General features: G+C 44.0%; 3 protein-coding genes across 5 annotated transcripts; 2 read left to right on the top strand and 1 right to left on the bottom strand.

The window, feature by feature from the left end:
• The first annotated feature begins 11,321 nt into the window (after positions 1–11,321).
• LOC141160964 (hemoglobin subunit beta-2-like) lies at positions 11,322–12,634 on the top strand. The gene is made up of 3 exons (XM_073645758.1): positions 11,322–11,493; positions 11,718–11,940; positions 12,470–12,634. Exons 1-3 carry the CDS (start codon positions 11,402–11,404, stop codon positions 12,596–12,598), a joined length of 444 nt encoding a protein of 147 aa, XP_073501859.1. The 5' UTR covers positions 11,322–11,401; the 3' UTR covers positions 12,599–12,634.
• Positions 12,635–27,227: 14,593 nt separating this feature from the next.
• LUC7L (LUC7 like) lies at positions 27,228–61,030 on the bottom strand. Its single transcript, XM_073647917.1, has 9 exons — positions 60,823–61,030; positions 59,189–59,283; positions 55,738–55,836; positions 53,308–53,418; positions 32,175–32,318; positions 31,611–31,787; positions 29,579–29,667; positions 29,257–29,442; positions 27,228–27,385 (listed from the first exon to the last, which is right to left on the bottom strand). Exons 1-8 carry the CDS (start codon positions 60,881–60,883, stop codon positions 29,280–29,282), a joined length of 939 nt encoding a protein of 312 aa, XP_073504018.1. The 5' UTR covers positions 60,884–61,030; the 3' UTR covers positions 27,228–27,385; positions 29,257–29,279.
• On the top strand, positions 60,960–132,538 carry FAM234A (family with sequence similarity 234 member A). Of its 3 annotated transcripts, none has more exons than XM_073647914.1 (12): positions 60,960–61,117; positions 64,430–64,721; positions 66,180–66,293; positions 69,935–70,126; positions 79,124–79,254; positions 93,466–93,598; positions 94,660–94,798; positions 106,325–106,465; positions 110,400–110,478; positions 111,518–111,670; positions 114,257–114,350; positions 128,974–132,537. In XM_073647914.1, exons 2-12 carry the CDS (start codon positions 64,457–64,459, stop codon positions 129,177–129,179), a joined length of 1,647 nt encoding a protein of 548 aa, XP_073504015.1. In that variant the 5' UTR covers positions 60,960–61,117; positions 64,430–64,456; the 3' UTR covers positions 129,180–132,537. The 3 variants fall into 3 exon arrangements, with proteins under 3 accessions (XP_073504015.1, XP_073504017.1, XP_073504016.1); XM_073647916.1 differs by having other exon boundaries at positions 61,113–61,251; positions 128,974–132,538; XM_073647915.1 differs by having other exon boundaries at positions 61,115–61,218; positions 128,974–132,538.
• The last annotated feature ends 11,641 nt before the right edge of the window (positions 132,539–144,179 follow it).

Below are 144,179 nucleotides of genomic sequence, written 5' to 3'. Positions count from 1 at the left end.
GGGTTATGTTAGAACATTGACGGCAGCCTAAGCATGGGAAATTGCCTGAGGGTGGTGTCGATAATGTCGTCTGGTGTGTCCTTGGGTTAGAACTCCCAATGTCGGCCCGTACAAGTTTGTTCTTAAGGTTTAGAGGTCTTTTGTTACATACCATGATTGGCTCCTGAAAGTCCGGGATCTTGGGGTATGAATTGCTCAGTATTGGCCAATGAGTCCTAAGTATATCACGGATAAGGGTCTGGTAGGGATGATAGGTGTTAACAAAAGTCATGCGGTTTGTCTTGGGTGTCCGCTGTCGGGGGATAAGAGGTGGAAAAGCTGTGGGAGGTGGGTAACCTCTGTTAACAAATTTTTGTCCCATTTCCAAGTGTCGTAGGGTGCGTGAGGATGGATCCGAAACAATTCTACTGACTCTGGTGTGTTGTGAAATGGGTAGGGAATTTTTAATATGTCGGGGATGACAACTGTTGTAGTGAAGTAGACTATTACGGTCTGTGGGTTTAACAAACAGATCCGTTGTGAAGTGACCTCCCTCCTCCTTGATGATGGTAATATCAAGGAAGTTAATGCGATGTGGGTCATGATTCATCGTAAAGGAAATTTGAGGGGTACAGTTATTGAGATAGTTGACAAATTCTATAAGTTTAGTCTCAGTGTTGTCCCAGATGACAAAAACGTCGTCGATATAGCGTTTCCACATTTTCACGTCAGTGAAAGTGTCCAAAGGTACGTACTGGTGTTCGAAGTGTGCCATAAAAATGTTAGCATATGGTGGGGCCATATTAGATCCCATAGCTGTCCCACGTTTCTGGATGTAATATTTATCTCCAAAGAGGAAAAAGTTGTTATTAAGGATAATGTCTGCTAAATCCCTACAAAGTTCTATCCGTGATTGGGGATATCCGCTATACTTATCCAGGAACCATTGTAATGCCTGCAAGCCAAGAGTATGATCAATCGATGTATATAGGCTATTCACATCAAGTGTGACAAGAATACATCCTGGGGGGATGGTGTCAAGATGGTGAAGTTGTGACAAAAAATCAGAGGAGTCTTTGATATAGGACGGAATGGTCGATAGCAATGGTGTCAGGATTTTTTCTACAGTTTTAGCTAGAGGGGATAATAGTGAGTCTGTAGATGCCACAATGGGGCGTCCTGGAGGATGTAGTAAATTTTTATGAATTTTGGGAAGTGTATAAAATACTGGGGTGACCGGATGTGTGTTAATGAGATACTCCGCTAGTTTCTGGTCGATAATGCCACGGCTAGATAGTGATTCTATTTTGGTCCGTATAAGTCGACTAATGTGATGTGTGGGGTTAGTAGTGACCCGGGTGTATACTTGTTCGTCACTCAGCTGTCCCTCTATCTCACTCACATAGTAAGAGCGGTCCATGACCACTATAGCGCCCCCTTTGTCCGCTGGTTTAATCATGATCCGGTTATTCTTGGATAGGAAATTCAGGCTTTGTTTTTCCTCTCTAGTAAGGTTGGTATGTAAAGGGTATTCATTACGTTGTATTTTTGTCCTGAGTAATTCAATGTCCTTATTGACTAGTGAAATGTAAGTTTCCACAGGGTGGTATGTTTTTGGAGGGTTAAAGCGTGAGGGTAGCCTCAATCCCAGTTCCTTCAGTGACAACTGTTCAAGATTCTGTGGTGCAGTAGAGGAAGGTGTCAAGTGGTCGTCATTGATCGAGAAATGTACCCTAAGTCTCAGATTCCGAAAAAAGCGTCTAAGTTCGAGGTCTAAGGTGAATGGGTCAAAGGACGGGGTGGGGCAAAAGGATAGTCCTCTCTGTAATAGTCCAATCTCTGTGGGGGTAAGGATTTGTGAGGAAATGTTGTATACGAGGTTGTCGGGCCTACCTGTGAGCGGAGGGTCATTCTCTCGGGCTGCACCTGTGGGGGAACAGGAGGTGGTATAGTGGTTAGAAACCTGGTGGACTCTGCGGATTGAGCCCCTATTGCCCCGCCGCAATTTCCCATGCCTAGGCTGCCGTCAATGTTCTAACATAACCCGAGGTAGTTCATTTACACACCCTTTGACAGGCAAGAGATTCCCGGTCAAGGGCTACTTCACTTGTGACTCTTCATTCGTAGTGTATTTGATCAAGTGTCCATGCGGTCTAGGATATGTGGGGGAAACAACACAGCACATCAGAGACAGGATTAGCAAACATAAATCCACTATTCGATGCAAATATAATCTATTACCAATTCCTAACCATTTCCTTGCCCATCATCACTCTATTGCACAATTACGCTACCAGGTGATAGACCACGTCCCACCAGGCAGAAGAGGGGGCAATAGGATCCAGAGGCTCAAAGAAAGGGAGGCATTCTGGATCTTTACCCTTAAGACATTGGAACCTCATGGCCTCAACCGAGAGTATGAGGTTCACGTTTGAGATACCTTCTCTTTTATTATCTTACCAATGTGGTTCCTTTGCTCTTCCTGAGGTTTATACAGGTAGATTGGGTTAATTTGATTTATTGCCCATGATTTTCGCTTTGTCTGTATTTCTTATATTATATTTTTACTTCTTTCACAGACCCTACATATTTGAACCGGATATATCCTTTTTGTCACCGTATATAATAATTTCCATATTGCACCGGATTACTTATTATATTGCAGATGTTATATGACATGTACTTTGTATAACATACATTTCCCCTGTCTTCCTTTCATATTGCGATATGTATACATTTCTATAATTCTATATATCCATTCCCCCTCCCCCTTTCTCTTTCCCCTTCTCCCTACAGGTACCGTCATAGTCTCCCCTGCCTTCCCCTCTTATTATTTTTTATTTTTTATTATTACTTTTATTCATCTGTCTTGCCCCTTTTCTTTACATAGTTTTGGTCTTCTCTTCCCTTATTTTTCTCCTCCCCCTTATCCATTTTACCCCCATCCTTTTGGTGCCTCTGCTCCCCCTGTCTCTTATTTTCTCCTTGTGGTCCCCTAGCTCCTTTATACATATCCCGCGCACGCGCCGCTGTGCCTTTATTCCTTTCTGTATTTCTCTCCCTTTTGGCCGCGCGCATGCGCGTCTATGCGTTCCACGCTACCGGATGTTGCGTTCCACCAAACCGGAAGTTGCGTCCTCGCACTCCGGAAGCAGGAAGCCTCATAGCGCTTATAACACCGCCAACGCTCTAGACACTACACCACCAACGGCCGGACTTTTGTTCCTTTACCACACATAGGTCTACCTACCCTACCCTGTGGGCAGGTCTCCTTGGCTATTCCCTCAGACTTCTGCATTTTGACCTTCTTTCACTTAAGGCAAGTCATCTCTTCTGTTTGGATACAGGTTTTAGTCTGGTTACTGGTGTCTCATTTTCCCTTTGCCGTCTGTTTACAGCTTTTTTGCCGGCTGATCCCCTTTTTTCCCTTACCACTACCAAGACTGGTTCTCTTTATTTTTCCCCTGAGTTTCTCTACTACCACTGGGATTTTCTCCCAGATATCAATCAGCGCATAGCAGCTAGGTATCCTTTTTCCTTTTATTTTTACATCGATCCGTTCTTTTGCTCTGTATGTATATTGTTCCCTCTTCCTTTTGCTCCCATTGTTCTCCCCTATTTCCCCCCCCCCCTCCGCTTTTTTCTTCCCTCGCTTTTTTTCCCCCCCTACTCCCCTTCTCTCCCCTTTGCCTTGTTCCGTTCACATATGCCTATTTTGTTGTATATTACTCATTGTATTGTCTTTTATTTTATGTCACACTTATGTCTTTATTTTGTTTATTTTCTGGTTTTCAAGCTCCTTTGATGCCCCTGAGGAAAACCCCGTTGGGGTTGAAACGTTGGGCAGGCAACTGTACACTGATTATTATTTGAACCAGTTGATGTTGGAGAAATAAAGCATCTATTATTTCATCACTTATATGAGACTTTTTCCATATTATTTGGTGTGCCGGAATCTTTATTTACACGGATGCATTTGTTGTATTCCTGGCACCCGTCTTGTCCATAGTTGAGCTTGGTCTTTATTGTTTATTTATTGCCTTCCAACTCCTGTCAGTCTGTCTATGGACCAGCTTGCCTGCTCACCTGGGAGCACACATCTGCTACCTGCCTGCTAGCCTACCTGGAGGCTCCGCCGTCACGTACTGTGACCATCTGCCTGTCCAGTGACTCCTGCCCGCTCACCTGGGAGCGCTCATCTGCTGCCTGTCTGCTAGCCTACCTGGAGGCCCTGCCGTCACGTGCTGTGACCACCCGCCTGTCCAGAGACTTCTGCCCGCTCACCTGGGAGCGCTCATCTGCCGCCTGTCTGTTGGTCTTTCTGGAGGCTCCGCCGTCACATGCTGTGACCACCCGTTCATCCAGAGACTCTCGCCTGCTCACCTGGGAGCTCACGTCTATCATCAGCCGCCACAGGTCGTACCAACCCTTTACCCAAAGACTGCCCCGGTCACTTGCCGTGACCATCTGCCCGTTCATCCAGAGACTGCCCCGGTCACTTGCCGTGACCATCTGCCCGTTCATTCAGAGACTGCCCCGGTCACTTGCCGTGACCATCTGCCCGTTCATTCAGAGACTGCCCCGGTCACTTGCCGTGACCATCTGCCCGTTCATCCAGAGACTGCCCCGGTCACTTGCCGTGACCTCCAGCCCGTTCACTCAGAGACTGTCCCGGTCACCTGCTGTGACTTCCTGCCCGTCTTCCCTGGTCGCCACCCGCTCCCTTACAAGGACCGCCCCCTTGTATAGTAGCTCAGAGGTTCCGCCTCCCAGACCCGTTACAGCCTCCATGCCGGTCATTTGTTATCATTACATCTATAGTCACGTCACCTTAGTCCATATGGAAGCCTTGGAGGACACATGAAACCATTGGTGGATCACAGAGAAATGGGTAGCGCATTTTGTAATGTGTTTTTATATTATTATTTTTTAGAATAAATTCATGGATTTTTGCATCACAGAAAGCCACATTAATAAGGTTTAATAAAAAAAATGAGACACTGTTGATGTTAAAAAAAAAAAAACACTACTCAACAATTTTTTTCCCCCATTGATCTAGTGCTGACCCTCCAGCAGTGTTCCTGGTCTTCGTTCACAATCACATGCCATACTACAGGTACCACTGCCCAGTTGCAGGAGTCATGATACCGGTAATATGGCCACTGATTGACTGCTGCATAGAGATGATCAAATCTTTTGAAATTGGAATTTGCCAGGTTAAACTACTTTTTTTTAAAAAATATGAATCTCAATACTGTTCAGCCTCTAATTGGCCTAAGGTCTCTTCGGACTTTATCCAACCCCTTTCAAGCACTTTCACACAAACACAGTCTCAATAATGTCAAAGTTATCTCACCGTAGAAACAGATGGTAACCCGGTAGTAACCAACAGCACATTTAATAACACAGTGAACTGACACACTTTACATGGTTTTTTAAATTAAAAAGCAGTCCATAAATTATCCCTCATAACCATTTGTGATCAGACAAACCATTCTGTGCAGAACACTGATTCAAACTGATGGTGTCGCTGTCAAATGTAACATCATCCATGATTGAGACGAGTTACATGACACATGTTCCATAAAGCCTTCCACAATAATATGCATGATGGAGTGAGGCCCAAGTTTGGTAGAACTACTGCCCGGACGGCTTGTAACAGTCATGGTGGTGGTGGTGGAGCTTCTGCTGCTAGCTGCTCTCACATTTTTAGCCGTAGTATGTTTTTTTTTTTTTTTTTTTACACCACCTGTCTATTACCAAAAAAGAGATGTAACAAGAAATACTAGGTAGGTAGGTACACGTACACAAAGCAAAGTGTAGCAGCAGGCGGCAGTATAGGTATGGTGGGTATGATTGTCAAGGTGGACTAGTAAAACAAATAATAAATAAAACATGTATGCAGAAACAGGCATGCACTGTTAAATATCTACATTTTTATTTTTTTGAACAAAATTCAAACCCTTTCCCAAAAATGACAAAATAAGAACTGTTAGGTAGTTATATGACCAAAAAGCCAGAATCTGCAAAAGGGCAATGTATTGGAGTGGCATATACAGATGTGAAATTTGAGTAGTAAAACAAGCATGCCAAAAAAAACAAACTTTGTGAGGTAGATAATCGCACTTAAAGAAGTATTCCAATCTCCAAGATCCTATCCCAATATGTAGTATTTGTAATAATAATAAAATTAGCAAATACCTCCAATTAGAAATGTAGTATGGTTTTTTTGATTCGCTATGTCTCTTTCCTCATGTGCAGTCATTGCAGGACCTTTGGTATCCATGGTTACAACCACTGATATAGTGACAGTTAGCTAGTTGCTAGTGGTCGTAACGATGGACACCTAAGGTCCTGCAACATGGGGTAAGAGACATAGTGAATCAGAAAAACTATACTACATTTCTAATTGGTGGTATTTACTAATATTATTATTATTCCACATATTGGGATAGGATATTGGAGATGGGAATACCTCTTTTAAATGTCTGCATTTTGGGGATTTTTTGGGGATTGCGCAAGAAATGGAAAAAACTGAGCTGTTTTTGACAAGCAAGCGCACCGTCTCTGACTGACACCCATTTCAGATTTTTTAATTCTGTCATTTCCTGCTGTTTTCTAGTATATTAAGAATGGAGAAAAAAATGTGTAATTGTAATTCAAATGCAGCAGGGCAAATGCCAGCTCCACCATATCACCGATCAATCACACTGAGTGTGGCGCTACTGTTGGCACCTCTGCTCTCTCTTTCTCCCCCTATTAATTGAATCACTGTATTATTCACAGACTGCTACACTCATCTTCTTCAGTACTGCAGTGGGATTGGAGGGACGCAGTGCCTTCAGTGTGGCCATTGCTAACTGTGCTATAAGGTCATGCCCTATACCCATACTGTTATTATTATTGGCCACTATCCTGATATATTTATTACATTGGTTATGACTGATTAGCATCAGAACGGGTTTATCATGTAGTAGCTGACAGATATCCTTCGCTTTATACTAAGCTCAGTCTTTTGTATTTCATTATTAGGCTTGTCTGCGTCCCCAGTCAGATGGATCGGGGGGCAGAGGGTAATATGTCAACTGGGCCGCACCCCCAGCAACTGTGCATGGCAGCTTGTCTACCTGTTTCTTATTGTGCCATCACATCATTTTAGCAGACACGGATGCATGCGTAGAGTACTGTGTGTGCTATCTGTGACTCGGCCACGCTGGCACACAAAGTTAAAGATGCAGTGCTGGCCTAGCCACATCACAGCTAGCAGACATGGTCGCACAGTACTCTATGTGTGCAGCCGTGTCTGCTAAAGTGATGTCATGCAGCTCGCTCTGCACTGCCACCTTCATGCCGGAGAAGAGCTGGTCTGGAGACAAGCCGGGGGAAAGTGAGTCAAGTGCCAGGGCCGGCTCCAGGTTTTCGCGGGCCCCAGGAGAAAGAGTCTCAGTGGGCCCCTTTAACACATACTGTACCACAATTCATGATGCAGAGATAAGGTAGAGGAATATATGTATAGTACAAGGCCAAAGATTTCACTTCTTACATTACATGAGCGATATCTATTGTAAATTCTACAATAGCGCAGAAACTGGCGAATCCTCGCAGCGCACAGTGCGTAACCTGGGGGGAGTCAAAAGTCTGAAGTCACACAGAGTGACTGCAGACTTTTCATTTTAGACCGGACAGTATAGTCCTTCCAACAGTATTATGGGCACCACATAGTCCTCCATACTGTACAGTGGGCCCCATATATTGCTCCATAGAGTATAAAGGGTCCCATATATGGCTCCATACAGTATAATGGCCCCATATATTGCTCCATATAGTATAATGGGCCCCATTTCTTGCTCTATATAGTACAGTATAAAGGGCCCCATATAATGCTCCATACAGTATAATGAGCCCCATATATTGCTTAATGCGGAATAATGAACCCCATATAATGCTCCATATAGAATAATGGGCCCCCTATATTGCTCCATACAGTATAATGGGTCCCATATAGTGCTCCATACACAATAATGGCCCAATATATTGCCCTATACAGTATAATTGGCACCATATATTGCTCCATATAGTACAGTATAATAGGCCCCATATAATGCTCCATAAAGTATAATGGGCCCCATATTTTGCTCCTTACAGAACAATGGGCCCCATATAATGCTCCATACAGAATAATGAACCCCATATAATGTTCTGTACAGTATAATGGGACCCATATGATTGTGTATATCTATATATGTATGTGTATATGTCTGTTTATATGTATTTTTGTGTATATGTCTTCATATATGTATATGCCTATTTGTGTATATATCCATGTATGTGTCTTTATATATGTCTGTGTATTTGTTTGTGTATGTGGAAGTTTGTGTGTGCGCGCATGTCTGCATGTGTGTGCATGTCTGCATACTGTATGTGTGTGTGTCTGTATACTGTATGTGTGTGCATGTCTGTATACTGAATGTGTGTGCATATCTGTATACTGTATGTGTGTGCATGTCTGTATACTGTATGTGTGTGCATATCTGCATACTGTATGTGTGTGCATATGTGTATACTGTATGTATGTGTGTCTGTATACTGTATGTGTGTGTCTGTATACTGTATGTGTGTGCATATCTGCATATTGTATGTGTGTGCATGTCTGTATACTGTATGTGTGGGTATATCTGTATACTGTATGTGTGTGCATATCTGTATACTGTATGTGTGTGTGTCTGTATACTGTATGTGTGTGCATGTCTGCATACTGTATTTGTGTGCATGTCTGCATACTGAATGTGTGTGTATATCTGCATACTGTATGTGTGTGCATGTCTGTATACTGTATGTGTGTATGTCTGTATACTGTATGTGTGTGCATATCTGCATACTGTATGTGTGTGCATGTCTGTATACTGTATGTGTGTATGTCTGCATACTGTATGTGTGTGCATGTCTGCATACTGTATGTGTGTGCATGTCTGTATACTGTATGTGTGCATGTCTGTATACTGTATGTGTGTGCATGTCTGTATACTGTATGTGTGCATGTCTGCATATTGTATGTGTGTGCATATCTGCATACTGTATGTGCGCATGTCTGCATATTGTATGTGTGTGCATATCTGCATACTGTATGTGTGTGGATGTCTGTATACTGTATGTGTGTGCATGTCTAAGTATTCTATGTGTGCATGTCCCAATGCTGTGTGTGCATGTCTACTTACTGTATGTGTGTGCATGTCTGTATACTGAATGTATGTGAATGTCTGCATACTGTATGTGTGTGCATGTCTGTATACTGTATGTGTGTGCATGTCTAAGTATTCTATGTGTGCATGTCCCAATGCTGTGTGTGCATGTCTACTTACTGTATGTGTGTGCATGTCTGTATACTGTATGTGTGCGCATGTCTGTATACTGTATGTGTGCATGTCTGTATACTGAATGTATGTGCATGTCTGCATACTGTATGTGTGTGCATGTCTGTATACTGTATGTGTGTGCATGTCTAAGTATTCCATGTGTGCATGTCCCAATGCTGTGTGTGAATGTCTACTTACTGTATGTGTGTGCATGTCTGTATACTGTATGTGTGCATGTCTGCATATTGTATGTGTGTGCATATCTGCATACTGTATGTGTGTGCATGTCTGTATACTGTATGTGTGTGCATGTCTAAGTATTCTATGTGTGCATGTCCCAATGCTGTGTGTGCATGTCTACTTACTGTATGTGTGTGCATGTCTGTATGTATCTGTTTTTCATGTCTGTGTACAAGTCTGCATAAGTGTGCATTTCTGCAAACTATCTGCATGTCTGCGTATGTGTTTGCATGTCTGTGTATGTGTCTATGTATCTGGAATTGTATGTATTTTGTAAGATGCGTGTATGTAATAGTGAATTGTGTTATGTAGAAACATTCATATGTTTAGTCACATTTACTAAATCTATAAGGGTTTGTTCACATTTGTGTTAGGGATTTCCATTTGTCTTTATAGCTTAGGAACAGACAAGTTAAATTAACTCCTTCGCAAACCTTGATTTAATTGTGTTACCATAAGGATGTGCTAGTAAGGAGCAGGTTGAATAGATGAGCCCGCTCTATACCGAGCACATGTCGGATGTGATACATAGAAAGCACTGGCCTGTAAAAGCAGTGATCAGAGCTTGCCTTGATTGCTGGTGCTTTAAGTATTTAAATGCCCATGTCAGTCACTGTGGCTTCAAAACACAGAACATATGTGAATCTGTCAATTACACTTTTTTAATCTACTTCGGATTTTGGCTTCCAGACACTGATGAAACACTGACCCACAAAATGTCAAGTGAATACGGCGTTATTTGTGAAAACTGGGGTAGTGCAGGGTTATTCTGGAGCTCATGATGGAGACAAATGGCATGTAAAAGAAACAGGGTTCCTAGCAGCAGGATGTGTAGGATGTATATATACTGTATAAATTTCTCTATCCTAATGATATCCTAACAATTATATGATTCATATAAATTAACTACATGGTAAAATGTAATTCTTACTGATAATATATACAGTATTTATATATTCTACATATATATGTAATGTTATAGATTACATTATATGTACATAACAGACTTACACTTACAGGTCCATTGCAGCTAAAGGGCAACATGCTGAGACATATTTTCAGCAGTTTTCTGGCTTAAATAAACTGACAAATATGCATTTGGGGTAATTGCCATATTTCTGAAGCCCCTGGATCCGTTTTTCTGACAAATATGAGTGAGATTGGAAAAGTAAATGAGGCTTTAGAGTTGTGAGGGGCATCCCGATGATGACTCAGATACTACACATGAAGAGAGACAAGACCACCATTCATAAGCTGCACTGGTATTAATAAGTCTCCTTCATCGTCTACCCTTCTAGAACAAAAATTACAATATTAGCACACATACAGATATATGTAGATGTTGATCATCACAATAATATATTTCCAGTAAAGAATTAGTTATGACTAAGAATTTTTTTAACAAATGAATTAATATCTGAGTGTTGTGAAATTGAGCAAAAAAATATAAACTTCAATGCTTTCAAAGGCATAAATGTAGGTATCCAAATATCTAAACTTTGTTATAATTTCATATTTGTGTGTCAAGTTATCGATCATTAAACATTATCAGAAAGAAAACTACATGGCTTAGAAAATGCAGAAATATATTGTTGATTTTTAGAACTTGCAAATATCTAAAAAAACAATAAAAAAAATAATGGCTTATTTCCACCAGATTAGATATGCAGGAGTAGGTAGGGTGGAGAAGAAGAAATATGACACAGCAAAACAAAGACTGGGTGTGACACTGCAAAATTTACTATAAATCAGGGAAAGAATCTCTAAAAGGCAGAAGCTTCTTACTTCTCATTCAGAAAGCTCAACAGCTACTTACATTTGCAGCCAAAATGGTCCACTGGACAGCCGAGGAGAAGGCCATCATCAGCTCAACCTGGGCGAAGGTCAATGTGGAGGCCGATGGTCATGAAGCCCTGAGCAGGTAAGAACACTACAGCAGGTCACCCTATACTTTGAAGTTTAGAATAATTAATACAATAGTCATAATTATCATAGAAAATTGTTTAGGTATCTTATAATGAAATAATTATATATCATTTGTACGTTAGTCATATTGTTGTAGCTATTTCCCATACAAATAGTTATGTTCCATTGATCAATAGAGCTACAAAAACATTAATACTTTTTCTCTTTCTACTTGACTAGGCTCCTGATCGTTTACCCCTGGACCCAGAGATACTTCAGCACCTTCGGAAACCTTTCCAATGTCTCCGCCATCTCCGGCAATGCCAAGGTGAAGGCTCATGGCAAGAAGGTGCTCACAGCTGTTGGAAATGCCATCCAACATATTGATGATGTGAAACATTACCTGGCTGACCTCAGCAAGTCCCATGCCCAGGAACTCCATGTGGACCCCGAGAACTTCAAGGTATAATTTATTTATACTATTGACTTTACTTACTGTCCATAGAGATTAATTATTAATTAATGAATTACCTTTAATTAAAAAACTAATGATAGGAATAAATACTAGGTAGATACAAGTTCTTGAGTAATTCCAAATATCAATTTAGTTATTTCTTAGTTATAACTTTTGGGAAAACTGCATGATATTCAGTTTGGCTGCAAATGAAACTCCTACAGTTGTTGCCTGCCAATTATGTGGTGAAAAAGTGTGAGGCTCCTGCCACGTGGCAATATTTTGTATCAGTATTTCTAAACCAAGACCAGGAATGTAACCTGTAGAGGAAAAGACTATCATGATTTGTATCTCTCCTGTTCAGCCGATTCACTCTTAGGATCACGAATACTGATCCACAATATTTGCCAAAATTATACAGTGTAAAGGTGGCCTCATGTTTAATTAGCAGTTTTTGGTAACTGAGCTAGATAACACAGGAATTACTATAACTGGTTGTTTATGAACATTGCTAATAATGTCTATTTTATATTTACAGCGTCTGGCTGAGGTTCTGGTCATCGTCTTGGCAGGAAAACTGGGATCTGCTTTCACCCCTCAAGTCCAGGCTGCCTGGGAGAAATTCAACGCTGTTCTGGTGGCTGCTCTGAGCCATGGATACTTTTAAATCCATTATGTACAACATATAAAACATCTTTAAACATCTGGACAGACAATTATAGATGTCACAATGACTGACTGTCAATAAAGCATTGGTTGTACAAACCTAACTATCCTGTGTTCTCCTTACTTTACTTATTTTGGGGTGTGGGGTGCACATATAGAGACATGCATAACACATGATCACAATTTTATATATAGATACATATTATGTGTATATATCTATCTATATATATATATATATATATATATACATATATATACATAAATTAGATTCATCATATGCAACTCAAAATTTCCACAGGGCTTTGCAAAAAAACTAACATGACACATTTGGGATCTAACCCCTTCCAGTTTAAAATATGTAGGTACGCGTCCTGTCTGCCAATGCCCCGGCAGCCAGGGCATATATCAGGGGTGCACAACTTGTTGCCTGGGGAGCCATTGTGTACCCATTTTAGGCCCCCATATTAGGGATTTTACTCTGTTCAGTACTACAGAGAGGTAAATGTGTCTGTGGATGTGTTATTCTCCATTAAAGAAAGAGTCCCCCTACTTATCATATATTCACGATGTTTATAATGAATGTTTAATTGCAATAACCCTTTAAGGTTGAAGGTAGTCATAGGGAGTGATACACAGTAACAATGCGGCCATTGTGTCCAAAAAAGGTTGTGTACCCCTGGCATATATCTACAGCCCTCACTGATAGCAGATCACTGTACAGTGCTGTGCCATTCCAGCTGAAATGAGCAGCTCCCTCTTACATAAAATGCTAAACCCACTGCTCAGAGAGAGCTTGGTGCTTAGTGCTGAGACTGGTTGAGCAAAAAGATTTGCAGGACCCTGGTCCAGTGGCATCTCTTCTGATTAGTAGGCCTGGCATAACATAATTCATGTGTCACACTGCAACAATGATGTCACCCCGGGTTTACTAATCAGAAGGGGCAGGTAGGAGGAGGTTTGCAGGGCTCTGCTCTGGTGGCCATGAGAAACTGATGTGACTGCTGGACCAGGATCCTGAGTATCCTGTTGCTTAAAGAGATTGTCCACTAGTTTTTGATTGACGACCTATCCTTAGGATAGATCATCAATGTCTGATCGGCCGGCACCCCCGCCGATCTGTTATCAGTCCTGGTGGCAGCCACTAGCTAGAAGTAGTCACTTGCGAAGCTTAGTCTTCTGATAGTGGCCACCGCAGGGTACTGCACATCCGCCTATTGATTTGAACAGGAGGCAGATGTGTAGTACCAAGCTTTGGCCACTATCAGAAGACAGCCAGCTCCGCAAGTGAGTACCTCCGGCTGGCTGCCGCCATCGGCACTGATAACAGCTGATTGGCGGGTGGTGCTGGGTGTCAGATCCCGGCCGATCAGACATTGATGACCTATCCTAAAAATAGGTCATCAATCAAAAAAGTGGACAACCTCTAGCTCTAACTGGGACCCATTTGGCTGTCGCAATGGAGTTGAGTGGCATCACAATGACATCATAGGCATTGAAGAGAAACAAAAAAATAATTTTGTCGCTACGATACCTATTAATGGCTAACAAAAATAAAATAAGTGATGTTACAAAATGAGCTTTCGAGACAGCTTAGGTCTCTTCATCAAGGTCATTTTGTAACTTCATTTATTTTTGTTAACCATTAAAAGGTATTATATCGATAAGATTATTGTTTTGCTTCTCCTCCTGTGGATGATCAATGTTTTCAACTGGCTACCCAGGTAACAAAACCTTTTTTTCTTTTGACTATCACAGGCGTTAGCACGGAATAAGGCCTCATTCACATGTCCATGTTTAGCAGTGTGTCCATTTTTTACTAGCAGTGTTTCAACTGTGTTTTTACGGATGAATAAAGAAAGCAATAAATGACAAAGCTTCTCCTATACTTTGCAATGTTAACCAGGGACGGCACATGGACTGTACACTGATGGCATATGTGTGCTGTACATGGTTTTCACAGACCCATTGACTTGTATTGATCCTTGTCATCCGTGTTGCTTTAAAAAAAAAGACATGTAGATAAGTACGAGGCAGTGTGATTCTAGCAGGGTTGGTAAATATGGTTGCTATATATGCGGTACCAGTGTCCTTATCTATATATAAGGGGGTATAAATATGACACTGAAGGACTCAAGGTATGCACTAATAACCCCACTGAGGCACTTGAGGCAACATATATAAATGTCTGTATAATTATGAATGACAGCATATGGGTATAAAATAATATGATGGACTATTGTTAATGTAATTTATTATAGATCTGAACCCTAATTTTCTGGTCATCTGATTTAACTCTGTTAGAATTAAATTATACACTGAACAGTGTTCTGTACTAATCATTTAATTATTGTAAAACTGGATACTGTACTTAATATTTGTCTCTATGGGGTTTGATGGTAACTCTAGCTATGTGATGTAATTTCCCTGATGAATTTTATTATTTATCTATAACTGTGGAGTTTTCCAAATACTATCAACCAGAATCATACTGCCTCAACTTTTAAATTGGGCTTTTAGGGGCTATTTTATGTGGGGTCTTTTTTGTTGTGTAAAAATTGTGGATAATAAAATGTATTAAATGTTCAATACTATATGGATTTATATAGTTTCATTTTTTTTCAATGATGGTATTAGTGGTAAATAATGTTCAGTAATGGATACCTTCATAAAAAATAATATGGTCATAATATATAGGAGTCTAAATATCCTCTCTTGTGTGTTAATCTTTGGAGTCTCTCCCCATCCCACCTATTTTAGCAGAGCTGTGTGAAATGGCCAAAAGTAGCAAAATGTTTATGCTAAATCTCCTATTCACTGTTCTGATTATATCCAGTCAAGTCATGTCAGATCTTTGGATCCTCTGCCATGTTTTCCTGGCTTCCACGGCTTCTTTCAGTTGCTAGATGGAATCCAGCCAGCAGGCCTTTGGTACTCCCAATGAGAACAGTATTATTTTCAAAACTAACAAAAAACTCAAAATGCACTGCTCAAAATTATGTACAACAGAGTTTCCAAACATTTTATAGGTTGTAAAGAACTGAAAAAGGTAACTTGATGAATTTGCATCATTAAGAGATCACATGTAGAGGAATCAAAAGCTTTTTCAATCAAAAATATCTTAACAGACTAAGTTACATGTTAACCCCTTTAACACCCAAGGTGGTTTGCACGTTAATGACCAGGCCAATTTTTACAATTCTGACCACTGTCACTTTATGAGGTAATAACTCTGGAACGCTTCAACGGATCCCCCTGATTCTGAAAATGTTTATTTGTGACATTGTACTTCATGATAGTGGTAAAATCTCTTCAATATCATTTGCGTTTATTTGTGAAAAAAAACGGAAATTTGGCGAAAATTTCGCAATTTTCAAACTTTGAATTTCCATGCTCTTAAATCAGAGAGATATATGTCACATAAAATAGTTAATAAATAACATTTCCCACGTGTCTACTTTACATCAGCACAATTTTGGAACCAAAATTTTTTGGGGGTAGGAAGTTATAAGGGTTAAAAGTTGACCAGCGATTTCTCATTTTTCCAACAAAATTTACAAAACCATTTTTTTAGGGACCACGCCACATTTGAAGAGACTTTGAGGGGCCTTTATGACAGAATATACCCAAAATTGACACGATTCTAAAAACTGCACCCCTCAGTGTGCTCAAAACCACATTCCAGAAGTTTATTAACCATTCAGGTGCTTCACAAGAATTTTTGGAATGTGGAAGAAAAAAATGAATATTTAACTTTTTTCACAAAAAATTTACTTTAGACTCCAATTTTTTTATTTTCGCAAGGGTAACAGGAAAAAAATGAACCCCAAAATTTGTAGTGCAATTCCTCCTGAGCACACTGATACCCTATATGTGGGGGAAAACCACTGTTTGGGCGCACGGCAGGGTTTGGAAGAGAAGGAGCGCCATTTGACTTTTAGAATGTAAAATTTGCTTGAATAATTAGTAAACGCCATGTTGCGTTTGGAGAGCCCCTGTGTGCCTAAACAGTGGAAACCCCCCACAAGTGACACCATTTTGGAAACTAGACCCCTCGGGGAACTTATCTAGATGTGTGGTGAGCACCCTGAACCCCCAGGTGCTTCACAGAAGTTTATAACATTGAGCCATAAAAATAAAATTTTCACATTTTTCCCACAAAAATATTTTGCAGCCCCCAATTTTGCATTTTCATAAGGGTAACAGAAGAAATTGCGCCAAACCATTTGTTGTGCAATTTCTCCTGAGCAAGCAGATACCCCATATGTGGGAGAAAAACACTGTTTGGACTTTTTGAATGTAAAATTTGCTTGAATAATTAGCAGACGCCAGGTTGTGTTTGGAGAGCCCCTGATGTGCCTAAACAATGGAAACCCACCACAAGTGACCCCATTTTCGAAACTAGACCCCTCAAGGATTTTATCAAGGGGTATAGTGAACATTTTGAACCCAGAGGTACGACACAGGATTTGATAACATTAGGTCATCATATTGAATAAGTTGTCGTTAGTCTTGAGCGCAAGTGCTCACTACATGAGTTTGCATGGGGTACACACGATGATTCGCGGGTGCTCAAGTGACATGCTCGAGTCCCCACCCCGCATGTTTCACGGTTAAGACACCCAAAAAAAAACATGCGGGGATCACTTGGCAATGGCAGGCAATCCCAGCAAGGTTTTTTTTGGCCGCGAAGCATATGGGGTGGAGACTCAAGCATGTCACTCGAGCACCCGGGATACTCTGCATACCTGAGCACCCAATGCAAACTCAAGTAGTGAGCACTTGCGCTCAACACTGGTCACCATATCGTCATCATTTCTTTTTTCTTTACTTTCGAAAAAATCCCAATCCCATCACAACCCCAACCCTAGTACAAACCTAACCCTAACACAACCCTAGAGTTTATTTTTTACGCCGTTCCTCGTGCAGTATAAGTGATTAGACGACTTTGTTCTTCGGGTCGGTGCGATTACAGCGATACCAGATTTAGAACAGGTTTTTATTATTGACAGCTGTCACACACTAAAAGACGGGGTTTTTTTTGCAAACACTAGTTTTTGCATTGCCATATTTTGAGAGCTATAATTTTTCCATATTTCGGCCGACAGAGTCATGTGGCAGCTTATTTTTTGCAGGACAAGTTGACGTTTTTATTGGTAACATTTTCAGGCACGTGACATTTTTTGATCGCTTTCTATTCCGATTTTTGGGAGGCAAAATAAACAAAAAACAACAATTCAAGATTTTTAGTAAATTTTTTTATGCCATTCTGCGTATGGTAAAATTGATAAGGAAGCTTTATTCTTTGGGTCAGTACGTTTACACCGGTACCACATTTATATAGTTTTTCTATGTTTTGGCGCTTTTACACAATAAAAGCTATTTTATAGAAAACAGAATATTTTTTGCATCGCTTTACTCTGAGAGCTTTAACTTTATTTTCCGGCTGATGGAGCTGTAAGATTACGTTTTCAGCGGTACCATTTTTATTTACATTCATCCTTTTGCTCGCGTGTTATTCCATTTTTTGTTTGGCGGTATGATGAAAAGCATTGTTTTTTTATTTTATTTTTTTACCGTGTTCACTAAAGTGGTCAACTAGTGGGATACGTTTATAGGTCAGGTTGTTCCGGACACGGCGATACTAAATGTGTACTTTTATTGTTTTTTTTTTCATAATAATATTTATTGATGGGTACATTATATTTTTATTTTTTGGGGACAATTTTTTTTTATTTATTTTTTTTCAATTTTTCATTTTATAACCCTTTTTTTTTTATTTTTATACTTTGTCCCCACTATGGAACTTTCACTTTTTTTTACTCTGATCGCCTGTATAGTATAGGGATGGAGCACCATCCCTGTGCTATACAGGATGTCAGCACTGCAAAGACAGAAGATACTTTGATCATGCGCAGTGCACGATCAAAGTACCTTCCGGCTGTCTGGTGACCCGGATGTTGTCATGACGACATCCGGGTCACCATGACAACCACGGGAGCCGGCGTAAGACAGCGCGGGAAGAGGGGGAAGAGGTGAGTATCAGCGCTTAACTCCGGAATGCGGCGATCAATTCGATCGCAGCATTCCGGGGGTTAATGTGCCGGGAGCGATGCGGCACCGCTTCCAGCACATAGTACCGGATGTCAGCTGTGACAATCAGCTGGCAATCGCCAGGGCATATTAATACGTACCTGGCTCTTAAAGCCCAGGCACAGGTATGTATTTTTATGCCCTGGGCTTTAAAGGGATTCTGTCACCCCCTGGGCGATATCAGACCTCTACTATGGGCATACAGCAGGGTTCCCCAACTCCAGTCCTCAAGGCCCACCAACAGGTCATGTTTTCAGGATTTCCTTAGTATTACACAGGTGATAATTCCATCACCTGCACAGGCAATAATTCCATCACCTGTGCAATACTAAGGAAATCCTGAAAACATGACCTGTTGGTGGGCCTTGAGGACTGGAGTTGGGGAACCCTGGCATACAGGGTATAGAAAAGTAAATCTATACTTACCTGTATGGCCCACAGCGGAGGTCTGATTGCAGAGAAATCTGGTTTTATAAAGCCTGTTTTCCAGATGGGGCGTCCCCCGGACGCCAAGCCTGTGGAAAAATAGAATTAGACTTACCGGTAATTCGGTTTCTAAGACCCTCCACGACAGTACACCTAGAGGTAGCCTCCCCATCCTAATTAGGGACAGGAAAACAAGAGGTTAAATAGCCACTGCCAGCTACAATCCCCAGTGTTTTCAAAGGACTACACAGTATGAATGCTCTAAATATTTATTAACACTAAGGATTTTTCCAATCAAATAAGGAAAGGGCAGGAATTACCCGTGCTGTCGTGGAGAGTCTTAGAAACCGAATTACCGGTAAGTCTAATTCTATTTTCTCCAATCCCCTCCACGACAGCATACCTGGAGTAATACCAAAGAATGAATTTTAGGGAGGGACAACAGCCTGAAGGACTTTCCTTCCAAATGCTAAGTCTCTATTAGATATTACATCTAGTCTATAATGTTTAGCAAAGGTATGGACAGACGACCATGTAGCTGCCCTGCAAATCTGCTCGATGGATGCACTAGCTTTTTCCGCCCAGGAGACCGACATAGCTCTAGTAGAATGAGCTTTCAAGGATTCCGGAGGAGGCAAATCTTGAACTATGCATGCTTCACAAATTGCTTTCTTAATCCAATTTGCTAGCGTATTTTTTGCAATTTTCTTTCCTTTATTTGGGCCTCCATATTGGACAAATAGGTTCTGATCTTTCCTCCAGGTTTCAGTCTCCCTCAAATAGCGGATTATAGTCCTTCTTACATCCAACGTGTGGAATACTTCTTCCTTGCTATTTGATGGATTTTGACAGAATGACGGAAGAATTATGGGCTGAGACATATGCAAATTAGACGACACTTTGGGTAGAAAAGAAGGATCCAACTGGAGGATGATCCTGTCCTCCAAAATATGACAATAAGGCTCTCTGATAGACAGGGTTTGGATTTCACTCACTCTTCTGGCTGTAGTCAGAGTTATAAGCAATGCCGCTTTCCAAGACAATTTGTCTATGTGTGCCTCCGCTATTGCCACGAAAGGATGCATAGTTAGGCCTCTAAGAACTACGTTGAGATCCCAAGGTGGAACTATTTTAGCTCTTGTTGGATTAATCCGAGAAGCAGCTATCATGAACCTCTTAATCCATCTGTTTTGGGCCAAATCAGCATCAAAATAGGAACTTAAAGCCGAGACTTGGACCTTCAGTGTGCTTGGTCTTAATCCTTTAGACAGACCATCCTGTAGGAAATCCAATATTCTGGCCACGTCAGGCCGAAAAGGATCTAATGGACGAGGCTCATACTACAGCTTGAAAGCTTTCCAGATTTTTCCATAGATGGAATTCGTGACCGGTTTTCTGCTTTTCTGCAGTGTATGGATCACCTGTACTGAGAAGCCTCTGGCTTTTAAGAGGGCGGTCTCAGAAGCCAAGCTGCTAGAGACAAATTCTGAGGGGCCGGATGGAAAATCGGGCCCTGATGCAGTAGTGGATTCGAGGAAGCATCAATGGATCCTCCATTCTTAGACTGCTTAATGTTTCGAACCATGCTCTTTTTGGCCACATTGGAGCTATTAGGATAGTCTTGACCCCTTCCGACCTGATTTTTTGTAAAGTCCTTGGTATTAACGGAATCGGGGGAAAGCATAAGCGAGCCCGACATTCCAAGGGTGAGCGAATGCATCTATCCCTGTTGCTGAATCCTCGGGGTCCAAAGAGAAAAAGGCTCTTACTTTTGCGTTCTTCTGGTTCGCAAACAGGTCCACATCTGGGTATCCCCACTTTTGAACAATCATCTGAAATATCTTCAAGTTCAGACTCCACTCCCCTGGATGAATGTCTTTTCTGCTCAGAAGATCTGCATGATAGTTGTCGGAGCCCCTCAGTTGCAGAGGCGATAAGGACAGTAGATGCTGCTCCTCCCAGTGGTAGATTCTTTCTGAGATCATCTGTAACCTCCTATTTCTTGTACTTCCCTGATGTCTCAAGTGGGCTACAGTTGTCATATTGTCCGAGTAGACTCTGACATGTGACCCCTGAAGCAGAGAATTGGCTGCCCATAGGGTTTCTTCCACCGCTTTCAGTTTTCTTAAGTTCAAGGACCGCTCTGCTATTTCTTGCGACCAGACCCCTTGGAAGGCCACGTGGGAGACTACTGCTCCCCATCCCCTTTTGCTTGCGTCTGTTTTGAGGGATAACAAGGGAAGCTGAATCCAAGCTGAACCTTTCTCCAGATTTCCTGGATAGAGCTACCAATTTAAAGATGCTTTCACCTTCTCTGGCAGATGAATTCTGTTGGAGAGGGAACTTGGAGATCTGTCCCAACAGGAAAGGATGTAGTTTTGAAGGACTCTTGAATGTGCCTGAGCCCAAGGTACCGCCTGAATAGATGAGGTCATGGACCCGAGGACGGACATGGTGAATCTTAATGAAACTCCGCTGCGGTTCTTTAGTGCATAGACTTTCGACCTCAACTGAATCTGCTTCTCTTTTGGCAAAAAAGAGGCTTGTTGCTGAGAATCCAGGAGAATTCCCAAGAAGGTCGTCCTGGTGGAGGGAATCAGATCTGACTTTTTGTAGTTTATCAACCATCCCAAAGATTCCAGGATCTGGAGGGTCATCTAAAGGTCTCTTTCCAAACTTGAAACCGAGGGAGCCATCACCAAAAAATTGTCTAAATATGTGACGATGCAGAGATTCCGTTTCCTTAGATAAGCTACTACCTCTGCCATGATCTTTGTAAATAGGCGGGGTGCTGACGAAATGCCGAAGGGGAGTACATTGAATTGAAAGTGAAGTATCTCTCGGTTCTGAGTTACAGCAAATCTGAGAAATTTTCTGTAATCCGGATGAATTGGCACGTGGTAGTAAGCCTCTTGCAGGTCTACTGTTGCCATGACAAATCCTTTCCCAATCAACGGAATCGTGGACTTTATCGACTCCATCTTGAACCTTCTGTATTTCACATATTGGTTGAGATGTTTCAGATTGAGGATTATCCTGTAAGAACCTGAGACCTTCCTTAGCAGAAACACCCAAGAATAGTGTCCCTCTCCTTGTTCCATGTGAGGCACTGGTGAAATGACTCCAGAGTTTTGAAGCTTCTGAAGACCTAACATTAGGAGCCTGTGTAATCTTGTGATGGTAAAGATGTTACCTCTATCACTCTTGAAGGGTAGATGGTAAAGTCTATTTCTGCTCCTACCGTCACCATGTCCAGTATCTTCCTGTCTGAAGATATCAGCTGCCATTGAGGAAGGAAGCTTGTAATTCTGCCTCCTACCTTCTTGGTGTCATTGTCTGTCCTGCCTAGAACCTTGAAAGATATTCCTTCCTCTTCCCCCTTTTGGGTAACTCCAGCGACCAGTTTTACCCTTGCCTCGGTACTGAAATGTTTGCTGCTGTTGTTGAGGGGGGAGAAATGGTCTCTTTCTGAAACTTCTTGGGTTCTTTGGCTCTGGCAGAGACTTCTTCTTGTCGGATGCTTTCTCCAACAACTCGTCTAGGACCACCCCAAACATATACTCTCCTTTAAATGGAATGGAACAAAGCTTAGATTTTGATGCGTTGTCCCCACTCCACATCTTCAACCACAGGGCTCTTCTCGTAGAATTCGATAATGCTGCCGATCTTGCCGCAATCTTGACCGACTCCGCTGAGGCATCAGCTAGGAATCCAGTGGCCTTCTGCAGCAAAGGAAGAGATGCTAGGAGGTCTTCTCTAGGAGTACCTTTCCAGAGATGTTCCTCTAGTTGTTGGAGCCAGAGGAACATGGAACGAGCTACACAAGTTGAAGCAACATTAGTCTTCAGAGAAGCTGCCGATGTTTCCCATGCCTTCCTTAGCAGACTGTCCATCTTCCGATCCATAGGATCTTTGAGCTGTGACGAGTCTTCAAAGGGAAGGGTTGTTTTCTTCGCAACCCTTGCCACCTGTACATCGGGACTTCCATCCAAAGCTTAGCCGCATTTTCATCTAGAGGGAATCTATCCTTCATTTCTCCTGCCATACTAAGCCTTTTCTCAGGTGACTCCCATTCTTCCAAAATAAGACTACGAATGTTGCCATGCACAGGGAACACTAACTTCTTTTTGGATTTCAGACCCCCAAACATTTCATCCTGAACTGTACGGGTTTCCTTCTCCTCTTCCACCTGCATCGTGTCTCTCACATGCGACAATTCCTCCATATTCTCGGACGAAAAGTAATATTTCCTATCTTCCTCCTGATCTTCACTTAGGACCCCTTCTTCCGGTTCCTCCATAGACCCTAATTCTGAATCAGAGGTCTCCCTAACCGTATATTTTCTCCTTTTGGAGATGGACCTTCAGCTATGGCTTGTGAAAAGGTCTGTGAGGAGGCTAGGGAAGATTGTATTTCCTGCCGAACCATTCCCCTGACTTCTCCATAAGGGAAGGCTGTTCTTCCTTCACAATGTTGTCAGTGCATTTCCGGCATAGCGGTTTCTTATGCCCTGAAGCAAGCTTTTTTTCTACAGATGGAACATTTGCAAACTGTACTGCTTTCTCCCACTCTCAGTGCAGGATCCTTGTCTCCCTAAATTAAAAACAAAAAGAGGGAGATTTAAAATATATTTAGGATCCTGCTCAAAAGAGAGTGGGGAATAACCTAGGACCTAGTACTTACTGGGGCCAGGTTAGCGCTGGGCTCTGCAGACGCAGGCTTTGGAACAGCACCTTCCATAGTAGCAGAATATTCTGTCCTACCTTAATGGAGTCTTCTCATCAGGGTCTTTTGTAGGGGAGACCGAAATCCAGCGCCAAATTTTTACCTATCCGGTGAAGGATCCTCATTTTCGGGGAGAGCACCGGAAGTGACGTCCCGCAGGCCGAAAGCCTGACTTCCGGCACATCCTGCATGATCGTCGGAACGCTGCCATGGAGGACACAGGAGACTCCGGCCGGGGAGCTACAGGAGGCCCCCAGCCCCCTACTCGGCTTTACCCACAGGCGAGTGAGGGGGTCCCGCTCTCAAGGAGACACGGGAGCTGCCAAGGAAGGAAGGCCGGAGGCGATCGCTCCCTGCAGCCCGGCAGGTAAACTTAATAGGGCGGCCGTGCTTGCCGGCCGCAGGCACCCCCAGGTAACCTCTTCATCCCATAGGGACAGGAAAATACTGGGGATTGTAGCGGGGAGGGGCTATTTAACATCTTGCTTTCCTGTCCCTAATTAGGATGGGGAGGCTACCTCCAGGTGTGCTGTCGTGGAGGGGATTGGAGAAACAGACTTTATAAAACCAGATTTCTCTGCAATCAGACCTCCGCTATGGGCCATACAGGTAAGTATAATTTACTTTTCTATAACCTGTATGCCCATAGTAGAGGTCTGATATCGCCCAGGGGGTGACACATTCCCTTTAACATAGGACCTCCTCTTTGATATCACATTTTGCATCCATTGTACTTATGAGTTTTTGGATAGATTCTGCTTGAATTTCTTTGCAGGATGTGAGAATAGCCTCCCAGAGATGCAGGTTTGATGCAAACTGCCTCCCAGCCTCATAGATCTTTGTTTGAGGATACTCCAAAAGGTTCTCAATAGGGCTGTGGTCACGGGTGGATTGTGGCCACACCATGAGTTTTTCTCCTTTTATTCTCACAGCAGCCAATGACTCATGTATTCTTTGCAGCATAAGATGGTACATTGCCATTACAATTGAATTTATAGTCTAATGGATTGATGATTTGAACATTACACTGCCTCATTTGCATCGACCATTTTGGAAAATCAGAAAAAAATATCATTTGCATAATAATTTAGAACGCAGTGTATATAATGGATTAGATTTTTTTTGTTTGTTCCCACACATTGTTAAACAAACCCCACTTTACATTATCATCAACCAATAGTGTGAAATACCACAGATGAGATAAAGATGAAAATATTTTTAGAATTTTGGCAGAACATTGTGAATAAGCAAGCTTAAATGACAATATTATACCCTGGTTTACAGAGCTACGGTATCTAGCTCACGGCATAAAGCCATTTTAAAATCCCCTCACAATTCCAATTGCCCAGCCCAAAGTGACCCCAATAATGTATGGCTTTTTTTAAATTTGCCATTGATATCCTATTTTGCGTCAATAATTTCCCAAATGTATGTCACAAAGTACAAGTGACAACTGACAAATCTCCTGTCCACTTCAAAGGAAGGCTGAAATCTAAGTAACATCTACGAAACAAATGTGCTAGATACAGGATGTTGGATCTGCAGGATTTGACTCCATAAACAACCAACTTCTAATTAGTATGCTCCGCTCCACTGGCCTCAAAGGGTTGTTCTCAATTCTCATTAAAAACAAAACATTGCAATTTACTAGTTATTAAAAATCCTCTCCATTGAAAAGTATTTTGGGATATTTAATTCTAGTTTATTATTCGATGCCTATCGGTGACTGGTCTGCTAATCAAGGAAAGCAGTGCTTACAAGCCATGTTGAAAGAGAGCATGTAAGTGCTGCTTTGAAGCTGGCCATATAGCTGAACGCCACAGCGCTCCCGCAGAAGGCAAAACTGGCTCTACTTGCTGTATTGGAGAGCACATAGTTAGAGCCAGAGGTTCAAAGATTCTGCTGGTGTAAACTGTTACTCATTCAAGAAAACCCCACTTCCCCAGCAAGCAGGGATTTAGTGCTCCTGAAACTGAATGAAACAACCCCCTTTAAGTATTCTGCTTCATCGTTGTTCGTTCAGTGCCTCATTGTTTGGACCTACTACTTTTTCTTTTGTGTCAGAGTTCATTTATAGGTTCTCTCTAGTGATGACAGCAAGTGCTCGTTACTGGAGATTGCCTAGGTTGCTTGGGCATGCGCCGAGTATCACGGGTGCTTGAGTGAAATGTTCGAGTCCCCTTGCCCACGTTTCGTGGTTGTTAAACAGCCACAAAACATGCGGGGATTGCCCGTGTTTGTCAGGCAATCCCCGCAAGTTTTGTGGCAGTCTAACAGCCATGAAACATGTGGGCGCGGGGATTCAAACATGTCACTTGAGCACCCGCGATACTCTGTGCATACCCGAGCACTCTAGGCAAACTCCAGTAATGAGCACTTGCGCTCATCACTAGTTCTCTCCTCTTCTGAACAAGCTATCAACAGATTTGGCTTTTTAGCACTCTCTCTATGCGGATGACACCCAATATGTACCCTCTAATGAGAAGACAGTGCCCATACAAAACAGATGTGGGTTTGTTCCACTGCAAATATTCATTCAATTTTGGAGGAGTCCTTTAATCCACTAGAAGGTAACCCAGTCCCCCCAATCCAAAACCAGCAGATCAGGGGTGGGTCCTCTCTCTGTAAAACTATTCTTTTTTTCTTTTAGCAGCACACATTCAATGTCCTAAAAAACAGAGTTCTGCCTGATGAATACTGACAGATGGGCATCAATGATGTGTGCACGTAATACAATAGATGTAAATAAGAATGGCACTCAAAGATTTGTATTAAATAAAAAGCAGTTCTTTTTTTTATTTGCCAAGCCAACATTTGAGTCTACATAGCTTTAACCACAGAGTATACAAACAGTTTTGATCTGTATTATGTAGCTTCAGCGAACACAATCTATTTCATTACTACTTAGAAAGTGTAAACAAAAGGCGAGAAAAGTGAGTAAAAAGATGCGGCACATCCTACAAATCTCCATGAATCCATTCTTATATCTGCAAGGTAAAATTCTAACACTAACATCTAGTGGATAGGGTTTATTTTTTTAGCCAAATTTCTGAGCTTTCTAATAGATTATACTAACACACAAACCTGGTATCTTTACATCTATTATACAAGAAAAAAAGAAAAAAAATTGACAAGGATGAATTGATGATCATATATAACTTGGATGTGGCAAGATATTCGGTTTCTCTTCATATAGAGCTTTTTTGGTATCTTATACTCCCATCTACCTCTCCTAAAATAAAACACACAAGCACGATGAACGAACTCTGTACACTTAATATTTTAATTATCCTCCAACTATTTTTCAAAACTGAGGGCAAGCAGAATTGAATTGAGTAACATTTGCTATTTTGAAAAAAAAGATGAAAATTAAGTTTATCAAAGGTGAGTTTTCAGTAAGAAAAAAAAGCTTTATTATCATTTGTAGAACAATGCTCGATTACTTAAAAATACAACACAAAGAATGTTATTTGAAGTACTGCAAGTTCCCCATATGCAAAATCAGACTTCATGACTGAAACACGGTAGTTGTGTAATTCCAGCAGATCTAAAATACAAACCAAAAAATGTCATGTAGATTAAAGTAAAACAGGAAATAATGATCACGATAATAACTTTACTGCATAACTACATGAAGAAATTAAAGGGGCTGTCCACTACTAGGACAACACCTTCTTATATACAGGTGCATCTCACTAAATTAGAATATCATCAAAAAGTTTATTTCAGTTCTTCAATACAAAAAGTGAAACTCATATATTATATAGAGTCATTACAAACAGAGTGATCTATTTCAAGTGTTTATTTCTGTTAATGTTGATGATTATGGCTTACAGCCAATGAAAACACAAAAGTCATTATCTCAGTAAATTAAAATAATTAACAAAAAACACCTGCAAAGGCTTCCTAAGGCTATGTGCCCACATTGCAGAAATGAAGCAGAAAATTTCTGCTTTATTTCCACATGTCCTTTCCCAGAAAACCGCTTGCGGAATTTGGCAAGCATTTTTCGCGCGTTTTAGAAGAGTTTTAGAAGAGTTTGGGACATGCGGAATTGCCATACGTTTTTTATTGCATTGACAAGGCAATTCCGCATGCGTAAACGCAAAATTAATGGACATGCTGCGGATTTTTGAGAGCATCAAAAACGCTGCGGAAAAATCTGCAGCATGGGCATTGAAATTGCAGATTCTCATTGGGGACCATGGGGGGCAGATTACCAAGCGTTTCCCAAGCGTTTACGCTGCGGAAATTCCGCAACATATACGCTTGTAAAACGCTACGTGGGCACATACCCTAAGCGTTTAAAAAGGTCCCTTGGTCTGTTTCAGTACGATCCACAATCATGGGGAAGACTGCTGACTTGACAGATGTCCAGAAGGCAGTCATTGACACACTACACAGGGTCCCAGAGTTCCAATTTTCATTTGGAAATCAAGGTCCCAGAGTCTGGAAGAAGAGTGGAGAAGCCACAATCCAAGCTGCTGGAGGTCTAGTGTGAAGTTTCCACAATCAGTGATGGTTTGGGGGCCATGTCATCTGCTGGTGTAGGTCCACTGTGTTTTATCAACACCAAAGTCAGCGCAGCCGTCTACCAGGAAATTTTAGAGCACTTCATGCTTCCCTCTGCCGACAAGCTTTTTGGAGATGGAAATGTCATTCTCCAGCAGGACTTGGCATCTGTCCACACTGCCAAAAGTACCAATACCTGGTTTACAAACAGCAGTATCACTGTGCTTGATTGGCCAGCAAACTCGCCTGACCTTAACCCCATAATTGTATTTTTCGCTGAGGGCCCCATCATATACTGATTGCCCATCTTAAGCATACTTCAATTACAAACCCTAAAAAACCCATTTAAAAGAGGATATTTAATTTAAGGCACATCTTGCTTGAAGTTATTTTATGCCTATGATAATAAACAAGCTAAATTATTGTGCGTTGTCAACATATGGTATGGTAGTGTGGTAGAAAACTTCCCAATTTCCCCTTAAAGGGAAAACTTGATTTGTGCTGCTCAACACACACACACAGCATTAATCAGAGCCTGGCTGCACGATTGATTCATTAATTGAGTTTCAGAGAAAACAGAAGATCTCCGCACCTCTCTTGGTGATTGACAGGTCTCTCCTGTGTACATAGGGAGACCTGCCAATTAAGGAAAGCAGTTTGGGGAGAAGCCACACTATTCTCGTTTCTGCTGAATCTCCAAAATAAACTCTCTCTGAAACACTAGACCGTTTCAGAGAAAAATATACCTGGTTGCAGTTGTGCAGCCAGGCTCTGATTTATGCTGCCCATGATTTGGGCAGCATGAATCAAGTGCCGGGTTCCTTTTAACAATTTTTGATTCAGACTAAAACAAACAGACAAAAAAAAAAACCACAATCAATATACCACTATAAACAGGGGCAGTACCTATTTCAGCTGCTCCATAGTAGTTATTTTCTTGAACGTTCCCTATCACGTGAACTGCCATGGTGACTTTTGTTACGACTTCCTGAGCGGCTACGATGATGCCTGTGCCGGTCCCTTGACCTTGATCTTCTCTTGTCACGAGAAGATGATCGCGATCTTCGTCTCCTTCTCTCTCTGGACCGGGAACTGCAATTAAAAACAACCACATTTCAGAGAAAAAAAGAAGACATCCTTGAAACTGTATACTTTATATGCATGCATTCCTTTTGGGAATTAGATACATGGTAAATTCCAAAGGTAGAAACTTGCTTTTAACACCTACCGCTTCCCTGGCCTCTCATCTCGGTCTCGTTCCTCGCGTCTCCGCAGGCGTTCCTGGTTTCGTTTTTCCTGCTTGCTTGCAACTGTTTTCTAAGTTGAAAGTACAATACAAGACATGAAATTAGGCCATGTGCTATAAATGACTGATCAGTAGGGGGTCTGACCTCTGGGACTCCTAACGAACTTGGGTGCTTCTCTTGTGTATTCCCACACATCCCAGTCACTAAGATGAAGAATAGCCATTCTAGAGACACTGATATGCCATAAATGCATGTTGTGGCAAAAGTCTCAAACCTTTTAAGCAATAAAACTTAATTTAATATGTTATCATTTCAGTTTAGCGATGAGGCAATAATCACAGATTAGCCAAATCTACAGTGGTATGTAAAAGTTTGGGCACCCTTGGAGATTTGTGTGCTCAGATAACTTTGACCAAGCTTTCAGACCTTAATGCCAGTTAGGGTTATGGCTTGTTCCTGATCATCATTAGGAAAGGCAAGGCGATGCAAATTTCCCAGCTTTATAAAAACTCAGCCTCCTCTAACCTTGTGCCAAAAAAAAACAACCCAGCAGCCATGGGTTCTTTTAAGCAGTTGCCTAGCATCCTGAAAATGAAAATGCTGGAGGCCCACAAAGCAGGAGAAGGCTATAAGAAGATGGCAAAGCGTTTTCAAGTTGCCCTTTCCTCAGTTCGAAATGTAATTAAGAAATGGCAGTTAACAGGAACAGTGGAGGTCAAGATCAGGTTGGAAAGACCAAGCAAAATTTCAATGAGCTGCTCATAGGATTGCTAGAGAGGTAAATCAGGACCCCTGCTAGACTGCTAAAGACCTTCAGAAAGATTTAGCAGACAATGGATTTGTGGTACATTGTTCTACTGTTCAGAGACTCCTGCACAAATATGGCCTTCATGGAAGAGTCATCAGAAGAAAACCTCTTCTACATCCTCACCATAAAATTCAGCGTCAGAAGTATGCAAAAGAACATCTAAACAAGCTTGTTGCATTTTGGTAACAAGTCCTGTGGACCAATTAGGTTAAAATAGAACTCTTTGGCTATAATGATGAAAGGTATGTGGGAGCAAAAAGGGCACAGAATTTCAGGAAAAGAACATCTTGCCAACCATTAGGCATGGGGGTGGATCAATCATGCTTTGGGGTTGTGTTGCAGCTAATGGCACGGAGAACATTTTACGGGTAGAGGGAAGAATGGATTCCATAAAATTTCAACTAATTCTTTATGCAAACATAACACCATCACTAAAAAAAAGCTGAAGTTGAAAAGAGGACAGCTTCTACAAATGGATAATGATCTTAAATACACGTCAAAATCCACAATAGACTACCTCAAAAGGCGCAAGCTGAAGGTTTTACAATGGCCCTCACAGTCCCATGATCTGAACATCATTGAAAATCTGTGGCTAGACCTCAAAATAGCAGTGCATGCAAGACTACCCAGGAATCTCACAGAACTGGAAGAATCTTCCAAGGAAGAATGGATGAAAATCCCTCAAACAAGAATTGAAAGACTCTTGTCTGGCTACAAAAAGTGTTCACAACTTGTGATACTTTCAAAAAGGGGGCTACTAGGTACTAAACATGCAGGGTTCACAAACTTTCGTACCGACCCATTTTCCTTTTTCGAATTTTTAAAATGTAAAGGATGAAAATATATATATAATTTTTTTTCCATAAAATACAAAGGATGTGTGTCATCTTTAACTTTAGCCCTTTTAGAGATCATTTCATCTTCAACTTGCTTAACTGTTCACAATAACAGTAATTTTGACCAGGGGCGCCCAAACTTTTACATGCCACTGTAACTCTGTCAAGAAATCTAATCTTGTGAACACAGGGGTGTTGATTGTAATCATTGCAATATATATAACTCAAGGGGCTGTGTTTCTAAAGACAAAAACTTAGATTTAACATATCCTAAAATATGTCAAACCAAGTTATGGGGTTTCCTACTGTACATACATACCACAAGCGTAAGGAAATGAAATTCGATGCATTTCTTACATTAATACTTACTCTCATCTGCTCAAGTTTCTCTCGGATGAGAATAAAGCCTAGATGCAACTTCCCTCCAAAGTGATCAGCAAGTCGCCGATCGTTGTCATGTAATCCAAGGTATGCAGAACACACCTCACAAACCCGCAGCTTCTGCTGTTGAAAACTGGACGCAGGCATTGAATTACGGTATTCATCCTGAGAATAATGTGGGAGTAGAGAACAATTTAGAAGATAATGTACAGAAACTAGAATATAGGTCTCTCAATTATAAAACGACTGAACAGCACTGTCAGCAGCAGCAGAATAATCAATCAGAACGACATGGATGTGGCTGCAGAAAGCCCCAGCCTTCAGATGATGGAGAGCAAGAAGTTGGTGATGACACATAAAACCAACATCTAGCCATAGGGGCAAAGTGCTTCATATACAGCCACAATACTTACAGCGTTATTTTATCCTTCAATACAAAGCAACATATAACAATTATCAGTGACGACCCCCAAGAAAAAATTAAAAATGAAGAGTAATCGAAACAGCCAATATGCACAGAGTGGACAACATCATGTGTAATAAATTACCCACCTCAGCCTCTCGTTTCCGGGACTTCACTCTCTCCATCTCCATTAGGATTCTTTGCGATTCATCAACGTTCCCTTCGGCTCCTAGTTGTTCAGCTTTGGCCAACAATTTTCCAATCTCCTCATTCAACTCATGAACTTTTTCAGCCTTAAAAAAAATTACATGAAAGTCAACAACTAAAAATGAAAAAAATCTAAGCAAATGATTTCATAAGCAGACATTTGGGTAAACCTACAAACTCTAAAAGTTTAATTTAACAAATGCAATAAAAGAAATAAATAAAAAGTACCATATTTTTCGGATTATAAAATGCACTTAATCTGCCCCCCAAATTTGGGGGGTGGGGGGGGGGTGTGCATCTTATAATCCAAAAGTAGTTTACCAGCTGCGGAGGAGCGGGGTCAGTTTCGCTGCTGCAGAGAGCTGGCGGTGGCAGGCGTGGGGAGATGCTGCGGGTCCCAGGCTTGTAGGAGGGGGTGTTTGGCGGTGCAGGGGCTGCGTTCAAAATTTTGTGAAAGCCCGGAGCCCCTGCACTTCACGTAGTTTTTAATGCGCTGGACCTCAAGAAATGGCCATGTGAGGCGGCGCATGCGCAGAATGATATCTTGGCACCGGAATCTCGTCTCCCCACTCCCAGCTTCCTGGGACCCCACTCTACCCCACAGGTAAGCTACCGTAAAAGCGGACTATAAGACACATCACCATTTTATTAAAAGACAGAAGCATCAGATTCATGACACTGTAGCTGCCGCCAGCTAGAAGGGTGAGCATATAATGCTGCCTGTGTGCATCATTTTCTCTATTTAGGACAACTCCATTAAAGTTTTTTTTCTATACAATGTACACTGCTCAAAAAAATAAAGGTAACACTTAAATACCACATCCTAGATATCACTAAATGAAATATTCCAGTTGCAAATCTTTATTTATTACATAGTGGAATGCGTTGAGAATAAAATATAAAAATGATCAATGTTAATCAAAATTAATATCCCATGGAGGTCTGGATTTGGAATGATACTCAAAATCAAGGTGTAAAATCAAATTACAAGCTGATCCAACTTCAGTGGAAATGCCTCAAGACAAGGAAATTATGCTTAGTAGTGCGTGGCCTCCACGTGCCGGTATGACATTCCTACAACGCCTGGGCATGCTCCTGATGAGGCGGCGGATGTTCTCCTGAGGGATCTCCTGGACAGTCTGTGGTGCAACGTAGCGTTGGAATGAGACAGGATGTCTCAAATGTTCTCGACTTGATTCAAGTCTGGAGAACGGGCAGGCAAGTCCAAAGCATCAATGCCTACATCCTGCAGGAACTGCTGACACACTTCAGCCACATGAGGCCTAGCATAGTCTTGCATCAGAAGGAACCCAGGGACAACCACACCAGCATACGGTCTCACAAGGGGTCTGAGGATCTCATCCTAGTACCTAATGGCAGTCAGCGTGCCTATGGCTAGCACATGGAGGGCTGTGTGCCCTCCAAAGAGAAGCCTCCCCACACCATTACTTACCTACTGCTAAACCGGTCATGCTGGAGCAGAACATTCTCCAGACTCTGTCAAAAGTGCTCAGTGTGATCCTGCTCTCATCCGTGAAGAGCACAGGGCACCAATGTGGAATCTGCAAAATTTGGTGTACCCTGGCAAATGACAATCGCCCTGCACGGTGTTGGACTGTAAGCTCAACACCCACTTGTGGGCCCTCATACCACCCTCATAGAGTCTGTCTCTGACAGTTTGAGCAGACACATGGATGTTAGTGGCTGCTGGAGGTCATTTTGCACGGCTCTGGCACCGCTTCTCCTTGCACAATGGAGGAGGAAGCGGTCCTCCTGCTGGGTTGTTGCCCACCTATGGCCCCCGCCACGTCTCCTGGTGTACTGGCCTGTCTCCTGGTATCTACTCCATGCTCTGGACACTGTGCTGACAGACACAGCTACCCCTTCTTGCCATAGCTCGCATTGATGTGCCATCCTGGATGAGCTGCACTACCTGAGCAACTTCTGTGGGTTGTACTGTAGACACCACCTCTTGCTACTCTAGCTCTAGGGGTGAGAGCAATGACAAAATGCATAAGTGACCAAAACAAGAGCCAAAAAGGATGAGATCAGAGAAATGGTCTGTGGTCACCACCTGCAGAACCACTCCTTTATAGGGGGGTTGTCTTGCTAATTGCCTGTCATTTCTAACAGTTGTCTGTTCCATTTGCACAACCACAGGAGAAATTGATTCACAATCAGTTTTGCTTCATAATGGGACAGGCTGATTTCACAGAAGTGTGATTGACTTGGAGTTAAATACTACAATGTATGTGTTCCCTTTATTTTTTTGAGCAGTGTATTTTTAGGGCTATAAGACAATTTTCAGCAAGAAAAATATCTTGTTTAAAATCTGGGTCTTATGGTTTCTCATCAGGGGGATCCAGCATTGCCAACCCCCTAGTTCATTTCCTTAATGATTGGGCAGAGAGCTCATGTAGCGTTCTGCCTGACCATTTAGAATACTTTCCAAATGTTCATATTTGCACAATTCTCTTCTGCCTGGCACTGTTCTACATGAGGAGTATAGGGCAGCCGGATAAACCGAACTCCATATGTATAACGTATCTAGCTTTCCATCAAGGAGAGTGCTCATAGCCGCAAGTGTCTCCATTTCCTGCCCAGCAACAATCTGTATGATCAGTAATGGAAACTTAAAGTGATGTGCACTTTGTGCTCCACTTGCAAATCATTGTTATCGTGTATGGCTATGGTAGGTCCTGAGAATCAATGTCACTGGTGGGTCCTATGTACCTCAGTCCGACAATGAATACAAGGGTGAACAGGGAGCTGTCAGAACCGATCTCCATCATTCATCTTGTCCGTCTGAGTCTCCTGCTGTACAAAGCCTCAGTCCGCAAGCTGTACAGAGCAGCGAAAGTGGGGAACGTGTCTAGGCAAGAAGTGTTTTCCTTTCTTTTGTTAGTCAGTATATTCAGTACATATAGGGGGCCATCATACTCTGTGGTGATGGGGACCATTGTGGGAGAGTTCATACTGTATGTGTGAATTGTACTGACTGAGGCCATTATACTGTGCGAGGGTGATACGGGGGTCTCATTTGTGGACGTATTTACTTGTGGGGACACTGGGGTCATCATACTGCGCATGTGGGGGTATCATGCAACGTGTTCGATGCATTTTTGGAGGCATCATACTCTGTCGGGCCATAAAAGGGATATTGTAGTGGGTGAGAACACGAAGGGGCTTCCAATAGGAGCAAAATTACTCTGTACGTGCCGTAATACATGCCCCTCTCCATTATTTAATTTATGAGGCATGCCATTCTGTGACTCCTCCTATGCGCAATGACCCCGCCTACACCACCTAGAGAGAGGGGTGGGGGGCCCAATTAGGACTTTTGCTATGGGGCCCCATGGTTTCTACGTATGCCACTGTATGCAAACTCGTAATGACCTGTAGAATCATAATGGAAGGTCAGTTTTAGCATTTAGTGAATATGGTAAATATAAAAAACTATTGTGGAACTGCACTTAAAATTCAAGTGCGGTGAAATTATTTTCCTGTTTTCCAATACACTATATGGTAAAACCAATGGTGCATTTTAGAAGTACAACTTGTCCCGCAAAAAACAAGCCCTTACACCGCCATATTGACAGAAAAATAAAAAAAAGTTATAGCTCTGGGAAGACGGGCAGCAAAAAACAAAAACGGAAAATTGCAAGGTCGTGAAGGGGTTAAAGACCACTCCAGTGATTTTTAGTTTTCATTTGCCCCTTTGTTAGGTATCCTGTGTGTCATGAAGGTAGTAGCATACTCACCGGATACAGTCTACTCCCGCTTTCAGTGATGCTCTGGTATAAACGCTGGGTTGTGCACTCGTCTTCTTGTGCAAAGTGGCTTCGGAGATAAGTGGCAGTTATTTCAGAGGCCATGGAGTAACACCCGTCTTCTTCTTCTCTTTTCACACAGGTACATGCTATTCCCTGCACAATTCCTCTGCTTGCTGTATATGCCGCCATCTAATGCTCTACTCTCCTGATTCAACTCACTGGTACATGCTATTCCCTTCACAATTCCTCTGCTTACTGTATATGCCGCCATCTAATGCTCTACTCTCCTGATTCAACTCACAGGTACATGCTATTCCCTGCACAATTCCTCTGCTTGCTGTATATGCCGTCATCTAATGCTCTACTCTCCTGATTCAACTCACAGGTACATGCTATTCCCTGCACAATTCCTCTGCTCGCTGTATATGCCACCATCTAATGCTCTACTCTCCTGATTCAACTCACTGGTACAATTCTCTGCTTGATATTTCTGCTTTATCTGTCCCATTCCACTCAATACTCACATATGTCTGTCCTTTCCCCACTGTTGATTTTATCTGATGTTTAGAGGTGCTAAAAGGCAGAGCTTACAGAGTCCTGGCTCTGTCTTTGATCACCCAGCCATCTCCTAGTGTGATGATCAGCTGGTAATTTAGCCACAAGCAGCTCCCACAATGCCCCTCACCTGATGGTTTAGTGTGCCCTATATATTTAGAAGCTCTGTAAGGGGTGCACGCGTGCTGGGTTGTGCACACGTCTTCTTGTGCAAAGTGGCTTCGGAGATTAGTGGCAGTTATTTCACAGGCCGTTAGTCAGGGCAGGAGTCAGGTAACCAACACTTTGACCACTTACTCTCAATTAACTATGTTTCTGTTAGCGCTCACTTTTTCCTCTATAGTCCTCCACTTTCTATTAACCCCTCAAATCCCTACACCTAGTAAGGAACTTTTCATCTCTCCCTCCATCCTCCCCATTCATCTCACCTCCTCCTCAGAATTATTCCTCAACATTCAATCCTGGATCTCCAAACACAGACAGCCACCTCATGCTCTCTCCTGCTCCCACTTTCTCTGCTCCTCCTCACTGCTGGAGATATCTCTCCAAATCCTGGTCCTCCTCACCATATCCCCAGTTACTTCTACCTTCTATCCACGACCTTCCACAAACTGTCGCAACCCTTCTAACCTCATACCCATCCAACTAATACCCACTTCCTTAGTTGCTCTAACAGGAGCTCTATGGAACGCTCGCTCTGTCTGCAACAAACTTTCCTACATCCACGACCTTTTCATTACTAACAAACTTTCCTTCCTCCCCATCACCGAAACCTGGCTCACCCCCTCTGACACAGCCTCCCCAGCTGCACTTTCATATGGCGGATTCCACCTTTCCCACACCCCCCGCCCCAACGGCAAACATGGCGGAGGCGTAGGTTTTCTCCTGTCAGATGCCTGCGCTTTCACCCAAATATCACTGCCACCCTCCGTTACACTCCCCTCTTTTGAGGTGCACTGTGTGCGTATCTATTCCCCCTCTGACCTCCAACTGGCTGTCATTTACCGACGCCCAGGGCTAGCCACCACTTTCTTAGGCCACTTCACCACCTGGCTGCTTCACTTCCTTTCCACTGACATCCCCACTATCATAATGGGTGACTTAAACATCCCCATTGACACTTCCCACTCGTCTGTCTCTAAACTCCTATCCCTCACTTTCTCCTTCGGCCTTACTCAATGGTCTTCGGCAGCTACTCATAAAGATGGCCACACACTGGACGTCATCTTCACCCGCCTCTGTTCCCTATCTAACCTCTCTAACTCACCCCTCCCTCTCTGACCATAACCTCCTCACATTCTCTACCCTCTCCTCTTCAGGTGCACAATCCCCACTCCACAAACTTACACACGCTCGCCGAAACCTCAAACACCTTGACCTACACTCACTCTCTGAATCCCTCCTCCCTCTCACAGACATAAATTCCTTACACAATGCAGATGTTGCTGCCGCTTCATATAACACCACAATAGCTGCAGCTCTCGACTCGATCGCCCCTCTCACACACACACCAAATCTCGCACAATCAACAGGCAACCCTGGCACACCAAACTTACTAAAGAACTGCAACGAGCCTCCAGGGTTGCGGAGTGAAGATGGAAAAGGTCTCACTCCATCGAGCACTTCATCGCATTCAAACAATCCCTCACTACTTTCAAGTCCGCACTCACTACAGCATAACAAACCTACTTCTCATCTCTCATATCCTCCCTGTCTCACAACCCTAAACAGCTATTTAACACTTTCAATTCTCTCCTTCGTCCCCAGCTCCTCCTCCCTCTTCTCTCATCTCAGCCGAACACTTTGCCTCATTCTTCAAGCAGAAGATTGACACCATCAGACAAAGCTTTTGCCTAAAATCCGCACAACCCCTTCTCATATCTACTCAACCTTCCTCCTCCAAACCCCACTTTTCCACCATTACAGAAGGTCAAGTCTCCTCCTTACTCTCCAAATCACACCTCACCACCTGCGAACTTGACTTAATCGCATCCCACCTCATCCCTAACCTTACCACAGTCTTCATCCCAACCCTAACCCACCTCTTTAACCTGTCACTAGCAACTGGTGTCTTCCCCTCATGTTTCAAACATGCCACAATCACACCCATCCTCAAAAAGCCCTCCCTTGACCCATGCTTTCTGACTAGCTACCGCCTCATATCACTTCTCCTCTTTACTTCAAAACTACTAGAACAACATGTCCACCTTGAACTGTCCTCCCACCTCTCCCTCCTGTTCCCTCTTCGACCGCCTGCAATCTGGCTTCCGACCGCACCACTCGGTTGAAACTGCCCTGACCAAAGTCACCAACGACCTACTAAACGCCAAATCCAAGCGACACTACTCCATCCTCCTCCTTCTGGACCTGTCATCTGCCTTCGACACAGTGGACCATTCCCTCTTACTACAGATTCTCTCATCCCTTGGCATCACAGACTTAGCCCTATCTTGGATCTCCTCATACTTAACAGACAGGACATTCAGCGTCTCCCACTCACGCACCACCTCCTCATCTCACCCCCTATCTGTCGGTGTCCCCCAAGGTTCAGTTCTAGGACCTCTGCTCTTCTTTATCTACACCTTCGGTCTGGGACAGCTCATAGAGTCTCACGGCTTTCAGTATCACCTCTATGCTGATGACACACAGATCTACCTCCTGGACCCAATATCTCCTCCCTACTAACCAAAATCCCACAATGTCTGTCCGCCATCTCATCCTTCTTCTCTGCCAGATTTCTAAAACTCAACATGGATAAAACAGAGTTCATCATCTTTCCACCCTCTCATTCATATCCCCCATCTGACCTATCCATCAACGTCAATGGCTGTTCACTCTCCCCAGTCCCACAAGCTCGCTGCCTTGGGGTAACCCTGGACTCTGATCTTTCCTTCAAACCACATATCCAAGCCCTTTCCACTTCCTGCCGACTCCAACTCAAAAATATCTCCCGGATTCGTGCATTCCTCAGCAAAGACTCTGCAAAAACACTAGTGCATGCCCTCATCATCTCCCGCCTCGACTACTGCAACCTCCTGCTCTGTGGCCTCCCTTCCAACACTCTTGCGCCCCTCCAATCTATCCTAAACTCTGCTGCTCGACTAATCCACCTGTCCCCCCGCTATTCCCCAGCCTCCCCCCTCTGTCAATCTCTTCACTGGCTCCCCATTGCCCAGAGACTCCAGTTCAAAACCCTAACCATGGCATACAAAGCCATCCACAACCGGTCTCCTCCATACATCTGTGACCTAGTCTCCCGGTACTTACCTCCACTCAACCTCCGATACTCACAAGATCTCCTTCTCTACTCCCCTCTTATCTCCTCTTCCCACAATCGCATACAAGATTTCTCCCTTGCATCCCCCCTACTCTGGAACTCTCTACCCCAACACATCAGACTCTCGCCTACCATGGAAGCCTTCAAAAGAAACCTGAAGACCTACCTCTTCCGACAAGCCTACAACCTGCAGTAACCACCGCTCCACCACATTACTGCATGACCTCCTCTACCCCCACCTACTGTATCCTCACCCATCCCTTGTAGACTGTGAGCCCTTGCGGGTAGGGTCCTCGCTCCTCCTGTACCAGTCGCTGACTCGTTTTGTTAAGACTATGTAAATATTTTTGCTATGTATACCCCTATCACATGTGAAGCGCCATGGAATAAATGGCGCTATAGTAATAAATAATAATAAACACATCTGTGACCTGCCGGATCACTATGACGCGGTATGGGTCGGATATTCTCTCAATGTAAGTGTATGACACTGAGAAGGAGGTTCTTTAGTCTCTTTTTGAGCCTCATAGACTTTCATTGAGAAAATTTTAAAATAAAGTGACCTTCGCTCCACCAAGCAACCACTGTGTGATTCAGCAGGGAGATCGCTACATTTGTCAGTCCATCGGCACCCCTACAGCACAATCGATGGTGCCCTATGTCCTCTACCACCAACTCAATGCTCTATCAATGTGTTAAAGAAGCACTCCCACCTCACTTTTTATCCTATTAATATATTGCAGTCATCATATTATATAGAAAGCAAAAAGATCCCGGCACTCACGTGTTGAAGATCAATTCATTTATTCCACATATCAATGAACAACAAGACGTTTCAGCCCTTCCAAGGCTTTTATCAATTGATAACATGTGAGTGCCGGGATCTTTTTGCTTCATTTGGATACTATCCCTCCACGTGCACCACCTCTCAATAACAGAGTAAAACCAGTGGTGTCGTTCACACAGCCATATTGACCGAGAAAAAAAAGGTTATGCCTCTGGGAACAAGGGGAGCAAAGAACGAAAACGCAAAATGCTCTGGTCATTAAGGGGTTAAGAGGATAAAAATTTTGATGAAAGTGCTTCTTTAAGTAACCAATGTCTTACCAACTTCCCCTGCAGTTTTTACATTTGCAATTGTGTATTTTGTCATGAACTCATGAGTGGAAGAAAAGATGAACTTTGGGATTCTGAAAAACCAGGGCAGTGGAGTCGGAGAGTCGGTGTCCATTTTGGTGGTGTCTGAGTCAGTATAAAATGGACTGACTCCTAAAATATATAATAAATTGGGCACAGTAGTTCAGTGCAGGATGTGCTGTAAATGTTTTCATAAGAATTTGGGAAAGTTATTAAATGTCCTGTAAATGTCAGTCCTGTTCCTGATCTCAGGATCTTGGCTTTTAGTGGAGATGAATCTGTGCTGCACTTTATGTACACGCTCAGTAGTGAGGCCGGGCTGTGGAGTCAGGAGTCCGGGAAAGTCAGAGGTTACCGACTCCACAGCCCTGTGAAACACGCAGCACAAAACAAAAAAAAAGCAAAAATGCAACAAAAACGCAACAAGAAAAGCAGCAAAACCACCATTTTGTCTGCAGCTTTTTTTTTTACTGCCAAGAGATCAGGTTTTGGCAGCAGAAAAAAAGAAAGGTGTGAACATAGCCTAATGAGTGGGGACAAATCTCCAAAAATGTACAAAAAATACGCATCAAAAACACTATTTACGCAGCATTTTTCCTGTCAAGACATGCAGAAATTTCTGCTACAAATACTTAACATTTGCACATACCCTTACACAGTTTCATACATCTAATGTATGGGGCTGATTCATCAACATTTACACCAATTTTCTGGTGAAAACAACACTTTGAAAAGTTGTAAAATTTTTGCACAACTCGAAGTTGTGCAAAAAATTTTGCAACTCTTCACGTTTTCATGCCAGTTATGGTCAGCTATGCCAAAGTGGGTGGAGTATGGGCATGACTTTCACCAGAAATGTTACTCCAGTCCCAGGTAAAGTGCACTCCATTGAGAGGATGCGCCAAATTCATTAAAGGGGTTCTCCAAGAATACAAAAGAAAAAAACCTAAAAGGAAATTTCATAAGTAAAATCTTAAACACCTTTAATTAGCGAAAGATAGTAGTTTTCTCAAGGGAGGTAATCACTAGAGAATTAAAATGTCTGCTGCCTTGTTATACTAGCAGACACAAGTCCAAGAATAATTAGGACAGATGCATGTGAGAATGGGCAGTAGGAAGCTCTGCTTTATTTCATATGTAGCAATATGTGCTCCCAGTGGATATTCTGATTGAATACTGGAGATAGCAGGGATTCTGAAGCAAGAGTCTGCTCACACTGCTGTCCACCCTGTATCTAATACTGGAGATAGCAGGGGTGCTGAGGTAAGAGGCTGCTCACACTGCTGTCCACCCTGTATCTAATACTGGAGATAGCAGGGGTGCTGAGGTAAGAGGCTGCTCACACTGCTGTCCACCCTGTATCTAATACTGGAGATAGCAGGGGTGCTGAGGTAAGAGGCTGCTCACACTGCTGTCCACCCTGTATCTAATACTGGAGATAGCAGGGGAGCTGAGGTAAGAGGCTGCTCACACTGCTGTCCACCCTGTATCTAATACTGGAGATAGCAGGGGTGCTGAGGTAAGAGGCTGCTCACACTGCTGTCCACCCTGTATCTAATACTGGAGATAGCAGGGGTGCTGAGGTAAGAGGCTGCTCACACTGCTGTCCACCCTGTATCTAATACTGGAGATAGCAGGGGAGCTGAGGTAAGAGGCTGCTCACACTGCTGTCCACCCTGTATCTAATACTGGAGATAGCAGGGGAGCTGAGGTAAGAGGCTGCTCACACTGCTGTCCACCCTGTATCTAATACTGGAGATAGCAGGGGAGCTGAGGTAAGAGGCTGCTCACACTGCTGTCCACCCTGTATCTAATACTGGAGATAGCAGGGGTGCTGAGGTAAGAGGCTGCTCACACTGCTGTCCACCATACTGGAGATACCAGTGGTGCTGAGGTAAGAGGCTGCTCACACTGCTGTCCTCCCTGTATCTAATACTGGAGATAGCAGGGGTGCTGAGGTAAGAGGCTGCTCACACTGCTGTCCACCATGCTGGAGATAGCAGGGGTGCTGAGGTAAGAGGCTGCTCACACTGCTATCCTCCCTGTATCTAATACTGGAGATAGCAGGGATGCTGAGGTAAGAGGCTGCTCACACTGCTGTCCACCATGCTGGAGATAGCAGGGGTGCTGAGGTAAGAGGCTGCTCACACTGCTGTCCTCCCTGTATCTAATACTGGAGATAGCAGGGATGCGGAGGTAAGAGGCTGCTCACACTGCTGTCCACCATACTGGAGATAGCAGGAGTGCTGAGGTAAGAGGCTGCTCACACTGCTGTCCACCCTGTATCTAATACTGGAGATAGCAGGGGTGCGGAGGTAAGAGGCTGCTCACACTGCTGTCCACCCTGTATCTAATACTGGAGATAGCAGGGGTGCTGAGGTAAGAGGCTGCTCACACTGCTGTCCTCCCTGTATCTAATACTGGAGATAGCAGGGGTGCTGAGGTAAGAGGCTGCTCACACTGCTGTCCACCCTGTATCTAATACTGGAGATAGCAGGGGTGCTGAGGTAAGAGGCTGCTCACACTGTTGTCCACCCTGTCTATCTGATCTAATACTGGAGATAGCAGGGGTGCTGATGTGTGTTACTAAAGGACAGTACGTGGTATTTCTCTTCAGGTCACATCAGTGGCGCTTCCTGCTACACATGCCCACAGGCTCCTGTCCTAACATTCTAGTTCAGGTTTCTGTCAGTATAACAATGCAACAGCCATTTTAATTCTACAGTAAATAGCTCCCAAGACAAAACTGTTGTCATTTGATATTAAAAGTATTTAGTAATTTATTTATAATGACATTTCCATTAGTTATTTTTTTATTCTATTCCCTCAAAGTGTAGTGCACCCCTTAATGAATTTGGCACATCCTACTCCACCATGCCTGTTATTAAGACTGGTGTGTAAAAATTATTACAAATACACTGTATTCACAATCTTATTTATAACTAGATGGTTGCCCGATTCAAACGCATCGGGTATTCTAGAATATGCCCCATGCAGGATGCGACTCCCCCCCCCATATAATGTGCCATGCAGGATGTGACATCCCCCGTACAATATAATGCCCCATGCTGGATGTGACATGCCCCCCTCCCTTATAATACCCCATGCAGGATGTCACATCCCCCCCATAGTGCCCCATGCAGGATGTGACATCCCCCCTCTCTTATAATGCCCCATGCTGGATGTGACATCCCCCCTCCCTTATAATACCCCATGCAGGATGTCACATCCCCCCCATAGTGCCCCATGCAGGATGTGACATCCCCCCTCCCTTATAATACCCCATGCAGGATGTGACATCCCCCCCATAGTGCCCCATGCAGGATGTGACATCCCCCCTCCCTTATAATGCCCCATGCTGGATGTGACATCCCCCCTCCCTTATAATACCCCATGCAGGATGTCACATCCCCCCCATAGTGCCCCATGCAGGATGTGACATCCCCCCTCCCTTATAATGCCCCATGCTGGATGTGACATCCCCCCTCCCTTATAATACCCCATGCAGGATGTCACATCCCCCCCATAGTGCCCCATGCAGGATGTGACATCCCCCCTCCCTTATAATGCCCCATGCTGGATGTGACATCCCCCCTCCCTTATAATACACCATGCAGGATGTCACATCCCCCCCATAGTGCCCCATGGAGCATGTCACATCCCCCTTCCCTTTTAATGACCGGTCAGGAGAGAACGCGGTGTAAAGACGTCACCGCGCCCTCTGACCTGACACGTCACACAGCAGCAGCGGAAGACACAGGAGCTGCTGCGCAGGCACGGGGAGGGGCAAGTATGACGCCGGGTACCGGGGTCCTGAGCGAGCGGGTGGGGTGGGGGGGGGGGGGGGGGGGGAGGGGTAAGTATGGCGCCGGGGTCCTGAGGGAGCAGGGGGAGGGACAGGAGGAGAGTAGAGGAGGGGAGGAGAGGGGCGTCACTTTTACCGTCCGGAGATAAGCGGCTGTAGCCGCTGATCTCCCGACAGTAGCCGCATGGGGGTCAGCGGCGCCTCCGGTCGGGGGACGTATGCTGCGAGCAGCCGGCTTCATCTCCCGGCTGCATCGCCGCTCACCTCAGTGCGGAAGATCAGCCGCTAATGGCCGCCATCTTTTTATAAAATACCGCGTCGCTGATTGGCCGCGGCCGGACTAGTCAACGACGCGGGATTTCATGGACAGACAGACAGAAAGACAGACAGACAGGATAAGACAATTATATAGATGATCCTGAAAGCAAGCATTGCAAAAATGGTCTAATACATCTCAATTAGCTATAAAAACAATCAAATAAAGTCATACCGGTGTCTCCATCAGTCCCATAGACTAGGAGTACCACACAGAGGCACATTTGTGCAGCCAAAGCTCCATTCTAACAAGAGCTCTGATCTCAGGATCAGTGCGGTCCCAGCAGTTGGAACCCACAGCAATCAAGTTATCACCTGTCCTATGTTATCAGGCCCAGAATAATCCTTAATGTACCAATTAATTAGCACCACAAATTTATTAAATATGCTTTTGTTAAATACATCCATTAACAACCCCTTGTACCGCTACATCGAAATATAATAGAAATTTGTGTCACCAATTTTCTAAGTAAATATATTTTTAAACGTATAACCGACATGAAATGCTCACCAAATGTCAGTATCAACCCCCAGAGGAAAGGAATCAAAATCAAAAGGTGTCCATAAGTTATGTGTAATAATAAATGACACAGGGAAAAAGTATTGAACACGCTCAGTGAAATGTATTTAATACTTCCTACAAAAGCCTTTGTTGGTAATGACAGCTGCAAGATGCCAAGTATATGAAGAAACTAGTGGCATGAATTGCTCAGGTGTGATTTTGGCCCATTCTTCCACACAAAAATTCTTCACATCCTGGAGCTTCCTTGGGTCCTTCAATGAACTCTGAGCTTTAGTTCTTTCCATAAATTTTCTGTTGGATTCAGGTCAGGTGATTGGCTGGGCCGTTCTAGCAGCTTTATTTTCTCTCTGAAACCAATTGAAAGTTTCCTTGGCTGTGTGTTTGGGATCATTGTCTTGCTGAAATGTCCACCCTCGTTTCATCATCTTGGTAGATGTTAACAGATTTCTTATCAAGAATGTCTCGGTACATTCATCCTTCCTTCAATTACATGAACTTTACCAGTGTTGAATGCTTAAAAAACAGCCCCAAACTATGATGCTCCCACCTCCAAACTTCAATGTTGGTATGGTGTTTTTGGGGTGATATGCAGTGCCTTTTAGCTTCCAAACATATTGTGTATTATGTCACCCAAAGAGTTCAATTTTGGCATCATCTGACCAGACTATATTCTCCCAGTATTTCACAGGCTTGTCTAAAGGTTGTTCAGCAAACTTTAATTGAGCTTGAACATGCTTTTTGTTCAGCAATGATGAATTGCGGAGGCTGAGTGCATTACTTATGTTTTTCTTTGAAACAATTGTACCTGCTGATTCCAGGTTTTTATATAGTTCTCTACAGATGGTCCTTGGCTCTTGGACAACTTTTCTGATAATGATTTCACTCCTCTGTCTGAAATCTTGCCGGGAGCACCTGGTCGTGGCCGGTTTATGGTGAAATGATGTTCTTTCCACTTCTGAATTAAGACCCCAACAGCGCAAGCTGGAACTTTATAAGTTTACAAATTTTTCTGTATCCAATGCCATCAGTATGTTTTGCAACAATAAGGTTGTAAAGGTCTTGACACAGCTCATTGATTTCACCCATCATGAGAGGTTTCTTGTGTGGCACCTTGGTAATGTGACACCTTTTTATTGGCCATCAGTTGAACCAGTTGATATTTTTCACATAGTGGCAGGATTGCTTTCTAATTACTGATAGATTTTTGCTGGTGTCATGGCTTTTTGCACCTCTCCTTCATGTGTTCAATACTTTTTTACCCTGTGTCATTTCTCATTATTACACATAACTAAATTTATATACATCTATGGTCTGATTTCTCTGTGTGTGGATTGGATGGGTTGTTACCAATATTTGGTGACAATTTCATGTCATGTCAATAGCACTTTCAGAAATATATTTACTTAAAAATTGGTGAGGTGTTCAATACTTGTTTCGTATATATGTATTTCTTCTCTCTCCTCCAGCACAGCGTCCTGTCTGCCCACACTGATCTCGCCATGTGAGCCACGCATGGCGTCACTGCCATGCGCGACTGACAAGGAGAGATCAGCTGCCGAAAGTCACTGCTCCCCACGCCGGGACTGAGTGCGCGGGGAGCAGTGACTTCATGCTCCTTAATAGCGGCACAAAGCGTAGCCGCAGCGCAGCTCCTGCCGGGCAATCACGTGTGCTCGCTGTTAAAGGGCATGAATATAAACTCCCTCCCCATGCCCATGGGCGGAGAGAGGGTGAATATTCATGCCCTTTAACCCCTTTCCGACATGGTCAGTAATAGTACGCACCACGTGGGAAAGGCTAGTTCAGCGAGGGCACTGATTCTTACAGCTGACATGTGCCCGCAACAGCCACGGGTGAAATCGTCAATCTCTTGACAGCGGCATTTAACAGCGCCGCGCCGGAAGCGCGGCCTTAGCACCGCCCATCAGTGACCACGTCACGTGATCGCGGGTCACTGATGGGTGGGCATGGCAATCCGGGGTCTGCAGCAGACCCCTGTGATTGTCATGAAAAGAATGCTATGAGCGCCACCTGGTGGTCAGGCCTCATAGCACAGGAGCATTTCTCCTGCATACAGGTAATCTGCTCGTCGCCTGTATGCAGTAGAAGCAATCAGAAAACTGCAACTTCTAGTCACCTATGGAGACTACTGAAGCATGCAGAAAGTGTGAAAAAAATGTTTTTAAAAATTAAAAAACTATATAAGAGTTTAAATCACTCCCCTTTTGCCCCATTCAAAGTAAAATAATAAAAATAAACCCCACATACACATATTTGGTATCGCCGCGTTCAGCATCGCCCGATCTATCAAAATAAAAAAAAAATTAATCCGTAAACGACGTAGCGACAAAAAAATTCCAACGCCAGAATTAAGTTTTTTTTGGTCGCCGCTACATTGCAGTATAATGCAATAACGGGCGATCAAAATATCGGATTTATCCCAAAATGAAATCAATAAAAAAAGTCAGCCCGGCACTCAAAAAATAATCCCTCACCCGGCCCCAGATCACGAAAAATGGAGACGCTACGGGTCTCGGAAAATGGCGCAATTTTTTTTTTAAACACTTAAATAAAAAAAGATCATATACATTTTTGATGTCTACAAACTCATAATGGCCAGGAGAATAATAATGGCAGGTCAGTTTTAGCATTCTGTGAACGTGGTTAAAAAAAAAAAACATAAAAACCCACACAACTGTGGAATTGCATTTTTTTTGCAATTTCACCACACTTGGAATTTTTTTTTACCGTTTTCCAGTACACAATATGGTAAAACCAGTGATGGCGTTTAAAAGTACAACTCGTCCCGCAAAAAATAAGCCCTCACATGGCCATATTGACAGAAAAATAAAAAAGTTCTGGCTCTGAGAAGAAGGGGAGCAAAAAACGAAAATGCAAAAACGGAGATTGCTCCGGTCATGAAGGGGTTAACAGCGGGCACACGCGATCGTCCGGCAGCAGCAGGAGCCGCGGTGAGGATACACTGTGTGCCACTATTAAGGAGCATGAATATTCAGTACTCCCCACGCTCATATATTCACTTTCTTTAGCAGCGGGGACAGTGTAGGCTGCAGCAGGCGGCTCCTGCCTCCTGTGCCCCGCTCCTCTGTCGCTACCGCACAGTATGTGTATATGTATGTGTATATATACACACACACACACACACACACACACTTGTAACATGTGTATGTAAAATTTTATTTTTAATATATTACATATAGTAATACTATAAAAATACTAAACAACAGCTCCTGGAACATAGTAATTTAAAAAAATAATAGCGGCTGTGCGCTCAAGGTCCAGAATACCTTTGCCCTTAAGGGGTTAATATTACAACTATGACTAATGAATAGAAATCTGATAAATGTTGGAGCACAATGGCCCCACGTAACCTTGTTAAATACCAGAATAGACTAACCCTGACATTCATATTAGACTACCGTATTTTTCGGATTATAAGACGCACCGGACCATAAGATGCACCTAGGTTTTAGAGGAGTAAAATAGGAAAAAAAATATTTAAGCAAAAAATGTGGTCAGGATGCCCTGTTATGGGGGAGGGGGTCAGCTGCTGACACTGGTATTGGGGTAATGTCCCCCAATTCTGTTAATATCCTCCATCCTGGTATGTATGGCCCCTCCTTCCTGGTATACGTGGCCCCCATCCCCATCCTGGTACACATGGCACCCCTTGAGCCCCCCATCCTGGTACGCATGGCACCCCTTGAGCCCCCATCCTGGTACGCATGGCACCCCTTGAGCCCCCATCCTGCTGCCCACAAGAAAAAATAAACAATCATACTCACCTACTCTCTCCTCCAGCGCTGTCCCGCTCTGCTGCTGACACTCTCACTATGTGAGCTGCGCATGGCAGGGCGAACATGGCGTCCCTGCCATGCGCCCTCACACAGTGTGAGAGCGCGCACTGTACCGCAGTGCGGCTCCTGCTGCCGCTCTGCGGTCAGTGTGCTCGCTATTAACCCCTTACTTACCGGGGACGTATTAGTACGCATATCTGCGTACCGCCGGTTCAGTGAGGGCTCCGGCGCTGAGCCCTCACTGAACCAAGCACATGTCAGCTGATTCTTACAGCTGACATGTGCCCGCAACAGCCGCGGGTGGAATCGCGATCCACCCGCGGCTGTTAACCAGTTAAATGCTGCTGTCAATCTCCGACAGCAGCATTTAACGCGCGCTTCCGGGTAGCGCGTCATAAGCCCCGCCCACCGGCGACCCCGTCACGTGATCGCGGGTCGCCGATGGGCGTGCATGACAACCCAGGGTCTGCAGCAGACGCCTGTGGTTGTCATGATCTTGTCGCTATGAGCGCCACCTAGTGGTCGGCGCTCATAGCACAGGACCATTTCTGCTGCATGCAGGGGATCTGCTGGTCCCCTGTATGTAGCAGAGGCGATCGGACAGTTGCTGCTTCTAGTCTCCTATGGAGACTATAGAAGCATGCAAAAAGTAAAAAAAAAAAGTTTTTAAAAATATAAAAAAAAATAAAAAAATATAAAAGTTTAAATCACCCCCCTTTCGCCCCATTCAAAATAAAATATATAAAAAAAACCCCCACATACACATATTTGGTATCGCCGCGTTCAGAATCGCCTGATCTATCAAAATAAAGAAAGAATTATTCCGATCGGTAAACGGCGTAGCGAGAAAAAAATTCTAAACGCCAGAATTACGTTTTTTGGTCGCCGCAAAATTGCAATAAAATGCAATAACGGGCGATCAAAACATCGGATCTACCCCAAATGTTATCAATATAAACGTCAGCCTGGCACGCAAAAAATAAGCCATCAACCAGCCCCAGATCACGAAAAATGGAGACGCTACGGGTCTTAGAAAATGGCGCTATTTTTTTTTATTTTTTTTTTTACCAAATTTTGGAATTTTTTTTCACCACTTAAATATAAAAGAACCTATACATGTTTGGTGTCTATGAACTCGTAATGACCTGTAGAATAAGAAGGGCAGGTCAGATTTAGCATTCAGTGAACATGGTAAAAAAAATAAATAAAAAACAACTGGGGTATTGCACTTTTTTTGCAATTTTACCGCACTTGGAATTTTTTTCCTGTTTTCCCGTACAGGATATGATAAAACTAGTAATGGCGTTGAAAAGTACAACTCGTCCCGCAAAAAATAAGCTCTCACATGGCCATATTGACCAAAAAATAAAAACGCTATGGCTCTGGGAACAAGGGGAGCAAAAACGAAAATGCAAAAACGAAAAATGCTCCGGGGCTTAAGGGGTTAAAGACCATGGATATTCACTACAACCCATGGGAGTGGGTTTTAGGGAATATTCATGAGCTTTAATAGCAGGCACACAGACCGCAGAGCGCAGCAGGAGCCGTGCTGCGGTACAGTGTGCCGGCTATTAAGGAAAATGAATATTCCCTGCTCCTCGCGCCCATGGGCGTGTGGGGAGCAGGGAATATTCATTTTCTTTAGTAGAGGGCACAGCGCAGGCTGCAGCAGTCGGCTGCTGCCTCCTCTGCCCCGCTGCTGCTCCCCCAGACCTCCTACCAAGCAGAGCCACAGTATATACAGAGAGATAGTATTCGGACTATAAGACGCACCCCCACTTTCCTCCAAAATTTTGGAGGAAAAAAGTGCGTCTTATAGTCTGAAAAATACGGTATATACCTCAGAAACACTGTTTGCAGGTGTAATTCAGCAGAATTCAAGTAATTAAATGTTGGACCGGGAAAGCGAGTCTGATGATGCATTCTGCAATATTTTCCACAAAGACAATGTGTCTGTATGATAAAACACTTATTGCTAAAGATCCTCAGGCTCTCCGCGAACTCATAAAATCTTAGACAATGGGCTTTAATTCTTAGCCAGTGCATCACTCTATTGTGTAGGATTTGTATGTTTAGGACATATTAAGACTTGGAAGACACATTTGTATGCGATGTGTGTTGGAGGGCTTTCCCATAAGTGCCATAATGTGTTTTTATGCAAGAAAAGTGCTGTAAATAAAACTGATGAACTTCACCATACAGTCACAGCCAGTAAAGTTTGCACTCTAAGTATATAGTGGGGATAATAAGTATTTGCTACACGGCCGATTTTGCAAGTTTTCCCACCTACAAAGAATGAAGAGGTCTGTAATTTTTATTGTAGGTACACTTCAACCGTGAGAGACAAAAATCAAAAGATAAAAACCAGAAAATCATATTGTATGATTTTTAAATAATTAAATTGCATTTTAATGCATGAAATAAGTATTTGATCACCTACCAACCAGCAAGAATTCTGGCTCTCACAGACCTGTTAGTCTTTCTTTAAGAAGCCCTCCTACTCTGCACTCATTACCTGTATTAAGTGCACCTGTTTGAACTCGTTACCTGTATAAAAGACACCTGTCCACACACTCAAATCACAGTCCAACCCCTCCACCATGGCCAAGACCAAGAGCTGTCTAAGGACACCAGAGACAAAATTTTAGACCTGTACAAGGCTCGGATGGGCTACAGGACAATAGGCAAGCAGCTTGGTGAGAAGGCAATAGCTGTTGGTGCAATTAATAGAAAATGGAAGAAACACAAGATGACTGTCAATCTTCCTCGGTCTGGGGCTCCATGCAAGATATCACCTCGTTGGGTAAGGATGATTCTGAGAAAGGTCAGGAATCAGTCCAGAACTATATGGGAATACCTGTCAATGACCTGAAGAGAGCTGGGACCACAGTCTCAAACATTACCCTTAGTAACACACTATGCCGTTATGGATTAAAATCCTGCAGGGCAAGCAAAGCCCCCCTGTTCACGCCAGCACATGTCCAGGCTCGTTTGAACTTCACCAAAGACCATCTGGATGATCCAGAAGAGGCTTGAGAGAAGGTCATGTGGTCAGATGAGACTAAAATAGAACTTTTTGGTATCAACTCCACTCGCCGTGTTTGGTGGAAGTTGAAGGATGAGTACAACCCCAAGAACACCGTCCCAACCGTGAAGCATGGTGGTGGAACCATCATAATTTCGGGGTGCTTTTCTGAAAAGGAGATAGGATGACTGCACTGTATTGAAGGAAGGATGGATGGGGTCATGTATCACAAGGTTTTGGCCAACAACCTCCTTTCCCTCAGAAAGAGCATTGAAGATGGGTCATGGCTGGCTCTTCCAGCATGACAATGACCCGAAACACAGAGCCAGGGCAACTAAGGAGTGGCTCCATAAGAAGCATTTCAAAGTCCTGGAGTGGCCTAGCCAGTCTCCAGTCCTGAACCCAATAGAAAATCTTTGGAGGGAGCTGAAACTCAACGATGCCCAGCGACAGCCCTGAAACCTGAAAGATCTGTAGATCTGTATGGAGGAGTGGGCCAAAATCCCTGCTGCAGTGTGTGCAAACTTGGTCAAGAACTACAGGAAATGTCTGACCTCTGTAATTGCAAACAAAGGTTTCTGTACCAAATATTAAGTTCTGTTTTTCTATTGTATCAAATATTTATTTCATGCAATAAAATGCAAAATTAATTATGTAAAAATCATACAATGTGATTTTCTGGGTTTGATTTTTAGATTCTGTCTCTCACAGGTGAAGTGTACCTACAATAAAAATTACAGACTTCTCCATTCTTTGTAGGTGGGAAAACTTGCAAAATCGGCAACGTATCAAATACTTATTTTCCCCACTGTACATAATTAATCTTCAATAATTTAGATGGAAATACCTTAACGGCAACTTCAGCGCTAATCTCCTCCTGAGTTTCAGCGAGACGTTTCTTTGCAAGCTCAGTTCTTCTATCACATTCTGCAATGAAGGTCTCCAAATGATCCATAGCCTAAAATAGCAAATTGTACATCAGTAAGTTAACAAATAAATGTGTGTTTAACAAGCGAGCTAAAAGACAAACAGCAGAACTGTGACTGCGAAGTATTCACATTACCGACATCCTGTTTGTATGGTCTATCATCTTTCTACATGTACTCCACATAGTGGGCTAAGAGGAGTACCACTGCTTATATGCAGCGTCATAGGAAAACTCCATGCAATCAACAGAAATATATAAGGTGCACAGAACTAGAACTCAGGACATAAAGTATAGTAGCGTAAAAAAAATAACTGCATTATATAAGAGGTATGTAGAAAACTATACAGCCTATCTTCCTATCATCTAAGCCGCCCCAACACTTTATCCCCCGACAAATACACTTAACCAGCCTGCTGCTGGATACACTGCACACCGCTCAGATTACATCTTCTGCAGCACTGTACAAAATGATACAAAAAGGGGTTATAACAATAACATGAATATACATTTTCACAAGCATGGCACAACAGGAAAGAACCTGCCTGACCAGCCCTACTAGTCATGGTAAAATGAACACAACACCAAAAAAAAAAGCTAACAGGAAATCTATTACTAGCAGGATAAAATTAATTTGCAACAAAAAATAAATAAGATTGACAGCAGTTTTCCATGCACTACCTTTATAGGGACAAATACCTGCTGACCATCAGTTCATAACAGGGTCAACATATGAGCATTTACATCAACTCTATTAATTGTAGTAAAACTATGTATCTTAAGGGAATGTATCGCCTAGATTATTTTTGCTCATCTTTATGACAGGACAGCTGAGTTTTCACTATTTATATTAGATTTGTATTATAGGAACAGCCATCTTGCCTGAGCCGCTGATGGCAGCATTCAGAGATGGGCTTTACAGCAGCTTATGGACCATAACACTGCAATAGTCTGCAGATGTTCATTGACTTCTATGGGGCTTTTTTCAGTGGTTTTGTGATGGGAGGGGGAGGAGGTGAGCTGTGACCATCACTTATTGTGAATCGTCTAATTCTCTGGTATACAGGCGATATCGTTAAATGTATTTCTGAATGCGTTGATTATGAGATGACCGATGAATACTAATCTGCACAGCACAGAAAGCATCAGCCTAATATTAGTGGCCAGTGTGATAATTGCAAAAATGTCAGGTTATTTTAAAAACCTGATCTGGAAAATGAAGCTTATTTTTATCTACACTTTTCTAACCTTTCTTTACTGGGCTTATATGTGAATATTTTTTTCTGCAGCAAAGTCATGTATTTTCACAACCACTATTCAGATGTATGGAATAGTCTCCAAAACATAATATTGGCGATGTCCTCAGTGAGTCCAAGTTTGAAAACATATGATCCCTGTATTTATTTGCTGGAATGGGAAAATTAAAGTTTATCATAATCCGAGCAATAAAAATCTGGGCTAACCTGCTTGATAGCTGTAAATGATGGGAGAGAGCGACCTTAGTCAGATAAGGACTGGAAGCCATGAATCCAATCATAATACAGAACTGAATTGAAAGTGTAGCAGTGATCTTAAAGGGAAACTACCATTAATCTGAGAGTAGCAAAACATCGGGCACAAGACCTTGATTCCAGGGATGTGTCACTTAATAGGCGGTGTGTGTTCTAGTTTACATTCAATACAAAAAGTGTTTAATCAACAGGTGATTAACACTGCCAGGACTACATCTCATGTGCAGAGCAGTCCAGCTAATCAGTAACCCCGCACCCACCACTGACTGGCAGCTTGCTCACAATGCACAGTGTACACAGGAAGCTGCCAGTCAGGTGTCAGTGAGGTTATACACAGAGCAGAACGCTTAACTCTGCTACATCAGACAAAACAGGTATTCTATGAGAACTACACCAATCAGCCAGTGACATCCCTGGAATCAGGGTCTCTGCCCCTATGTAATGCTGCTATCAGATTACATAGCAAAAAACTGCTGACATATGCCCTTTAATAACTCAGACTGTTTATTTTCTGCTCTCGACATCCCCCCAGAGGAGGATTACATGTCCTGAAGTGGATATCTTTTACCTAGTTTTGTGAAGGCTACATAGCTGGTACCAAAATAATAAGCAGTACCATAATATTCACTAAGTCACACACATGAATAAACAAGCAACGGTAGAATTTCTGCAGTTATGTACAAGTCTCCTTCCAGTTTACAACCCCCCGTTCACCCAGAGAAACTTACGTGAAAATGAAATCAACATGAAGACAGGCATTTAGTCACTTCTTTATATCAGTGATTTTACAGGCATCCACACAGTTCAGTATAACACATAGAAAGAAACAAAAACAACTTACATCAAGCTCAAAGAACAGATCTTTTTCTTTACTTGCAATTTCATAATCGGCCCTCAGTGCCAAGTCATGAATCTTGGTGCACTCACCCAAATCCATCCGCTGGTGAAGAGAAAGGAAGAAAACAATGGGAACAAAGGTTTCAGGCTTTGGGTTAATGATAGAAAAGCTGAGCAACGAAAAAGCATTGAGATTTCTCTGACATTATACTTAAATGCATTTCTCCTTTATCACCCATCGGTATGATAGGTGATGTCTGACCACTAGAATGCCCCCACCTAGAAGGACCCCCACCAATCATATGAACTTCTGCGGGCCTGATAGAACTGCCACCTGCATCAGTCCTATAGAAGAATGGTGGTCACACATGTACACTACCACTCCCATTGGGCAGGAAGATTTATGTGCTTCTTAAAAGGAATCTGTCACAGGGTTTTTGCTATGCAATTTGAGAGCAGCATGATGTATGTGCAGAGACCCTGATTCCAGCGGTGTCACTTACTAGGTTGCTTGCTGTAGTTTTGACTATAATTTGGACTCCGCTTTCTATGCACAATATGCAATTAGTTCAGCTTTCGCATGACTTATCATTGGAGTGAATAACTTCACTTGGGACTAAAAATCTTTGTTGCTCTCTTAAGCCTGATCCTTCCGCTTGCGTATGTGTGTACGTACGTACATACATATATATAATATCTGTGCATATGGTGCATTTGATTCATTTCTAAAAATCTTGTAATTGATATCTACACTATCCCTGCACATTGAAGGGTGAACCAGGGATAGTGAGGGAGAATCACTGAGGAGTGGGGGCGCCATTTTGTATCCCATAGGATGGGTAGCAAGGTAGGGAAGGATCTTTAGAGCTTATTATAGGGAGTGTCCCACATGGGAAAATTCTGGATACTTGTGATTCTATATATTTGTATACTTCAAGTGTGTAGTTTTTTGGTGAATTTTAATTAAATGAATAAAGAATGAATTTTTAAGGGTAAAATTTTCTGTGTAAACCGTGTAGAAACACTGTGCATAGGCAGAAAGCTGTCAGTCAGTGGTGTGGGCGGGGCTACACAGAGCTCAACATTCAGAGAACTGGTAGCTCTGCAGCAGAGAAAACTGTGATTTTATTAAAAATAATATAACACATCCCAGTAAGTGACACATCACTGGAATCAATGTCTCTGCCCCTACGTAAAGCTGTTCTCAGATAGCATAGCAAATATCTGCTGACAGATTCCATTTAAAGTTCTCAGCACTGACAAGGCCAGAGCTGGCCATATACACAAAAGATAAAGTTCAGCAGAAATAGCCGATTTAACCATTTTGCATGATTATTGTATGAAAATTGGACATAAGCAGCCACACTGAACTTTTCCAGCCATTCATTACTTTAAATTACTACTATAGTATAAGGCTGTGTTTACACACAGCAACCATGGTGTGGCCAGAAACCCCAGTAGCGCTGTGCGGCTGCGACCTTTTCCCTGCAAAATACAGTGATAGGATTGGGAGACTGCAGCGGCACTGGGTCACCCGCGGAGCAGACGCTATATGAGAATGCAGCCTCACCAGACCATTAAAACAACTTTATCAAAAAGGTGTGGTCCTGATATATGAGGGGGCATTGGAGGATATGTGCTTGTAGAAGACTATGTTCTTCTCTTCAAGCATCACAGGGGGGACAGTCTATAAATACAGTGTGACATAATGGTTCTGCCAGGCTCACAGAATATGAATGTTTTTATTTATGCTATGGATCTGGTTCATCAACCTTGTCAGTAACGCTGTACGGAAGCCCTGAGGACCCAACGGCATCCTTATCTGCTCTTGATTAGCCGGCCTGGTGCAACATCATCGTTGAAGCGTGACATCATGCCAGAACGGCTAATCAAAAGAAGAGTTGCAGGTGTCGTTAGGCAAGAGGCGGTTCTCAGTGAATGACGTGGCAGTGAATCGATTCACAAAACTTAAACTAAAAACACTTGTTCCATGATTGTATATTAACTGACCGTACTAATTACTGCTACATTAGGTAAAATGTAACTTTAGAATAATTTTAAAAAAATGCTTCAGTGCTGGTGGTCACTCATACTGTCCAAATCCTCCTGCACATGGGCATTAAGGCAAAACCTGTGCAAAATGCTCCATACATTACATGTGTTTTTATACATTTAATTAAATGGATAAAGAAAAGCAAAAACACTGAAATTACATGCTGCGGCTTAAAAAAGAAATAAGCAATAGGGAAAAAAAAAAAAAGTAGTGTGAATGAGATTTTAGAAATCTCATTTATTTTGCTGATACAGTAACATGATATGTGAACAAGTCCTAGGAATCGGGGCACTAGAAACGGCTGCTGCTCACCGATGCTGAATACAATGGACAAGTGTTATGAGAAGAAATCAGACCCTTAGGAGGCGCCATAACAATACTATTAGGCTGTGTGCCCACGATGCGTTTCTTAAGCGTTTCCGCAGCGGCAATTCCGCTGCAGAAACGCTTAAAAAACGCTTGGTAGAAGGCCTGCCATGTTCCCCAATGATAATCCACATGTGCTGGCACATGCTGCGGAAATTTCCGCTGTGGGTTATCATTGCGGAAAAAAAAAATGCAACACTACCAATTATTTTGCGGAAGAGCTGCGCTTTTGCCACCATTGACTTGCATTGGAACTCATGGATTACACATCACTGCATCTGTACATGCGGAATCCATGTGTTTCAATGTGCAGATGGTACCCGGGTACCATAGAACCTGTAAAAAAAAGAATAAAATAAAAAATAAATATTATATTTACCTTCTGATGGCCCCCGGTGTGCTTGTCTTGGCTTGCTGGCAGATCGTGATGGACTCAAGGACCTGCGCTGACGTCATTTAGTCATGTGACGGCAGGTCCTTCAATGTACCGCGAGCTGCCGGCAAGCCGAGACACATCAAATAAAGACTCCAGGGGCCATCAGAAGGTAAGTATGATATTTGTTTTTTATTTTTTACCATTCTTTCGGTCACACTATAAAAATCCTTGCCGTTTCCATGGATTTACATAGTGTTACCAAGTTGTCAAGCACTTCCCAAGTGATGCTAAAATCGCTTGGAAAGAGCTTGTCAACCCGCATGTGGAAATACATGTGAAGAACGCTTCACATCCGCTTGTCCCTGGCAGGAAAAACGCATGTACAATCCGCATGTACAATCCGCATGCGTTTTTCTGCCAGGGAGATGCAGAAATGCTCAGGAAAAAATCTGGAGCATTTCTGCATCGTGGGCACATAGCCTTACTCCACGATCTAGACACCAGCAGTTTATCAAATGATTAAAACTAAAAGATGCTTCTGCTTCGCCTGATCTAACAGAGCAATTAATTTTTAATACCGGGACAACCTGATGAGAATGTGGAGGACACACAGAACAGTAATGGATTCTATCAATACTAAAAGCAAAGGTCGATAATCACCGTTCCAGCAAGAATATCATGAGGACAGCAATCCAGGAGATGACTTTTGCAGACTCGATCATCTGTAAACTTTACTCGCTGCCGGGTCTCATCACCTGCAAGACAAATTTAAGCAAATGTCTTCACCTGTACCTTTTATGGAGAAGGGAAGATTAAGGTCCCAATGATCAACAACTTACCACTTAAATTGTGTACAAGTAAAAAGGTGTGACTGTGGCAAAACCCAATAAATTACTTGTAAAAATGAGGATAAAAAATCCACAGCCACATGAATAGCAATGCAGAATTCCCATTTATAACAGTGGGAAGAGGTATGTGACCCCGATGTCACGTCTCAAACAGGTGCTTACATAGTCAGACAATGGGCAGATCTATCAATCTATACACACAGGCTGTCTGGCAAAAATATATTGAAATACATGATGTTAAAGCTGTATACAGTATTTACGAAGCCCAGCTCAATACCATATCATAGACTGTAAGCTTGTGAGCAGGGCCTTCACTCCTCTCGGTATCTGAGTTATGTGTTATTCTGTAATGTCTTTATTGTCTGTACAAGTCCCCTCTAAAATCTAAAGTGCTGCGGAATATGTTGGCGCTACAGAAATAAACATTATTATTATTACCTGTGTGAAAAGCAGGCTGGGCTTTAGAGTTATAGCCAGCTTCAATTCTTTATGATAGTTTTCCCACTATTCAAAACTTAAGGTTTGACCTATGTGGTAATGTGATCAGAATAGAGCGGTCAGTGGAGGACTGGAGCAGTGCACATAGGAATGTGCGGATTATTTATGCTGGTTAGTGCAGCTGGATTGTACCCCGCACCTACAGACATCAGTGTTGGCGCCTGTCCTGTATGTAGTACCAGGCTCTAGTCTCAAGTACAGGAGGATAAGAACTTCCATATGGAAGAGCACACCCTCAAAGGGGAGACGTCAGATGCAAACCTCCTGGCAGATTGGCAGGCTGAGATGTCCTGGCAATATAATGATGCCCAGAGGTCCTTCTGTATGTTATCGCCTCATTGGACAGACTACAACCCCCAACATCAGCAGCGTCCAAGCAAGGACAGGGCCATGAAGTACTGGTAACAGGGTTACTTTCAGAAATACAATCCAATAATATCCCGCCAAGTCACCAGGATACAGCCTGGCATATGCCCAGTAAGCCTTTGTGTAAGGAATAAAACAGACGGTAGGGTAAGTTACGGCGTGTCGTCCATTCCAGCATCCAGCACAAGCTCTGGACATAACCACGGACACACCATACTGTATAATAAGGAGGACAGGAGACCACAGGAACAGTAAACAATAATGACTAATAATACTATCATTGCCTCGAACGACTTCTATAATAGAGAAAATGGAAGATCCCTTAAAAGAACAGGTAGTGCTGCGTGCACAATCCAAATACAATGGAACAGCTGGCAGCTCCACGTGTGGTAAATCACAGGCCGCCAGGTGGCGCAGTACAATCCAGCGCGCACCGTACGAGCCTCCATCCCCCGGACACAGGCTTCTTGTGTGACTATTATCCCGCCAGTCCGCCCGCAGAGCCGAGGGCCGTGTGTAGGCCTCACCACTACGACTCCCAAAATCCCCACCCCCACCCCTGTGCCGCCCGGACGCACTCACCATCCCGCGCCGTGCCCATAAGCTGGTCCAGCAGGGCTCTCATTTGGGCCTGAGCCGACATGATTGCTTCAGAGCGGCGTCTGCCTGCCCGGGCACACTTCTCGGTCCTCCCGCTGACGACTATCCTCCTACAACCCAGTCAGGCGACCCTCAGCAGAGGATTGTGGGAAAATGGAGAGACCGGAAGTAGGAATCCCAGTCTCTTCTGGCTCCGTGCTGCAAAAAATTGCCAGCAGTTTAGTTCCGCCCTGCTGCCGTGCGTGTGAGGGAGGCTAATGAAGTTTCTACAAGGAGGGTGAGTGCAGCGAGAAGCGAGCACGGCAGACGCCGAGGGAAGCCCGGGCTGGGACGAGACGTGGGGCTGCCGCTCCTAGATACACACTGACATGCTGGGAGGTGTAGTGCACCTGGGGCTGAGTCTCACAACTGGTACCCCTGACACTTAGAGACGCGGGCAGGCAGGGCATGCTGGGAGGTGTAGTCTTACAGTAGCTTGAAAGCGACACTTTTATAAAATCGTGGTTCAGAGCAGGCCTGGAAGCGACGCAGCCGGATAGACTGAGGCAGGAAGTGTGCGGGGACCCGCAGTGAGGGCTGTCAGGAGGAGGAGGGTCTCCTGGGGTCAGGGCTGTAGGATGGGGTTGTCAGGAGGAGGAGGGTCTCCTGGGGTCAGAACTCTAGGATGGGGCTGTCAGGAGGAGGGTCTCCTGGGTTCGGGGCTCTAGGATGGGGTTGTCAGGAGGAGGGTCTCCTGGGGTCGGGGCTCTAGGATGGGGTTGTCAGGAGGAGCTGCCCCTGGGGTCGGGGCTCTAGGATGGGGTTGTCAGGAGGAGCTGCCCCTGGGGTCGGGGCTCTAGGATGGGGTTGTCAGGAGGAGCTGCCCCTGGGGTCGGGGCTCTAGGATGGGGTTGTCAGGAGGAGCTGCTCCTGGGGTCGAGGCTCTAGGATGGGGTTGTCAGGAGGAGGAGGAGGGTCTCCTGGGGTCGGGGCTGTAGGATGTGGTTGTCAGGAGGAGCTGCCCCTGGGGTTGGGGCTCTAGGATGGGGTTGTCAGGAGGAGCTGATCCTGGGGTCGGGGCTGTAGGTTGGGTTGTCAGGAGGAGCTGATCCTGGGGTCGGGGCTGTAGGATGGGGTTGTCAGGAGGAGCTGATCCTGGGGTCGGGGCTGTAGGATGGGGTTGTCAGGAGGAGCTGATCCTGGGGTCGGGGCTGTAGGATGGGGTTGTCAGGAGGAGCTGCTCCTGGGGTCGGGGCTGTAGGATGGGGTTGTCAGGAGGAGCTGCTCCTGGGGTCGGGGCTGTAGGATGGGGTTGTCAGGAGGAGCTGCTCCTGGGGTCGGGCCTCTAGGATGGGGTTGTCAGGAGGAGCTGCTCCTGGGGTCGGGCCTCTAGGATGGGGTTGTCAGGAGGAGCTGCTCCTGGGGTCGGGCCTCTAGGATGGGGTTGTCAGGAGGAGCTATATCAGGTTATTATTTTGTCCACGCTATAGTTAGAGACATTGTGATACCTTTATTTTATAAACCTCTGTAAATTTATTTTAAATGTGTCCGACTTCAGGCACATGAGCGGTGAAGGCGCGATGCAAATATTTGCTGTATATGTACAGTTGTGATTGTGCAGCTTTTTGACCGTTTTCTGAAATTGTTATAAAAACACCAATTTTCACATAATTTTTAAAATCCATGGCAAAAATATTAGAAAATCACAGCAAAAAATGCAGTGCGTAACATTGCAACATACCCTTGTCCCAAAAAGTGGGTGACATGTTACATTTGAGATTTTATAACATAATTTTGTTAAAAAAAAATTAAAATGTTTATGAAAATATATGTATAACACTTTCCCTAATTAGGAATACCGTATATTAAATATAACTAGTCGGCGTAAACTGTTCCTTAACCACTCCATTGTTCCCGGCTCTGCACTGAACAGACTAAAATGGAGTTGTTATAAGTAGGGATGAGCGGACCTGTGGAAGTTCAGGTACTAGAACTGTACCCAAACTTGAACCTGAACCAAAACTTCACTGAAATCTATGGGGACCCAAACTTTGGAGCTGGGAAACCTCTCTCCCTCTCCTCTCCTCAGACTCCCGAACTCTCAGGCTATGTGCACATGATCAGGAAATAGCAGCGTTTGGAAGCAGTGTATTTTTGCTGTGTTCAAAACGTGTTCTAATCACGCAGTTAAGGAAACGTTCACACAATGCGTGTTTTTGCACGCTTTTCTGCGCGCGCCTTTTCAAAATACGCAATGTGCCTTGTGTCTGTCGGCAAAGTGAATGGGAAATTCACTTTGCCGTTCAGACACTGTGTAATTTTACGCAGCGCGAAAGCGCAGCTGCGTAAAGAATTGACATGCAATTCTTTACGCACCGCGGCCTGCGCTATCTTCCATATTGTGCCCATTATAAGCGATGGAATTACGCAGCGGTGTTCACACACTGCGTAATTCCAGCGCTTTTTTACGGAAGTGCAGGAGAAATGAAGGATGTGACGTCACACGGGGGCAGCCCTAGGGAAAACAGGAACCGGAAATCCCACTATTTTGGGATTCTTTGTTCCTGGTTCCCCGCCGCTGCTCACGTGTGACGGGCATGGACACCTTCAACAGATTAGCCATGCTGTATACTCCAGTGTATAATCTCTTCTCAGTAGAGAAGACTGGAAATCACATCAATGACACTTTTTTTTCTCTTTTTTTTTTTTTTTCCAACAAACTTTGTCTGTCTTTGTAGTGTACACTGCAGAAAAAAATGCATGCGTAAAAAAAACCGCAGTGTGTGAATAGAGGTGTTTTTTTTACCTGCGAAAAGAAGCGCAGGTAAAAACTGCAGGAAAATACCTGCGCGTAACAAAAAGCAGCAAATACGCAGTGTGTGAACATAGCCTAAATCCGCATGTGTTCAGTGAACCATGCGGATTTACTGCATCTAATGAGTGGCTATGGGTGAAACTACGCTAGTGTTTCCGCTATAGATAATTGACATGCTGCCGCTCATAAACCCGCTTTACGCAGCATCAAATAGAAGCACAGTGGGCCTGGGATTTCTATAAATACATCCACTGTGCTTCTAATGTAGAACGCAGCATTTTTTATACAGCGCAGGTGAGCTGCGTCCAAAACGCTGCTCTTCCTGATTGTGGACACGTACCCTAAAACGGATTTCCAGAAGAAGTCCGTGTTCGGGGTTCAGCACCGGCCCCCACGAACCCCGAATTTACAGTTTGGGTTCGCTCATCTCTAGTTATAAGGAGTCATCTCTCTGGAGTCAGTCATGTGGACTGGTCAGTATAGAGAAGGAGGGATCACTAATCTAGATTGCTCACTATTTAGAAGGATGCCTCATGTCTGATAGAATTGATTAAAATCATGATTTCCCTAAATGGACTGATACTGATTACTGACTGCAGAGGTAGGACTCCTCCTAACAACTCCGCTCTAGCCTGTTCATTGGGAAGTGGGGAGACGGCTAGAATGGAGTGGAGATGAGAGGCATCAGTATGCAGCCCGCCCCAGAGACCCCGCAGAGGTCCCACGCGCCCCAGAGACCCTGCAGCCATCCCACGCGTACTCCAGATTTCATAATATTCTGTTTTTCCTTTGCAGAAGGCATTTGTGTTGTTTGCCTCTACCATGGACAACAGGGAAGCAGAGGGAGAAGACCATCCTTTAAAAAATAATGAAGGAAAGACTATAGAGAACAATGACACGAGTGGAGAAAAGGATGTGTGCATTAAAAAGCAGAGTGGGCTCTCGCGCTTGTCAAAAATTCGCACTGCCTTGTTTTTTGGCGCATTGTTCCTTTGTCTTATTGTAGTGTTTGCCTTTTCATTTATAATTCCTTGTCCAGTGAGACCTATATCTCAGAGAACTTGGAGCATACAGTATGACAAGGCTGGTAAGCTTGCTAATATGAAGAATTTTTCATGAATTATTTGTACTCTAAAAAAAATGACCTGTTTCATGTGTTCCCCAAATGTAATATGATCGTCGAGGAATGTAAAGAGCTAGCAACTTGCCAGAATGTTTCCCAGCTGAGCACAGGATATCCTGCACAGTCTGTGTGTGATCCCAGCAGATAGGGCTTATATTCCCTGCAGCACCACTGCTGGATACATTGGGATTACACATTAAAATCAATGGAGTTTTCATGGTCCACACTCTTTGTAGCATAATTTCATTTTTTGAGGATTTGAATGGAACCTATTCCTGTCCTGTATTAAAGGGCTTTACCCAAAATCACACGTTATCCCCTATCCACAGGATGAAGGAAAACTTGCTGACCGTTGGGGGTCTGACCACTAAGACCTCCAGCAATCCCCAGAACAAGACTCTGTAAAGCTTTATTGAAGAGGGGGTGCACAATCAGCGCTGTGGAGTTGGAGTCGGTATAATATGCAGGATGTGCTGTAAATGTTTTCATAAGAATTTGGGAAAGTTATGAAATGTCTTATAAATGTCTGATCTGTTCCTGATCTCAGGATCTTGGCTTTTAGTTGAGCTGAATCTGTGCTGCACTTTATGTACACGCTCAGTAGTGAGGCCCTGGTGCACATGCTCAGCCTCAGTGGGACTGCCAGAAAGAGCTAAGCTCTGTACTCGGCTTTCTCCGGCAGTTCCATAGACAATGAATGTAGCGGAAGCAAGGTATGTGCATCTCACCATTCGAGACAAGGCTCTGTTTTTTTGGATGACTGGGGGTCCTAGCAGTTGCACGATCAGCAAGCTATCTCCTCTCTATAGGACACCTGGCACCCCTGCCGATCAGCTGTTATCCACGTCGGCTGCCGGTCAAAAGTACTCACTTGCTGAGCTGCTCCGTCTACTTGTAGTGGATGTCGCAGGGTACTACACATCCGCCTCCTATTGATACCAAGCCCCGGCCACTACAAGTAGATGGAGCAGCTCGGCAATGGAGTACTTTCGACCGACCGCCGCCAATAACAGTTGATTGGCAGGGGTGCCGGGTGTCGGACCCTGGCCGGTCAGACATTGATCACCTATCCTAAGTATAGGCCATCAATGTAAAGGTAGTGGACAACATCTTTAAGTCAATATTCCCTACTGCTTGTGACTGTTTTGATAAATGTGATATGCCAGCAGTTGGCTAACTTGGCCACACAAAGTGGCATCTCTGTGTACTCAGCTTGAAAAGACCAATAACAGGGTACAAAACAGGTAGGCAATGTACATTTCTGGAAATTTTTTGTTATAGTTACTTTTTAAAATCCCGAAAAACAAATTTACTTTTGCTTCTTTTTATTCTACAAACATTGAAACTAACATAATGCACCAATATGTGTTCTGAGTGTTGATAATCATAGAGTAATAGGCTTTTTTTTTCTTTGGGGAACAGTGGGTTATCCTTTTTTGGCTACTCAAGATGTGAACCAAGATAAAGTGCAAGATGTTCTTTTCATTTTTAAAACCGACAATGCAAGCAGGTCAAATGTCTCCTGTGTGGATGAAGGTAAGATGTCCTACTTGTGATGAACAGCTGCTGATTTTGAGAATACTTACCCCTCAGTAGTGCAGCCTGTGAAGAATGAGGAGGAAGCATCTAGATAGCAGCCACATCCTGTAACCAGAAACTGAGGCTAGCAAAGCCCTGAAAGAACAGCTTTGTTGTATATGCCGCTGCCACTAGGGGGAGCATTGATAACACTGAATGCAGTAAGTGCCGCCCTTTGAGGTGTGACTGCAAATATTCAGCATGGTATTTTCTAAGTCTATGTATGCAGAGGATATGGCACTCTGTATAAAAAAAAAAAAAAAAAAAAAAGCCAAATAAAATCAGAGAATTTTAATCACGGCCATTGAGAACAGAAAACTGGTATGCAGTGCAAAAAAAAGCTTTTTTTTTTCTTTTTTACCTAGAGTAACAAAACTTGCTTTACTCACTGACCTCTGCTCCAGCACTGTCTCACCTTGTCTTTGCAGACAGAGCTGCAGCAGTATCGTCCTGACCACTCCGCGTAACTGCTGGGCTCTGCGGTGATGCCAAGGTAGATGGCTCGAGAGCCATGACCCTAGTGATTGGCTGCAGAAGTCACCTGCTATGGATGAGATGCCATTACTGCAGCCATGTAAAGAGCAGGGAAGAGGCAGTGCTGGACAGTGGTTGGTGAGTAAAGCTATTTTTTTCTCTTGCTAATGAAGGCCTTGATGACATCCCATTGAACCACGACATAAGTCATTGGTGTCCACTTTAAACAAGACTCTTGGCAAAAGTTGGATTAACAGTTTACCAGATGTGGTGTGAACAGAAACTTATTGAATGCTTCTGTTTGTTGCTGGAGCAACATTTCTTGAACTCTCCTTACTCCATTACTTTTCACTTGTGGTTTATTGTTACCCCCAGGTATACCCAAAGGGGTTTTCCCAACATTGCTCTCCGGGAGCACACCGCTACTTTGCCTCTCATGTTCCTACTTGCTGGGGGTCGGTGCGCTCATGATTGATTGACAGTTCAGACCAGTGGCATGTTTGAACCACTTGCCTAAATTGTGCTCTCTCTGATGCTGCATGCAGACACAGCTTTGCCTTTCCAGCGTCAGATGAGTGCAGGGGAACTGAAGTTGACTGCATCTAGTGATTCGGCTAGCTTATGAGCACGTACATACACTATGAGAGGGTTTGTAAGCTCTGCACTTCTTGCTTAGCAGACCAGCCACCACTAATAGACTGCAGAGGTGGCCAGACCTAGACAATGAGCAGTAAGCTATAAATGTAAAAATTCCTCCATTCTGAAGAACCAAGAGAATTTTTAATAAGTTGTTTGTTTTTAAAAGCACTTTGCAATTTTAACCATGTATCACGTTGAGAATAACCCATTAATGCTACATGAATTGTGGAAATGTTGTACCATCTAAGGGCAGTGTGTTATACAGCAGTATATGATGGACAGAATAATGTATTGTGCTATGCCTAAAGATTCAGTATAACTTGTATTTTAGTAAAATAATGAGTCCAGTGTGTGGTCCTACTAGGTGATTAGCAGCTTTCTGGGTATTAGTATGTACTGAAATACCGTAGTTAAGCACTAATTATTCGTATCGCATTCTTCCTCCTCCCTCCTTGCTCCTTCCTCCCTCCCTCCTCTCTTCCTCCCTCCCTCCTCTCTTCCTCCCTCCCTCCTCTCTTCCTCCCTCCCTCCTCTCTTCCTCCCTCCCTCCTCTCTTCCTCCCTCCCTCCTCTCTTCCTCCCTCCCTCCCTCCTCTCTTCCTCCCTCCCTCCTCTCTTCCTCCCTCCCTCCTCTCTTCCTCCCTCCCTCCTCTCTTCCTCCCTCCCTCCTCTCTTCCTCCCTCCCTCCTCTCTTCCTCCCTCCCTCCCTCCCTCCTCTCTCTCTTCCTCCCTCCCTCCTCTCTCTCTTCCTCCCTCCCTCCTCTCTTCCTCCCTCCCTCCCTCCTCTCTTCCTCCCTCCCTCCTCTCTTCCTCCCTCCCTCCTCTCTTCCTCCCTCCCTCCTCTCTTCCTCCCTCCCTCCTCTCTTCCTTCCTCCCTCCCTCCCTCCTCTCTTCCTCCCTCCCTCCTCTCTTCCTTCCTCCCTCCCTCCCTCCTCTCTTCCTCCCTCCCTCCTCTCTTCCTTCCTCCCTCCCTCCCTCCTCTCTTCCTTCCTCCCTCCTCTCTTCCTTCCTCCCTCCTCTCTTCCTTCCTCCCTCTCTCCCTCCTCTCTTCCTTCCTCCCTCCCTCCCTCCTCTCTTCCTTCCTCCCTCCCTCCTCTCTTCCTTCCTCCCTCCCTCCCTCCTCTCTTCCTTCCTCCCTCCCTCCCTCCTCTCTTCCTTCCTCCCTCCCTCCCTCCTCTCTTCCTCCCTCCCTCCTCTTCCTTCCTTCCTCCCTCCCTCCCTCCTCTCTTCCTTCCTCCCTCCTCTCTTCCTTCCTCCCTCCTCTCTTCCTTCCTCCCTCCTCTCTTCCTTCCTCCCTCCTCTCTTCCTTCCTCCCTCCCTCCCTCCTCTCTTCCTTCCTCCCTCCCTCCTCTCTTCCTTCCTCCCTCCCTCCTCTCTTCCTTCCTCCCTCCCTCCCTCCTCTCTTCCTTCCTCCCTCCTCTCTTCCTTCCTCCCTCCTCTCTTCCTTCCTCCCTCCTCTCTTCCTTCCTCCCTCCCTCCTCTCTTCCTTCCTCCCTCCCTCCCTCCTCTCTTCCTTCCTCCCTCCCTCCTCTCTTCCTTCCTCCCTCCCTCCCTCCTCTCTTCCTTCCTCCCTCCCTCCCTCCTCTCTTCCTTCCTCCCTCCCTCCCTCCCTCCTCTCTTCCTTCCTCCCTCCCTCCTCTCTTCCTTCCTCCCTCCCTCCCTCCTCTCTTCCTTCCTCCCTCCCTCCCTCCCTCCTCTCTTCCTCCCTCCCTCCCTCCCTCCTCTCTTCCTCCCTCCCTCCCTCCCTCCTCTCTTCCTTCCTCCCTCCCTCCCTCCTCTCTTCCTTCCTCCCTCCCTCCCTCCTCTCTTCCTTCCTCCCTCCCTCCCTCCTCTCTTCCTTCCTCCCTCCCTCCTCTCTTCCTTCCTCCCTCCCTCCTCTCTTCCTTCCTCCCTCCCTCCCTCCTCTCTTCCTTCCTCCCTCCTCTCTTCCTTCCTCCCTCCTCTCTTCCTTCCTCCCTCCCTCCTCTCTTCCTTCCTCCCTCCCTCCCTCCCTCCTCTCTTCCTTCCTCCCTCCCTCCTCTCTTCCTTCCTCCCTCCCTCCCTCCTCTCTTCCTTCCTCCCTCCCTCCCTCCCTCCTCTCTTCCTCCCTCCCTCCCTCCCTCCTCTCTTCCTCCCTCCCTCCCTCCCTCCTCTCTTCCTTCCTCCCTCCCTCCCTCCTCTCTTCCTTCCTCCCTCCCTCCCTCCTCTCTTCCTTCCTCCCTCCCTCCCTCCTCTCTTCCTTCCTCCCTCCCTCCCTCCCTCCCTCCTCTCTTCCTTCCTCCCTCCCTCCTCTCTTCCTTCCTCCCTCCCTCCTCTCTTCCTTCCTCCCTCCCTCCTCTCTTCCTTCCTCCCTCCCTCCTCTCTTCCTTCCTCCCTCCCTCCCTCCTCTCTTCCTCCTTCTCTTCCTCTCCTGTAAGAGTAATAAGGACCAACCACCAGCTTTCCCCAGCAGCACCAGATAAGTGATACATCAGTATAAACAGTACTCTTTTATAACTATTTTTGCAGGCTTTCAGCAACCATGCTTCTTCTTATCTGCCCTGTCTGGTACAAATGGAAGTACACTATGGGTCAGACCGGTTTCTGATGATGATGTGCTGTTAGTGGAGTGTGGACTCCATTATCTTGGTGGCATGGACGACGTTGCTTGTCTGGTTATAAGAAAATCTGGGTTTATATTAGCAATTGACTCTACAACAGGTACTTTTCATTCTGTACATTTTAACACTCATGTAAATGATTATTTACAAGTATAAAAATCCAATTTCGGTTCCAGGGATACTAAGCTTTACTAACATTGTAAAAGACAATTTTATTAGAAGTAAGACTAATAGAAAAATCACCATAAACATCACTCTATATACACTGCTCAAAAAAAATAAAGGGAACACTTAAACAACAGAATATAACTCCAAGTAAATTAAACTTCTGTGAAATCAAACTGTCCACTTAGGAAGCAACACTGATTGACAATCAATTTCACACGCTGTTGTGCAAATGGAATAGACAATAAATGGAAATTATTGGCAATTATCAAGACACCCTCAATAAAGGAGTGGTTCTGCAGGTGGGGACCACAGACCACAGCTCAGTACCAATGCTTTCTGGCTGATGTTTTGGTTACTTTTGAATGTTGGTTGTGCTTTCACACTCGTGGTAGCATGAGATGGACGCTACAACCCACAGAAGTTGCTCAGGTAGTGCAGCTCATCCAGGATGGCACATCAATGCGAGCTGTGGCAAGAAGGTTTGCTGTGTCTGTCAGCATTGTGTCCAGAGACTGGAGGCGCTACCTGGAGACAGGCCAGTACACCAGGAGACGTGGAGGGGGCCGTAGGAGGGCAACAACCCAGCAGCAGGACCGCTACCTCCGCCTTTGTGCAAGGAGGAACACTGCCAGAGCCCTGCAAAATGACTTCGAGCAGGCCACAAATGTGCATGTGTCTGCACAAACGGTTAGAAACTGACTCCATGAGGGTGGTATGAGGGCCCAACGTCCACAGATGGGGGTTGGGCTCACAGCCCAACACTGTGCAGGACGCTTGGCATTTGCCACAGAATACCAGGATTGGCAAAGTCGCCACTGGCACCCTGTGCTCTTCACAGATGAAAGCAGGTTCACACTGAGCACATGTAACAGACGTGACCGAGTCTGGAGACGCCGTGGAGAGCGATCTGCTGCCTGCAACATCCTTCAGCATGACCGGTTTGGCAGTGGGTTAGTAATGGTGTGGGGTGGCATTTCTTTGGAGGGCCGCACAGCCCTCCATGTGCTCGCCAGAGGTAGCCTGACTGCCATTAGGTACCGAGATGAGATCCTCAGATCCCTTGTGAGACCATATGCTGGTGCGGTTGGCCCTGGGTTCCTCCTAATGCAGGACAATGCCAGACCTCATGTGGCTGGAGTGTGTCAGCAGTTCCTGCAAGATGAAGGCATTGAAGCTATGGACTGGCCCACCTGTTCCCCAGGCCTGAATCCCATTGAGCACATCTGGGACATCATGTCTCGCTCCATCCACCAACGTCACGTTGCACCACAGACTGTCCAGGAGTTGGCGGATGCTTTAGTCCACGTCTGGGAGGAGATCCCACAGGAGACCATCCGCAACCTCATCAGGAGCATGCCCAGGTGTTGTAGGGAGGTCATGCAGGCACGTGGAGGCCACACACAATACTGAGCCTCATTTTGACTTGTTTTAGAATATTACATCAAAGTTGGATCAGCCTGTAGTGTGTTTTTCCACTTTAGTTTTGGAGGTGACTCCAAATCCAGGCCTCCATTGGTTAATAAATTGATTTCCATTGATGATTTTTGTGTGATTTTGTTGTCAGCACATTCAACTTTGTACAGAACAAAGTATTCAATGAGAATATTTCATTCATTCAGATCTAGGATGTGTTATTTGAGTGTTCCCTTTATTTTTTTGAGCAGTGTATGATTACCTAAGAATTCTGATCCCCTAAAGATTGAAGATGTAATTAAAAATATTTGGAGGCCATCATCCAGTTACAACATACTTTGTAAGGAAAGTGCATTGTGGTGGTTTGTGATACAGGATCCCTTCTAAGTGCTAGAGGGGTCACTTCACTGCTGTTTCAATTGATGTCCTTAGGCTTTTAACTAAAAGGTCCCTAAACTAATGCTGATGACCTTGGCATAAACATAACCCTTGGGAATGCAGCAGATCCAGGAGTAAGCGTGACTCCTCTGCAAAGCAACTCGTTATCCTTCTTAGGAAAAAGCCACAGTACTCTTAGTTCACTTCATTTCAGTGGTTTGATGCTTGGTTCATAATTCCGAAACTGGTGCAGATCTTTCCCTACACTGCTTTACAATGTGTGAACTAAGACACTAGACATAAATTATTCCTATCCTGCACTTTAGATAAAGTTTTTGTTTTCTTTTTTCCCTCGCTTAACTTTTAATTTAGTTTTTTGTCTTTTGTTTTTATTAACATAGACTTATTGGGTTTTTTTTTGCAAAATGAGTTGAGTCTTTAATGGCATAAGTTTAAGGTACATGTAATACACTGAATAAGTTTTAAAAACATGGTAATACCATATTTATAGCCATTTTTTGTTTTATTGTTTGTGTGCAATAAGAAAAAAAATAAGTAAATAGTTTAGTTTTGTTTCTTCACATTTTGAGTCAGAACTGTTTTTTAATTTTTCTGTTAACTGAGCTGTGTGAAAGCTTGTTTTTTGAGTTGGTACAGTTTTGGGGTATATAACATTTTTTGATCACTATTTATTTCCTAATTTTTAAGACTCGGTCTGTCTAGGCCAGGGATGTCAAACTAAAATGCAGAGAGGGCCAAAATATAAAACTTGGACAAATTCGCGGGCCAACCTTGATAAGTATTAATAACCCTCCACACAGTATAAAGGACCCCACATTGTCATCCATACAGTACAATGGGCACCACATAGTCCTCCATACAGAATAATAGGCCCCACATATAGTCGTCCATACAGAATGATGGGCCCCGCATATAGTCCTCCATACAGAATGATGGGCCCCGCATATAGTCCTCCATGCAGAATGATGGGCCCCGCATATAGTCCTCCATACAGAATGATGGGCCCCGCATATAGTCCTCCATGCAGAATGATGGGCCCCGCATATAGTCCTCCATGCAGAATGATGGGCCCCGCATATAGTCCTCCATGCAGAATGATGGGCCCCGCATATAGTCCTCCATGCAGAATGATGGGCCCCGCATATAGTCCTCCATGCAGAATGATGGGCCCCGCATATAGTCCTCCATGCAGAATGATGGGCCCCGCATATAGTCCTCCATGCAGAATGATGGGCCCCGCATATAGTCCTCCATGCAGAATGATGGGCCCCGCATATAGTCCTCCATGCAGAATGATGGGCCCCGCATATAGTCCTCCATGCAGAATGATGGGCCCCGCATATAGTCCTCCATGCAGAATGATGGGCCCCGCATATAGTCCTCCATGCAGAATGATGGGCCCCGCATATAGTCCTCCATGCAGAATGATGGGCCCCGCATATAGTCCTCCATGCAGAATGATGGGCCCCGCATATAGTCCTCCATGCAGAATGATGGGCCCCGCATATAGTCCTCCATGCAGAATGATGGGCCCCGCATATAGTCCTCCATGCAGAATGATGGGCCCCGCATATAGTCCTCCATGCAGAATGATGGGCCCCGCATATAGTCCTCCATGCAGAATGATGGGCCCCGCATATAGTCCTCCATGCAGAATGATGGGCCCCGCATATAGTCCTCCATGCAGAATGATGGGCCCCGCATATAGTCCTCCATGCAGAATGATGGGCCCCGCATATAGTCCTCCATGCAGAATGATGGGCCCCGCATATAGTCCTCCATGCAGAATGATGGGCCCCGCATATAGTCCTCCATACAGAATGATGGGCCCCGCATATAGTCCTCCATACAGTATTATGGAGGGCAGTGCCAGTGTTGCGGGCCAGATATAGTCACCCTTCAAGCCAGAGTTTGACATGTGAGGTCTAAGGGAAGAGTCAGACCGCCGTATAACTTGGACAAGGATCGCAACTCAATGCTCAGACTGGCACTCGGCTCTCTTGACCCAAGCATGACAACTGCATAAAAATACATGCTGTCACACTTGGGTTGGGAGAGCAGACGGAGAGTCCGAGCATTGTGTTGCGCTCCTCACCCGAGCATTGTGTTGCGCTCCTCACCCGAGCATTGTGTTGCGCTCCTCACCCGAGCATTGTGTTGCGCTCCTCACCCGAGCATTGTGTTGCGCTCCTCACCCGAGCATTGTGTTGCGCTCCTCACCCGAGCATTGTGTTGCGCTCCTCACCCGAGCATTGTGTTGCGCTCCTCACCCGAGCATTGTGTTGCGCTCCTCACCCGAGCATTGTGTTGCGCTCCTCACCCGAGCATTGTGTTGCGCTCCCCACCCGAGCATTGTGTTGCGCTCCCCACCCGAGCATTGTGTTGCGCTCCCCACCCGAACATTGTGTTGCGCTCCCCACCCGAGCATTGTGTTGCGCTCCCCACCCGAGTTATACAGCCATCTGACTCTCTTCCCTAACAGTTTAGATGCTGGGGTCACTACTACCTGGACTGTAGCATCTAAGTGGTTAATAAGCAGTGCCTGATTAGCCTCTGGTGGTATGCCAAGTAGCTGCAGCCGGATCTTCCCCCTTCGACCTTGTCATCAGTAGGACAAGGTGCTTGTTAATCTCCACAGCCTCAAATCCTTTTTTCTGCAGGATTTCTACAAGACTACATACAGTGGTGGCCAAAAGTATTGGCACCCCTGCAATTCTGTCAGATAATACTCAGTTTCTTCCTGAAAATGATTGCAATCGCAAATTCTTTGGTATTATTATCTTCATTTAATTTGTCTTCAATTAAAAAACACAAAAAGAATTGTCCTAAAGCCAAATTGGATATAATTCCACACCGAACCTAAAAAAGGGGGTGGACAAAAGTATTGGCACTGTTTGAAAAATCATGTGATGCGTCTCTAATTCGTGTAATTAACAGCACCTGTAACTTACCTGTGGCACCTAACAGGTTTTGGCAATAACTAAATCACACTTGCAGCCAGTTAACATGGATTAAAGTTGACTCAACCTCTGTCCTGTGTCCTTGTGTGTACCACATTGAGCATGGAGAAAAGAAAGAAGACCAAAGAACTGTCTGAGGACTTGAGAAACCAAATTGTGAGGAAGCATGAGCAATCTCAAGGCTACAAGTCCATCTCCAAAGACCTGAATGTTCCTGTGCCTTCCGTGCGCAGTGTCATCAAGAAGTTTAAAGCCCATGGCACTGTGGCTAACCTCCCTAGATGTGGACGGAAAAGAAAAATTGACGAGAGATTTCAACGCAAGATTGTGCGGATGGTGGATAAAGAACCTCGACTAACATCCAAACAAGTTCAAGCTGCCCTGCAGTCCGAGGGTACAACAGTGTCAACCCGTACTATCCGTCGGCGTCTGAATGAAAAGGGACTGTATGGTAGGATACCCAGGAAGACCCCACTTCTTACCCCGAGACATAAAAAAGCCAGGCTGGAGTTTGCCAAAACTTACCTGAGAAAGCCTAAAACGTTTTGGAAGAATGTTCTCTGGTCAGATGAGACAAAAGTAGAGCTTTTTGGCAAAAAGCATCAACATAGAGTGTACAGGAAAAAAAAGAGGCATTCAAAGAAAAGAACACGGTCCCTACAGTCAAACATGGCGGAGGTTCCCTGATGTTTTGGGGTTGCTTTGCTGCCTCTGGCACTGGACTGCTTGACTGTGTGTATGGCATTTTGAAGTCTGAAGACTACCAACAAATTTTGCAGCATAATGTAGGGCCCAGTGTAAGAAAGCTGGGTCTCCCTCAGAGGTCATGGGTCTTCCAGCAGGACAATGACCCAAAACACACTTCCAAAAGCACTATAAAATGGTTTGAGAGAAAGCCCTGGAGACTTCTAAGGTGGCCAGCAATGAGTCCAGACCTGAATCCCATAGAACACCTGTGGAGAGATCTCAAAATGGCAGTTTGGAGAAGGCACCCTTCAAATATCAGGGACCTGGAGCAGTTTGCCAAAGAAGAATGGTCTTCAATTCCAGCAGAGCATTGTAAGAAACTCATTGATGGTTACCGGAAGCAGTTGTTCGCAGTTATTTTGGCTAAAGGTTGTGCAACCAAGTATTAGGCTGAGGGTGCCAATACTTTTGTCTGGCCCATTTTTGGAGTTTTGTGTGAAATGATCAATGATTTGATTTTTGCTTCATTCTCTTTTGTGTTTTTTCATTGAAGACAAATTAAATGAAGAGAATAATACCAAAGAATTTGTGATTGCAATCATTTTCAGGAAGAAACTGAGTATTATCTGACAGAATTGCAGGGGTGCCAATACTTTTGGCCACCACTGTAAGGAACATGCAGAAGATTGTCCAAGATGCAGAGAGACCAACAGAGTTGGAGTATCAGTTATTTCTAAGTTTAGAGTTCCTTTAAAGGGAGTCTGTCACCCAAAACCACAATTTAAACTAAGCACATAGTCATATAGGGGACTTGGTCTGTATAAAAATCATACCTTTACTATACAAATCTGCCCCTCCATTGTATAAAAAAGGCTCTTTATTCCCATATGATAATCAGGGTGCTCCGCGCACACTTTGTGTTAAGCAGCTTCAGTGCACCGTTCAGCCCACTGAATGCAAATATCCATCTCCATCTCTGGTGATTGACAGCACTGTCTCAGGATAAAGCTGGTGCATCAGCTCACTTACTCCTGGGGAGCCTAGATTTATATATTCAGTTTTTTTCCTCTCTGTCGTAGCTGCACATTAATAGTGGAGCAGCAGAGAGGAGAGAGAACACAGGTTATTCTTTTGAGGTTGAGGAGATTAGCCAGGAGGTCAGAGATTAACAAACTACTTGTCCTACTGATGACAAAGCAGAGGGGGGGGGGGCTCCTTCTGGAGCTAACTGGCATGAGGTTGGACAGTAAGCAGAAGCAGCTGAAATGGAAAAGCTTGAGATGATTTCGTTACTTTTATCTCCGTATAACTTGGGTTTACTTCTGAGGCAAAATAAGATCACAGGAGATATTATTCAGGGAGGAATTGCTATGATATATCCATATTTTTTGTGTCTGATTTCTGCATGATTTTAGTTTTCCTTTTAAATTATGAACTGATATCTTGTTTAGTCGGTAATGCTCTGAACACTGAACTGGACTGGACTTTTTTTTCCCCATATTTGTTTTTCTTCAGGCGTACAGTACAGACCGAAAGTTTGGACACACATTCTCATTTAAAGATTTTTCTGTATTTTCATGACTACGAAAATTGTACATTCACACTGAAGGCATCAAAACTATGAATTACCACATGTGGAATTATATACTTAACAAAAAAGTGTGAAACAACTGAAAATATGTCTTATATTCTAAGTTCTTCAAAGTAGCCACCTTTTGATTTGATGACTGCTTTGCACACTCTTGGCATTCTCTTGATGAGCTTCAAGAGGTAGTCACCGGAAATGGTCTTCCAACAATCTTGAAGGAGTTCCCAGAGATGCTTAGCACTTGTTGGCCCTTTTGCCTTGACTCTGCGGTCCAGCTCACCCCAAACCATCTCGATTGGGTTCAGGTCTGGTGACTGTGGAGGCCAGGTCATCTGGCGTAGCACCCCATCACTCTCCCCCTTGGTCAAATAGCCCTTACACAGCCTGGAGGTGTGTTTGGGGTCATTGTCCTGTTGAAAAATAAATGATGGTCCAACTAAACGCAAACCGGATGGAATAGCATGCCGCTGCAAGATGCTGTGGTAGCCATGCTGGTTCAGTATGCCTTCAATTTTGAATAAATCCCCAACAGTGTCACCAGCAAAGCACCCCCACACCATTACACCTCCTCCTCCATGCTTCACGGTGGGAACCAGGCATGTAGAGTCCATCCGTTCACCTTTTCTGCGTCGCACAAAGACACGGTGGTTGGAACCAAAGATCTCAGATTTGGACTCCTCAGACCAAAGCACATATTTCCACTGGTCTAGTGTCCATTCCTTGTGTTCTTTAGCCCAAACAAGTCTCTTCTGCTTGTTGCCTGTCCTTAGCAGTGGTTTCCTAGCAGCTATTTTACCATGAAGGCCTGCTGCAGAAAATCTCCTCTTAACAGTTGTTGAATAGATGTGTCTGCTGCTAGAACTCTGTGTAGCATTGACCTGGTCTCTAATCTGAGCTGCTGTTAACCTGCGATTTCTGAGGCTGGTGACTCGGATAAACTTATCCTCAGAAGCAGAGGTGACTCTTGGTCTTCCTTTCCTGGGGCGGTCCTCATGTGAGCCAGTTTCTTTGTAGCGCTTGATGGTTTTTGCAACTGCATTTGGGGACACTTTCAAAGTTTGCCCAATTTTTCGCACTGACTGACCTTCATTTCTTAAAGTAATGATGGCCACTCGTTTTTCTTCACTTAGCTGCTTTTTTCTTGCCATAATACAAATTCTAACAGTCTATTCAGTAGGACTATCAGCTGTGTATCCACCAGACTTCTGCACAACACAACTGATGGTCCCAACTCCATTTATAAGGCAAGAAATCCCACTTATTAAACCTGACAGGGCACACCTGTGAAGTGAAAACCATTTGCGATGACTACCTCTTGAAGCTCATCAAGAGAATGCCAAGAGTGTGCAAAGCAGTCATCAAAGCAAAAGGTGGCTACTTTGAAGAACCTAGAATATAAGACATATTTTCAGTTGTTTCACACTTTTTTGTTAAGTATATAATTCCACATGTGTTAATTCATAGTTTTGATGCCTTCAGTGTGAATGTACAATTTTCATAGTTATGAAAGTACAGAAAAATCTTTAAATGAGAATGTGTGTCCAAACTTTTGGTCTGTACTGTATATATTTCTGAATTTATTACAGATACATTTCACAGCACCAACTACATAAAACATGCCCCACAACTTGGATGAAATGTAATTATTAGGGAAAAAATGATGTCTGCCTTTAGTAATGAATATGAAAATGGCAGCACCAGGTCCCACAACCTCTGTAACTGGAGCTTAGAGACCAAACTTGTACTTATAGTATTTTAGCAGATTGTGTGCTCCACTCTATATGTCTTATTCGCATAGACTTGGAGGAGCCTCTTCACCCTTCCCTCTGTTTTACTGTAGAATCCTGATATTTCCTGTTATACATGAGCTCGTGTTTTGCAGGACATGCTTTGTGGGAAAAGCCAACTGGATTTGCAGCTGAGTCCACTGTTATAAAGCCAGTGCTGAAAATTCCTGATGTTGATGACGATGGTATAGAAGATCTTATGGTTTTTGTCTTTGTGGAAAATGAGGTAAAAAAAAAAGTTTGATTATAATGTAAAAGTATTGCTGTACTGTAGTTGAAACACAAAGCAAATAGGAGGTGATATTTACCAAAGGCTGCGATTACACTAAGTCATCACAAGACTTAAAGGGAGTTGTCTGGTTCATCTCAAAACTGGGCTCAGTGGTGGTGCTGATGGGGGCGGCACAATACCACTGAGGCCGGATGATTGGCATTACGTGCTGTCGATGTGTTGGCAAACCTGACATCAGTCTGGCAGGAGGTAGGCAAGTACAGCCTGTTTTGTTATCAGATCCATCTTTTGTTATCAAGGCCATTTTATTTCCTTAAACCCTTTCTGACATTTGTGGTAATAGTACGTCCTTGTGCCCTGGGCCTATTGGGCCAGGGACGTACTATTACGCAGAATGTGATCACACCCGCACACAAGCGGTGCGGAGCGATAGGCGCCGGGTGTCAGCTGATTGTCACCCGGTGCTAGGAGCGGTCCCACACCACTCGCAGCACATTAACCCCCGAAATGCTGCGATCAATGTCGATTGCAACATTCCGGGAGCAAGGGGAGGTAAGCGTTGTTATTTACCTTCTCACTGGCGTCCCGCGCTGTCTCTGCCGGGTCCCGGTAGTTGTCTTGGTGACCCGATGTCATCATGACAACATCCGGGTCACCAGACAGCAGGAAGTTAGGTAGATCGTGCTCAGTGCGCGGTCTACCTAACTTGTGTGCGCAGAGCTGCAGCCTGCATAGAATAGAGATGCTGCTACAGCATTTCTGTGTTATGCAAGCGATCTGGGTTAAAAAAAATGAAAGTCCCATAGTGGGACAAAGTGTAAAAGTTAAAAAAGTGTCAGAAAGTGAAAAAAAAATTGTAAAGATATTTTAAAAACAATGAAACAATATATAATATAATATATATATATATATATATATATATATATATATATATATATATATATATATAATGTGTGTGTGTGTGTGTGTATATATATATATATATATATATATATATATATATAATAATATATATGTGTGTGTGTGTGTGTGTGTGTGTATATATATATATGTATATATATATATATATACAGCTCTGGCAAAAATTAAGAGACCACTGCACAGTTTTCTAAAAATCCCCATCTCTACATGTCTGACAGCCATTCCAGTGTCAGTTGAATTCCAACCACTGTCCACTTCATTCTACTTAATGTGCTTCTGATTAGGTGATCACTAGTGTTGAGCATTCCGATACTGCGAATATCGGCCGATACCCGATATTACAGTATCGGAATTCCGATACTTAATTCCGATACTTTTACAATATCGAATACCGGAATCGGAAGTTCCCATAATGCCTGCGCTCTGCAGTGTCTGTGAAGGATGACAAGCTGGATGGCAGCGCGATCCAGCCTGTCATCAGAATGCCATCCCAGCGGGGGAGAATTCTCCTGATTGTTTAAAAGCCGGCGCGCGGTAAAAAGCCGCCGGCTTTTAAACAATCACACAGCCCCATACTGCTTCCCCACAGCCTCCCACCCCGATCCTCCGCTCCCCTCGCCACCTCCCATCCCGATCGTAAGTTAGGACCGGGCAGGGAGCGCAGCACCAAGGAGCGAAGGACCCGGGCGGGGAAGCCGGCAGTGAAAAGACTTCACCGCCGGCTTTCCCGTTCTGTGCTGCGCTTTCCCGCCGGTTATTTCAAATGAACAGCTGAGGTATCAGGTGATGCCGATCAGCTGTTCATTTGAAGTAGCCGCGGTGCCCTCAGAGGGTTCATGTGAGTTCATGCTTGACTGCATGAACTCACATGAACTTTCCCACGACCGCACAGGTCAGCCACACCTCACAGACCATCAGACCGGTCATGATTAGTGTGTGTGCGGGGTGTCTGTGTGCGGGGTGTCTGTGTGCGGGGTGTCTGTGTGCGGGGTGTCTGTGTGCGGGGTGTCTGTGTGCGGGGTGTCTGTGTGCGGGGTGTCTGTGTGCGGGTGTCTGTGCGGGTGTCTGTGCGTGCAGGCAGACATAGGCCGATGTGACACTACTACTCCCATCGGCCTATGTCTGTCCCCCGTCCACTCGTGCCAGCAGGATCAGCTCGATGGGAGCAGTAGTTCCCATCAGTCTGATCCTGCTATTTAAATTGCCCTACTGTGCCCCAATAAATGTTAAATACATGTCATTGGTGGCCAGTGGTTACCTACAATAAATTAGTTCATACATTACCTGTCCCCGCCGATCGCCACCTAAAATAAAGTAAAAAATAAAAAACTACACCTATACTCACCTAGACACCTAATTCCCCGAAGCCATCGATCTCCTGTAATAAAATATAAAATAATAAACCACAACCTTATCCTTACCCCTCCGGAGTAGTCCACGAGTGTCCCACGAAGATCTCCAGTTCAGAGCAGCCACATAGAATGTGACCGCTCTGAACCGCTGCCGCCGCTAGAATGACGGGGCCGTAAAGCAGCCCCGTCATTGCATAAGCGGGTTCACCGGAGTTCAGGCAGCGCTGCTCCGGTTAGCTGCTTTACGGCCCTGCTGTATCGTGAGAAATTCCCACGGTACAGCACTGCCGTAAAGGAGGTCTCCGGAGCTGCGCTGCCTGAATGCACTCCGGTGACCTCAGTCAGTGGCTCCCGCTGCCGGGAGCGGACGTGTTCCCGGCAGTGTGAGCTTACAGCAGCCATGCACAGCTGTCACCATCTCCAGATGTGACAGCTGTGCATGGGAGATCAGCACAGGAACGTGGACAGGTAACTATTATTTTTAGTGAACTAAGAATTAAATAAAATGGTGTGTTTTATTTCAAATAAATTATTTTTTTCTGGGTGTAGTGTGTTTTTTCTTTTTAACACTTTGTAGGTTAGTAATGGGGGTGTCTTATAGACGCCCATCATTACTAACCTGGGCTTCATGGCAGCTGGCGCTGACATGAACCCCACCACTATTACCCCCTGCCACCGCACCAGGGCAGCGTGGAAGAGCGAGGCTAAGTGCCAGAATTGGCGCATCCTACGGATGCGCCATTTCTGGGGCGGCTGACGGCTGGTGTTTCTAGCCTGGGAGGGGGCCATTATTCATGGCACCCTTCCTGGGCTATTAATATCAGCCCCCAGCTGTCTGCCTAGCCTTTGCTAGCTATTAAAATAGGGGGGACCCCACGTCATTTTTTTGGGGGGGGTCCCCCATTTTAATAGCTAGTAAAGGCTAGGTATTCAGCTGGGGGCTGATATTAGTAGCCTGGGAAGCTCCGTGGGTTTTACCCCCTTCCCAGGCTTCAAACATCTGCCCCAGCCGTCTGCTTAACCTCCGCTAGAGACTAAAATTATGGGGGATCCCACGCCATTTTTTTTTTAAATAAATCCTTTATTTTAACACTAAATGACATTTGAGGAGTTAATAAAGATGCAGTCCCTAAATTATTATTTATTTTTTAATTAATTTTTCCCAAAACTTTTGACGTGGGCTTCGCCATATTTTTGTATGCCAGCCAGGTACAGCATCCAGCTTCTATGAACGCGCCATTTTCCGGGGCGGCTGCGGACTGCAATTTTCAGCGGGGGGGGGGGAGGGGGGCAGAAAGCTTGGGCCTCCCTGCGCTGCGGATTCCAGCCCCCAGCTGCCTAGTTGTACCTGGCTGGACACAAAAATAGGGAGAAGCTCCACGTTTTTTTTTTTTTTCATTATTTCATGAAATTCATGGAATAATTAAGAAAAAAAGGGCTTCCCTATATTGTTGTGTCCGGCTAGGTACAAATAGGCAGCTGGTGGTTGGGGGCAGCCCGTTCCTGCCTGCTGTACCTGACTGGACACAAATATAGGGCTAAGCCCCACATCAATTTTTTTTAATTATTTCATGAATTTCCTGAAATGATTTTAAAAAAATTGACGTGGGGCTTCGCACTATATTTGTGTCCAGCCAGGTACAGCAGGCAGGAACGGGCTGCCCCCAACCACCAGCTGCCTATTTGTACCTGGTTGGACACAACAATATAGGGAAGCCCTTTTTTTCTTAATTATTTCATGAATTTCATGAAATAATTAAAAAAAAAAATGCGTGGGGCTTCGCCCTATTTTTGTGCCCAGCCAGGTACAACTAGGCAGCTGGGGGCTGGAATCCGCAGCGCAGGGAGACCCAAGCTTTCTGGGCCACCCCCGCTGCAAATTGCAGTCCGCAGCCGCCCCAGAAAATGGCGCGTTCATAGAAGCGCCATCTTCTGGCGCTGTACCCAACTCATCCAGGGCCCTGGTGCGGTGGCTCACTGGGTAATAAAGGGGTTAAGGCCAGCTTGGCATTATCAGCTGGCCCTAAGCCCCAAATTCATGGGGTCACGCCAATATTAGACATGACCACCATGAATTTCTAGTAAAGTATTTAAAAAAACACAACACCCAGAATAAAGTCCTTTAATTGAAATAAACACACAATTCTTTATTGTTCTAAATTAAACCATACATACCATCACGCCCATTCCAGCTGAAGCCAACGATCTCCTGCAATAAAAGTAAAATAATAAAGCAACCTCATCCTTACCTTTCCATGGTTCCCACGACAGCTCCAGCTCTGCTACATCGAGATGACAGGCTGGACCGCAGCAGAACGCTGCCATTCAGCCTGTCATCCCGCAGACACTGAGAAGCGCAGGCATGCTTCCACTCCTCAGTGTCTGGCTGTGACGGCATAAAGATGAGCCGAGGTCATGTCCAATGAACTCAGCTCACCTCATGCACGTCACTGACAGCGTGGGAAAATTCTCCTGCACTCAGCACTTCAGCGTGAGAATTTTCCCACGCTGTCAGTGAAGTGCATGAGGTGCGCCGAGTTCATTGGACATGAGCTCACCTCATGTACGTCACTGACAGCGTGGGAAAATTCTCCTGCACTCAGCACTTCAGCGTGAGAATTTTCCCACGCTGTCAGTGACGTGCATGAGGTGAGCTGAGTTCATTGGACATGAGCTTACCTCATGCACGTCACTGACAGCGTGGGAAAATTCTCCTGCACTCAGCGCTTCAGCGTGAGAATTTTCCCACGCTGTCAGTGACGTGCATGAGGTGAGCTGAGTTCATTGGACATGAACTCGGCTCATCTGGATGACGTCACAGAGAGACACTGAGGAGCGCAAGCATGCCTGCGCTTCTCAGTGTCTGCGGGATGACAGGCTGGATGGCAGCGTTCTGCTGCGGTCCAGCCTGTCATCTCGATGTAGCAGAGCTGAAGCTGTCGTGGGAACCATGGAAAGGTAAGGATGAGGTTGCTTTATTATTTTTCTTTTATTGCAGGAGATCGTTGGCTTCAGCTGGAATGGGCGTGACGGTAAGTATGGTTTAATTTAGAACAATAAAGGATTGTGTCTTTATTTCAATTAAAGGACTTTTTTCTGGGTGTTTGTGTTTTCTTTTAACTTTGACTATGGGGTTAGTAATGGGGGTGTCTTATAGACGCCTCTCCATTACTAACCTGGGCTTGATGTCAGCTGGCATTATAAGCTGACATCAACCCCAGCCCTATTACCCCACTGCCACCGCTACAGGGCAGTGGGAAGAGCGAGGCTAAGTGCCAGAATTGGCGCATCCTATGGATGCGCCATTTCTGGGGCGGCTGACGGCTGGTGTTTCTAGCCTGGGAGGGGGCCAATATTCATGGCACCCTTCCTGGGCTATTAAAATCAGCCCCCAGCTGTCTGCCTAGCCTTTGCTAGCTATTAAATTAGGGGGGACCCCACGTTATTTTTTTGGGGGGGTCCCCCATTTTAATAGCTAATAAAAGCTAGGTATTCAGCTGGGGGCTGATATTAGTAGCCTGGGAAGCTCCGTGGATATTACCCCCTTCCCAGGCTTCAAACATCTGCCCCAGCTGTCTGCTTAACCTCCGCTAGAGCCTAAAATTAAGGGGAACCCCACGCCAATTTTTTTTTTAAATAAATCCTTTATTTTAACAGTAAATGACAAGTACAGTAATCAACACTGTCACTGTACTTCATATATATGTGACTGACATGTTTCTATCTATCTAATCTATGTGTGATTCTCTATTCTTTCTATTCTAAATTGTCGGGTACAGATGCTGAATTGCCGGCCGGCTTTTTTAAAGAGACGGTGCATGAAAACACTATAATTTTTTAAATAAATCCTTTACACTAAATGACAAGTACAGTAAGCAACACTGTCACTGTACTTCATATATATGTGACTGACATGTTTCTATCTATCTAATCTATGTGTGAAGCTCTATTCTGTCTGTTATAAATTGTCGGGTACCGCTGCTGAATTGCCGGCCGGCTTTTTTAAAGAGACGGTGCACGAAAACACTAATATTTTTTAAAATAAATCCTTTACACTAAATGACAAGTACAGTAAGCAACACTGTCACTGTACTTCTTATATATGTGACTGACATGTTTCTATCTACCTAATCTATGTGTGAAGCTCTATTCTTTCTGTTGTAAATTGTCGGGTACCGGTGAATGCCGCTGATGAATTGCCGGCTTTTCATGTCATTCTACATTATTCTTAGTTGTTTTACTTCATGTAGAATTAACCTACAAGGAAAGAAAGGGTTTATTTTCATTCCGATATTTGTGTCCCATTGACTTGCATTGGTTTCCGGTATCGGAATCGGCGATATCCGATACTTTTTGGGTATCGGCCCGATCCAATCCGATACGATATTTCCTGATATCGGAAGGTATCGCTCAACACTAGTGATCACCTGAACCAAATCTTATGTAACGAGGGAAAGTATAAAAAACACTGCTGTGGTCTTCACAATCCTCTTGCAACAGGACAAGCTGGATGGCAAAACAAGTGCTAGGAATAGCCCAAAAATGAAAAAATAACTTGTAACCATGCCAAAGGAGTTGAAAAGAAAAGTCTTGAGTGAGGAAAAGAAGGGCTCAATTCTGGATGGCAGTCCATTACAACAAGGTCAAGCAGCAGACATCGGGGACAACAAACTACAGACCGGCAGAGGGTGAAAGCGACTCTCCACTGACCAGGATGACCGTCATCTTATTCGAATGTCACTCAGCAACCGCAGGATAACATCAAGTGACCTACAAAAGGAATGGCAAATGGCAGCTGGGGTGAAGTGCACGGCAAGAACAGTTCGTAACAGGCTCCTAGAGGCAGGCCTCAAGTCATGTAAAGCTAGAAAAAAACCTTTCATCAATGAGAAGCAAAGGAGAGCCAGGCTGAAATTTTCCAAAGACCATAAGGATTGGACCACAGAGGACTGGAGTAAGGTAATCTTCTCTGATGAGTCTAATTTTCAGCTTTGCCCAACACCTGGTCGTCTAATGGTTAGACGGAGAGCTGGAGAGGCATACAAGCCACTGTGTCTTGCACCCACTGTGAAATTTGGTGGCGGATCGGTGATGATCTGGGGATAGTTCAGCAAGGCTGGAATTGGGCAGGTTAATCTTTGCGTCGGACTTATGAATCAAGCCGCATACAAGGTTATCCTTGAAAAACACTTGCTTCCTTCTGCTCAGGCAGTGTTCCCAAACTCTGAGGACTGGTTTTTCCAGCAGGACAATGCCCCATTCCACACAGCTAGGTCAATCAATGTGTGGATTAAGGAGCACCACATCAAGACCCTGTCATGGCCTGCCCAATCTCCAGGCCTGAACCCCATTGAAAACCTCTGGAATGTAATCAAGAGGAAGATGGATGGTCACAAGCCATCAAACAAAGAACTGCTTACATTTTTGTGCCAGGAGTGGCATAAGGTCGCCCAAAAGCAGTGTGAAAGACTGGTGGAAAGCATTGCAAGACACATGAAAGCTGTGATTAAAAATCATGGTTATTCCACCAAATATTGATTTCTGAACTCTTCCTGAGTTAAAACATGAGTATTGTTGTTTCTAAATGAATAAGAACTTGTTTTCTTTGCATTATTTGAGGTCTGAAAGCACGGTTTCTTTTTTATTATTTTGACGATTTCTCATTTGCTGCAAATAAAAATAAAATTTTTAGCTTTGAATTTCGGAGACATGTTGTCAGTAGTTTATAGACTATAACAACAATGTACATTTTACTCAAAAATATACCTATAAAGAGAAAAATCAGAGAAAAAGAAAATTTTGCAGTGGTCTCTTAATTTTTGCCAGAGCCATATATTGTACCCATAAATATTATTCTGAAAAAAAAAAAATAAATAAAAGTACACATATTTGGTATCGCCGCGTCTGGAACGACCTTACCTATAAAACTGTCCCACTAGTTAACCCCTTTAGTGAACAAGGTTAAAGCAAAAAAAAAAAAAACGAAGCAAAAAATGATGCTTTATCATCATACCGCCAAACAAAAAACGCAATAAAACGTGACCAAAAAGACAAACTTAGATAAAAATGGTACCGCTGAAAACGTCATCTTTTCCTGCAAAAAAACAAGCTGCCATACAGCTCCATCAGCGAAAACATAAAACAGTTATAGCTCTCAGAATAAAGTGATGCAAAAAAAATTTTTTTTCTATAAAATAGCTTTTATTGTATAAAAGCACCAAAACATAAAAAAATATAAATTTGGTACCGCTGTAAAAGTACTGACCCAAAGAATAAAGTTGTCTTATCAATCTTAACACACGCAGAACGGCATAAAAAAAACAAAACAATTCCTGAATTGTTGGTTTTTGTTTATTTTGCCTCCCAAAAATTGGAATAGAAAGCGATCAAAAAATGTCACGTGCCTGAAAATGGTACCAATAAAAATGTCAACTCGTCCCGCAGAAAATAAGCCATCACATGACTCTGTTGGCCGAAATATGGAAAAATTATAGCTCTCAAAATATGGCGATGCAAAAACTAGTCTTTGCAAAAAAAAAAGCGTCTTTTAGTGCGTGACAGCTGTCATTCATAAAAACCCGATATGAATCTGTTATCACTGTAATCGCACTGACCCGAAGAATAAAGTCGCCTAATCACTTATACCGCACGAGGAACGGCGTAAAAAATAAACTCCAGGGTTAGGGTTGTGCTAAGGTTAGGGTTGGGATTTTTTCAAAAGTAAAGAAAAAAAAAAATAATGACGATATGGCAATTAGTGTTGAGCGCAAGTGCTCGCTACTTGAATTTGCATCGGGTGCTCGGGTATGTACAGAGTATCGCAGGTGCTCGAGTGACATGCTCGAGTCTCCGCCCCATATGCTTTGCGGCCAAAAAAAACCTTGCGGGGATTGCACGAGCGATCCCCACATGTTTTTTTTTGGGTGTCTAACAACTGTGAAACATGCAGAGCGGGGACTCGAGCATGTCACTTGAGCACCCGCGATATATGGTGCATACCTGAGTACCCGATGCAAACTCAAGTAGCGAGCACTTGAGCTCAAGACTAATGACAACTTATTCAATATGATGACCTAATGTTATCAAATTCTGTGTCGTACCTCTGGGTTCAAAATGTTCACTATACTCCTTGATAAAATCCTTGAGGGGTGTAGTTTCCAAAATGGGATCACGTGTGGGGTTTTCCACTGTTTAGGCGCATCAGGGGCTCTCCAAATGCGACATGGCGTCCGCTCTCAATTCCAGCCAATTTTGCATTCTGAACCCTGTTGTGCACCCAAACAGTGTATTTTCCCCACATATGGGGTATATTCAGGGCGTACTCAGGAGAAATTGCACAAACGTTTTTGGGGTCCATTTTCTCCTCTTACCGTTGTGAAAATAAAAAATTTGGGGCTAAAACATCATTTTTGTGGAAAAAGTTTGATTTTTTTATTTTCACGGCTCCATGTTATAAACTTCTGTGAAGCACCTCACATGGGGGGTTCAGGGTGCTCACCACACATCTAAATAAGTTCCCTGAGGGTTCTAGTTTCCAAAATGGTGTCACTTGTGGGGGGTTTCCACTGTTTAGGCACATCAAGGGCTCTCCAAACACAACATGGCGTCCGCTAATTATTCAAGTATGTTTTACATTCAAAAAAGTCAAATGATGCTCCTTCTCTTCTGAGCCCTGCCGTGTGCCCAAACAGTGGTTTTCCCACACATGTGGGGTATTTGCGTGCTCAGGAGAAATCGCACAACAAATTTTGGGGTCCATTTTTTCCTGCTACCCTTGCAAAAATAAAAAAAATGGGGTCTAAAATAACTTTTTTGTGAAAAAAAATAAATGTTCATTTTTTTTCTTCCACAATGCTAAAATTCCTGTGAAGCACCTGAAGGGTTAATAAAGTTCATGAATGTGGTTTTGAGCACCTTGAAGGATGCAGTTTTTATAATGGTGTCACTTTGGGGTATTTTCTGTCATAAAGGCCCCTCAAAGTCACTTCAAATGTGATGTGGTCCTTAAAAAAATGGTTTTGTAAATTTTGTTGGAAAAATTAGAAATCGCTGGTCAACATTTAACCCTTATAACTTCCTAACAAAAAAAATTTTGGTTCCAAAATTGTGCTGATGTAAAGTAAACATGTGGAAAATGTTATTTATTAACTATTTTGTGTGACATACAGTGCCTACAAGTAGTATTCAACCCCCTGCAGATTTAGCTGGTTGACACATGCGGAATTAACTTGGCATTGTGACATTTGTACTGTAGATCAGCCTGGAAGTGGGAAATGCACTGCAGCAAATATTGTTTTTTTTTTTTTTTTAAAAACGTTAAAAGTTAATTCAGAGTGTCCTTTATTATTCAACCCCTCAAACCACAAGAATTCTGTTTGGTCCCCCTAAAGTATTAAGAAGTAGTTCAGGCACCAAGAATAATGAGCTTCACATGTGAGGATTAAAGATCTCTTTTGCCAGCCTTTTCTGACTATTTAAGACCCTCCCCAAACTTGTGAACAGCACTCAGACATGGTCAACATGGGAAAGACAAAGGAGCATTCCAAGGCCATCAGAGACAAGATCGTGGAGGGTCACAAGGCTGGTAAGGGGTACAAAACCCTTTCCAAGGAGTTGAGCCTACCTGTCTCCACTGTTGGGAGCATCATCCGTAAGTGGAAGGCTTATGGAACTACTGTTAGCCTTCCACGGCCTGGACAGCCTTTGAAAGTGTCCTCCCGTGCCGAGGCCAGGCTTGTCCGAAGAGTCAAGGCTAACCCAAGGACAACAAGGAAGGAGCTCCGGGAAGATCTCATGGCAGTGGGGAAATTGGTTTCAGTCAATACCATAAATAACGTACTCCACCGCAATGGTCTCCATTCCAGACGAGCCCGTAAGGTACCTTTACTTTCAAAGCGTCATGTCAAGGCTCGTCTACAGTTTGCTCATGATCACTTGGAGGACTCTGAGACAGACTGGTTCAAGGTTCTATGGTCTGATGAGACCAAGATCGAGATCTTTGGTGCCAACCACACACGTGACGTTTGGAGACTGGATGGCACTGCATACGACCCCAAGAATACCATCCCTACAGTCAAGCATGGTGGTGGCAGCATCATGCTGTGGGGCTGTTTCTCAGCCAAGGGGCCTGGCCATCTGGTCCGCATCCATGGGAAGATGGATAGCACGGCCTACCTGGAGATTTTGGCCAAGAACCTCCGCTCCTCCATCAAGGATCTTAAGATGGGTCGTAATTTCATCTTCCAACAAGACAACGACCCAAAGCACACAGCCAAGAAAACCAAGGCCTGGTTCAAGAGGGAAAAAGTCAAGGTGTTGGAGTGGCCTAGTCAGTCTCCTGACCTTAACCCAATTGAAAACTTGTGGAAGGAGCTCAAGAATAAAGTCCACATGAGACACCCAAAGAACCTAGATAACTTGGAGAAGATCTGCATGGAGGAGTGGGCCAAGATAACTCCACAGACCTGTGCCGGCCTGATCAGGTCTTATAAAAGACGATTATTAGCTGTAATTGCAAACAAGGGTTATTCCACAAAATATTAAACATAGGGGTTGTATAATAATTGACCCACACTTTTATGTTTAAAATTTAATAAAATTCAACTGAGCAACATAACTTTTTGGTTTGTAAGATTTATGCTTCTGTTCATAAAACCTACTCTCGTTTGCAGTTTGAAGGCTCTAACTTATTTGCATCTTATCAAACCAGCTAAATCTGCAGGTGGTTGAATACTACTTGTAGGCACTGTATCTCTTGATTTAAGTGCATGAAAATTCAAAGTTTGAAAATTGCTACATTTTCGTTAAAGCACCACTCCAGCTGTTTTTTCTTTTTTTTTTTTCAGCGCTTTAGTGGTGCTTTAAGTGTAAGCCCCCTGTTCCAGTTCTTATACTCCTCTTATCGCTGCCGCTTCGGTCCTGCTGCTCCATCTTGTGCCCTAAACTTCTGACTGGCCAGAAGTCAGAAGCTACGTCACAAGAGCTCAATACAAATCTATGCGAGCCAGAACGAGGCTTTTATAGACTTATATTGAAAAGTGACCTCCGACGTGTCGGCAGGTCACTTTTCACCGGAGATGGTCTGGAGAGACGCTGGAATAGAAGGAAGGGGATGACAGGTGAGTATGAGACAGGTCTTCCATTTAAAGCACTACTCCAGCTGTGCAATAAAAAAAAAAAAAAATTGCTGGAGTGGTGCTTTCATAAAACTGAACATCCCCTTTAAAGCTCATCATTATGTATGGGGATGAACAGACATTAATAGAAAAATTCAGTTTGCATGTTGTTGTCAATGTGCTACTTACAATTATTAATTTTAAACTTCATAAAAGATGCAATCAGCCAGCGCACAATTGTTTGTCGATTATCAATCTGTGTAAAAGGACCTTTATACTATGTTACTCACATATAGAAACTGTTAGGCCATGTTCACACGTTCAGTATATCTTCAGTATTTTACATCAGTATTTGTAAGTGAAAATCAGGAGTGGGACAATCAGAGGAAAAGTATAACAGAAACACGTCACCACTTCTGTAATTTTTACCCACTCCTGGTTTTGGCTTACAAATACTGATGTAAAATACTGAACGTGTGAACCTGAATTGCGCACTTTGCTGTATTAGCCAGCTTGCTCAGTGTGTTTGTGACATTATCTGCGCTTGCGCAATTGCAAGTTTATTCCGCGCTTGCGCCGTGACGCGTGGCGAAGCTGTGTTTAGTTCACAGCTTCACTGACTGTGTGCGCATGCACGGGGACCACAGGAACAATGCGCAAGTGCAGGTAATGTCGCTAATACAGCAAAGTGCGCAAGCGTGGAATTAGAATTCAGATTGAGTGGGCTGCGACCAGCATGACTAAATACAGTAAAGAACACCCCTATGACTGAATGAGCAAGTAATGTTATAACTTTATAAACTGCTTTTGGAAAATGACCATAGCACTGATTATCATGGAAAAAGCATGTTAGTGATGCACACTGCATCACTAATTGTGACCTGGGAACAGTTTAAATTATACAAATGACATAACAGGTTCCCTTTAAAAACTATAATATTACAATTTAAATGGTTCATGATCTCTGGAGATAGAAAACATCCCAGGATCCAAATCCTAATTGACATACATGGAGTTGGGAACGTTTTCCCCTAATAGCATCTGCCTCGTAGGTACATTCCCTTCATTTGGGTCACTGTGGTAGTGTTCGAGGTTAAACTGCTGGACCTTTGAAAATAGCCAATCTTATCAGTTATGTAACTATGACTTTACATACTATTTTTTTTAAATAATAAGTTACTTTGATTTGTTTGACCATTACTGATGTTTTAAATACTCGAAGGGTATGCTCCCACGGTCAGGAGCCGCTGCGGGTTTGAAGCTGTGTATTATGCAGCATCAAACCCGCAGCGGCCAGATGTTACAGCATAGCGGATGGATTTCTAGAAATCCCATGTCTACTATGCATCTCCGTGCACCTGCTGATCACCTGCAGAAACTGACATGCGGCGCGTCTTTCTGATTCGCAGCATGTCAGTTTCTCTTGCGGGGTCCGCATGTGGACGTTCCCCATAGACTAACATCAATGAGGAAAGCCCGCTTGTGAAAAAATAAAAATCGTGTCGCTCATTTGCATAATAAGAGCAGAAGCCGCGCGTCTGTTCAGTAGCGTTGGGGCTGCAGCGGCTCCTGATCGTGGGCACATACCCTTACTAGTTTTTTTTTATTGTTCCCTTTCATGTTTGAACAAAATTCTGAATTCTGCTAAAATTATTACCAGAGAGCAGTGCATTGTGGGAGCGCAGACAACTGACTTATCTGTTACAAAATGCCATGTGACCTAAAATCAGCCAACTGAATTGTGACAGAATGTTTATTATCATTGTTATGATTTCTCTGCATATACTATATTAATTGTCTATTTTCTGTTTTTATAGCTACAGAGTGCTATATTTTCAGGAAAAAATGGAAACGGCATTGGAGAAAAGTGGAGGATTAGTACTGACCAACCAAGTGGTTATTACACACATGTGACAAAGTCAAAGGCACAATATGTCCTGTTCTACAAAGGTGAAATAATTCAACGAAACAACCATAAATACATTTTCTGTTTAGCCTTGTACATGGTCAGAATGATCAACATCCTTTCAAAGGGGAATTGGATGTTTCGACCCCGGGTACATTTCGTCCCCAGCATTTGGCCCCCAGGATGTTTTGCCCCCGCACATATCGCCCCCAGTTCGCCCCCGTCCGGGGGTGAAACGTGCGGGGACGAAATGTGCGGGGGCGAATCTTCCTGGGGGCGAACTGCTGGGGGCGAAACTTCCTATAACCCTTTCAAAGTGTACCATTCTGTTCTCATACTTCTAATGTGTTTGAAATAACATTTAACATATACGACACACGTATCATAATATTATGTGTAAGTAATAAGTACCTGTGTGTACTTATCAATTAGCAAATTGACGAAACAATAGCGCAATCTAAATCATATTAATATTACATTATCAATTCCTCTACTTACTTCAAAAACTGTGTTTAAGTGTAATTTGGCAATGACGTTGTTGCAGACATCTTGTAGGACTAACCACAGATCTTTGGTGGATGTAGACTTGTGAAAATCCTTCTGTCTCTTGTTGTAATCCCAGACTGACTGGATGATGTGAGATCAGGGCTCTGTGGGGCCATATCATCACTTCCAGGACTCATTGTTAGTCTTTACTCTGAAAATAGTCCTCTCTGACATTGGCTGAATGTTTGGAGTAGTTGACCTGCTGCAGAATAAGTTTGGAGTCAACCAGAAGCCATGATTGTGTTGCATGATTGATAAGTATCTGCCTTCAAAACAGCATCAATTCTTCTACACGTGTACCCAGATGAGAAATACAGTGGTCACAAAAATATTGATTTGGTTTAGATTTCTCTTTTGTTCATTCACTTTGCATTTTGTTAACTGATAAAAATAAACTATTAGCACTCCTATTTTTGAAAGCATTATTACTTTGCAGCATTTTTTAACGCCTGTCATATATAAAATTAGTATAGTATTGTATTATACATATGTGCATCTTTTATGATGATTTGTGAGTTGTGGTACTGACAAGGTAACACATTTTACTATCCTCCATCAGGTAGTTCCATTGCTGCGTACTCTGTCAGTTCACTGTGTGCAGGACCAGAAGCAAAACAGTCATCCACTGTGCAGGATTCTGACTGGGAGGCACACAGGAATATTTCTGCAGGGTTCATTCCCATAATAACTTCTTCCAGGTATAGTATGTATATTGATGTAGCTAAGTGTGTTGTAGGTTAGCTGTATGTATATGTTTTTTTCTGATGAATATTGCTTTGCTCCGAGTGTTGTAGGTGAGCCATATGTATTTTTATGACTTGATGACGTAGTCCAGTCTAGTATTTATGTAGCAGATCTGTGTGTGTGTATGTATGTGTAATATAAAAGAAAACTAACACAACATGCCAATATTGCCATTTTTATGGTCACCACACCTGCTAATACAATAGAAAGCAATTAGAAGACAGTATGTACCCCCAAAAGATATCAATGAAAACGCCAGTCCTCTACGCAATAAAACAAGCCCTCCATTTTTATTTTTTACATCTTTCAAAATGTTTTTAAGTCACTAAAATAATAAAAATTAAACTTGGCAAGTTTGATATTGCCATATTTATACTGACTTAAGAATCATGTTGCCATTACTGATGAGCGAGCATGCTCTGATAAGGTATTATATCTCCCATTTATTTCTTTTAATCAATCCATGGGTAAAGAAAAGTGGTTCTCCATTAGCAGCCATTTTATGGACTGAAGTGCCAGTGAATTTGTGAGAAAAGTTGCACAAACGAGAGGGTGGCCAGCACCTTTAATATGTGCTTTAAAGGGTTTTTCCCAAAATGATGTAATAATTCTCATACAATTTTTGTCAAAAGTGCTAATATAAATAATTTTCAAATCTGTCTAGTTTTTTGACATATTACCTGTAATGCACACGCCCGGGCTGAGTGGCGTGTGCGTGTGTATGTAGTGATTCCACTGTGTCATGAACCGGAGAGTGCCTGGAGGGGCGTAACTAAGTATCTGCCCGATCCGACCAAGGTCGCACGACGGCATACGACGCCAGTGCACCAGGGAGGAACCGGGCAGAGGGACCAGGTGCTACTCCAGGTCAGACCCCGGACACGGCTGTTGACCCACACAGGGGAATACTGGAACAGGCAGGTTAGGCTGGCACACCGACTGGTGAGTTTAGGCAGACACGGCTGGAATACAGACGGGTGGATGCTGGTAAGCACGACTGGTATGCAGGCAGGGAGGTACTGGCAGGTACGACAGGTTGGAGCACCGAGTGGCTGGGACCCAGTACAGACTGGGACTCAGGAACAGAACCGCAGACGCGGTGGACAAACAGCAGAGTGAGGCCGCCCAGAGCAAGAGCAGAACAAGACGAGACCGCCTGGAGCGGTGAGCGAGAGAAAAGAAGGACAAGGCCGCTTGGAGCGGTGAGCGAGAGAGGAGCAGGACGAGACTGCCGAAGCAGCGAGCAAAGGGTCGGAGCAGAGCAAGACTGCCGGAGCAGCGAGCAAAGGGTCAGAGCAGAGCGAGACTGCCGGAGCAGCGAGCAAAGGGTCAGAGCGGAGCGAGACTGCCGGAGCGGCGAGCAAAGGGTCAGAGCGGAGCGGGACTGCCGGAGCGGTGAGCAAGGCAGAGCAGGCAAGAACTACCGGAGCGGTGAGCAAGGCAGAGCAGGGGGGACAGGGCTCTGTTCACACGGAACAGACAGGAAGGGAAAGGCAGAACCAGATACCCACAGGGTACTTGCAGTGAAGTAGCGAGTGGACCACAAACTCACAAACGGAAGTACAGTGACAACGAGCAGGAGTTAGGTACGAGTTCAGACTCTGCAGAAAAAGGGAAGGTACGGACATGGAGAAAAACAGGAAACAGGCTAGGAGAGTATTCAGACAAGAACAGACATAGCTGCAAGATACAGGAGCGGGTCTAGGTATGCGGCCCCTAGAAGGTGGAACGAACAGGCTAGGAGCGTGTTCAGACAGGAACAGGCAAGATACAGGAACGGGTTTAGGTATGCGGCCCCTAGAAGGCGGGAAGAACAGGCTAGGAGCGTGTTCACACAGGCCTGGAAATACAGCCTCCAGGATAGGCAGAAGACAACAGGCTAGAAGATAATACAGACAGGACACAGTTCAGACACGGGAACTGATACCGAAGGCAGGAAACATAAACGGGACCTGGCATATCAGTGACCAGAAGCCAACTGACAGAACACAATGCTCAGGCAGGGTTTCTTGGGAGGAGCTGGGTTAAATACCTGGTGACAGACAGCAATAGGCTGAGGATGCACAAGGGGTGTGTCTGCAGCAGGTACAAGAAACAGGAAGTGATCGGGTGCCGCCTTTAAGCAGCAGAAACAGAAGCAAGCAGACAGCATGGAGGGAAGCCAGGCTAGCAGACTGGACTGGAGATCAAGTGCGCGCTCTTGCACAGTGGGAGATGGACCACTATGCAAGGACGCCGCCAGGTATGTTACAGTACCCCCCCCCTTACGCCCCCTCTTCTTCAGACCTGCCAGAATGTTCCGCAAGGAATTCGAGGGCCAATTCTTCACTTAGAGGAGATCACTTCCACTGTCCACAGGAAAAACTGGTCTCATCTGGGTAGCTAGGATGCTACCTCCTATCCAGCCATCCTCAGCAACAGATGAAACGGGTGGAGTACCAGGAACAGCACACAAGGAAGTCTCTCTCCACTTATTATCAGGTAGCACCCCAGAGGGTTCAGGAGACAACTGGAAGTCCTCCGCCGGGTTGGAGGGGTGCAGAGACTCGGGGGTAACCTCTGCTTCGGGGTACATCTTGTCAAGCTCACAGGATGAAATGGGCGAGGTATCAGGTACAAGGTGTAAAAAAGTCACTGTCTCTTGGTTATCTGGTGGTACCCCGGCGGATTCAGGAAACAACTGGGGGTCCTCCGCCGGGTCGGAAGAGTGCAGAGACTCGGGGGCAACCTCTGCTTCGGAGTACACTAGGTCGGACTCGCTGGAAGAAGCGGGCGAGGTATCAGGTACCGAGTATAGAAGAGTCCCTGTCCATTCGCTATCAGGTAGCACCCCGAAGGGTTCAGGAGACAACTGGAGGTCCTCCGCCTGGTCAAAGGGGTGTAGAGACTCGGGGATAACCTCTGCTTCGGAGTACACTAGGTCAGACTCACTGGACGAAGCGGGCGAGGTATCAGGTACAGAGTATAGGGAAGACTCTGTCCATTCGCTACCAGGTAGCACCCCGAAGGGTTCTGGAGACAACTGGAGGTCCTCCGCCTGGTCGGAGGGGTGTAGAGACTCGGGGTTAACTACCGCTTTGAGGTACCCATTGTCAGGCTCACAGGACGGAGTGGACGAAGTATCGGGTACCGGGTGTAGGGAAGTTTCTCTCCATTTGTCATTAGGTGGTATCCCGGAGGATTCAGGAGGCAACAGGGGGTCCTCCGCCAGGTAGTAGAGATGCACAGACTCGGAGGTAATCACTGCTTCGGAGTACCCTTGGACAGGCTCACCGGTTAAAGTGGGTGAAGCATCAGATATCGGGTGCAGGAAGTCCTCCTGTGTGGATTCTAGGTGGGCAGAAGTCTCTTCGGGCAGGAGAACTGGTGCGCTACCCACGCACATTACCCGTCGGGGCTGCTCCGGGATACAGGGAAGTGAAGCTTCAGCAGGGACTTCAAGGTTGGGGTCAGGAGGTCTTTGGGAGGACAGACCCTGGCGTGACGGCTTGCCTCTACGCCTAGCACGTCTGGACTGCCTCTTGAGGTTGGGAGAAGTATTCCGGAGAGCGTAGTCATTCTGGGTGGGCAGTAGTCTCTTCGGGCAGGAGGACTAGTGCGCTACCCACACACATTACCCAACGGGGCTGCTCCGGGTTATTGGGAAGTGAAGCTTCAGCAGGAGCCTCTGGATTAGGGTAATCGAAGACCATTAGAAAGGCCACCAGGAAGGCCTGAAGGTCCAGGAGGATAGGATCCTGTGCTTCCCATAGGGGGTTGATCCATTCCAAGGCATCACCCATTAGGTAAGACATCATGAATCCCACCTTAACCCGATCGGTGGGAAAACAAAGAGGGTAGAACTTGAAGTGTAGCATGCATTGCTCCACAAATGCACGACTCAGTCTTGGATCCCCATAGTACCGTGGCAGATCCGCAGGAACGAGTGCTGATAGATCCATCTGGACGGGTGCGTAATACGCCTGAAACTCAGCTGGTAGCAAAAAAAAAAAAAAATTTCTTCTAGAAGCACGTATTCGCTGGAAAACGTCTCAGAGAGCGAAGGCCGTGGGGCTCAACGGGAACCATGGCCTGAGCATGCTGTAATGCACACGCCCGGGCTGAGTGGCCTGTGCGTGTGTATGTAGTGATTCCACTGTGCCATGAACCGGAGAGTGCCTGGAGTGGCGTAACTAAGTATCTGCCCGATCCGACCAAGGTCGCACGACTGCATACGACGCCAGTGCACCAGGGAGGAACCGGGCAGAGGGACCAGGTGCTACTCCAGGTCAGACCCCGGACACGGCTGTTGACCCACACAGGGGAATACTGGAACAGGCAGGTTAGGCTGGCACACCGACTGGTGAGTTTAGGCAGAAACGGCTGGAATACAGACGGGTGGATGCTGGTAAGCACGACTGGTATGCAGGCAGGGAGGTACTGGCAGGTACGACAGGTTGGAGCACAGAGTGGATAGGACCCAGTACAGACTGGGACTCAGGAACAGAACCGCAGACGTGGTGGACAAACAGCAGAGTGAGGCCGCCCAGAGCGGCGAGCAAGAGCAGTACAAGACGAGACCGCCTGGAGCGGTGAGCGAGAGAAGAGCAGGACAAGGCCGCTCAGTGCGGTGAGCGAGAGAGGAGCAGAGCGAGAATGCCGGAGCAGCGAGCAAAGGGTCAGAGCAGAGCGAGACTGCCGGAGCAGCGAGCAAAGGGTCAGAGCGGAGCGAGACTGCCGGAGCAGCGAGCAAAGGGTCAGAGCGGAGCGAGACTGCCGGAGCAGCGAGCAAAGGGTCAGAGCGGAGCGAGACTGCCGGAGCAGCGAGCAAAGGGTCAGAGCGGAGCGAGACTGCCGGAGCAGCGAGCAAAGGGTCAGAGCGGAGCGAGACTGCCGGAGCAGCGAGCAAAGGGTCAGAGCGGAGCGAGACTGCCGGAGCAGCGAGCAAAGGGTCAGAGCGGAGCGAGACTGCCGGAGCAGCGAGCAAAGGGTCAGAGCGGAGCGAGACTGCCGGAGCAGCGAGCAAAGGGTCAGAGCGGAGCGAGACTGCCGGAGCAGCGAGCAAAGGGTCAGAGCGGAGCGAGACTGCCGGAGCAGCGAGCAAAGGGTCAGAGCGGAGCGAGACTGCCGGAGCAGCGAGCAAAGGGTCAGAGCGGAGCGAGACTGCCGGAGCAGCGAGCAAAGGGTCAGAGCGGAGCGAGACTGCCGGAGCAGCGAGCAAAGGGTCAGAGCGGAGCGAGACTGCCGGAGCAGCGAGCAAAGGGTCAGAGCGGAGCGAGACTGCCGGAGCAGCGAGCAAAGGGTCAGAGCGGAGCGAGACTGCCGGAGCAGCGAGCAAAGGGTCAGAGCGGAGCGAGACTGCCGGAGCAGCGAGCAAAGGGTCAGAGCGGAGCGAGACTGCCGGAGCAGCGAGCAAAGGGTCAGAGCGGAGCGAGACTGCCGGAGCAGCGAGCAAAGGGTCAGAGCGGAGCGAGACTGCCGGAGCAGCGAGCAAAGGGTCAGAGCGGAGCGAGACTGCCGGAGCAGCGAGCAAAGGGTCAGAGCGGAGCGAGACTGCCGGAGCAGCGAGCAAAGGGTCAGAGCGGAGTGAGACTGCCGGAGCAGCGAGCAAAGGGTCAGAGCGGAGCGAGACTGCCGGAGCAGCGAGCAAAGGGTCAGTGCGGAGCAGGACTGCCGGAGCAGTGAGCAAGGCAGAGCAGGCTAGAACCGCCGGAGCGGTGAGCAAGGCAGAGCAGGCAAGAACTGCCGGAGCGGTGAGCAAGGCAGAGCAGGGGGGACAGGGCTCTGTTCACACGGAACAGACAGGAAGGGAAAGGCAGAACCAGATACCCACAGGTTACTTGCAGTGAAGTAGCGAGTGGACCACAAACTCACAAACGGAAGTACAGTGACAACGAGCAGGAGTTAGGTACGAGTTCAGACTCTGCAGAAAAAGGGAAGGTACGGACATAGAGAAAAACAGGAAACAGGCTAGGAGAGTTTTCAGACAAGAACAGACATAGCAGCAAGATACAGGAGCGGGTCTAGGTATGCGGCCCCTAGAAGGCGGAAAGAACAGGCTAGGAGCGTGTTCACACAGGCCTGGAAATACAGCCTCCAGGATAGGCAGAAGACAACAGGCTGGAAGATAATACAGACGGGACACAGTTCCGAAACGGGAACTGATACCGAAGGCAGGAAACATAAACGGGACCTGGCATATCAGTGACCAGAAGCCAACTGACAGAACACAGTGCTCAGGCAGGGTTTCTTGGGAGGAGCTGGGTTAAATACCAGGTGACAGACAGCAATAGGCTGAGGACGCACAAGGGGTGTGCCCGCAGCAGGTGCAAGAAACAGGAAGTGATTGGGCGCCGCCCTTAAGCAGCAGAAACAGAGGCAAGCAGACAGCATGGAGGGAAGCCAGGCTAGCAGACTGGACTGGAGATCAAGTGCGCGCTCTTGCACAGTGGGAGATGGACCACTATGCAAGGACGCCGCCAGGTATGTTACATTACCCCATCAAAGGTGTCTCCCTTTATTCTATTTACCCTCCATTTCCATTGAAACTGTCCTCCAGTATTTCCCGGGGGAATGGTCAAGCATGCGCAGATGCCATCCTGTGTATTGCATGCTCCTTCATCCTGTTCATTTTTGCTGTTGATAAAATGTATTTATTAATTATTATTTCAAAGAACAATTACAAACAGGTTGATTAACAATTATATCTGTGCCCTGGGATGCTCCTGTTGAGAGAGTACAGCAGATACAGTGGAAGAGATGTAGCAATTCCAAAGCACACAGGCGAGCAGAGGCAGTGGGCCTGCAGCACTGAGGAGAAGCAGGGTACTGCTGAGAGAAGTACATTTAGCAGATAAGAATAGGATGCCCATTCAGCTCTGTGAAGTAGATGAAAAAGGACACAGATGTACAAGAAAGAAATGCTATGTTGAGCTCAGTTTATATATTAACAATAAGTATGCATTTACTGTTCTTTGTGAAAAATTATGCGATTTTGTGAATAAACGTTTAAACACCTCTAAATCGATCCTTAGGACTGTCAGTAGTTATGCAGGTTCAAATCTGCTTATAGGCTCTCTTTAATGACAGAACTTTTTTTTTCTAGAATATATTATTAGAATATTAGTGGAAATGTACTTTACCTGCAGGACTTAAAGGAATGTCAGAGTATCAAATATTCCTCTGCAGCATTGAGTAGCATTGCTATATTTATGGCAGCCTGCGTTCTGTCAATATGCTAATGGAATAACAAAAATGTATGTTTGGAATGCATAGTGAAACTAGTATATCTACAGAAGGCAACTGTGGGACAGTGATGAGGACTATAGTTCCTAAATTATAATTAAAGAGGTTGGTCCAGGAGTGAACGACTTATGACCTATCTGTACGATAGGTTATTGATATGAGATTGGTGTGGATCTGACACCTGGTAGCCCCATCGATCAGCTGAAAACTGCTCCGGCAGCAACCAGATATAAGTAGCTGAATATTGCTCCAGCTTGCCGGCACGCGGCAGCCCTGTACTTAGTGGTTGCGGCCAAGTACTTCTGCCTTATCTTCTATTCAGTTGCTTAACTCCAGTCTCTGCCAGTGCAGTTTTTAGCTGATCAGTGGGAGTTCCAGAAGTCGGACCCCCACAATCTCATATTGATGACCTCTCCTTTGGACAACCGCAGAAGAACAACAAAAGAAAAGAAGTATGGCAGAAAACAAGGAATCACCTATAAATTATTCAGATTTATTGGAAACCAAACCACAAATATATAAAAATAATTAAAATAGCCAATAGGCTGTATGTATCTTACTAGACAAGCACACAATAGAGCTAAAGACAATGGGTCACAAAGGCATAATGGAAGACCTGTGTGAAAGAAGATAGGGGGGAAGCTCCACACATATCACCACAAAAGATGTGGCTTCCTCAGGGCAAAGTGACCCCATCATAATTCTGTCTGTGCAATTTTTTGGAAGGTAGGATTGAGAGGAGGAGGATCAGCTGTCAATGTTCTATATGTACAAGCATACACTTTTAACACCTATTTTATGTAGATGCGACAGAAGACCATGCATAATCGTAAGACCTCATTCAGACATCAGTGATTTTTTTTTTATATGCAAAAAAATTAGTCCAAGTCCGAGTTTATCAAAGTTTCACCAGTTTTTCTCAGATGAAAAAGAAAAAAAAATGTTGGAGGTTTCTCCAGCTTCTCTTATCAGTCGGTGAACAATTTACAGCACACAGATCACAACCAATATAATTAGAAAAATAGCCCAAGTACTACAAATTGAGTGTGGGCAAGGGAACAGAATCCCCCCCGACACCCTCAAATACCGACTCCAAGGCAACATTTTTTTACTAGGAGAAAAACAGAGTCATCATGGTTTTTTAAGAAAAGACACATATTTTATTAACAATCAGTTAAGACAAGTGTTGTAATCAAAAAACAAAAGGAAATTAATAAAGAGCAAGTAAAAAGCAAGGTGGACAATGAAATATCCACATAAGCCCAAACAGACCTGCCTCAATATTAGATGCTTAATCAAAAATAGACACAACTCTTATGACTGGAAAAAAGGATTTTTCCATAAGAATAGAAAGACCGCTGCACCTAAGATTTTCAACCAATACAGTGAAAATTGCATAAATAATAGGCCAATAATTTATCTCAATGGAATATCAAAATTGAAGAGCTGTCGTTAAACTAAACACCTAGTGGCGCACTATAGTATACTGAAAAAAGAGAACAAGCATCAAAGACAGACCCATCAATTAAGGTGCAGCGTGCATGTTAATATAAACTATAGAGTTGGACACAACCAAGTAGTGACTGATTTTTTTTTTTCTCATGGGCCTATAGATTTAAATTTTACAAGTTTCATTCGAGACTTGCTTCAAAATCTGACAAGTCTCTGTGATTTGGTTTGGAGAACTCAGTCTGAGGAAAGAATAGCTACAAGTGCAATCTGTGAAGAAAAAAACATAGCTCATTAGAAAAAAAACTGACGTCTCAATGAGCCCTAAGTATTACATAGCCACCTCCCCAGTCTCACTATACAGCACTTGTATCCTGCCACCTCCTCAGTCTCACTATACAGCACTTGTATCCTGCCACCTCCCCAGTCTCACTATACAGCACTTGTATCCTGCCACCTCCTCAGTCTCACTATACAGCACTTGTATCCTGCCACCTCCCCAGTCTCACTATACAGCACTTGTATCCTGCCACCTCCCCAGTCTCACTATACAGCACTTGTATCCTGCCACCTCCCCAGTCTCACTATACAGCACTTGTATCCTTCCACCTCCCCAGTCTCACTATACAGCACTTGTATCCTGCCACCTCCCCAGTCTCACTATACAGCACTTGTATCCTGCCACCTCCCCAGTCTCGCTGTACAGTACTTGTATCCTGCCACTTCCACAATATCACTATACAGCACTTGTATCCTGCCACCTCCCCAATATCACTATACAGCACTTGTATCCTGCCACCTCCCCAATATCACTATACAGCACTTGTATCCTGTCACCTTCCCAATATCACTATACAGCACTTGTATCCTGCCACCTCCCCAGTCTCACTATACAGCACTTGTATCCTGCCACTTCCACAATATCACTATACAGCACTTGTATCCTGCCACCTCCCCAGTCTCAGTATACAGCACTTGTATCCTGCCACCTCCCCAGTCTCAGTATACAGCACTTGTATCCTGCCACCTCCCCAGTCTCACTATACAGCACTTGTATCCTGCCACCTCCCCAGTCTCACTATACAGCACTTGTATCCTTCCACCTCCCCAGTCTCACATACAGCACTTGTATCCTTCCACCTCCCCAGTCTCACTATACAGCACTTGTATCCTGCCACCTCCCCAGTCTCACTATACAGCACTTGTATCCTGCCACCTCCCCAGTCTCACTATACAGCACTTGTATCCTGCCACCTCCCCAGTCTCGCTGTACAGTACTTGTATCCTGCCACTTCCACAATATCACTATACAGCACTTGTATCCTGCCACCTCCCCAATATCACTATACAGCACTTGTATCCTGCCACCTCCCCAATATCACTATACAGCACTTGTATCCTGTCACCTTCCCAATATCACTATACAGCACTTGTATCCTGCCACCTCCCCAGTCTCACTATACAGCACTTGTATCCTGCCACTTCCACAATATCACTATACAGCACTTGTATCCTTCCACCTCCCCAATATCACTATACAGCACTTGTATCCTGTCACCTTCCCAATATCACTATACAGCACTTGTATCCTGCCACCTCCCCAGTCTCACTATACAGCACTTGTATCCTGCCACTTCCACAATATCACTATACAGCACTTGTATCCTTCCACCTCCCCAATATCACTATACAGCACTTGTATCCTGCCACCTCCCCAGTCTCAGTATACAGCACTTGTATCCTGCCACCTCCCCAGTCTCACTATACAGCACTTGTATCCTGCCACCTCCCCAATATCACTATACAGCACTTGTATCCTTCCACCTCCCCAACATCACTATACAGCACTTGTATCCTTCCACCTCCCCAATCTCACTACACAGCACTTGTATCCTTCCACCTCCCCAACATCACTATACACCACTTGTATCCTGCCACCTCCCCAATATCACTATACACCACTTGTATCCTGCCACCTCCCCAGTCTCACTATACAGCACTTGATCCTGCCACCTCCCCAGTCTCACTATACAGCACTTGTATCCTTCCACCTCCCCAGTCTCACTATACAGCACTTATATCCTGCCACCTCCTCAGTCTCACTATACAGCACTTGTATCCTGCCACCTCCTCAGTCTCACTATACAACACTTGTATCCTGCCACCTCCTCAGACTCACTATACAGCACTTGTATCCTGCCACCTCCCCAGTCTCACTATACAGCACTTGTATCCTGCCACCTCCTCAGTCTCACTATACAGCACTTGTATCCTGCCACCTCCTCAGTCTCGCTATACAGCACTTGTATCCTGCCACCTCCTCAGTCTCGCTATACTGCACTTGTATCCTGCCACCTCCCCAGTCTCACTATACAGCACTTGTATCCTGCCACCTCCTCAGTCTCACTATACAGCACTTGTATCCTGCCACCTCCCCAGTTTCACTATACAGCACTTGTATCCTGCCACCTCCCCAGTCTCACTATACAGCACTTGTATCCTTCCACCTCCCCAGTCTCACTATACAGCACTTGTATCCTTCCACCTCCCCATTCTCATAGTAAAAACTAGAATGGCTCAAAATCTGAATAATAATAAAACAAAAGTTTACATTACCTGTGCTATAAGGGATTGTACAATTTTATAGTTAGCATGCACAAGTGTGGTTGACATACACTGCCGCTAGTGTACCAAATGTACTACATACAATGTTTTTGCACTATATAACTTATGTATATTTTCTCATTAGATTTTATATTTCCCTGGTACTTTTACATTTTATTTTTTGTTCTTTTTTTTTATTTTAGCTCTGGTAAAATTCTCTACCTGTTAAATGTGCCTGGGAGATACTACAGCAACATTTTGGTTGTGAAATCTGAAGTTTCAGAATTGCTGGATGGTCAAAACTTTCAAACATTGTGGTCTGTGAATACGACCAACATTTTGAGGTAAATTGATTAGTTTTTGGTTTAGCTTTTTGCATGTTTTTTTTATTAAAGTTTATTTTTAAAATGAATAAAAACATTCACAATGTATACAGAAAAGTCAGTGTACGTCTCAAAGTATATTTGTAATGCAACTCATATAGTTATGATGTTGGCTTAGGTCTGAACAGTAATACAAAAAAATAGTAATACTTAAATCATGTCATTTTATTAAATGTTTCTTCATTCATAAATATAAATAAAAGGTTGGAGCTTCTAATCATTCACACAAGCCTCACTGTCCATTGGCATTCACAGGAATGCATTGAGTCATACAATTTATTGGGCTTACTTACATAGTATCAACATATCCCACAGCTATTTCCTATTAGTATGTCTTTTGTGGGGTGATAGTAAACCAGAGTGCCTGGAGGAAACCCACACAAATGTGAATGGAACTTCCTAATTCTATGCAGATATTTTGCTTGGCTGAATTTGAATGAAGGACCCCAGCGCTGCAAATCATTAGATCAAACCACAAGGCCACCATGCTGCCCAATATTGCACCAGAGTTTCACTTGAAATTCTGGTGTCGCATCTGAGTTGTGTGAAAGGTGTACCTTTTATTTATACATTACAGAGATGTGCAATTTTTCAGTGCTAAAGAATTAAACTTAAAGGGTTGTTCACAGATACACCATGTACCCATTATACGCAGCCGCGGCTGCCAGTGCCTGCGCAGTAGCATCTCTTGTTTGCCTAGAGATGCTACTGCGCATGCGTGGGCTCCGCTTTGCTTTTGGAAAAAGAATTTGGGTGCAGCAATATGGCGCCGCGCATGTGCAGTAGCAACCATCGACAACCGAGAAATGCTACTGCGCGAACGGCTTGGGGCATATTGCTGCAGGCAAATTTCTTTTTCCTCTAGCAAAATGGCGTGCGCAGTAGCCAAGCAGCACCATGTTGCTGGAGGAAAAAAAATTGACCTGCAGCAATGTGGCCGCTTGCGCATGCGCAGCGCCATATTGCTGCACCCAAATTCTTTTTCCAACAGCAAAATGGCGCGTGCGCAGTACCATCTCTCGGCAAACGAGAGATGCTACTGCGCATGCGCTGGCGGACATTTTGGGGAATGTAAATTTCAATGTGACACAGAAATTACGAAATCAGTATGTAAAATAGTGAGCAGGTCACTGAAAGCACAATGACCTGTCGCAAGGCACAGATAGGAATACATGAATAAATAATGAGAGCACCAGAGCACATGCATATCATTATGGCAGAAATGAAAATGAAGATTATAAAAGAACCACTGGATGGATTTCATCAACAAAGGTATCATGTTACTCAGTATAACGGCGCCTGCCTGACAGTGTATGTGGTTTACTAAGCACAATCTTGCTGACAGGTGCGCTTTAAGTTTTCGAAATCTAGCGGAGAAGGAGGATAAAATAGCAGACAGACATTGTGGGATTCTGGTTAGTAAGGAGTTGATATCGGGTCCAGGAGGTAGATCTGTGTGTCATCAGCATAGAGGTGATAATGAAAGCCATGAGACTCTATGAGCTGTTCCAGGCCGAAGGTGTAGATGGAGAAGAGCAGAGGTCCTAGAACTGAACCTTGGGGGATGCCGACAGATAGGGGGCGAGATGAGGAGGTGTTGTGTGAGTGGAAGACGCTGAATGTCTGGTCTGTTAGGTATGAAGAGATCCAAGATAGGGCCAAGTCCGTGATGCCAAGAGATGAGAGTCTGTAGTAAGAGTGAATGTTCCAAGATGTCAAAGGCAGATGACTGGTCCAGGAGTAGGAGGATGGAGTATTGTCGCTTGGATTTGAGGCATTGGGGAGAACTGATATGGGGCGATAGCTGGACATAGAGGATGGGTCAAGGGAGGGCTTTTGAGGATGGGTATAATTGAGGCATGTTTGAAACATGAGGTGAAGACACCGGTTGTTAGTGACAGGTTGAAGAGGTGAGTTAAGGTTGGGATGAAGACTGGTAAGGTTAGGGATGAGGTGGGACAGGATTGGGTCAAGTTCACAGGTGGTGAGGTGTGATTTAGAGAGTAAAGAGGAAACTTGATCTTCTGTAATGGTAGAGAAGTTGGTTTTGGAGGAGGAAGGTTGAGTAGATATGAGGAGGGGCTGTGGGGACTTTAGGCAAAAGCTTTGTCTGATGTTGTCAATCTTCTGCTTGAACTCTTCAGCTGAGATGAGAGGAGAGGGAAGAGGTGCTGGGGGATGGAGGAGAGAATTGAAAGTGTTGAATAGCTGTTTGGGGATATGAGAGATGAGAAGTAGGTTTGTTTTACTGCTGTGAGTGTAGATTTGAAAATAGTGAGAGATTGTTTGAATGCGATGAAGTGCTAGTTGGAGTGGGACCTTTTCCATCTCTGCTCAGCAATCCTGGAGGCCCGTCGCAGTTCTTTAGTCAGGTTGGTGTGCCAGGGTTGCCTATTGAATTCATGGTTCCATTTATCACAGCAAGTCTTCCAGGTCCTGAAGCAGCAAAACAGCCCCAGACCATCACAATACTACCACCATTATTACTGTTGGTATGCTGTTCCTTTTCTGACCTGCTGTATTACTTCTATGCCAGATGTAATGGGACATAGAACTGAAACATTTAAGTGTGACAAACATGCAAAAGAATAAGAAATCAGGAAGGGGGCAAACACTTTTTCATACCTTTTGTATATGCTCTGTTATTCTTTTTTTTTTTTTGAATTTTACGACTTGTGCAACCAATATATTTTATGTTGCAAGCTACACACTCAGTGCAGTTGCACCATTTTCCACATACGTGTTTAAATACAGACGTGTGAATGAGGCCTTAAGTAGATGAGAATAACCAATTAAAGTGGTTCTTTGATACTTGGAACAAGTATGGTCTATCCACAAAATAGGCCAGCTGTATTTTTTGGATTAGAGTTCACCTTGTAATATTCCTAGCTATCAGCGCAATGAATGAAGGAGCCGCCTGCCAATATGGGCGGCTGAATCTTGAACTGCAGCTCATCCCCTTTCATTGTTAGGAAAGGCACAAAGGGCACGGCCACAGAAGCTTATTCCAGTGATCAAACATCGAGGGTAGGGGTTTTTGTTCCAGATAACCTTTCATTTTCACAAACTATTTTGCAAAGAATGTGATGGACATGCAGTATAGCTTTTTTAACTATACTATCTATGTAATATTTAAAAAGAATCTGTCACCAGGTTTTAGATACCCAATCTGAGAGCAGCGTGATGTAGGGCCAGAGATCCTGATTCCAGCAGTGTGTTACTTAGGCCACGTTCACACATTGAGTATTTGGTCAGTATTTTACATCAGTATTTGAAAGCCAAAATCAGGAGTGGAACAATCAGAGGAAATATAATAGAAACACGTCACCACTTCGGTATTTTTCACCCACTAATGGTTTTGGCAAAAAAATATTGATTTAAAATACTGAAAGTGTGAACATAGCCTTATTAGGCTGCCTGCTGCAGTGCTGATAAAATCACTGCTGAAGATCTACTAGTTCTCTGAATGCTGAGCTCTGTATAGCCCCGCCCCCACCACTGATTGTTCATAGGCAGAAAGCTGCCAATCATTTGTGGGGGCGGGGTTATATAGAGATTATGAATATGGAGGACTACATTGCAGCAGGTTGACTAGTGCTCTAGTGATAATCTCCTGCTGATAAAACAGTGATCTTATCACAACTACAGCAAGAAGCTCAATAATTGACATATGACTGAAATCATATGTGGCAAAAACCTAATGATAGAATCACATTATCAACAGGGGTTGTCACATGTGATATTTTTATATTTTCAAGAGACTTTAATCGTGCAGTGGGGCGAATTTATAGCATTTAAGGAGTACAGGCCAGACATGTATATTATCATCCATCTGTCCACACCCAGGTGACACGCACTGAACTTTTCTAAATTATTTAGTCTTTTATTTTTCTAGTAAACCAGCTCTGGGCTTTTTCAAGAGAGATGTCTTCTCTATAATGATGGAGCTGGAAATCGGAGTGAACAAAAAGAAGGTTAGTTACTTTACAGATGATAAATGTTTGAGCATTCATTTTTTGTCCTCTGTAACTGGTTATCATGGAATAGGTTTTTAGAATACACTGTGTACAATTATTAGCCAACTGGTATTTTTGATGATTAATTTTATTAGTGAACAACCACATGCGGTCTGTCAATCCAAAAGGTTAATAAACCTGAAACTTGAATGTATAAGAAAGTAAAAGTGAGTTTTTTTCTTTCTTGGGAGAATATCTGTGTGTGCAGAATTATACAATTTAAATGAAAAATGTATATTTTCCCATCTCATTTGTTTATTTTCACCTGTTAGAGTGAGAATAAAAACCGAACAACTCAATATGTACAGAAATACATTTCCGAAGAAATATCAGTGACCAATATAGCCGCCCTTCTTTTTAATAACAGTAATAAGCTCCATCCCAGACACTGTTCATAGAGGTGTTGTGTTTTGCTTCACTGTAAATCTCCCATTTTAGAAGGGTTCACAAGTTCTCAGGAAGGGGCCATGTCATTATTCTTTCATCTTTTAACGTCTTTACTAGCAGCCAAGCAGTAGAGACTTTGATGCCGCGATGGAGCATTGTCCTGCATAAAAATCATCGCTTTCTTGAAAGAGGCAGATTTTTTTCCCTTATCTTTGCTTGAAGAAAGTGTCTTCTAAAAACTGGCAGTAGGTTTAGGAGTTGATTTTGACTCCATTTTCAACCTAAAAAGGTCCAACTAACTCATCTTTAGTTATTTGCAGTTTTGTCCAAATTTTAACTTTTTTTTTCCCCCATCCTCCTTCTAGCCATAAAACTATTGATATTGGCTTAAAGTCCTGACCTATTATTATATATTTATTCCTAAAAACTATCTCACCATGATTGTATAATTTTGAAAGACCCTTGAATTAATCATGTTTTATGCTGCATGTGTGAATTGTAGTTTTTCTTTTCCATGTTTTTAAAAATATTTTCTTCTTATATTTATGTTATTGATTGCTTATACTTTCATTCATTGTCTCTTATTTCCCCAAATAATCTTTGTGTCCAGGTTGTTATAGTAGACAGTAACAGTGGAGCTTTGCAGTGGGCGTTTGAACTGAATTTGGGAATTGCCAGACAGAACCCTGCTGTGTTGAATACAGGAGACCACCGCTCAACATTTCTGTTTTGGGGAGTCAATTATCTGGATTCCAACATCAGTGTACGTGTCTGTCTGCTCACCTCTACATGAAGCTGGTTCACAGCAGCTATGGTTTCACTTAAAATATGTATAAGAAATGTCAATAACTGTTCTGTATACAGCATTACAATTCCAGCATTTTCAGTCTTAGGCTGTGTGCCCACTATGCGTTTTTTAAGCGTTTAGCGGCAATTCCGTCGCGGTCGCGTGACCTGTCACATGACTAAATGACGTCATGGAAGGTCCTTTTACACCACCGCGAGCCGCCCAAGACACCAGACGCACCGGAGAAGGAGACTGGGGCCATAGGAAGGTGAGTATATGTTTTTTTTTTATTTTTTACCATTTTCATTCTTTTTTTTTAACTAACTTGGTCACACTATATAAAATCCATGCCGGTTGCATGGATTTATATAGTGTGACCAAGTTGTCAAGCACTTTTCCAAGTGATGCTAAAATCGCCTGGAAAGCGCTTGACAACCTGCATGCAAAATTGCATGTGAAAAACGCTTCACATCCGCTTGTCCCTGGTAGGAAAAACGCATGTAAAATCCGCATGTACAATCCACATGCGTTTTTTTCTGACAGGGAGATGCAGAAACGCTCAGGAAAAATCCGGAGCATTTCTGCATTGTGGGCACATAGCCTTACCCTAAATATTGAAGGTGGATTGTAAACCAGTTACCTCATCTTTGATTAAAATGGTTATCTTGTTCTGGTTGATGGCTTGTCCTTAGAGTAGGCAATGAATGGTGAGTGGGGATTTAAAGGTCCTTTTATTTGGACCATCCGGCAACACAATACGACCACTGATTGGTAAAGTTTTACCAACCGGCGGTCATATACATGCTGTGTACACAGACAGATCAAAGTAAATGATGTGCAATGAGCGATCTACACTAGATTACTCACGGAGGTTACCATGGTTCTCGGCGGTGTGAGTCCTGTTTACTGTTTTGCACAGAATATCTTTTCACCCTATGTATGAGCGTTTTGCTTGTGCATTGGGTGATCGGCAACCTGTTTACACTGCAAGATAATCGTGAAATGAGCGTTTTTAACAAGACTTGTTCACGATTATCTTGCAGTGTAAATGCCCTTTTAGTCTTGCCGATCAGATTTTTGAAGGGGCCGTGACTCTACAACGACGACTATTTTCCTACCATTGTTTACCTGGCATGGTTTACTACAGTTTTCTCATGTACAAGTGATTAGGACTAAGTTGCAGTACCTTGCACGGCCATTACTAAATGTGCAAGGTAAATAAAGAGAGGGAAATGGGGGACACTGTAGCACTGGAGCCCCTTTACACAGCTGATTAGTATGTGTGCCGAGATTCACCCCCCCCATGATCTAATATTGATCAGTTTTTTTCTGAATATCCATAACAGCTTAGCTCAGCAGCCCACAAAAATCTTGGTATCCTTATTAACAGATAAACTCCTTTATGAGCTACTCATTGGTTGGTGAACATGCCTGTGGGGGTTGCTTTCATACATTAAGTTCATACATTAAATTAGGGATGTCAACCTCAAACAGAGGGCCAAAATGAAAAACTTTGACAAAGTCATGGGCCAACCAGTATACAGAATAATGGGCCCCACATAGTCCTCCATACAGAATAATGGGCCCCACATAGTCCTCCATACAGTATAATGGGCCCCACATAGTCCTCCATACAGTATAATGGGCCCCACATAGTCCTCCATACAGAATAATGGCCCCACATAGTCATACAGAATAATGGGCCCCACATAGTCCTCCATACAGAATAATGGGCCCCACATAGTCCTCCATACAGAATAATGGGCCCCACATAGTCCTCCATACAGAATAATGGGCCCCACATAGTCCTCCATACAGAATAATGGGCCCCACATCGTCCTCCATGCAGAATAATGGGCCCCACATAGTCCTCCATGCAGAATAATGGGCCCCACATAGTCCTACATACAGAATAATGGGCCCCACATAGTCCTCCATACAGAATAATGGGCCCCACATAGTCCTCCATACAGAATAATGGGCCCCACATAGTCCTCCATACAGAATAATGGGCCCCACATAGTCCTCCATACAGAATAATGGGCCCGCATATAGTCCTCCATACAGAATAATGGGCCCCACATAGTCCTCCATGCAGAATAATGGGCCCCACATAGTCCTCCATGCAGAATAATGGGCCCCACATAGTCCTCCATACAGAATAATGGGCCCCACATAGTCCTCCATACAGAATAATAGGCCCCACATAGGGGTGGTGGTTCTGGTGTCGTGGGCCAAATAAAACCACCATGCGGGCCAGATTTTTGTATGTATTAAATGGACTCCTATTTTTCTTTGTCAGAACCCACTTGCTGACAGCTTCCAAATAGCAGTAGGACATTTTTTCATAATCTGCACAAAACAGCCATCAGAAATAATGGTGATCATTTCATGAAAATTTCAGGGAAAAATTACGCATTGCAATACTTTTATGTTTTTCACAATGTATTATTTATAAATAATACGATCTCCTTGTGGTCATGTGACATTTATTTCAGTAACATCCCTTTAAAAATTTTAATAAGGCAGAAATATAGTAAAATCTTTATTCTGTTACTGTAGGAGTTAGAAGAAAACCTTTTCATGTTTCACCCATCACACCCGAATGCCCTTCTCCAGCTGAACAACCATACTGAAAATATAATCCAGTTTACTGGTAAGTTTATGTTCTAAATGATTTCTAGTAAGTAATGGTGAATTCTTAGCATTATCTCACTTGGTGATAGGCTTTCTGATCCTCGAGCTTAAAACTAACCATTTAAACCCCGAATTTTCATTTTTACATTTTCAATTCTTCCTCCTTTTCTTCCAAAAGCAATAACTCATTTTCCCTTCAGCATAGACATATGAGGGCTTGTTTATTGCGTGTCGTGAAATGGTAAAAAAAAAAACAAAGTTCTGCCATTATTGCTTTTATAAAATATAAAAACAACCGTACCTGTGTATTCTGACACCCCTGTGCTGGTGTGCAAACACTACAGCCAACTCATTCTGATTTACTTTTATCAAAAGGGCACCCTGAATCGGTGTGGAAACTCTCACCCAACGTTAACAGACAGGTGTATGCCCCCATTATTCTATTCCTTCCACAAGATCAATATGACCATATTCTGAAACTATTCTTCGTTAGCATAGAGCGGTGTTTTGCACTGCGCAGGGACGTCGCCTGCCTTTTCTTACAGCCATCCAGTTGTGTTTCCAAGATCGACATACCATCACCACATACGATCACAAAACTCCAGCTATCTTTATTTGCTGTGATTACTCTCCTAATCTGGTCCCCATATGTCTAATATATTTTTCAGTTTTACATTTTAAAAAGTTGTACTCCTAATCCTAATATTAAACTTAATTGGTTCATGTATAATATATATATTTCCACTAAAATTGCTTCCCAATTCATTACAAATATTTCAATCTCATATATTCACTTCTCTCATTATGTATTTAATCATAATGCCTGGACAATGGGTGGCTCGTATATTTTTGCCCTATATCATACAAATGTTCCCAACTCCCTTAAATCGGGGGTGTTTGTATGGCCATATACAATTTATTACAAGGACATTTAATAATATAAATAACTCCTTTACTTTGGCACATTTCATGTCTTTTATTTTGTATACATTAATGCAATCGCTACTTTGCTCCTCTTGTCTTTATTTTTAAGATGTAAATTGTGACAGCCCACATATTTTTTAACATAGAAAAAAACATTTTTTCTTAAAAAAAGTCTTCCTCTTTTGTTTTGTTATACACAGAATATTCCAGTTCAACATATTTATCACAAGATATATATGCCTTTTAATTGTAGCATCTCAAAAAATTAAAAGGCAAGTGGGCAAACTTGCTAGCTCAATGAAAGGCTCTAGAACAGGGCTGAAAAATAGTGCTGGGAACAGCCAAATGTAGTGTGTGTGTGTGTGTGTATATGTGTATATCTATCTATCTATCTATCTATCTATATATACAGTACAGACCAAAAGTTTGGACACACCTTCTCATTTAAAGATTTTTCTGCATTTTCATGACTTTGAAAATTGTACATTCACACTGAAGGCATCAAAACTATGAATTAACACATGTGGAATTATATACTTAACAAAAAAGCGTGAAACAACTGAAAATATGTCTTATATTCTAGATTCTTCAAAGTAGCCACCTTTTGCATTGATGACTGCTTTGCACACTCTTGGCATTCTCTTGATGACCTTCAAGAGGTAGACACCGGAAATGGTTTTCACTTCACAGGTGTGCCCTGTCAGGTTTAATAAGTGGGATTTCTTGCCTTATAAATGGGGTTGGGACCATCAGTTGTGTTGTGCAGAAGTCTGGTGGATGCACAGCTGATAGTCCTACTGAATAGATTGTTAGAATTTGTATTATGGCACGAAAAAAGCAGCTAAGTAAAGAAAAACGAGTGGCCATCATTACTTTAAGAAATGAAGGTCAGTCAGTTTGAAAAATTGGGCAAACTTGAAAGTGTCCCCAAGTGCAGTTGCAAAAACCATCAAGCGCTACAAAGAAACTGACTCACATGAGGACCGCCCCAGGAAAGGAAGATCAAGAGTCACTCCTGCTTCTGAGGATAAGTTTATCCGAGTCACCAGCCTCAGAAATCGCAGGTTAACAGCAGCTCAGATTAGAGACCACAATGCCACACAGAGTTCTAGCAGCGGACACATCTCTACAACAACTGTTAAGAGGAGACTTTGTGCAGCAGGCCTTCATGGTAAAATAGCTGCTAGGAAACCACTGCTAAGGACAGGCAACAAGCAGAAGAGACTTGTTTGGGCTAAAGAACACAAGGAATGGACATTAGACCAGTGGAAATCTGTGCTTTGGTCTGTTGAGTCCAAATTTGAGATCTTTGGTTCCAACCACCGTGTTTTTGTGCGACGCAGAAAAGGTGAACAGATGGACTCTACATGCCTGGTTCCCACCGTGAAGCATGGAGGAGGAGGTGTGATGGTGTGGGGGAGCTTTGCTGGTGACACTGTTGGGGATTTATTCAAAATTGAAGGCATACTGAACCAGCATGGCTACCACAGCATCTTGCAGCGGCATGCTATTCCATCCGGTTTGCGTTTAGTTGGACCATCATTTATTTTTCAACAGGACAATGACCCCAAACACACCTCCAGGCTGTGTAAGGGCTATTTGACCAAGAAGGAGAGCGATGGGGTGCTACGCCAGATGACCTGACCTCCACAGATGGTTTGGGGTGAGCTGGACCGCAGAGTGAAGGCAAAAGGGCCAACAAGTGCTAAGCATCTCTGGGAACTCCTTCAAGATTGTTGGAAGACCATTTCCGGTGACTACCTCTTGAAGCTCATCAAGAGATTGCCAAGAGTGTGCATAGCAGTCATCAAAGCAAAAGGTGGCTACTTTGAAGAACCTAGAATATAAGACATATTTTCAGTTGTTTCACACTTTTTTATTAAGTATATAATTCCACATGTGTTAATTCATAGTTTTGATGCCTTCCGTGTTATTGTACAATTTTCAAAATTCATGAAAATACAGAAAAATCTTTAAATGAGAAGGTGTGTCCAAACTTTTGGTCTGTACTGTATATCTATATACTAGATGGTGGCCCGATTCTAACGCATCGGGTATTCTAGAATATGTATGCAGCCGACCGGCCTCAATTAGCAGAGCGGTGTTTAAATTTGGCGCCAAAATCGCTGATTGGTCGCGTTCGGAAACCGCGACCAATCAGCAAAACGGTGTTTAAACTTGGCGGCAATATCGGAGAATGGTCGCGGGCGGCGGCCGCCGCGACCAATCAGCGAACCGTGTTAGTGAGAACTGGAGAGCGTGTTTAAATTTGGTCGCGACTAATCAGCGATTTTGGCGCCAAATTTAAACAACGCTCTGCATCGCTCTGCTGATTGGTCACGGTCGGCGGTCGCGACCAATCACCAGTATTGGCGCCAAATTTAAAAACCGCTCTGCTGATTGGTCGCGACTAATCAGCGATTTTGGTGCCAATCAGCAGAGCGGTTTTTAAATTTGGCGCCAATACTGCTGATTGGTCGCGGTCGGCAGTCGCGACCAATCAGCAGAGCGATGCAGAGCGTTGTTTAAATTTGGCGCCAAAATCGTTGATTGGTCGTGGATGGCGGCCACAACCAATCAGCAAAGCGGTGTTTAAATTTTGAACCAAAATTGCTGAATGGTCGCAGGCGGCGGCCGCGACCAATCAGCGAACCGTGTTAGTGAGGACTGGAGAGCGTGTTTAAATTTGTTTAAATTTGGCGCCAAAATCGCTGATTGGTCGCTGCCGGCGGCCTCAACCAATCAGCAGAGCGGGGTTTAAATTTGGCGCCAATCTCGCTGATGGGTCGCGGCCGGCGACCGATCAGCAGAGCGGGGTTTAAATTTGGCCCCAATACTGCTGATTGGTCGCGGCCAGCGACCGCCACCAATCAGCAGAGCGTTGTTTAAATTTGGCACAAAAAACGAAGATTGGTCGCGGCCGGTGGTTGCGACCAATCAGCAGAGTGAGGTTTAAATTTTGCGCCAATACTGCTGATTGGTCGCGGCCAGCGACCGCGACCAATCAGCAGAGCGTTGTTTAAATTTGGCACAAAAAACGAAGATTGGTCGCGGCCGGTGGTTGCGACCAATCAGCAGAGTGAGGTTTAAATTTTGCGCCAATACTGCTGATTGATCTCGGCCAGCGACCGCCATCAATCAGCAGAGCGTTGCTTAAATTTGGCGCCAATCTTGCTGATTGGACGCGTCCGGCATCCGCGACCAATCAGCAGAGCGTTGTTTAAATTTGGCGCCAAGCTCGCTGATTGGTTGTGGCTGGCGACCAATCAGCGAATCGTATTGGTGAGGAGCGGGGAGCGGAATCTTATTAGTGAGGACCGGGGAGCGCCGCTGCCTGTGCGGGTACTTCCGCTGCGAGAACCCGGGACATGAGCGGGCGCTTGGAGCAGAAGTATCCCGACCCGCAGCGCCGCTCCCCGGTCTTCCCTTCACACCCTAGCCGCTGATGTCCCCACAGTATCCGCATGGTGTTACAAAGGTCCGGACATTTGTGTTAAAAATCGCTGATTGGTCGCTGGCGCTGCCCGCGACCAATCACCGATTTGGGCGCCAAATTTAAATATCGGCCGCGACCAATCACCGATCTTGGCTCCACATTTAAACACCGCTGTGCTGATTGGTCGCGGCCGATATTTAAATTTGGCCCCCAAATCGGTGATTGGTCGCGGGCAGCGCCAGCGACCAATCAGCGATTTTTAACACAAATTTCCGGACCTTTGTAACACCATGCGGATACTGTGGGGACATCAGCGGCTAGGGTGTGAAGGGAGGACCGGGGAGCGGCGCTGCGGGTGGAGATACTTCTGCTGCGAGCGCCCGCTCATGTCCCGGGTTCTCGGAGCGGAAGTATCCGCACAGGCAGCGCCGCTGACATCCATGCGGCTAGGGTGTGAAGGGAGGACCGGGGAGCGGCGCTGACATCCAATTGGTTGCGGCCGCTATTTAAATCTGCCGCACAAATCGGTGATTGGTCGCTGTCTTGGCCCCGCGACCAATCACTGATTTTGGCGCCAAAGTTAAACACTATTGTGCTGATTGGTCGCAGACGCTGACCGCGACCAATCACCGATTTGGGCGCCAAATTTAAATATCGGCCGCGACCAATCACCGATCTTGGCTCCACATTTAAACACCGCTGTGCTGATTGGTCGCGGGCAATATTTAAATTTGGCGCCCAAATCGGTGATTGGTCGCGGGCCAAGACAGCGACCAATCACCGATTTGTGCGGCAGATTTAAATAGCGGCCGCGACCAATTGGATGTCAGCGCCGCTCCCCGGTCCTCCCTTCACACCCTAGCCGCATGGATGTCAGCGGCGCTGCCTGTGCAGATACTTCCGCTGCGAGAACCCGGGACATGAGCGGGCGCTCGCAGCAGAAGTATCCTGACCCGCAGCGCCGCTCCCCGGTCCTCCCTTCACACCCTAGCCGCTGATGTCCCCACAGTATCCGCATGGTGTTACAAAGGTCCGGAAATTTGTGTTAAAAATCGCTGATTGGTCGCTGGCGCTGCCCGCGACCAATCACCGATTTGGGCGCCAAATTTAAATATCGGCCGCGACCAATCAGCACAGCGGTGTTTAAATGTGGAGCCAAGATCGGTGATTGGTCGCGGCCGATATTTAAATTTGGCGCCCAAATCGGTGATTGGTCGCGGGCAGCGTCCGCGACCAATCAGCACAGCGGTGCTTAACTTTTGCGGTAAGATGAGTGATTGGTCGGATCCGAAGACCGCGACCAATCATCGAATCGTCTTGGTGAGGACCAGGGAGCGGCGCTGCCTGTGCGGCTACTTCCGCTGTGAGAGCCCGGGACATAGCGGGCGCTCGCAGCAGAAGTATCCCGACCCGCAGCACCGCTCCCCGGTCCTCCCTTCCGCATGGAGGTCAGCGGCGCCGGCGGTACTTCCGCTGCTACCGGCCGGGAGATGAGCGCCTCGCGACGCTCATCTCCCGGCTGCATCTCCGTCCCGCAGATGGGTCCGGCGGTCGGGTTCCTTCTGCTGTTGCCGGCCGGGAGATGAGCGCCTCGCGGCGCTCATCTCCCGGCTGCATCGCCGCTGAGCTCCGTCCCGCAGATGAGCCGCTAACGGCTGCCATCTTTTTTCAGAAGTCCCGCGGTGCTGATTGGCCGCTGGCGGACCAATGAGCGACGCGGAATTTCCTGGACAGACAGACAGACAGACAGGATAAGACAATTATAGATAGATAGATATAGATATACAGTACAGACCAAAAGTTTGGACACACCTTCTCATTTAAAGATTTTTCTGTATTTTCATGACTTTGAAAATTGTACATTCACACTGAAGGCATCAAAACTATGAATTAACATGTGGAATTATATACTTAAGAAAAAAGTGTGAAACAACTGAAAATATGTCTTATATTCTAGGTTCTTCAAAGTAGCCACCTTTTGCTTTGATGACTGCTTTGCACACTCTTGGCATTCTCTTGATGAGCTTCAAGAGGTAGTCACCGGAAATGGTCATCCAACAATCTTGAAGGAGTTCCCAGAGATGCTTAGCACTTGTTGGCCCTTTTGCCTTCACTCTGCGGTCCAGCTCACCCCAAACCATCTCGATTGGGGTCAGGTCTGGTGACTGTGGAGGCCAGGTCATCTGGCGTAGCACCCCATCACTCTTCTTCTTGGTCAAATAGCCCTAACACAGCCTGGAGGTGTGTTTGGGGTCATTGTCCTGATGAAAAATAAATGATGGTCCAACTAAACGCAAACCGGATGGAATAGCATGCTGCTGCAAGATGCTGTGGTAGCCATGCTGGTTCAGTATGCCGTCAATTTTGAATAAATCCCCAACAGTGTCACCAGCAAAGCACCCCCACACCATCACACCTCCTCCTCCATGCTTCACGGTGGGAACCAGGCATGTGGAAGCCATCCGTTCACCTTTTCTGCGTCGCACAAAGACACGGTGGTTGGAACCAAAGATCTCAAATTTGGACTCATCAGACCAAAGCACATATTTCCACTGGTCTAATGTCCATTCCTTGTGTTCTTTAGCCCAAACAAGTCTCTTCTGCTTGTTGCCTGTCCTTAACAGTGGTTTCCTAGCAGCTATTTTACCATGAAGGCCTGCTGCACAAAGTCTCCTCTTAACAGTTGTTGTAGAGATGTGTCTGCTGCTAGAACTCTGTGTGGCATTGACCTGGTCTCTAATCTGAGCTGCTGTTAACCTGCGATTTCTGAGGCTGGTGACTCGGATAAACTTATCCTCAGAAGCAGAGGTGACTCTTGGTCTTCCTTTCCTGGGGCGGTCCTCATGTGAGCCAGTTTCTTTGTAGCGCTTGATGGTTTTTGCAACTGCACTTGAGGACACTTTCAAAGTTTTCCCAATTTTTCGGACTGACTGTCCTTCATTTCTGAAAGTAATGATGGCCACTCGTTTTTCTTTACTTAGCTGCTTTTTTCTTGCCATAATACAAATTCAGTAACACTATCAGCTGTGTATCCACCAGACTTCTGCAAAACACATCTGATGGTCCCAACCCCATTTATAAGGCAATAAATCCCACTTATTAAACCTGACAGGGCACACCTGTGAAGTGAAAACCATTTCCGGTGACTACCTCTTGAAGCTCATCAAGAGAATGCCAAGAGTGTGCAACGCAGTCCTCAAAGCAAAAGGTGGCTACTTTGAAGAACCTAGAATATAAGACATATTTTCAGTTGCTTCACACTTTTTTGTTAAGTATATAATTCCACATGTGTTAATTCATAGTTTTGATGCCTTAAGTGTGAATGTACAATTTTCAAAGTCATGAAAATACAGAAAAATCTTTAAATGAGAAGGTGTGTCCAAACTTTTGGTCTGTACTGTAGAGAGATATATATATATATATATATATATATATATATATATATATATATATATATATATATATATATATATATATATATATATATATATATATATAATATATGAGCGAGCACTGAAATGCTCGGGTGCTCGAAGCTCGGGTCGAGCACATTGGAATACTCGGGTGCTCGACCCGAGCAACGAGCCCGATGTAAGTCTATGGGAAACTCGAGCATTTTTCTGGTGATCCCCCCCGGCGGTCTGCAGAACGTCAAAAATTGCCCAAATCAATGGGAACGGTGCTCAATTAAACGTCAGGCAGGTAGGGTATATAGGAGGGTGCATGAAAAACATAGCCGGGCACTTGGAACACACTAGTGCCCTCCGATTTTCATTCACTCGTCTCTTTAAAAAAGCCGGCCAGCAATTCATCAGCGGCATACACCGGTACCCGACAATTTAGAACAGAAAGAATAGAGCATCACACATAGATAAGACACCCCTATTACTAACCCCATAGTCAAAGTTAAAAAAAAACACTAACACCCAGAATAAAGTCCTTTAATTGAAATAAACACACAATTCTTTAATGTTCTAAATTAAACCATACTTACCATCACGCCCATTCCAGCTGAAGCCAACGATCTCCTGCAATAAAAATAAAATAATAAACCAACCTCATCCTTACCTTTCCATGATTCCCAGGACGGCTCCAGCTCTGCTACATTCACATGACAGGCTGGATCGCAGCCGAAAGCTGCCATCCAGCTTGCCATGCCGCAGACACTGAGAAGCGCAGGCATGCTTGCGCTCCTCAGTGTCTGGCTGTGACGGCATCTAGATGAGCCGAGTTCATGTCCAATGAACTCAGCTCACCTCATGCACGTCACTGACAGCTTGGGAGAATTCTCCTGTGCATGCTGTGAACGTGAGAGAATTCTCCTGCGCATGCGGTGAGCGTGAGAGAATTCTCCTGCGCTCACGGCAAGCGCAGGAGAATTCTCCCACGCTGTCAGTGACGTGCATGAGGTGAGCTGAGTTAATTGGACATGAACTCCTTTATTTTAACACTAAATGACAAGTACAGTAACCAACACTGCCACTCTACTTAGAAACATGTCAGTCACATATATAATATCTATCTAATCTATGTGTGATGCTCTATTCTTTCTGTTCTAAATTGTCGGGTACCGATGTATGCCGCTGAAGAATTGCCGGCTTTTCATGTTTCACTGTGAGCACTGTTCCCATTGATTTGGGCAATCACTGTAATGCCACAACCACCATGGCTGTGACATTACAGTGAGTGACAATCCCTGCATGATTGGTGCTCTAAATAGCGCCAAATATGCAGGACGGGGACCCGAGCTCCCGCCCGAGCATCTCGAAAGTACTCGGCGAGCTCCGAGCATCTCGAGTGCTGAGATGCTCGGGCGAGTACCGAGCAGTGGCGAGCATGCTTGCTCATCACTAGTACTTACCTTTTATAACCGCTAAATGGAGTCTTTGCATTTACCTATCCAAAAAAATTGTAATAATAGCAATTTATATATCTCTTTACTTTGCATTACTCTGTTATGCCCAATACCCACAGTTTTAAGCGTGCTCTCAAAACGCATTTCTTTAGACTGGCCTATCGCCTCACCTCACTTATCTAACGATCCCTTTTTTTTTTTCCATACAACACTTCCTTCCAAATCAACTCCCTCGTGTCATCTGTTCACACACTCCCATGTACTTAACAGACTTCTGTGTCTGTACTTGTTCACATATTGGTTGGTGACTGGTTCATTTAGCATTATGTGATTACCCTATTTATTACATTGATGCTTGACCGTGCAATACAAGCAATTGTTACCATCCACCTTTTGTGTCTCCCCCATTTCCTCATAGATTGTAAGCCTGCGAGCAGCAGGGTCCTCACTCCTCCTGGTATCTGTTGATTTATGTGATTATTTTTCCTCTGTAATGTCTTTTGTTGTCTGTACAAGTCCCCTCAAAAAAAGGAAAGTGCTGTGAAATATGTTGGCGCTATAGAAATAAAAATTATTATTATGAGCATAAAACCTTTTGAAAACTTGATAATCAATATGGCTTTATAAATGTTGGTGTAGCTGTCAATATGTATTACTATACAGTGGGGGAAATAATTATTTGATCCCTTGCTGTTTTTGTAAGTTTGCCCACTGACCAAGACATGAACAGTCTATAATTTTAAGCGTAGGTTAATTTTAACATTGAGAGATAGAATATCCAATAAAAATCAAGGAAATCACATTGTATAAATTAGATACATTTTTTTGCATTTTTCAGTGAGAAATAAGTATTTGATCCCTCTGGCAAACAACACTTAATACTTGGTGGGAAAACCCTTGTTGGCAAACACAGCAGTCAGACGTTTTTTTGTAGTTGATGAAGAGGGTTGCGCACATGTCAGGAGGAATTTTGGTCCACTCCTCTTTGCCGATCATCTCTAACTCATTAAAGGGGTTGTGCAGTACTTTAGATTACCCCCCCCCCCCCATACTATGAGCGGCCAGTGATAGCGCCGCTCACAGGCATTATCAACAGCACAAGGTAATTACAATGAGTCTTAGACCTTGGGGGGGGGGGGGGTAATCTAAAGTACCGCACAACCCCTTTCAGATTTTGAGGCGGTCTCTTGGCAACTCGGACCTTCAACTCCCTCCATAAGTTTTCTATGGGATTAATGTCTGGAGACTGGCTAGGCCACTCCGTGACCTTACTGTGCTTCTTTTTGAGCCACTCCTTTGTTGCCTTGGCTGTATGTTTTGGGTCTTTGTCTTGCTGGAAGACCCAGCCATGACCCATCTTCAATGCTCTTACTGAGGGAAGGAGGTTGTTGGCCAAAATCTCACGATACATGACCCCATCCATCTTCCCTTCAGTACGGTGCAGTCGTCATGTCCCCTTTGCAGAAAAGCACCCCCAAAGTATAATGTTTCTCCCACCATGCTTCACGGTTGGGACGATGTTCTTAGGGTTGTACTCATCCTTCTTCTTCCTCCAAACACGGCGAGTTGAGTTAATGCCAAAGAGCTCAATTTTTGTCTCATCTGACCACAGCACCATCTCCCAATAACTCACAGAATCATACAGGTGTTCATTAGCAAACTTCAGACGGGCCTGCACATGTGCCTTCTTGAGCAGGGGGACCTTGCGGGCACTGCAGGATTTTAAACCTTTAATGCCTAATATGTTACCAATGGTTTTCTTGGTGAATGTGGTCCCAGCTGCCTTGAGATCATTAACAAGATCCCCCCCGTGTAGTTTTAGGCTGATCTCTCACCTTCCTCATGATCAAGGATACCCCACGAGGTGAGATTTTGCATGGTGCTCCAGATCGATGTTGATTGACAGTCATTTTGTATTTCTTCCATTTTCTTACTATTGCACCAACAGTTGTTTCCTTCTCACCCAGCGTCTTACTTATGGTTTTGTAGCCCATTCCAGCTTTGTGCAGGTCTATGATCTTGTCCCTGACATCCTTAGAAAGCTCTTTGGTCTTGCCCATGTTGTAGAGATTAGAGTCTGACTGATTAATTGAGTCTGTGGACAGGAGTCTTTTATACAGGTGACTATGTAAGACAGCTGTCTTTAATGCAGGTAACGAGTGGATTAGGAGCATCTAACTGGTCTGTAGGAGCCAGAACTCATAATGGTTTGTAGGGGATCAAATACTTATTTCTCACTGCAAAATGCAAAAAAAATTATCTCATTTATACAATGTGATTTTCTTGATTTTTTTTGGGGAGGGGGATATTCTATCTCTCAGTGTTAAAATTAACCTACCCTTAAAATTATAAACTGTTCATGTCTTTGTCAGTGGGCAAGCTTACAAAAACAGCAAGGGATCAAATACTTATTTTCTTCACTGTATATGTCACTATATATTTGAGACATTGACTTTGTGACATGCACTTATGTGAGATATTATATGTACACTGTGTTCCAAATTATTATGCAAAAAGTGTTTAGGAGTGATAAGGGAAGAATTTGTTTGTTTGTCAGTTAAACTCATTGATGGTGATGTGTGTCAGGGCTCTTTATATCACTGTAAGCAATTGCAGACACCTGTGCTAATTAGTTTGGCAGGTGTGTCCAATGAAAGGCAAGACTACTTAAGAAGGCTGTCCCACATTATTAAGCAGCCTACATTTTCTGCCAAAATGGGAAAGAAAAAGGATGTGTCGGCTGCTGAGAAGCAACAAATTGTGAAGTGTTTAGGTCAAGGCATGACTACAATCAACATTGCCAAGACACTTCATCCTGATCATCGCACAATCAAGAAGTATGTAGCTGATTCACAGTAGACACGTGTGCGTGCTGATAAGGGAAAATTGAGGACTCTTTCCTCCAGGCAATTATGTCAGGTTAAAAGAGCAGTGCCAAAAAAAGCCTTGTCATAGCAGCAGACAAGTTTTTGAAGCTGCTGGTGCCTCCAACATCCCCCGAACAACAAGATGCAGGGTCCTTCAGAGGTTTGCAGCTGTGCGTAAGCCTTCCTGTCGACCTCCTCTATCCACTGTACACAAGCAGAAACTGCTCCAGTGGGCCAAACAATACATGAAGACTGACTTCAAAACTGTTTTGTTCACCGATGAGTGCCGTGCAACGCTCGATGGTCTGGATGGATGGAGTGGAGGATGGCTGGTTGATGGACACCCCATGCAAACACGGCTACGGCGCCAACAAGGAGGAGGTGGAGTAATGTTTTGGGCTGGAATCATGGGGAGAGAGATTGTCTGCCCCTTTAGGATCCCTGAAGGGGAAAAGATGAACTCCATAATGTATGTTGAGTTTCTCAAACAGCACTTCCTGCCATGGTTCAAGAAGAAGAACCGTGCATTCCGCAGCAAGATCATTTTCATGCATGATAATGCACCGTCTCATGCTGCACATAACACATTTGCAACTCTGGCTGCTATGGGCATAAAAGGGGACAAACTTATGGTGTGACCCCCATGCTCCCCTGACCTCAACCCCATTGAGAACCTCTGGAGCATCATCAAAAGGAGTGTCTATGATGGCGGGAGGCAGTTCACATCTAAGCAACAGCTCTGGGAGGGTATTCTGTCCTCATGCAAAACAATTGAAGCAGAAACCATCCAAAACCTGACAAATTCAATGGACGAGAGAGTTCAGAAGCTCCTTTCGAACAAGGGGTCCTATGTGAAAATGTAACATCACCTAGAATAAAGTTTTGAGTTGAAAACTGTTTGATTTCAGTTTGTAATAACCTGCTAATGCTTATAATTTCAAAAATGACCATTTTTTTGTTCTTTATTAAAATGAAAAGGTTGAAAACTCTGCTGTGCATAATAATTTGGAACATGCATTTTGAGTGCAGTTTGAGTGTTTTATTTTTTAAAAAATATACTGTTATCATAGGCAGTTTATACAAAAACCTTTCAATTGTACTCTAATAGTTATTTGACTGGAAAATTACAATGACTGCAATTCATATAGGTAATTTGGAAAAATCTGAGAAAATATTATTTGCATAATAATTTGGAACACATTGTATAGTGACTTGGTCACTGTTTTTCTATACATGCATATATATGACTAGCTACTGAACCCGTTCAACACCCTAGTGGCGATTATTTTTATTGGTACATTTTTGTGCTATGTTAATTTTGTAGTACAATACTTCAATGACCACCAGCGCGTGCGCACTGCTATGTTGACGTGATAGTAGAATTGTTCTGTAAAATTGTGCCGGAGTCAACGCGTCCGCATCCCGCAATATCCGGCGCCATTTTCTTGAAGACACGGTGTCTGTGCAGGCACCACCCATCCCGACTTCCGACAGAAGGACATATCCAGCGTTATATAAGATACCATTTTCTTTGGCTCTTCCCAGCAGCATTTTTCAGTCCTTTTTCTAGGACCTTTCACTGAGTTAGCAAGTTTACCCACTTGCCTTGTTTTTTATGTATTTATTTATTTTACTCACTTATACGGCGCCATTAATTCCACAGCACTTTATAGACATCACTGTCCCCATTGGGGCTCATAATCTACATTCCCTATCTGTATGTCTTTGGAGTGTGGGAGGAAACCCACGCAAATAAGGGGAGAATATACAAACTCCTTACAGATGTTGTCCTTGGTGGGATTTGAACCTAGGACCCCAGCGCTGCAAACAGTGCTAACCACTGAGCCACCATGCTACCCTAAAATGTAAAATTTTATATGCTAGCATGGACTCTTGGTTCTCCTTTTTTCATTATCCTTTTGCTTTGTTGTTGTCCTTGATGTACCAGTGGTGATGGTATGGTAACCCATCGGATGTGATCTCAGGTAGGGGGTGTAAGTGGGGTGGATCATGGGAGCTGTTGCATTAGTGCCCCAGAAGCCAAGCCATTAAAATATCTCTGTCAGTGATTGATCACGGAATCTAAATGGTTAAACAGCAGCGACCATAGCTAGTTCTTGTCATTGCTGTTACAGGCCGATGCCCCATCCATACTTCCCCTGCGCCCATATGACTTATGTTTACGTTATATGGTTGTGAAGGGGTTAATGATTCTTTGAGACCTTCATCTGTTACCCCTGTTAGACCCTACCACTATTTACAGACTTCAGACCGGGCTTTAAACCTCTCTCCTCTCCCTGTTCCTGCACTACCTTCCTCGCACAGGCCATGTCCTGATGATGTCTAGGTGTTCGTGGATTCTGGAATATCCCGCTTCTTCTAGGAGTCTTCTGGACTTTCCGGGAGAGTTATCCAGTATGATGTGTCACATCCACTTTCCTACTGCTTTTGTGTTTTGTATAAACGTCATTATTGTATCTATGTCATAGCTTTGTACACATTTGGCACAATGAAAACATGTTATTCCAATGTCCAACCATCTTTCATTTTTATTCCTTAGCTGCCCTGTTTGAACGCAGCCGGCATGCTTGTTACGTATTGATGACAGGCCCCAACGTTACCGAGGACCCCGGCACTTTGATGGTTTCTAAGCGAAAGTTAAAGGAAGACATCAATAATGGGAAAGTCATTTGGTTTGGCACTGAAGAGGTTGACACTGAGAGCATACGAGAGGATTTTTTTAGAATGAGATACTCCAGTCATTAGCATGGAGAAACCAGTGTAATTAATTCTCTGGCAAATATACTTTGCTGTATGACTTCAGTCCCCATGTCTTTAGGATATATAATGCCTTTATAATATCAGAGGCAAGGCACATTTCCACAACTAAAAAGAAACATTGCAGAAGAACTGTTGGTTCATTTTCTGATAGAAATCCCTGAGTATCCTTGGGTTTGCAAGGAATCCCTTACAGCTTGCAAACTGCTATACATTTCAATGACCGATTCTAATGAGGCATTTAGAGCTGGAGACTACACGAAGATGAAGTATGTGATCTCCATGCAGTTATTTACTTCTACAAGTTGTTCTTGTACTTGCTTTTCTGCAAATCATGATTCCAAATACCACTCGCTACAACTAGTACAATCTAATCATGCACTAATAGTTCTGTTAGTGATTGTTGACCCAGTAAGCAAAAATATGTAACAACGTTTTTGTTCTATCCAGTGATCCTTTGATATGAATGGTGCACAGGAATTTATTAAAAATGTGACAGTCAATCTATGTATGAGCAGCTGGATAGTCAGTGTTAAAAGGAGTTGTGTCATCTTATATAGGTAGACTCATCTTCTTAAATGGTAAAATTGTTAAGCGCTTGTAAAAACAAGCAACTTTGCAATTTATGTCTTATTAAAAATACTCTGCGTTGTCAAGAATTGGAGGAATTTTTAATTCTATCGTTTAGTTACCTAAGTTACCGACCACCTCTGCAGTCTATCAGAGGCGGCCATTCTTCTAGGCAAAGAGCACAGCACTGTTAGGTTCTTTGCTGTAGAGTTTGAATGCACTGATCTGAAGCTGGTTGGATCTGGCCTGCTTCAGTATCCCTCAGCTTCTCTGATGCTGCCGAGGCCAAGCTGCTTTTGCTTACAGAATGGGAGAGCGCACAGCTCTGTGAATCTAAAGGAGCTCACCGCCCCCCCTACCCCAGCAAACAAGCTGTCGGGAGGCTGGGGAGCGGTGCTCTCCTGAAGATAAGAGGATGCAACAAACCCTTTAAGACTGACTGTAAAACTATACTGTTCAGGAATTCTAACTACCTGTAAGAAAGGGAAAATATTAATTTTTACTATAAGCAAAATAAGAGCTTTAAAAAAAAATTATTTTCCTAATATGAAATTATTATTATTAAATGATGTTTAAAAGGTGAAGTGAAAATATAGAACAGTTTTGATTTATCTACAAATCTAACCTCCATAATAGAAATAGCTTACAGCCATCAATAGTATTAATTTACTGTTAAAGTGAGTGTTCACTATTGAAAACTGTTTTTATTCCTCCCGGAAGCCGCGGTCGCATTGTGAGTGGTGGCTGTAACCACGCCCCGGCACTTTGATAGTTTGCTCTGCACAGATGCACTGCACCACGAGCTGTCAATCAAAGTGCTGGGGCGTGGTTACTGCCGCTGCTCCCAGTGTTGTGACTAATCGCTCCAGGCACACCTCTATGACTGAAAGCCGGCGGCTCCAGGGAGGATTACAGTTCACTCTCAGTACAGCGGCCAAATACTGTAGTATCTTTACACCCCTTAATAACAGTACTATTTTTGGGGGTTTTTTTGGGGGAAAGGGATTTCACTTACACTGGTCAAATATCTGTATTTGCATCTTTTTTTTCATGACAAAGGGGCATTATTATTTTAGCGATATAGCAGTTTATTTTTTAGATATATTTTTTCTGCCATTGTGCAGTGTTACTTTAGTATAGGACATGCCCTAGTTAAGGTGAATGTGTCAGAGGCAGAGCTTCATCTATGATTGATGAAATGATTGTTTTTTTAATCAGGGATTTATTCTTTTCTTTTCAAATACTTTTATTTTTACTATTCTTATTACTTCTTTCCTCTATACCTGAGGCTGCCATATTCGTCCCAGTTACAGGCTAAAGCACAGCCCTAACATGTGATAACTCTCACTGTCAAGTCTGTACTGGGTCTTATTAGTTTCTGCCTTCTTTTGTAGTTAGGACTGAGCAGTTGTGGATACCCATGTACCTGTTATTATAGGTCAGTGTGAAAACACATTGCTCTAGAATAAAGCCCGTTATTGGCCATCATAAAAAATGTATAAAGCATTTACACAATTTACAAAAAATGAGCTAGATAGATAAGCCCCAAATTATTCTGTTGTGTATAATAAGATTCTGCAGGAGAACCGCTAGTAGTCAACTTTCTTGGGGTTTGTATAATCACCCAGAATCTATTACCAGTCTAAGATATCAAGAAAATATAGAAATGGATGAATAGAAAACTTACATGACCGCATAACAATCATAGCATCCAACCAAGACTTAGAGATATACAGTATCTAACTGCTGTGCTGAGTCACAATGAAGAAAAGCAATGTATGCTTAGCAGTGCCTACAATACCATATGATTCCTGATATTTTAGGTTCAGGTGTCATTAAATATATGTATTCCCGGTTAGGGAGCAATTTGGCTGGTACAGGTTTCTAGTTTAATTTCCTTTTATTTAAATGATCACTATTATGTCAAGAAACTGCATAAATCAATAGAACAAGCACATGTAAGAAGATTTCTTACTAATAACCTAATACATTGAGATATACAATCCACTTTTATTCTGAATTAAAGCTATTGAAGCTAAATTATTTTATTTAAATAGACATTAATCTAAGCTGCTGCACTTTACTTGAAATCTAGAAAACTGTGGTCTGAACATAACCCTAAGAAATAATTTATTGCAACGCTGATAATGTTTGATGTTCCTTTGATTTAATACTGTATGTCAGGTTTTCTACTCTGATCAAAACAGCCTTTAGTAACTTTGTTTTATAGCGTACAGGTCATAATTACTTGTAACCTGCAACTCTGACATGACTGAGAAAATGAGCAGAGAGTGGTTACTTAAAGGAGTTATCTTTAAAATATAACTTGTCCCTTGCTGCATTTTGTTTTTAAAAACTGAGCTGTACTCCTCTTCCCCAGGTACACCGGCGAGTGGGCAACTGTTCCCGGTATGTGGAATTGGCGTCACCTTGATGGCGCTGCTGCCAATCACTCAGTAGTTCTGTGCGGGGCATTCCAGTGTAGCTCCGAGCCGCTTATTTCAATGATTGGATGACGTGACCTCAGCTCCGCAGCCAAAGCCACATACCGGGAGCAGCATCAGAGACTCGCCGGTGGACCTGGGAAAGGGGGGAGTACAGTGTGGTTTTGGTTTTTTTTAAAACAAAATGCAGCAAGAGACAAATTATATTTGAAAGGTAATAACCCCTTTAAAGATCAGAGCTGATTGAAATATAAAGAATGAAATGTATTTTGTAGTCTGCATAATGCTGATGATTTTAGAGAATATTGTACGTCTGCTGTGTATAATAAAAGATTGTCAATATTAAACTTTTGCTTTGTGTTTTTAACTTATGTAATTTATGAACAAAAGCAAGGCAGCAACAGAAAAACAAAAAAAGTCTGATTTTAAAGAATAGATAAATTTTTTATTTTTTATTTTATCCAACATGGAAAATTTTGAAATTTTGCAAATCACTTTATTAGGGGATTGTCTTAATTCTTAAAATAAAACTCTATGTAAGCGGCTTTGAAACTCCTGCTTTTCCCTAGTCTATTTGCCTGCTACAGGAGACTTTTCTGGTAAGATCACTCAGAGGAGGAGACAGGAGCTGACACTTCACTGCCAGCATCAGTACTCTAAATGAGGACATTCTGATATCAATGCACTTAAAGGTAGGTATATAAGAACTGATTAATCAAAGTACTGGCATAAAGTACTTTGTATTGCGCAAAAAAATTTGCACCTTTTTACGGCCAGCTCTGCCAAAATGCGTGAAGCTGGGGAAGGAGACAGGGCATGGCTAAGCCCACCCATCAAATTCAAAGAAATGGGTTTGTATTGTCGTGGCTGGTGGACACACATTAATAGGCCAGTTTGTGCACTAAGTACCTTTGTTTTATAAGTATATTCTATATACAGTTATATGAAAAAGTTTGGGCACCCCTATTAATCTTAAGCTTAATGTGTTATAAAAAGTGGTGTTTTTGCAACAGCTATTTCAGTTTGATATATGTAATAACTGTTGGACACAGTAATGTTTCTGCCTTGAAATGAGGTTTATTGTACTAACAGAAAATGTGCAATCTGCATTCAAACAAAATTTGACAGGTGGATAAGTATGGGCACCCTTATTTTCTTGTTTTAAATACATCTACGTACTTTTTACTGACTTACTAAAGCACTTTTTTTGGTTTTGTAACCTCATTGAGCTTTGAACTTCATAGCCAGGTGTATGCAATCATGAGAAAAGCTACTTAAAGTGGCCACTTGCAAGTTGTTCTCCTGTTTGAATCTCCTCTGAAGAGTGGCATCATGGGCTCCTCAAAACAACTGTCAAATGATCTGAAAACAAAGATTATTCAACATAGTTGTTGAGGGGAAGGATACAAAAAGCTGTCTCAGAGATTTAACCTGTCAGTTTCCACTGTGAGGAACATAGTAAGGAAATGGGAGAACACGGGGACAGTTCTTGTTAAGGCCAGAAGTGGCAGGCCAAGAAAAACATCAGAAAGGCAGAGAAGAAGAATGGTGAGATCAGTCAAGGACAATCCTCAGACCACCTCCATAGAGCTGTAGCATCAACTTGCTGCAGATGGTGTCACTGTGCATCGGTCAACTATACAATGCACTTTGCACAAGGAGAAGCTGTATGGGAGAGTGATGCGAAAGAAGCCATTTCTGCAAGCACGCCACAAACAGAGTCGGCTGAGGTATGCAAAAGCACATTTGGAGAAGCCAATTTCTTTTTGGAAGAATGTCCTGTGGACTGATGAAACCAAGATTGAGTTGTTTGGTCATACAAAAAGGCGTTATGCATGGCGGCAAAAAAACACAGCATTCCAAGAAAAACACTTGCTACCCACAGTAAAATTTGGTGGAGGTTCCATCATGCTTTGGGGCTGTGTGGCCAATGCCGACACCGGGAATCTTGTTAAAGTTGAGGGACGCATGTATTCCACTCAGTATCAGCAGATTCTTGACAATAATGTTCAAGAATCAGTGACAAAGTTGAAGTTACGCAGGGGATGGATCTTTCAGCAAGACAATGATCCAAAACACCGCTCCAAATCTACTCAGGCATTCATGCAGAGGAACAATTACAATGTTCTGGAATGGCCTTCCCAGTCCCCAGACCTGAATATCATTGAACATCTGTGGGATAATTTGAAGAGGGCTGTCCATGCTCGGCGACCATCAAACTTAACTGAACTGGAATTGTTTTGTAAAGAGGAATGGTCAAAATACCTTCATCCAGGATCCAGGAAATCATTAAAAGCTACAAGAAGCGACTAGAGGCTGTTATTTTTGCAAAAGGAGGATCTACTAAATATTAATGTCACTTTTCTGGTGAGGTGCCCATACTTATGCAGCGGTCAAATTTTGTTTGAATGCAGATTGCACATTTTCTGTTAGTACAATAAACCTCATTTCAAGGCAGAAACATTACTGTGTCCAACAGTTATTACATATCAAACTGAACTAGCTGTTGCAAAAACACCAATTTTTATAAAACATTAAGCTTAAGATTAATAGGGGTGCCCAAACTTTTTCATATAACTGTAGTTGTAATACAGTTTAAATTTCATATATTCAATGTTTTAGACATCTTGGCGCTTACAGAGGCTGCTGTATTCATTGCTTTGTTAAAAGATCAGAGAGTTTACAAGCTGATGGCTCACTGTGCGCCTGGGAAAACTTTGAGTAAATCAACTGTATTGTTTATTTGGAAAGCTGTGCATTAGGCCCAGCTCTCTTGAGTTAGCATTCACATGTATTGTTAATGGCCAGGCAGCCTAGGATTTTATGTTGTATTATTTTTATTCCTACTGATCTGCATATGCAGCAAATAAAACTGTCTGTGGCCAGTTGTATCAAACTTGCCTGGTGTGAACGGTGTTCTAGGCGTTTTTTAAAAAGGAGAAACGAGCCAATAGAAATTTTAATAATTGTATTCAATAAATAAGCATCACATAATAGATAATATAGTCATGGCATGGATAAACAAAGGTGCATAATATCAGGAACACACGGCACTCAATAGCTCATAACCCCATGTCCATTCCGTGGAAATGGAAGCAATGGGATGGGAAAGAGCAGGGCAAGGCAAACCGAGAGCAAATGAATGAGGACTAAGGGCAATAACAGTATACACTTATAGGCAACAAAATGCCATAATAACATGCGCCCATAGTCAATAAATGACAAATGCCTTACCAAGAACAGATGGAGAGCACTGGGAAAATAAGGATCCGTGGAAAAAGATGCCCCAACGCGTGTTTCGTCTAGAAATCGTTGGCTTTCTCAAGAGGCCTCTGTATTCATTGCTTTGTTAAAAGATTAGAGAGTTTACAAGCTGATGGCTCACTGTGCGCTTGGGAAAACTTCAGTGAGTAAATCAACTGTATTGTTTATTTGGAAAGCTGTGCATTAGGCCCAGCTCTCTTGACTAAAGCCCCCATCTCACATAGCGAGATCGCTAGCGAGATTGCTGCTGAGTCACGGTTTTGGTGACGCAACAGCGACCTCACCAGCGATGTCGCTATGTGTGACACTTTGCAGCGATCAGGCTCCTGCTGTGAGGTCGCTGATCGCTGCAAAATGTCCTGGACCATTTTTTGGTCTTTGCCCTCCCGCTGGTCAGTACACATCGCTGTGTGTGACCAGCGATAAGGCTGGTAACCATGATAAACAGCGGGTTACTAGGGGCACACGCGCACTTAGTAACCCGCTGTTTATCATGGTTACCACTCTGCTACAGTGAGCGGTAACCTCCCGCTCACCGTAGCAGAGTGGTAACCATGATAAACAGCGGGTTACTAGGCGCGCGTGTGCCCCTAGTAACGCGCTGTTTATCATGGTTACCAGCCTGCTCCTGCTTCAGCAGGCTGGTAACCAGGAGCAGGACATCGTGGAAAGATTCTTTCCACGATGTCGCTGCTCCCCTGATCGCTGGTGAGCCTGCCTGTTTGACAGCTCACCAGCGATTACATAGCGACGCAGCAACAATCCCTGACAGGTCGTATCGTTGTCGGGATCGCTGTAGCGTCGCTAAGTGGGACGGGGCCTTTAGCATTCACATGTATTGTTAGTGGCCAGGCAGCCTAGGATTTTATGTTGTATTATTTTTATTCCTACTGTTCCTACTGAACTGCATATGCAGCAAATAAAACGGTTTGTGGCCAGTTGTATCAAACTTGCCTGGTGTGAACTGTGTTCTAGGCGTGTCTGAAGAACCTGTCCGTCCAAGGAGCCGACGATGTTGTGAGCTAATCCTCTAAAATCTCTGCACATATATATACATTAACAATTGTTATCTTGATACTGTGGTTTGTGAAAAAAATTGTGATTTGTGAGAATAACCCTTTAATTTCAATACATGAGCACGCCGTTCTGTTCTCGGATAAGATACATTTTCAGTAGAACCAAGGTCTGTTGTTGGTTTTGAAGCATCAGCTATCAGACCTTGAATATGCCTGACATATCTTTCAGTCTGCCAGTAAATCCTTCCCCGACAGCCACTATGTCTAGGTCAGATTATTGCAGTATTTATATTTCTCTTCATCTATGCTACAAAATCCAAGAATGTTTTTGTAAAAATGCAGAAAAAAAACCCATAAGCATACCAGTGCTCTCTGGCCAGCCTCCAAGTGACAGCTTTATTCTGAACAAGATGTCTCAACATTAATTGTGACAGTAGTTCTGGTGTGTTTTCGGGATTTTTGTTAGTGTATCAAACATTACTAAAGGTGTTCTGTGTATGGATATCTTGACATTATGATCAGTCGGGGATACTTGAGGTTTAGAAAGAAATGCTGCTCAAAGGACACTCTATGTAATTGCTGTCACTTTGCTCTAGGACCAGTATGTTCTATATAATGCTGAAAGAGAGAATAGACAGCACCTCCAAAAACATACGTTGATCTAATGACTCAAGGCAAAAATATATAAAACTGAACATGAGGTTCTTAGTTTAACATTCTGATCAGACTGTATGAAGCCCACTGCCACTTCACGGAAAACGTCTTAGTGGGTCCTAACATTTCCTGCCTGCTGGTGCATTGTCGCTGCGGTGGTGGTTGGCGCATGACTCTGCTCCTGTTCAGGCAGGAAATGTTAGGACCCACTAAGAGGTTTGCTGTGACATGGCAGTGGGCTTCATACAGTCTGATCAGAATGTTAAACTAAGAACCTCCTGTTCAGTTTTATATATTTTTGCGGAGAGGCATTAGATCAACGTATGTTTATGGAGGTGCCGTCCAGTCTCTTTTTCAGCTGTTCTACATAATGTAGTGCTTTATGGCACCCAATTTTATCATTCAGGAACACAGGTCTGCTAACTGACATTTGGGCGCTGGCACTATAGCAAATATTTCCCCTGCAATCAATCACTGAGCTTGGTGGCTTGTGCTGTCTATATCAGCAAAGCTGCTGAGCTGAGTGATTGGTTGTAGCTGTGATTAGTTGCAGCTGTGAAGTCATCACTGCAACTAAAACACAGAGACCAAAGTAGTGGTGGAGAGCCGGCGCTGAACCTGGGGGGAGGGTGAGTTCTGTTGGTCTTTGTTTTTTTTTTTTTTACAAGTATTTAATCATTTAGGGAACACTTTCTTGAAAGTGGAAAAGCCCTTCAAAGACTAAGATTTTACATTATGCATTTCCCATCTATGCACTGCCCTTCATAAGACATTTACCTCACCAATAGCCTCCCTGTAGATAATGCCCCAAAACGAATTCTCCTGACACCCAAAACAAACATTCACAGGTAGTATATACACTCAGTCATTATATATTATTATAAGGTAGGATGCTGTATATAACAAAGGATGACGCCATACATAATAAAGGAGGATGCTGTATATAACAAAGGATGATGCCATACATAATAAAGGAGGATGCTGTATATAACAAAGGATGACGCCATACATAATAAAGGGGGATGCTATATATAACAAAGTATAATGCTATACATAATAAGGGAAGATGATCTATGTAATGTAGGATGACACTATACATAAGGGTGGATATTATGTAATAAAGGACAATGTTACACATAATAAGGGATGATGGTGTATGTAATAAAAGATGCTATACATAATAAAGGAAAAACTATATACATTAGACACTATGTAATAAAGAAAAAAAATAGGGCCTGCACACCTTTAGTATTAAACTAATCTACAGGAACACAAATAAACTGGCCAATATACAAAATATATATATATATCTACAGTACAGACCAAAAGTTTGGACACACCTCATTTAAAGATTTTTCTGTATTTTCATGACTATGAAAATTGTACATTCACACTGAAGGCATCAAAACTATGAATTAACACATGTAGAATTATATACTTAACAAAAAAAGTGTGAGACAACTGAAAATATGTCTTATATTCTAGGTTCTCCAAAGTAGCCACCTTTTGCGTTGATGACTGCTTTGCACACTCTTGGCATTCTCTTGATGAGCTTCAAGAGGTAGTCACCGTAAATGGTCTTCCAACAATCTTGAAGGAGTTCCCAGAGATGCTTAGCACTTGTTGGCCCTTTTGCCTTGACTCTGCGGTCCAGCTCACCCCAAACCATCTCGATTGGGTTCAGGTCTGGTGACTGTGGAGGCCAGGTCATCTGGCGTAGCACCCCATCACTCTCCCTCTTGGTCAAATAGCCCTTACACAGGGTGGAGGTGTGTTTGGGGTCATTGTCCTGTTGAAAAATAAATGATGGTCCAACTAAACGCAAACCGGATGGAATAGCATGTCTCTGCAAGATGCTGTGGTAGCCATGCTGGTTCAGTATGCCTTCAATTTTGAATAAATCCCAACAGTGTCACCAACAAAGCACCCCCACACCATCACACCTCCTCCTCCATGCTTCACGGTGGGAACCAGGCATGTAGAGTCCATCCGTTCACCTTTTCTGCGTCGCACAAAGACACGGTGGTTGGAACCAAAGATCTCAAATGTGGACTCATCAGACCAAAGCACAGATTTCCACTGGTCTAATGTCCATTCCTTGTGTTCTTTAGCCCAATAAGTCTCTTCTGTTTGTTGCCTGTCCTTAGCAGTGGTTTCCCAGCAGCTATTTTACCATGAAGGCCTGCTGCACAAAGTCTCCTCTTAACAGTTGTTGTAGAGATGTGTCTGCTGCTAGAACTCTGTGTGACATTGACCTGGTCTCTAATCTGAGCTGCTGTTAACCTGCGATTTTTGAGGCTGGTGACTCTGATAAACTTATCCTCAGAAGCAGAGGTGACTCTTGGTCTTCCTTTCCTGGGGCGGTCCTCATGTTGAGCCACTTTCTTTGTAGTGCTAGATGGTTTTTGCAACTGCACTTAGGGACACTTTCAAAGTTTTCCCAATTTTTTGGACTGACTGACCTTCATTTCTTAAAGTAATGATGGCCACTCGTTTTTCTTTACTTAGAATTTGTATTATGGCAAGAAAAAAGCAGCTAACAGTCTATTCAGTAGGACTATCAGCTGTGTATCCACCTGACTTCTGCACAACACAACTGATGGTCCCAACCCCATTTATAAGGCAAGAAATCCCACTTATTAAACCTGACAGGGCACAACTGTGAAGTGAAAACCATTTCCGGTGACTACCTCTTGAAGCTCATCAAGAGAATGCCAAGAGTGTGCAAAGCAGTCATCAAAGCAAAAGGTGGCTACTTTGAAGAACCTAGAATATAAGACATATTTTCAGTTGTTTCACACTTTTTTGTTAAGTATATAATTCCACATGTGTTAATTCATAGTTTTGATGCCTTCAGTGTGAATGTACAATTTTCAAAGTCATGAAAATACAGAAAAATCTTTAAATAAGAAGGTGTGTCCAAACTTTTGGTCTGTACTGTATATATATATATATATATATATATATATATATATATATATATAATATACGATGCGTCAGCACACTGCTATTAATGAATACATGAACTCCACTATTGCTGTAAATGTTAAAAAGGTACTTAGTGTTTTTTGATCAAAGAGCCTTGTTTTTACTTTCCTTCTTCAGATGAGGCCTGGTTTGGCACAAGGAAAGGTAGGACATTAGTGATAGGGACCATCCATATTTAGGTACCTCTTGACATGGTTGAATGGCTTTTGCGCTATTTGATCAAAAAATACTAAGTACCTAATGTTTTAAATGTTTACTGTAATATTGAAGTCCATGTATTCATTATTCGCAGTGTGCTGATGCATCGTGTATGTATATTTTTGTACACTGGCCACATCGAACATTTATGCACCTGTACATTAATTTAATATTAAAGGTGTGTAGTTTTTTTTTTGTATATATTGAGGGGTGCGGCCCCCTCCAGGGCTCGGCACCAATATCTACATATTCTTCCCAAACAAGGTTTTAATTGTGCGCTACGCCTGGTTTTCTTTCACTTTCCATTCAGATGAGACCTGGTTTGGCACATTGAGGTAGGGCAGTAATGTTTAGGGACCATCCATATTTAGGTACAGGTATACCTTGATGTAGTTGGCTGACATTTGTGCTCTTTGATCAAAAACTGCTGAAAACTTTACGTTTTTAACGTTTACAGCAATATTGGAGTTCATGTATTCATTATTTGCAGTGTTCTGACTCATCCTGCATGTATTACCATGTAATATAGGACAATGCCATATATGAGGGAGGTGCAGTACAAAAGAGGGGACGCTATATTATAAAAAACTACACTATACATAAAGAAGGTCACTATATGTAATAAGCTACGAAACTATAGAAAATAAGGGATGACACTAAACATAATAAGGGAGGTCACTATGTAATAAAGAATAATGCTATACAAAATAAGGTAGGACATTATGTAATAAAGGACAATACAATACATAATAATGGAGCACACTATATGCAAACATGTACCTTATGGTTCAACAAATTGGGAGGGTGTGAAACAAAACAGAGTGGACCCAACACCAGGTTTTGCACAGACCTATACATATACCTGCCATAAAAGTTTGAACCGTCTGCAACTACACCTCTCAGCATAACAAACGTAAAGGTATAATGGTAGTTCTTGTTTTTTAACCTGCTATTACTTTGAAGAAATCAGACAGTCACAGGCAGAATAGAAAATTACATTTAGTGACTTGGAGGCAATGTAATCTTTTTAGTCATTCCCCTTTCTTTTTCTTCCCCATCTACCCCAAACATTCATGACAAATACTCCCAGCCAAGTTTGTCTCTGCAGAGTTTGCTTCCCTAGTGACTTCTGTCCCTCAGTTTTGCAGATGATCCACATGCTGTTACCCCTAGAAATATCATTACATATATATTTCATATACACTGCTCAAAAAAATAAAGGGAACACTTAAACAACAGGCTATAACTCCAAGTAAATCAAACTTCTGTGAAATCAAACTGTCCACTTAGGAAGCAACACTGTGACAATCAATTTCACATGCTGTTGTGCAAATGGAATAGACAATAGATGGAAATTATTGGCAATTATCAAGACACCCTCAAAGGAGTGGTTCTGCAGGTGGGGACCACAGACCACATCTCAGTACCAATGCTTTCTGGCTGATGTTTTGGTCACTTTTGAATGTTGGTTGTGCTTTCACACTCGTGGTAGCATGAGACAGACTCTACAACCCACAGAAGTTGCTCAGGTAGTGCAGCTCATCAAGGAAGGCACATCAATGCGAGCTGTGGCAAGAAGGTTTGCGGTGTCTGTCAGCGTAATGTCCAGAGACTGGAGGCGCTACCAGGAGGCAGGCCAGTACAACAGGAGATGTGGAGGGGGCCGTAGGAGGGCGACAACACAGCAGCAGGACCGCTACCTCCTCCTTTGTGCAAAGAGGAACAGAAGATGCACTGCCAGAGCCCTGCAAAATGACCTCCAGAAGGCTACAAATGTGCATGTGTCTGCACAAACGATTAGAAACTGACTCCATGAGGGTGGTATGAGGGCCCGACGTCCACAGATGGGGGTTGTGCTCACAGCCCAACACCGCGCAGGACGCTTAGCATTTGCCACAGAACACCAGGACTGGCAAAGTTGCCACTGGAGCCCTGTGCTCTTCACAGATGAAAGCAGGTTCACACTGAGCACATGTGGCAGACGTGACAGAGTCTGGAGATGCGGTGGAGAGCGATCTGCTGCCTGCAACATCCTTCGGCATGATTGGTTTGGCAGTGGTTCAGTAATGGTGTGGGGTGGAATTTCTTTGGAGGGCCGCACAGCCCTCCATGTGCTCGCCAGAGGTAGCCTGACTGCCATTAGGTACCGAGATGAGATCCTCAGACCCCTTGTGAGACCATATGCTGGTGCAGTTGGCCCTGGGTTCCATCTAATGCAGGACAATGCCAGACCTCATGTGTCTGGAGTGTGTCAGCAGTTCCTGCAAGATGAAAGCATTGAAGTTATGGACTGGCCCGCCCGTTCCCCAGACCTGAATCCGATTGAGCACATCTGGGACATCATGTCTCGCTCCATCCACCAACGTCACGTTGCACCACAGACTGTTCAGGAGTTGGTGGATGCTTTAGTCCAGGTTTGCAAGGAGATCCCACAGGAAACCATCCGCAACCTCATCAGGAGCATGCCCAGGCATTGTAGGGATGTCATACAGGCACGTGGAGGCCACACACAATACTGAACCTCATTTTGACTTGTTTTAAGGACATTACATCAAAGTTGGATCAGCCTGTAGTGTGTTTTTCCACTTTAATTTTGGGGGTGACTTCAAATCCAGGCCTCCATTGGTTAATAAATTTGATTTCTCTTGATGATTTTTGTGTGATTTTGTTGTCAGCACATTCAACTTTGTACAGAACAAAGTATTCAATGAGAATATTTCATTCGTTCAGATCTAGGATGTGATATTTGAGTGTTCCCTTTATTTTTCTGAGCAGTATATGTTCTCTAGATTCTCTACTACTATAAAAGAGCCTTTCACAACTTTTGATCTTATAAATTGTACATTCCTGCACTGATTATGAATGAAGCCACCACTGTGCCCATGAATAATATATCAAGACACTACCATGCCTCCTGAATATATTAGTCACCACTATACCCTTGAATATAATAGAAACCCACCTCTGTGCACCCTGAAAATAATCTGTTCTATATGAAGGCATCAGTCCCCTGCATACTATATTAGCTACCACTATGCCTCTGAACAATTAGCTTCCAATGTGCCTCATGATTATTATATTAACCATCACAGTGCTCCCTATTATATTGATCACCACTGCCCCCAAATATTATATTGACCTCTACTGAGCCACCAGAATAGTATAATCACCTCTGTGTCACCTGAATATATTATCCGTCACTGTCCCCCCAAATATACTAGCTGGGAGGAAGGAGAGGGCTTAATGGAGTGTATGTCACATAACTGCTCTCAATTACAGCATGATGATGTAGCTTCTGACAGCGACACCATCAGCTGGAGTCGGTGTTCTGCTCATTACACGTCCTACGCTGCTATAAGGTAGTGATGTACATATTGACATTTCCAAGCAGTCAGTGATACCTATTTCTGTTTTGCCCCAAAGTTCCCTAACCCACAATACCTTGGGGGCTAAGGAAAATACTACACCTGAAAAATGTCTTCCAGTTGATATGGTGTAAGACGTAAGCAGTCAGCCTTTGTTCTCAGAATACATGGTGCTGGAAGAGATGGACAACATGATTCTAATGCCAATCTGTGATTCATGCTCTTCAAGCCAAGGTGTTAGGGACACTGTATGTGGTAGCAGCATTCTGAGCAATGGAAAACCTCGGGGCGAGATTCAGATGGAAGGCAATGAGCGCTGGCCATTTCATACACCCAGAGGCACCTATCAGCAGAATCATGGATGACAAAGAAGATGATTCTGTGTTGGCCAAAACCTTGAACCAGACAGTGGTGACGAGAAGGTGAGGTCCTCAGAGTAGGAGGTTGCTGGCATCAGTGATACACAGTGCAAAAGACATGTGCAAAAAC

This window comes from Phyllobates terribilis, unplaced genomic scaffold, assembly GCF_046119375.1.
Source record: "Phyllobates terribilis strain yellow unplaced genomic scaffold, ASM4611937v1 Scaffold_9__5_contigs__length_417890890, whole genome shotgun sequence".
Classification (NCBI taxonomy): Eukaryota; Metazoa; Chordata; class Amphibia; order Anura; family Dendrobatidae; genus Phyllobates; species Phyllobates terribilis.
This window is presented reverse-complemented; position numbering and strand designations above follow the sequence as displayed.

What these genes read in the sequence shown, in the direction of transcription:
- LOC141160964 (XM_073645758.1), top strand. Translation starts at nt 11,402, where the DNA reads ATGGTCCACTGGACAGCCGAGGAGAAGGCCATCATCAGCTCAACCTGG. An exon ending in GGTCATGAAGCCCTGAGCAG is followed by an intron (nt 11,494 to 11,717) that starts GTAAGAACACTA and finishes CTACTTGACTAG; the next exon opens with GCTCCTGATCGTTTACCCCT. An exon ending in TGGACCCCGAGAACTTCAAG is followed by an intron (nt 11,941 to 12,469) that starts GTATAATTTATT and finishes TTATATTTACAG; the next exon opens with CGTCTGGCTGAGGTTCTGGT.
- LUC7L (XM_073647917.1), bottom strand. Translation starts at nt 60,883, where the DNA reads ATGTCGGCTCAGGCCCAAATGAGAGCCCTGCTGGACCAGCTTATGGGC. An exon ending in GCGCTGAAGTTGCCGTTAAG is followed by an intron (nt 32,319 to 53,307) that starts GTATTTCCATCT and finishes ATTTTTTTTAAG; the next exon opens with GCTGAAAAAGTTCATGAGTT. An exon ending in AGAAACTTGAGCAGATGAGA is followed by an intron (nt 29,668 to 31,610) that starts GTAAGTATTAAT and finishes CTTTCAACTTAG; the next exon opens with AAAACAGTTGCAAGCAAGCA.
- FAM234A (XM_073647916.1), top strand. Translation starts at nt 64,457, where the DNA reads ATGGACAACAGGGAAGCAGAGGGAGAAGACCATCCTTTAAAAAATAAT. An exon ending in ATATGTCCTGTTCTACAAAG is followed by an intron (nt 93,599 to 94,659) that starts GTGAAATAATTC and finishes ATCCTCCATCAG; the next exon opens with GTAGTTCCATTGCTGCGTAC. An exon ending in ATCTGGATTCCAACATCAGT is followed by an intron (nt 111,671 to 114,256) that starts GTACGTGTCTGT and finishes CTGTTACTGTAG; the next exon opens with GAGTTAGAAGAAAACCTTTT.